This window comes from Scyliorhinus torazame, chromosome 2, assembly GCF_047496885.1.
Source record: "Scyliorhinus torazame isolate Kashiwa2021f chromosome 2, sScyTor2.1, whole genome shotgun sequence".
Lineage (NCBI taxonomy): Eukaryota > Metazoa > Chordata > Chondrichthyes > Carcharhiniformes > Scyliorhinidae > Scyliorhinus > Scyliorhinus torazame.
The window spans coordinates 160,441,537-160,585,715 of NC_092708.1; the positions used below are offsets into that span (position 1 = coordinate 160,441,537).

The window sequence follows — 144,179 nt, forward strand, 5'->3', positions numbered from 1 at the left end:
GTTGTGGGGGTGAGACCCACGCAGACACAGGCAGAATGTGCAAATTCCATACGGACAGTGACCTGGGTCCGTGTTTTTAAATCTTTAACATCACACTCAAAAATATTTTACAATTACTCCTTAAACAATACTACTCAATATAGTGAATACAGTATCCTTAATTGCTATCTTTATTGCCATTTAAACAATAAGAAAACAACCGTTTCAGCTCTCAATTCACCTAATACCAATGGCACAGATGAATACTTGCTTTACAGTGTTATTCTTTGAGGAAGCGATCTTTTGACTCTGCTTTGCAGAAAAGATCTAACTCCAGTCAGATCCATGCAGAAACTCTGCTTATATGACTTCAAAAGCTGTTTCAACTGGCTTGTTTTTACTTCCCCTTGTGCTCATACAAGTCTGCACAGCTTTAAAGACTGTTAATCTGGTTTGAAGTGAGCTGCAGAGAGCAAAACCTGACTTGACGTCTCAGCTTCATCCAGAACAGAACTGAACTGAAAATGCTTTCTCAAAAAGCCTGATGCCTTAGTTCCACCCAGCAATATCTCACCAAGCTGAAAACTAATTAACACCCCAGGGGAACAATCTCCTTAATTAATGGGCGGCACGGTAGCACAGTGGTTAGCACTGTTGCTTCACAGCACCCAGCGACCTGGGTTCGATTCCCGGCTTGGTACACTGTCTGTGTGGTGTCTGCACGTTCTCTCCGTATCTGTGTGGGTTTTCTCCAGGTGCTCCGGTTTCCTCAAACAACTCCTGAAAGACGTATTGTTAGGTGGACATTCTGAATTCTCCCTCTGTGTACCGAACAGGTGCCGCAGTATGGCGACTAGCGGATTTTCACAGTAACTTCATTGCAGTGTTTTTTTAAATAAATGTAGCATACCCAATTCATTTTTTCCAATTAAGGGGCAATTTTTGTGTGGCTAATCCATCTACCCTGCACATCTTTGAGTTGTGGGGGTGAAACCCATGCAAACACAGGGAGAATGTGCAAACTCCACACGGACAGTGACCCAGAGCCAGGATCGAACCTGTGACCTCTGCGCCATGAGGCAGCAGTGCTAACCACTGTGCCACCGTGCTGCCCTTCATTGCAGTGTTAATGTAAGCCTACTTGTGACACTAATAAAGATTATTAATATAATTATAACAAAACAGCATTAGCCCAAGCCTTTTGCTATGATTAATTGCACCCCTGGCTCCTAAAATATACTTACCTTTCAAACTAGGATTTATTTTAAAACATGATTGCAGCAGTCAAACACACTCTAATCGAGGCATTTAACCATTACTTCACTAAATTCTCACAATACAATGTATCTGAAATTTCTACATTCATCACACTAATCTGCAGAGGACACCTAAACAACTCCAAAGTCAGATGCCAGTCTGTACCAAATCAGTGTTGCATGCATGTCCTCTGATCAGATGAGACGTTACGCTTGGGTGGCTGTAAAAGATCCCGTGGCATTATTTTGAGGACGAGCGGGAGAGTTACCCTAGTGTCCTAGTCAAAATTGATCCAGCAATTAACATAAAAATAATAAAGGGCAGCACGGTGGTACAGTGGTTAGTATTGCTACCTCACGGTACCGAGGTCCCAGGTTTGATACCAGCTCTGGGTCACTGTCCGAGTGGAGTTTGAACATTCTCCCCGTGTTTGCGTGTGTTTCACCCCACAACCCAAAGATGTGCAGACTAGGTGGATTAGCTATGCTAAATTGCCCCTTAATTGGAAAAAATTAACTGGGCATTCTAAATTTATAAAAAAAGAAAACAAAAACATGAAAAATTATCCGGTCATCCTTAGATTGCTGTTTGTGGGAATTTATAGTGTGCAAATTGGCTGCCCCATGTTCTCCAACACCAGTAATTACACATTCCATTGATTGTAAAGCACTTGGAGAGGTCCAATTTGTGATAATCGATGTACACATGTCCAATTTGTGATAATCGATGATACATGTAAGCCTTTCTTCCTGATATCAGTCAAGAGTGTCAAGGAAGTAGCTCGGAACAGCCCAACATCTTTTGCATGTAGGGCATAGGTATGTGTGGGCAAAAATAGGAAAAATAGATAAGAAATAAGTTGTTGCAGGCCTGTATTGAAAGGGCCCCCAACCTCTTCCCCCAAAGAAATGTTTTCAACTTGCAGGAAGACCGTGACACATTGTGCTAGGGTTTCAACGTGCTTAGAATTTTATTTTTAAACGGTCACACAGTTTGAAAGTCTACAATAAAACTCCAATTACGATAACATAAGAACTAGGAGCAGGAGTAGGCCATCTGGCCCTTCGAGCCTGCTCCGCCATTCAATGAGATTATGGCTGATCTTTTGTGGACTCAGCTCCACTTTCCGGCCCAAACACCATAACCCTTTATTCCTTTATTCTTCAAAAAACTATCTATCTTTATCTTGAAAACATTTAATGAAGGAGCCTCAACTGCTTCACTGGGCAGGGAATTCCATAGACTCACAACCCTTTGGGTGAAGAGGTTCCTCCCAAACTCAGTCCTAAATCTACTTCCCCTTATCACAATGATGTGGAGATGCCGGCGTTGGACTGGGGTGGGCACAGTAAGAAGTCTTACAACACCAGGTTAAAGTCCAACGGGTTTGTTTCGAATCACTACCTTTCGGAGCACTGCTCCTTCCTCAGGTGAATGACGCTACTTACGCCTTACCCTTATCACGATGACAGTGATAAGAATAAATGGCATCTTCTAAACCTATTGAGAGTTGAAGCATAAATTGGATGCCTGTCAATTTGCATCTTTGAGCCTAACTTCAATCTCTACCAAATATTTTGGGTTTCTGTTATACTCTTCCTGTATATGATTGTTTTAGGGTACAAAATGGGCAGCACGGTAGCATTGTGGATAGCACAATTGCTTCACAGCTCCAGGGTCCCAGGTTCGATTCCGGCTTGGGTCACTGTCTGTGCGGAGTCTGCACATCCTCCCCGTATGTGCGTGGGTTTCCTCCGGGTGCTCCGGTTTCCTCCCACAGTCCAAAGATGTGCAGGTTAGGTGGATTGGCCATGATAAATTGCCCTTAGTGTCCAAAATTGCCCTTAGTGTTGGGTGGGGTTACTGGGTTGTGGGGATAGGGTGGAGGTGTGGACCTTGGGTGGGGTGCTCTTTCCAAGAGCCGGTGCAGACTCGATGGGCCGAATGGCCTCCTACTGCATTGCAAATTCTATGAAAGAAGGTGGTTCCTTTCATAGAACTGAACAGTCAGGGAAATAGGATGCATTTCCAAAAACACAGCACGTCTGCCCGTTTCCCATCTTGCGACTTTACCATCCATGTTTCTTTCGAGGAGAGTTCTGTCTTTGACCTGTTAGCTAATTTCCTGATTATTGAATTAATTTGTTTTTTTAAAGTTTATTTTTTCCTCTTCGGAAGTTGCAAAGGGTAGTGTAACCACCAGATTTATGGAGTGGAAGGCAATAGTTTAATTCGGGCTATATCTGAACATTAATGTTGGTCACATTTGCAGGATATTTTTAAAAGCAGTTACCATATATGTCTAAGGCATGTTTGTCCCGAGGTAATCCGACCTCTGGCAGCGCTGCCGAATCCCGTGACAAACCTTTACATAACCTGCCAGTGGAAACATTGTGACGTTACTGGATTGACGTCCCGCGTCGCCCAGCAACCCGCCACAGCCTTCTCCGGAGAAGGGGGCGGTACAGCCAATCAGGCGAAAGGAGGTGGCGGGAGGGGAGGGCCAAGGGAGCCACCGCGTCAGGCGGGCGGGGCCATTGGCTGACGTCAGCGGGCGAGCGAGCGGCTGGCCGGCCTTCACAAAAGGGTGAAATGGCGAGGAGCGGCAGGCCTCTCCGGAAGGTTCTTTGCGATGTCTTGGAGTTCCCCGTCTACCTTGCCCGGGAGAGACAGGCCCAGTACGCTGTCAGGTAACTTCTGACTGCTTCCATCTGCTTTCCGCCCTGGTTAACACGTCACCCACCCGCCCCACCCTCCGCCTCCAAACTGCCGACCTTGGAAAGTTGAGGATCGCTTTCGGTTTTCGGTCCAAAGGGCCCGGTCTCTTTTTCTCTTGTTTGGGAGGGGTGAAGCCGGGCCGCGGACATGGTTAGTGCCAATCGAGTAGGGAGGTAGCTGTGAATCTGTGCACGTTAGGATCTGGGCCACAATTTTAATTTTTTTTGTGTGGTGGGGGAGGTAGTCAGAGCGCGACTTTTAAACTGCAGCAACTGGTCAGATTCCCCCCCTAGCTTTGTTGTAGCCTTGGCACATAGCATCCTGTTGCAATAAATGGCCCGATCAGATCTGATTGAGAATACAGGTTTTCATCATTGCAGTAGTACAACGGGATCTCTGTAATCGCATGTACTTCGGAGCCGAAAATAATGAGATGAGAACAGCAATCAAACTTATCGTAACAGCGAGAGGCTAAACTTTATGGTAATATAGGTGACATTGTGTGGTGTTGGATCCATGTTTAAAATATATGAAGGGCTCACCTGAATTTGTCCCAGCATCTTGGCTATGATATGCCTGACCTGGAGTGTTGGGTACCTCAAATAGAAAATGTTCCCTATTCCCGTACTAAATTCATCACCTTGAAGAGCAAACAATAAACTGGATTGTTATACATTCAGCTTCCTCCATGAATACTTTCCTTCAACATCCATTACCATCCATTAGGTTATCAGTATGAAGAAGTCTAATTAAATTGCCTTTGGGGTACGCCTATTTTGTACCCTGTTTTGATACCAGGAAACGGGTTAGCAACCAGGTTACTTTCTCATGAGCTGTCAGCGTTTACTGCCAGATAACAGCATGTAGTGACTGTTGAGCTTCAGATAGTACAGGTGGAAAATTTCCTATATTTGACCTCCTTAACTTCAACACAGTCTTCAACAAAGCATTTTATTTAGTGCTAGCTTCAAATTGCATTTTTAAAATCTTTCTTCATTGGATTTAACTTCATATTTAGTCAGCATTACTAAGGCCAGTACTTCACATTGCAACCTTGGAGTCTGGTTGTGTGACTGTCCTTGATTGTGATCAAACTTGGGGGATATCTAGTGCTTTTCATTGATATACCAGCCTTCAAAAATGATCTGAGTATAATTTAAAGTTACTGTAACAACTGGGAGTTAAATGAAATTCTGCCTATTAATGACCCCCTATCCACAAATGTGTGTATGCAAGCACTATTCATGAGTTTCAAGAGCAGCAACTTACATTTATAGAATATAATGTGCTTTACAGGAACATAATTGGACAAAAAAATTGGCACCACGTAGGATATATCAGGACAAGTGATCAAAATTTGATCAATGTGGTTAATTTTCAGGGATATTTTGAAGAAGAGGGAGAGCAGTTTAAGGTGAGGAATGTTATTGGGCTGGAGGTGGTTTTTGGGATAAGGAGGGGCAAAGTCATGGATGCAAAGCCGTGGATGGCTTTGCACATGAGTGAATCAAGGTATTGGTGACCTGGGAGTTCATGTAGTTCAGGAAGCATAGCGGTGATGCATACATATGATTTGTTGTGAATTAGGGTGCAGGCCAGTACAGTTTTTGATGTTTCTAAGTTCATGGAGGGTGGAAGATGGAATGCTGGCCAGCAAAGCATTAGAATAGTTGGGTCTGTAGGGTGGCAGCGGTGGATTGCCTTACAAACTTGAAAAAGTACCTGGATGAGCACTTGGCATATCGTAACATTCAAGGCTGTGGGCCAAGTGCTGCCAATTGGGATTAGGTAGGTCATGTGTTTTTCATGTGTTGGTGCAGACTCGGTGGGCTAAAGGGCCTCTTCTGCACTGTATTTTTCTGTGATTCAGGCACTGGGTATCAGTCTGACAACAAAGATGATGGTGAAGGGAAGTTGGGTGTCATCTGAGTACGTGTGAAATCTGATGCGTTTGTGATAGGGTCCTGTAATTCTGTAATATTGAATATGTTTTCCAATGCATTTAGTTAGATTCTGGATGTCATCTGCATTAGAGATGCTGCTGTATTATTGCTGACAAGTTACGGTCACTCATAACAACCACAGAAGGAAAATTAAATTCTGTTATACATAATGTCTGAAATTATCTAATTATCTCCACACATTTTTAAAAACAAAACCTTCATGACACTTATGGGAACTTCAGACTAGTTTTAAGTTACAAAGCATTTTTATAGCTCTCCAATTTCTGATTTCCATTTCTTTATCAATAATAGCCTCCTTCTGTTCTATTAAAGAATGAGCTCCTTTTGTTTGTTCTGGATTGTATTCCTGTATTATGAAGTGCAATTGACGTCACAAAGTGAGGAGAGAAATGTATCTGATTTTCCGGGTGGAAATGTTGTGCAAGGCCGGTTGGTGACTCAATAGCGACACAAAAGATTATTTTAACCTTGATGCATGTTTTACTTGGCAAACAAGTATAACATTGAAACCAAGGTAGAAGATGCTGGAATACTCAACAGGTCGGGCAGCACCTGTGCAGAGCGAAGCATGTATTGTTTCAGGTTAATGATCTTTTCTCAACTGGAAAAAGATAAGAGCTGCAACAAATTTCAAGCAAGTTGAGAGGCAGGAAAAGGAGGTGTGGGAAGTAAGAACCATCAAGAAGGTCTCTGATGGAGGGTGGCATGTGGTGCAGTGGTTAGCACTGGGACTGCGGTGCTGAGGACCCGGATCAAATCCCACCCCTGGGTCACTGTCCGTGTGGAGTTTGCACGTTCTCTCCATGTCTGCGTGGGTCTCAGCTCCACAATCCAAAGATGTGCTGATTAGGAGGATTGGTCACGTTAAATTGCGCCTTAATTGGAAAAGAAAAATAATTGGCTACTCTAAATTTATTTTTAAAAAAAGGTCTCTGCTCGGATGAAAGACCAGCGAGAGTAAATGACCAAAGATGATGGTGGTGCAAGGTAATGGGATAAATAGATTTATTTCAGAATTCAAATTCAGCCATCTATTCTGATAAGATTTGAACCTGCAGCCCCAAGGCATTGCTGCTGGTTTGTGCTTTTCAGTGACCTATACCTCGAGGCCACAGGAGGAGCCAAGTAGAAATTCAAATAATAGGTCTTGAAGAGGTATAAATGGAATTGGCAGAATCGTCAACAATAGCAATTGCCTGGAAGGAAGTGGAGAGAGGCTATGATCGGAAATTGTTGAATTCTGTTGAGAATGGAAGGTTGTAATTGGAAGATGAGGTGCTGCTTCTCTGTCATGTTGAGCTTTGTTGTAAAAACATAGGAGGTTGATCAGAGTGGTACTGGGCTGGAGCATTGAAATGGCAGTGCCCCAAAGCTTTGGATCAGACTGAAAGGTGTTCTGCAAGGTTGTCCACCAATATGCGTTTGGTCTCCTCCGTGTAAACAAGATTGTATCGTGAGCAGCAAATACAGAATGATAAATTGAAAGTAGAAGAGTTTTGCAGCTTTTCCTGAAAGGAAGGAAGGAAGCTTAAAAAGTTAGGTGTTGCATCTCATCTGTGGGAAGGGGAAGATATGGAGTGACGATTGAAGAGTGGACCTGGGTGCTGCAGAGGGAATGGTCCCTTCAGAATTCTGGAAGAGCAGGAAAGGGAAAGATATGATTGGAGATGGCAAAAATTGTTGAGGCTGGTGGTATGGAAAGTTGGAACAAGGGGGACCGTTTCATTGTTTTAGGAGGGTGGGTAAGGGGCGAGAAGTTTGGGAGAAGGAATGGACTGAAATATCAACTGTTTCTGGCATGCAGTCACTTCGTCACAGAAGGGCTTGAATATTGCTGAAAAGAGACACCTGTAGCTGACTCTTCATCTTGCACTCATCAGGACCAAGGATGCCAAACTTAAAGGATCTCCAGAGATCCAACTGCTGATTGTTTGGCAAATCAACTCTGATAGACCAAGGTGCTACCATGTAGACAGCATAGGGGAACTATAAGCTCCCTATGCTTCCGAATAATTTAAAAAAAAAAAAAAATTTAGAGACCCAATTATTTTTTCCCCAATTAGGGCCAAACCACTAAAGCTGCACAGCTTTGGGTTGTGAGCATGCAATCCATGCAGACATGGGGCAAATATGCAAATTCCACACAGACAGTGACCCGGATTCGAACCTGGGTCCTCAGTGCTGTAGGCAGCAGTGCTAACCACTGCAGCGCTGTGCCGCTGCCCGAATAATTTTTTTTAAAAGGTGCAAGGCTTGGACATGTTCCTTTTTCGTTTGCAGAGATTTGGTCATTCTAGTAATGTTTGTGGCTTTTAAGTGAGCCACTTTACAAGTTGGATTAATTACCTTAAATTGGTCATTAGTGCAGCTATTAGTGCATTTAGTATGGTGCATGTTCATTTACATGTTCCTCTCGCTGTTGGTGATAGGCAGAGAATTGACCATGATCAGCCAGCCCAAACAGAACTACAGAATTTTGAACCAAAACAGAAAATACTGGACAATGACAGCAGGTGTGACAGCATCTGTGGAGAGAGAAGGGACCAAATGTTTTGAGTCTGGATGATGGGGTCAGATTTATACTGCTCTTTGGGGGGGGGGGGGGGGGTTTAAGGGGTTTGCTGGATAGAGGGCCAGCAATAGGTGGCGTTTGACAAATATGTCGAGGACAGAAGAGAAAAGGAATGTAAATGGAGGTGATTAAGGCTAATATGGGTGCTGATAGGGTGGCATGGTGGCGCATTGGTTAGCACTGATGCCTCACAGCGCCGAGGACCAGGGTTTGATGCCGGCCCCGGGTCACTGCCCGTGTGGAGTTTGCACATTCTACCCGTGTCTGCGTGGGTCTCGCCCCCATAATCCAAAGATGTGTGGGATAGGTGAATTGGCCACGCTAAATTGTCCCATAATTGGGGGGGGTGGAGAGAGAGAATTGGATGCCTGATAGTGGCACATAAAGAGATCAGTATGAATGTCGGAACAAAGATGAGCAGTGTGTCAAAGGGCAACTACGAACAGGGAACAGTTTGCCCAAATGGGGTGGGGAACAATGGTGAAGGAAAAACAGATTAATCGAAGAAATTAAAATGGATTGACTGAAATTAAAATGGGGTGAAGATGGAGGAGAGAGATCACAGCTGAAGTTGTGTGCACAGTGGTTAGCACTGCTGCCTCACAGCTCCAGGGTCCCACATTCAATTCCAGCCTCTGGTGACTCTCGGTGTGAAATTTGCACATTCTCCCCGTGTCTGGACATTGGAACCGGTTCTGTGAGAGGTGGGACCATTACAAATCGGACGGTCTACACCTGGGCAGGACTGGAGCCAATGTCCTAGGGGCTTGATTGTTAGCGCTGTTGGGGAGGGTTTAAAATGTGGCTGTGGAATGGGAACCAATGCAGAAAGTCAGAGGTAAAGGGGGGGGGGGGGCAGATAGAAACAAAAGCTAGGAAGGAGAAAAGTGGAAGGCAGAGAAACAGATTGAACTGCCTAGTATGGCAGGGGGGTGGGAACCAGAGCAGTAGGTCATAAGAAATAGGAGCAGGAGTAGGCCATCTGGCCCCTCGAGCCTGCTCCGCCATTCAATGAGATCGTGGCTGGTCTTTTGTGGACTCAGCTCCACTTTATGGCCCGAACACGATAACCCTTACTCCCTTTATTCTTCAAAAAACTATCTATCTTTATCTTAAAAACATTTAATGAAGGAGCCTCTACTGCTTCACTGGGCAAGGAGTTCCATAGATTCACAACCCTTTGGGTGAAGAAGTTCTTCCTAAACTCAGTCCTAAATCTACTTTCCCTTATTTTGAGGCTATGCCCTCTAGTTCTGCTTTCACCCGCCAGTGGAAACAATCTGCCCTCATCTATCCTATCTATTCCCTTCATAATCTTATGTTTCTATAAGATCCCCCCCCTCATCCTTCCAAATTTCAACGAGTACAGTCCCAGTCTACTCTACCTCTCCTCGTAATCCAACCCCATCAGCTCTGGGATTAACCTAGTGAATCTCCTCTGCATACCCTCCAGTGCCAGTACGTCCTTTATCAAGTAAGGAGACCAAAACTGAACACAGTACTCCCAGGTGTGGCCTCACTAACATCTTATACAATTGCAGCATAACCTCCCTAGTCTTAAACTCCATCCCTCTAGCAATGAAGGACAAAATTCCATTTGCCTTCTTAATCATCTGGAAACCAACTTTTTGTGACTCATGCACTAGCACACCCAGGTCTCTCTGCACAGCAGCATGTTTTAATATTTTATTTAAATAATAATCCCTTTTGCTGTTATTCCTACCAAAATGGATAACCTCACATTTGTCAACATTGTATTCCATCTGCCAGACCCTAGCCCATTCACTTAACCTATCCAAATCCCTCTGCAGACTTCCAGTATCCTCTGCACTTTTTGCTTTACCACTCATCTTCGTGTCGTCTGCAAACGTGGACACATTGCCCTTGGTCCCCAACTCCAAATCATCTACGTCAATTGTGGGCCCAACACTGATCCCTGAGGGACACCACTAGCTACTGATTGCCAACCAGAGAAACACCCATTAATCCCCACTCTTTGCTTTCTATTAATTAACCAATCCTCTATCCATGCTACTACTTTCCCCTTAATGCCATGCATCTTTATCTTATGCAGCAACCTTTTGTGTGGCACCTTGTCAAAGGCTTTCTGGAAATCCAGATATACCACATCCATTGGCTCCCTTTTTATCTATCGCACTGGTAATCACTGGTATCAGTCACTGGCATGTTATTTGTGTCTTCCACTGTGAAGACCGACCCAAAAAACCTGTTCGGTTCCTCAGCCATTTCCTCATCTCCCATTATTAAATCTCCCTTCTCATCCTCTAAAGGACCAATATTTACCTTAGCCACTCTTTTTTGTTTTATATATTTGTAGAAACTTTTACTATCTGTTTTTATATTCTGAGCAAGTTTACTCTCATAATCTATCATACTCTTATTTATAGCTTTTTTAGTAGCTTTCTGTTGCCCTTTAAAGATTTCCCAGTCCTCTAGTGTCCCACTAATCTTTGCCACTTTGTATGCCTTTTCCTTCAATTTGATACTCTCCCTTATTTCCTTAGATATCCATGGTCGATTTTCCATCTTTCTACCGTCCTTCCTTTTTGTTGGTATAAACCTTTGCTGAGCACTGTGAAAAATTGCTTAGAAGGTTCTCCACTGTTCCTCAACTGTTTCACCATAAAGTCTTTGCTCCCAGTCTACCGTAGCTAGTTCTTCTCTCACCCATTGTAATCTCCTTTGTTTAAGCACAAAACACTAGTGCTTGATTTTACCTTCTCACCCTCCATCTGTATTTTAAATTCCACCATATTGTGATCACTCCTTCCGAGAGGATCCCTAACTATGAGATCATTAATCAATCCTGTCTCATTACACAGGACCAGATCTAGGACCGCTTGTTCCCTTGTAGGTTCCATTACATACTGTTTGAGGAAACTATCGCGGATACATTCTATAAACTCCTCCTCAAGGCTGCCTTGACCGACCTGGTTAAACCAATCGACATGTAGATTCAAATCCCCCATGATAACTGCTGTACCATTTCTACATCTGTTATTTTTTGTTTATTGCCTGCCCCACCATAATGTTACTATTTGGTGGCCTATAGACTACTATCAGTGACATTTTCACCTTACTATTCCTGATTTCCACCCAAATGGATTCAACCTTATTCTCCATAGCACCGATGCCATTACTATTGCCCGGATGTCATCCTTAAATAACAAAGCTACACCACCTCCCTTACCATCCACTCTATCCTTCCGAATAGTTTGATACCCTTGGATAATTAACTCCCAGTCGTGACCATCCTTTAACCATGTTTCAGTAATAGCCACTAAATCATAGTCATTCACGATGATTTGTGCCATCAGCTCATTTACCTTATTCCGAATACTACGAGCATTCAGGTAAAGTACACTTATGTTGGCTTTTTTACCTCTGTTTTGAATCTTAACACCTCAATCAGTAACCTCTCCTAAGTTATAATTTCCTCTTAACGTTTCTCCTAATTTTCCTTGTCGTTGAACCCATATCTTCATGTAACAACCTGCTGCGTTGCTTACCATTAATGTTTTTACTTCCTGTTATATTCCTTTTAGTATTACTGGGCCTATTCACTGAGCTCTCCTCAGTCACTGTACCTTGTACTGTCGGCCTTTTTGATTTTTGACTATGGCTTCTCTGCCTTACACTTTCCTCCTTACTGCCTATTGTTTCTGTCCCTGTTTTACTACCTTCCAAATTCCTGCATTGGTTCCCATCCCCTGCCACATTAGTTTAAACCCTTTCGCAAACCCCCCCCCCACCCTCGGGGACATCAGTTCCAGTCCTGCCCAGGTGCAGACCGCCCAGACTGGTCCCACCTCCCCCAGAACCAGTTCCAATGCCCCAGGAATTTGATTCCCTCCCTCTTGCACCATCTCTCGAGCCACGCATTCATCCTATCCTGACATTCTTACTCTGACTAGCTCGTGGCACTGGTAGCAATCCTGAGATTACTACCTTTGTGGCCTCCCCCTCTTCTCCACCCCCCCCCCCCCAAAGAATGTCCTGCAGCCACTCCAAGACATCCTTGACCCTTCCACCAGGGAGGCAGCATACCATCCTGGAGTCTCGATTGCGTCTGCAGAAGCGCCTGTCTATTCCCCTTACGATTGAGTCCCCTATCACTATAGCCCTGCCATTCTTCTTCCTGCCCAGCTGCGCAGCAGAGCCAGCCACGGTGCCATGAACCTGGCTGCTGCTGCCTTCCTCTGGTGAGCCATCTCGTCTCAACGGTATCCAAAGTGGTATATCTGTTTTGCAGGCAGATGACCGCAGGGGACACCTGCACTGCCTTCCTACTCTTGCTCTGTCTTTTGGTCACCCATTTTCTATCTCCCTCAGTCACTTCCTCCTGTGGTGTGACCAACTCGCTAAACGTGCTATCCACGACGTCCTCAGCATCGCGGATGCTCCAAAGTGAGTCCTTCCGCAGCTCCAGAGCCGTCAAGCGGTCTAACAGGAGCTGCAACTGGACACACTTCTTGCACGTGAAGGAGCCAGGGATAGTGGACATGTCCCTGAGCTCCCACATCGCACACGAGGAGCATGACACGGGTCTGGGATCTCCATGTCTTAAACCTGAGGTAAACTTGTACAACTACAATTCCAAAAATCAAAAGAAAAAATAAATAAATTAGACTATGAAAAGGAAAACTACTTACCAGTCACTTACCAGGGATAAAAAGCACCCCCCCCCCCCCCCCCAAACTTCGAATTCCCATCTAGCTTCAAATTCCCAAACTCACTCTTGGCTGTTTCTCACTCTGGTTGTGGCTTCTCTGGCTCACTGGGAGAACTCACTGGGGTCGGCGGGAGAAATAACTGAGGGCGAGCTACAGGCTAAGGCCAGTAAGATTAAGAGGAAGAGCAGGCAGTGAGTGGTTCAGCACAGAGCTGGTGGGCTGAAGTGCATTAGTTTCAATGCGAGGAGTATTTCGGGTAAAACACATGAACTTCAAGCTTGGATTAGTACGTGGAATTATGATGTTGCTATTACAGAAACCTGGTTGAAAGAGGGACAGGATTGGCAACTAAACATTCCAGGATTTAGATGCTTCAGGCAGGATAGAGGGGGTGCAAAAGGGGTGGGGGAATTGCATTATTGTTTAAGGAGAATATCACAGCTGTGCTGAGGGAGGACACCTTGGAGGGTTCAGGCAATGAGGCAATATGGGTCGAGCTCAGGAATAGGAAGGGTGCTGTCACAATTTTGGGGGTTTACTACAGACCTCCTAACAGCCAATGGGAGATAGAGGAGCAGGTACGCTGACAGATCTTGGAAAGATGCATAAACAATAGGGTTGTTGTGGTGGGTGACTTTTAACTTTCCCTCTATTGACTGTGGGACACTTACTGCTAGAGGCATGGATGGAGCAGAATTTGTAAGGAGCGTCCAGGAGGGTTTCTTGAAACATTATGTAAATAGCCCAACTTGGGAAGGGGCCATATTAGACCTGGTGCTGGGGAATGAGCCCGGCCAGGTGATCGAAGTTTCAGGAGGAGATCATTTCAGGAACAGTGATCATATTTCTGTAAGGTTTAAGCTGCTTATGGATAAGGACATGAGTGGTCCTCGGGTGAAGGTGTTAGACTGGGGAAATAATTACAACAGCATTAGGCAGGATCTGGAGAGTGTTGACTGGGCAAGGCTGTTTGAGGGGAAAATCACATCCAGCATTATGGGCAGCAGGGTAGCACAGTGGTAAGCACAGTGCTTCACAGCTCCAGGGTCTGAGGTTCGATTCCCAGCTTGGGCCACTGTCTGTGTGGAGTCTGCACATTCTCCCTGTGTCTGCGTGGGTTTCCTCCGGGTGCTCCGGTTTCTCCCCACAGTCCAAAGATGTGCAGGTTAGGTGGATTGGCCGTGCTAAATTCTCCTTGGTGTCAAAAGGTTTGGTGGGGTTATTGGGTTATGGGAATAGGGTGGAGGTGTGGGCATAGGTAGGGTGCTCTTTCCAAGGGCCGGTGCAGACTAGATGGGCCGAATGGCCTCCTTCTGCACTGTAAATTCTGTGGGAGGCTTTCAAATGTCAGTTGATTAGAATTCAGTAATGGAAGGGTGGCACATGGCACAGTGGTTAGCACTGGGACTACGGCGCTGAGGACCTGGTTCGAATCCCGGCCTTGGGTCACTGTCCGTGTTGAGTTTGCACTTCTCCCCGTGTCTGTGTGGGTTTCACCCCCACAACCCAAAGATGTGCAGGTTAGGTGGATATGAACCCCCCCCCCCCCTCCCCCCCCAGTCCTGGGCTGCTGCCTTCTTTTTTCCCCCATCTATCTTTCCGCAAGGTATTCGACGAACGGTTGCCACCGCCTGGTGAACCCTTGAGCCGACCCCCTTAGGACGAACTTAATCCGCTCTAGCTTTATAAACCCCGCCATATCATTTATCCAGGTCTCCACCCCCGGGGGCTTGGCTTCTTTCCACATTAGCAATATCCTGCGCCGGGCTACTAGGGACGCAAAGGCCAAAACATCGGCCTCTCTCGCCTCCTGCACTCCCGGCTCTTGTGCAACCCCAAATATAGCCAACCCCCAGCTTGGTTCGACCCGGACTCCTACTACTTTCGAAAGCGCCTTTGTCACCCCCATCCAAAACCCCTGTAGTGCCGGGCATGACCAGAACATATGGGTATGATTCGCTGGGCTTCTCGAGCACCTCGCACACCTATCCTCCACCCCAAAAAATTTACTGAGCCGTGTTCCAGTCATATGTGCCCTGTGTAATACCTTAAACTGAATCAGGCTTAGCCTGGCGCACGAGGACGACGAGTTTACCCTGTTTAGGGCATCTGCCACAGCCCCTCCTCGATCTCCTCCCCTAGCTCTTCTTCCCATTTCCCTTTTAGTTCGTCCACCATAGTCTCCCCTTCATCCCTCATTTCCCTATATATATATATATATATATATATATATATATCCGACACCTTACCATCCCCCACCCATTTCTTTGAGATGACTCTGTCCTGCACCTCTTGTGTCGGGAGCTGCGGGAATTCCCTCACCTGTTGCCTCGCAAAAGCCCTCAATTGCATGTACCTAAATGCATTCCCTTGGGGCAACCCATATTTCTCCGTCAGCGCTCCCAGACTCGCAAACTTCCCATCCACAAATAGATCTTTCAATTGCGTTATTCCTGCTCTTTGCCACATTCCATATCCCCCATCCATTCCCCCCGGGGCAAACCTATGGTTGTTTCTTATCGGGGACCCCCCCAATGCTCCAGTCTTTCCCCTATGTCGTCTCCACTGTCCCCAAATCTTCAGTGTAGCTACCACCACCGGACTCGTGGTATAGTTCCTTGGTGAGAACGGCAATGGGGCTGTCACCATAGCCTGCAGGCTGGTCCCCCTACAGGACGCCCTCTCTAATCTCTTCCACGCCGCTCCTTCCTCCTCTCCCATCCACTTACTCACCATTGAAATATTAGCGCCCCAATAATACTCATTTAGGCTCGGTAGTGCCAGCCCCCCCCTATCCCTACTACGCTGTAAGAATCCCTTCCTCACTCTCGGAGTCTTCCCGGCCCAAACAAAACCCATGATACTCTTTTCTATCCTTTTGAAAAAAGCCTTCGTGATCACCACCGGGAGGCACTGAAACACAAAGAGGAATCTCGGGAGGACCACCATCTTAACCGCCTGCACCCTCCCTGCCATTGACAATGCTACCATATCCCATCTCTTGAAATCTTCCTCCATCTGTTCCACCAACCGCGTCAAATTTAGCCTGTGCAATGTGCCCCAATTCTTAGCTATCTGGATCCCCAAGTAACGAAAGTCTCTTGTTACCTTCCTCAACGGTAGGTCTTCTATTTCTCTACTCTGCTCCCCTGGATGCACCACAAACAGCTCACTCTTCCCCATATTCAATTTATACCCTGAAAAATCCCCAAACTCCCCAAGTATCCGCATTATTTCTGGCATCCCCTCCGCTGGATCCGCCACATATAGTAGCAGATCATCCGCATATAAAGATACCCGGTGTTCTTCTCCTCCCCTAAGTATTCCCCTCCATCTCCTGGAACCTCTCAGCGCTATCGCCAGGGGCTCAATCGCCAGTGCAAACAGTAATGGGGACAGAGGACATCCCTGCCTTGTCCCTCTATGGAGCCGAAAATATGCCGGTCCCCGTCCATTCGTGACCACACTCGCCACTGGGGCCCTATACAACAGCTGCACCCATCTAACATACCCCTCTCCAAACCCGAATCTCCTCAACACCTCCCACAGATAATCCCATTCCACTCTATCAAATGCTTTCTCGGCATCCATCGCCACTACTATCTCCGTTTCACCCTCTGGTGGGGCCATCATCATTACCCCTAACAGCCTCCGTATATTCGTGTTCAGCTGTCTCCCCTTCACAAACCCAGTTTGGTCCTCATGAACCACCCCCGGGACACATTCCTCTATTCTCATTGCCATTACCTTGGCTAGGACCTTGGCATCCACATTTAGGAGGGAAATTGGTCTGTAGGACCCGCATTGTAGCGGATCCTTTTCCTTCTTTAAGAGAAGCGATATCGTTGCTTCTGACATAGTCGGGGGCAGTTGTCCCCTTTCCTTTGCCTCGTTAAAGGTCCTCGTCAGTAGCGGGGCGAGCAAGTCCAAATATTTTCTGTAAAATTCAACTGGGAATCCGTCCGGTCCCGGGGCCTTTCCCGTCTGCATGTTCCTAATTCCTTTCACCACTTCTTCTACCGTGATCTGTGCTCCCAGTCCCGCCCTTTCCTGCTCTTCCACCTTGGGAATTTCCAGTCGATCCAAAAAATCCATCATTCTCTCCCTCCCATCCGGGGGTTGAGCTTCATACAATTTTTTATAAAATGTCTTGAACACTTCATTCACTCTCTCCGCTCCCCGCTCCACCTCTCCTTCCTCGTCCCTCACCCCCCCTATTTCCCTCGCTGCTCCCCTTTTCCTCAATTGGTGTGCCAGCAATCTGCTCGCCTTCTCTCCATATTCATACTGTACACCCTGCGCCTTCCTCCATTGTGCCTCTGCAGTGCCTGTAGTCAGCAAGTCAAATTCCACATGCAGCCTTTGCCTTTCCCTGTACAGTCCCTCCTCCGGTGCTTCCGCATATTGTCTGTCCACCCGTAAAAGTTCTTGCAGCAACCGCTCCCGTTCCTTACTCTCCTGCTTCCCTTTATGTATCCTTATTGATATCAGCTCTCCCCTCACCACCGCCTTCAACGCCTCCCAGACCACTCCCACCTGAACCTCCCCATTGTCATTGAGTTCCAAGTACTTTTCAATGCATCCCCTCACCCTTAGACACACCCCCTCATCTGCCATTAGTCCCATGTCCATTCTCCAGGGTGGGCGCCCTCTTGTTTCCTCCCCTATCTCCAAGTCTACCCAGTGTGGGGCATGATCCGAAATGGCTATAGCCGTATATTCCGTTCCCCTCACCCTCGGGATCAATGCCCTACCCAACACAAAAAAGTCTGTGCGTGAATAGACTTTATGGACATAGGAGAAAAACGAGAACTCCTTACTCCTAGGTCTACTGAATCTCCACGGGTCCACCCCTCCCATCTGCTCCATAAAATCCTTAAGCACCTTGGCTGCTGCCGGCCTCCTACCAGTCCTGGACTTCGACCTATCCAGCCTTGGTTCCAACACCGTGTTTAAAATCTCCCCCCATTATCAGCTTTCCCGTCTCTAGGTCCGGGATGAGTCTTAGCATTCGCCTCATAAAGTTGGCATCGTCCCAGTTCGGGGCATACACATTTACCAAAACCACCATTCTCCCTGTAATTTGCCACTCACCATCACGTATCTGCCCCCGTTATCCGCCACTATAGTCTTTGCCTCGAACATTACCCGCTTCCCCACTAATATAGCCACCCCCCTGTTTTTCGCATCCAGCCCCGAATGGAACACCTGCCCCACCCATCCTTTGCGCAACCTAACCTGGTCTATCAGTTTCAGGTGCGTTTCCTGTAACATAACCACATCTGCTTTAAGTTTCTTAAGGTGTGCGAGTACTCGTGCCCTCTTTATCGGCCCGTTAAGCCCCCTCACGTTCCACGTGATCAGCCGAGTTGGGGGGCTTCCCACCCCCCCCCCCCCCCTTGCCGGTTAGCCATCATCTTTTTCCAGCTTCTCTCCCAGTTCCCACGCAGCTGTATCTCTCCCAGACGGTGCCCCCCCGCCCATCCTTTCCCGTACCCACTCCCCCCTTTCCCCAGCAGCAGCAACCCAGTAATTCCCCCCCCCCCCCCGCTAGACCCCCCGCTAGCGTAATTACTCCCCCCATGTTGCTCCCAGAAGTCAGCAAACTCTGGCTGACCTCGGCTTCCCCCCGTGATCACGGCTCGCACCGTGCGACGCCCCCTCCTTCCTGCTTCTCTATTCCCGCCATAGTTATCATAGCGCGGGAACCAAGCCCGCGCCTCTCCCTCGGCCCCGCCTCCCATGGCCAACGCCCCATCTCCTCTCCCTCCCCACCTCCCCCCATCACCACCTGTGGGAGAGAGAAAAGTTACCATACCGCAGGATTAAAACATAAAACCCCTCTTCGCCCCCCCCCATTCGCCCCACCACTTTGTCCAAACGTTCATTTTCATAGTCCACTCATTCCAATTTTTCTTCTACAATAAAAGTCCACGCTTCATCCGCCGTCTCAAAGTAGTGGTGCCTCCCTTGATATGTGACCCACAGTCTTGCCGGTTGCAGCATTCCAAATTTTATCTTCTTTTTGTGAAGTACCGCTTTGGCCCGATTAAAGCTCGCCCTCCTTCTCGCTACCTCCGCACTCCAGTCTTGATAAACGCGGATCACCGCGTTCTCCCATTTACTACACCGAGTTTTCTTCGCCCATCTAAGGACCATTTCTCTATCCTTAAAACGGAGGAATCTCACCACTATGGCTCTGGGAGTTTCTCCTGCTCTCGATCCTCGCACCATAACTCGGTACGCTCCCTCCACCTCCAACGGACCCGTCGGGGCCTCCGCTCCCATTAACGAGTGCAGCATCGTGCTCACATATGCCACGACGTCCGCCCCCTCCACACCTTCAGGAAGGCCAAGAATCCTCAAGTTGTTCCTCCTTGCGTTATTTTCCAGTGCCTCCAACCTCTCCACAGATCGTTTCTGGTGTGCCTCCTGTATCTCCGACTTCACCACCAGGCCCTGTATATCGTTCTCATTCTCTGCTGCTTTCGCCTTCACGACCCGAAGCTCCTGCTCCTGGGTCTTTTGTTCCTCTTTCAGCCCTTCAATCGCCTGTAATATCGGGGCCAACAACTCTTTCTTCATTTCCTTTTTTATCTCCTCCACGCAGCGTTTCAAGAACTCCTTGTTGTTCAGGGCCCCATGTTAAACTGCCACCTTCCGCCGCCATCTTGGTTTCTGCTTGCCTTCCTTGCCGCTGTTCCAGAGGATCCGCTGCAATCCGGCCACTTTCCTCTCCTTTTTCCATCCGTGTCCAGGGGGAACACCCTTCTGGTTTACCGCACGGTGTTTTTAGCCGTTAAAATTGCCGTTGGGGCTCCTATCAAGAGCCCTAAAGTCCATTCCACCGGGAGCTGCCGAAACGTGCGACTTAGCTGGTCATCGCCGCACCCGGAAGTCTGCACTGTATGTTCTAAGTGACAAAGATGATCGGTGAGGGAAAGGCAGTAAAGGACTTCAGTAAAGCCTTTGACAAGGTACATCATGGTAGACTGGTGCAAAATGTGAATGCACATGGGATCAGAAGAGAGCTGGCAAGTTGGACACAGAACTGGCTTGGGCACAGAAGACAGAGGGTAGTAGTAGAGGGGTGCTCTTCTGAATGGAAGGCTGTGACTAGTGGTGTTACATAGCGATCAATTCTGGGGCCTTTTGTTGTTCTTGGTGTATATAAATAATTTGGAAGTAAATGTAGCTGGTCTGATAAGTAAGTTCGCAGATGACACAAATTTGTGGAGTTGCGGATAGTGAAGAGGATTGTCAGAGGATACAGCAAGATATAAACTGGTTGGCGTCTTGGGTGGAGAAATGGCAGAAGGAGTTACATCTGGACATGTGTGAGGTAATGCACTTTGGAAGGTCCTATGCATGTAGGAATTACACAGTAAATGGTAGAACTCTTGCGAGTATTGACCGGCAGAGAGATCTGGGTGTGCATATCCACCGATCACTGAAAGTGGCGACGCATGTGGTCAAGAAGGCATACGGAATGCTGTCCTTCATCGGTCGGGGCATTGAATATAAAAATTAGCAAGCCATGTTGCAGCTGTACAGAACCTTTGTTAGGCCTCATTTGGAATATTGTGTACAATTCTGGTCGTCACACTACCCGAGGATGTGGATGATTTGCAGAGGGTACAGAAGCGGTTTACTAGGATGTTGCCTAGTGTGGAGGCCATTAGCTATGAGGAGAGGTTAGATAAACTTGGTCTGTTCTTGCTGGAACGACAGATTGAGAGGTGACCTGATAGAGGTCTACTGGAGTGGCATGGACAGAGTGGATAGTCAGATGCTCTTTCCTAGGGTAGGAGAGTCCAGTACTAGGGGACGTAGGTTTTAAGTGTGTGGGGAAAAGTTTAGAACAGAAGTGCGAGGCACGTTTTTTCACGCAGAGGGTGGTAAATATATGGAACGTGCTACCTGGGGAGGTGGTGGGAGCAGGTACCATAGCGTCAATAAAGGGGCATCTAGACAAATATATGAATAAGGTGGGAATGGAAGGATGTGGACTTTGTAAGAGCAGACGGTTTTAGTTTAGGCAGGTACCATGGTCTGCGCAGGCTTGGAGTGCTGATGGGCTTGTTCCTGTGCTGTATTCTTTGTTCTGTGTGGGTTTCCTCCGGGTGCTCCGGTTTCCTCCCACAGTCTAAAGATGAGCACGTTAGCTGGATTGGCTATGCTTATTTATCCCTTAGTGTCCACAAGGTTAGGTTGGGTTACTGGGTCAATGGGATAAGGCGGCGGCGTGGGCTTAAGTAGGGTACTCTTTCCAAGGGCTGGTGCAGACTTGATGGGTCGAATGGCCTCCTTCTGCATGGTAATTCTATGAACTCCATGTTGAGTTTGGAAGATTGTAACGTGCATAATCGGAAGATGAGGTGCTGATCCTCCAGTATGCGTTGGGCTTCACTGGAACATTGCAGCAGGGCAAGAACGGACATGTGGACGTGAGAGCAGGACGGTGAGTTGAAATGGCAAGCGACAAGAATATCTGGGTCCTGTTTGAGGATGGATCGATGGTGTTCTGCAAACTGGTCACCAGTCTGCGTTTAGTCTCTGGTGTAGAGTAGACTTCGTTGGGAGCATCAAATGCAATAGAGCTGAGAGAAGGAGGTGCATGTGAAGCGCTGCCTCGCTTAGTGTTTAGGCCCTGGGAGGGTGAGCAGGGAGGAGGAAAAGGGCATGTGTTACACCTTCTGCAATTGCATGGGAAGGTGCTGTGGGAAGAGGGTGAGGTGTTGGGATGATGGAGGAGTGGATCAGGGTATCCCAGAGGGAACGGTCCCTGCGAAATGCTGACGGGGAATGAGGGAAAGATGTGTTTGGTCGTGGCATCACGCTAGAGCTGGTGGAGGATGATTCTTTGAATGCGGAGGCTGGTCGGGTCAAAAGTGAGGACAAGGGGGACTCTTCCTTGAATCTGGAAGAGAGGAGAAGGGGTGAGGGCAGAGGTGTGGGAGATGGGTCAGACACGGTTGAGAGCCCTGTCGACCACAGTTGGTGGGAAACCATGATTAAGGAAGAAGCACCGTTTTGGAAAGTGGCATAATCGGATAGAGGCGAAGGAACTGGGAGAATGCGATGGAATCCTTGCAGGGTGTTGGATGTGAAGAGCTGAAGTTGAGGTAGCTTTGGGAATCAGTGGGTTTGTAATGGATACGAGTGAGCAGTCTATCTCCAGAAATTGAAACAAAGGTCAAAGAGGGAAAGTGTCGGAGAGAGACCATATGAAGGTGACAGAGAGGTGGAAATTGGAAGCAAAATTAATAAATGTTTCCAGGTCCAGACGGGAACATGAAGCAGCACCGAAACAATCGTCGATGTACAGATAAAAGTTGTGGGATGGGGCCAGAGTAGGATGAACAAGGAATGTCCACATACCCCAAAGAGATGGGCAAAACTGGGACCCATGCAGGTACCCATAGCCACACCTTTGATTTGGAGGAAATGAGACATGTTAAAGGAGAAATTGTTCAGAGAGGACCAGTTCTGCCAGACCGAGGAGAGTGGTGGTGGATGGGGATTGTTCAGGCCTCAGTTCGAGAAAGGAACAGAGACCTCAGACCATCCTGTTGGGGAATAGAGGTATAGAGGGATTGGACATCCATGGTAAAGAGGAGGCGATAGGAGCTGGGAACTGGATATGATGTAGGGCATCAGAGGAATCACTAATATAGGTGGGAAGAACATAAGAACTAGGAGCAGGAGTAGGCCATCTGGCCCTCGAGCCTGCAACGCCATTCAATAAGATCGTGGCTGATCTTTTTGTGGACTCGGCTCCACTTTCCCACCCGCTCACCGTAACCTTTACTGTTCAAAAATCTCTATCTACCTTTGCCGTAAAAAACATTTAACGAGGGTAGCACGGAGGCGCAGTGGTTAGCACTGGGACTTCGGCGCTGAGGACCAGGGTTCAAATCCCAGCCCTGAGTCATGTTCTGTGTGGGGTTTGCACATTCTGCGTGGGTTTCACCCCCGCAACCCAAAGATGTGCAGGCTAGGATTGGCCATGCTAAATTGCCCCTTAATTGGAAAAAAAAATTGAGTACTCTAAATTTATTTTTAAAAACATTTAACGAGGTAGCCTCAACTGCTTCATTGGGCAGGGAATTCCACAGATTCACGATCCTTTGGGTGAAGACGTTCCTCCTCAACTCAGTCATAAATTTGCTCCCCCTTATTTTGAATCTATGCCCCCTAGTTCTAGTTTCACCCACCAGTGGAAACAACCGCCCTGCTTCAATCTTATCTGTTCCCTTCATAATTTTATATGTTTCTATAAGATCCCCCCATCTTCTTCTAAATTACAATGTATAGTCCCAGTGTACTTAGTCTCTCCTCATGAGCTAATCCTTTCAATTCCGGAATCAACCTAGTGAATCTTTTCTGCACACCCTCCAGTGCCAGTGCATCCTTTCTCAAGTAAAGAGATCAAAAATGTACACCGTACTCCAGGTGTGGCCCTATACAGCTGCAACATAACCTCCTTGCTTTTAAACTCCATCCGTCAGCAATGAAGGACAAAATTCCATTTTCCGCCTTAATTACTTGCTGCACCTGCAAACCAACTTTCTGTGATTCATGCACAAGGACACCCGGGTCCCTCTGCATAACAGTATGCTGCAATTTTTTACCATTTAAATAATAGTCCATTTTGCTGTTATTCCTACCAAAATGGATGATCTCTCATTTATCAACATTGAACTCCATCTGCCTACTAACTTAAACTATCTATATCCCTCTGCAGACTTTCAGTATCCTCTGCACACCTGGCTCTACCACTCACCTTAGTGACATCTGCAAACTTTGACACACCTACACTTGGTCCCCAACTCCAGATCACCTATGTAAATTGTGCACAGTTGCGGACTCAATACTAATCCCTGAGGCACATCACTAGCCACTGGTCGCCAACCAGAAAAACACCTATTTATCCCCACTCTTTTGCTTTTTGTCAATTAACCAATCCTCTATCCATTCTAATACATGATCCATAATGCCACGCACTTTTATCTTATGCAGCAGCATTTGTGCGGCACCTTATCAAATCTTCTGGAAATCCAGATACACCACATCCACCAGTTCCCTGTTGTCCACTGCACTCGTAAGGTCCTCCAAGAATTCCACTAAATTAGTCAAACGTGACCTGCCTTTCATCAACCCATGTTGCACCTGCCCAATGGAACAATTTCTATCCAGATGTCTCGCTATTTCTTCCTTAACGACAGCTTCAAATATTTTCGCACTACAGAAGTTAAGCTAACCTGCCTTTTATCTACCTCTTTTTATTTTCTACCCAATTTTCTTTCCAATCAAGGGGCAATTTAGCATGGCCAAACCTAACCTGCACATCTTTGGGTTGTGGGGATGAAACCCATGCAGGCATTGGGGGGGGTCTACCTTTTTTTAAACAGTCGCATCACAATTGCTGTTTTCCAATCTGCCGGAACTGCCCCAGAGTCCAGCAAATTTTGATAAATTACCACAAGTGCATTTGCTATTTCCCCTGCCACCTGTTTTAGTACCCTGGGATGCATTCCATCAGGACCAGGAGACAAGTCTACCTTTAGACCCATTAGCTTGCTCAACACTACCTCCTTAGTGATGATGATCGTTTCTAGGTCCTCACCTGCCATAGCCTCCTTTCCAACAATTATTGGCATGTTATTTGTCTTCCACTGTGAAGACCGACACAAAATACCTGTTCAATGCCTCAGCCATTTCCTCATTTCCCATTATTAAATCCCTTTCTCATCCTCTAAAGGACTAATGTTTACCGTAGCTACTCTTTCGTTTTATATATTTGTGGAAACATTTGCTATCTGTTTTTATATTCTGAGCTAGTTTACTCCTAATCCATTTTACCTTTATAGCTTTTTCTGTGGCTTTCTGTTTGACCTTTAAAGATTTCCCAATCCTCTAGTTTCCCACTAATCTTTGCCTTCTCTTTCAATTTGATACCCTCCTCTATTTCCTTAGATATCCATGGCTGATTATCCTTTTTCCTACAGTCGATTTCACTGGTATGTACTTTTTCTGAGCACTGTGAAAAATCACTTTGAAAGTCCTCCACTGTTCCTCAATTGTCCCACCACAAAGTCTTTGATCCCAATCTACCTTGGCCAACTCCTCCCTCATCCCATTGTAGGGTCCTTTGTTTAAGCACAAGACACTGGTGTTGGATTTTACCTTCTCACACTCCATCTGTATATTAAATTCAGCTATGCTATGATCGCTCCTTCTGTCAGGGACTGGACAAGAGGAGAGTATAGAGTTAAGATAGGGAAAAAATGAGCTTGGTGGGGCAGGAACATGCTGACATGATGAAGATAGGAAAAAATGAGCTCGGTGGGGCAGGAACAGGCTGACAATATCAGGACAGTCCTGTTTGTAGATTTTTGGAGAGGAAGTAGAAGCGGGCTGTCTGGAATTAAGAGATTGTGGTTGGAAGCTTGGAGGGACGATCTCCAGAGGAGATTAGGTCAGTGACAGTCCTGGAAACAATGGCTTGATGCTCGGTGGTGGGGTCATGGTCCAGAGGGAGTTAGGAGGAAGTGGCTGAGTGTTGGTGTTTAGCCTCTTGAGGTAGAGGTTGGTACGCCAGACAACAGGAGCCCCACCCTTGTCAGTGGGTTTGATTACTAAATCAGGATTGGACCTGAGAGAGCAGAGTGCAGCAAATTGAGAAGGTGACAGATTAGAGTGGGTGAGAGGAGCAGAGAAATTGAGACGGTTGATGTCACGCCGCAGTACTGAATGAAAAGATCAAGAGCAGGTAAGTGGCTGGAGGGAGAATACTGGAGGCAGGTAAAAGGATCTGTTTTGGTGGGGGGAAAGTACTCCTGCCTGAAGAAGTGAGCACAGAGACGAAGGTGACGGAAGAAGAGATGAGCATAGTGTCAAGCTCCAAATTCATTGAGGTGGGGGCGTGAGGGTGTGAAGCTGAGTCATTTTCTGAGTACAGCATGTTCAGTCTCGGAGGGAAGGTCAGGAGTATGGTGATTGCATGGCAAGGACTGGAGTTAGAAACAATGGGACCCGAGAAACATTGTGTCTTCTGGAGATACCTACATAATCTTGGGTGGATTCAGAACATGAGGGGTAAGTTGCTGATGAAGGAGATATGGCTGTGAAAGCGGGTTTTGGTAAACATCTTGTCAAACACCAAGAGGGAAATGGAAGATTGCAGAATTTTGACACTGCAGAAAGGGACCATTCAGCCCATTACCATGTCTGCACTCGCTCGTTGAATAAACAATTTGTTTAATGCCATTTCCCCCCCCCCAATAACTCTGCACAATTTTCCGTCAACTGTTAGGTGTGATTCTTTAATTGGGCAGCACTTGCTAAGCAATCTTGTGTGCTAATTGCACTAACAGCCTGTTTTAAGATAATCAATCACACTCCTAATGTAACATTTAACTTGCTGGAAGCCACATACATTGATTGGATTGGATTTGTTTATTGTCACTTGTACCAAGGTACAGTGAAAAGTATTTTCTGCAAGCAGCTCAAACAGATCATTAAGTACATGAAAATAAAATAAATTAAAAAAAATACATAATAGGGCAACACAAGGTACACAATGTAAATACATAGACACCGGCATTGGGTGAAGCACACAGGAGTGTAGTATTAATCAGATCAGTCCATAAGGGGGTCGTTTAGGAGTCTGGTGACAGCGGGGAAGAAGCTGTTTTTGAATCTGTTCGTGCGTGTTCTCAGACTTTTATCTCCTGCCCGATGGAAGAAGTTTGAAGAGCGAGTAAGCCGGGTGGGAGGGGTCTTGATTATGCTCTATGATTCAATAGATGGGAGGCAGGTTCGTGTTCACGACTCTCTGAAGTTTCTTGCAGTCTTGGGCCGAGCATTTGCCATACCGGGCTGTGATGCAGCCAGATAGGATGCTTTCTATGGTGCATCTGTAAAAGTTGGTAAGAGTTCATGTGGACATGCCGAATTTCCTGAGGAAGTATAGGCGCTGTTGTGCTTTCTTGGTGGCAGTGTCGATGTGGGTGGACCAGGACAGATTTTTGGTGATGTGCACCCCTAGGAATTTGAAGCTGTTAACCATCTCCAGCTCGGCCCTGTTGATGCTGACAGGGGTGTGTACAGTACTTTGCTTCCTGAAGTCAATGACCAGTTCTTTAGTTTTGCTGGAATCAAGGAATAGATTGTTGTCGTTGCACCACTCCACTCGGAGTGAGGGGACCTGTGTTCTGCAAAAGAAGGAATATATTGAAGCCTGGCACTTTTTTGAATTACTGAATGCATGGGGAGCCGATAGTTCCCTGTTGCTTTCCCCATGGTAATGTGTTGGCTAATTGGAGCTGACTTGCCAACTAATCAACACCCCCTTTTCTCCTTTGGTATATTTTTGGTGACCCTTTGAAATCTGGCATTCTTGTGTTTGCCTGGTGAGTGCAAGATGAAAAGCTTCGGCAACATGTCTCTCTTTTTCAGTAAATCTGTTTCTATCTCCACAGCTGCTGCCAGGTCTGTGTATAGGTTTATGGGAAATACAGGCTGAGGGAAAAAAGAAAAGCTATATCAGAGAGACTTGGATGGAAGGCAGCATCTTCAGAACAGATGGGACAGAGAAACTGGGAGAGAGTCCTTGCAGAAAGCAATGTGTAATGAAAGTGTAGTCACGGTGTCTAGGAGTTGGTAGGTTTTTAGTGGATATTAATTGAAAACCTATCCCCAGAGAAGCTGAGGATGGGAGGAGTTGAACCATATGAAAATTGGGGAAAGAGTCAAAATTGGAAGCAACATTGATAAAAAATTTCCAATTTGGGGCAAAACCAGGAAATGGCACTGGTACTAATTTAATGGGGAAAAAGTGTGCTAGGAGACCCGAGTCAGATTGGAACAATGAATATTCCACAGATCCAAGAAAAGGCAGACATAGCTCAGATCCATCTGAGTTCCCATTGTAGCAACTTTGCAGCATTTGGAGGAAGTGTGTAGAATCAAAGGAGAACTTATTCAGTGTGAGAATGTGGTAAATGGGGACTGGTTGGATCTTTGCTCCAGGGAGAAGCTGAAAATCTTTAGGCTGCCTTGGAGGTTCATTCAGTCCATCAAGTCAACACCGACCCTCCGAAAGGGCATCCTACCTATTCCCATTCCCCTGTCCCGTAACCCCACCTAACCTGCACATCTTTGGAATGTACAGGCTTCCAGTCACTTGTGTTAATTTTCTGCCTAATCCCCCTCTGTCCTTGGCCTTGTACAGTATTTCAGTGGAAGCTCAAGGAACCACATCTAATCTTTTGATTAGGCATTTTGCGGTCTTCTGGACTCAACATTAAATTTAACAATTTCACCTCGCTACCTCTGACTCCACCCTTTTTTGGACTACACATGTGTATGATGTTTCTGCCAATTCTATTTGCACTTCCTCTTGATGCATTTTTTTGCTCCTTGTCCCATTACCATCGTCCCTTTGTCATTTTAATTTCTCTTGTTTTCCACTGTAGTGCACACCTTCCCTTTTGTTCTCTCTCTCTCTCTCTCTCTCTCTCTCTCTCTCTCTCTCTCTCTCTCTCTCTCTCTCTTCTCCCCCCCCCCCCCCCCCCCCCCCCCCCCCCCACTACCACCTACACGTGTACACACAACTTCTCTAATTATGCACTTGCTTGACAGTGTGGTGGAGGCAGGTTAAATCGTGGGATTCAAAGAGTGAATTCAATTATTATCTGAAAGGAAGATTGTGCAAGGTTACAGGGAAAGGGTGGTGGAATGGCCCTAGGTGGAATTTTCATTTGGAGAGCCAGTGCAAATATGACTGGGATAATAGCCTCCTTCTATGCTGTAATACATGCTGTAATAATTCTGAGATTTATGCAATTTGATGTATTTAAAAGGGTGCTTTCATTGGTAGTTTTTTGTTTTTGTTTTATATTTAACCAAGTAGTTTCTTGTGAACTATGCTCCCATTTTAGTATCCCCAGCTTTGCAGAGAAACCTGCTTCTGGGGTAGGAATGGAGTAGGAGATTAAGTCCACAAATCAGGCTATCCACAAGCTTTAAAGCTTTTACAGTCTATCTGGAAATTTTAATTGTATTTGAAATTTATCATCTTTCTCTCCTATGCAATGAATGATGTCTTGCTTGTGAAGTTCAAAGAACACTTGTACCATATCAATGAATGAGCCTAGACATTGCAAAATAGCTTGCTAAATCACAGTGGAAACTATCACACAGGATCCTAATCCCGTTGACAATGGTGACTGTGTTTTTGCAGGTATTATTCAGGAATTAGAATGCGGGTCGATCTTTGTTTTCCTTCTGTGTAGTCCTGAGAACCTGAGGTCAACTACAGCACCCCAATTGTCACCTTCCAGCAGACTAAATAAAACTTGAACTTTGGACTTTCTCAGTGTTGAGGCTTGGTCCCACACTATTTATGAAAATGAAATGAAAATCGCTTATTGTCACAAGTAGGCTTCAATGAAGTTACTGTGAAAAGCCCCTAGTTGCCACATTCCGGCGCCTGTTTGGGGAGGCTGGTACGGGAATTGAACCGTGCTGCTGGCCTGCTTGGTCTGCTTTAAAAGCCAGCGATTTAGCCCAGTGTGCTAAACCAGCCCCTATTTAGCACAATGATTTGACATTTTATTCTCCCCTTAGTACATTATTACTTTCCTCTCTATCCTTTAGTAGATTTTGCGCATGTCAAATCACCATTAGTAATGAGATCCATTTTAGCTCTGTTTATTGGCACCCTATTCATGTCTCGGTATTGTCGGCATGCCACTGTCAGCTGAATCATGTCAGATGCAAGTGGCATTCAAATTGAGGTCAAACTCGAGTCCACAATTTCATCGAATTTACAATGCAGAAGGAGGCCGTTTGGCCCATCGAGTCTGCACCTGCCCTTGGAAAGAGCACCTTACTTAAGCCCACACCTCCACCCTATCCCCGTAGCCCAGTAACCCCACCTAATCTTTTGGACACTAAGGGCAATTTAACATAGCCAATTTACCGTGCTAAAAAGCCTATTTATGAGAGGACAGAACCAAGCTAAGTTTCTATTCATATGAAGGGAAATGGTAAAGGTTAGAATTTTATTTGAGATTTGTTGAATCTCAAAATATTTTGAGTCTTTATGAACCCGGAAGGAAATGGGTAAAATGGTTAAGAATGGAGGGAGAAGATTTGAATCAAGTCAGATTAACATTTTTTTAATCCCAGTTACTGTGTAACAAACTGTTTGCCAAACTCAACTTTTTCTTTTGTACAACAGAATGCAGGCCTATTATGTTTAACTATAATATTTCCAACAACAGGTATCTGTCATCTTGTGGCATTTTAATGAACAGAACTCCAGCACTCAAGACACAAAGACATTGCCTTATACAACAAAGAAGTTTTTTCAACCTTGCTGGGCCATTAATAAACAAGAAGAAAGAATATTCTGAGAGACGAGTAATGGGGTTCGTAGTTTTGGTGTTGTGTAAATTTCTTTTGCCACTTGTATATCATCAGTCTTAATGGTAAATTTGAAATTATTTTTTTGTTTTAGGTTTTCTATGCTGGAAATGTACAATGTTGTGTCTGGTGTTGCTGACTACAAGCATTTTGTACCATGGTGCAAGAAATCAGACGTCATATCTAAACGTTCAGGGTATGCTAAAGCTCAACTAGAAATAGGGTTTCCACCAATAGTCGAACGGTACACTTCGGTTGTGACCCTGGTACGACCTCATTTAGTTAAGGTAATGTTTTGATGCTTGAATAATCTCTTGTATATTTTAAAATTGAGACTTGTGATTAGAATTTTTTCTTTTCTAATTTCTCCTTGTTACCAAAGGTGTTGTTTCCTCATTTAAACAGGCTGGCACGGGCATGACCAAATCACCACCTACTGTGCTGTAACTAGGCACTAGTTTACCTACAGTATCTGTCCCAAATGCACTTTCCATGATCATTGACAGTGTAATAATCCCCAAGTCTCAATCACTGACCACTCTTTTCAACTACCCATCTGTTGAGAGATGGCTGCATATGGAACAGAAACTATACAATTTATTTTCTTCCCAGCCCCATAATGCCATACCTCTTGCTGATGTTGGGGAATTTAGGTCAATTGTGTTTTGTCATTGTCCCTGCTGGATTAGTATAGACAGGTGATCAATTCCAGAACATTCCTAGCTTGCACCATTTGGCTATCCACTGGATAAAACCACAACTATCAAGGAAGTTTTAATGACCATATGTATTACACCAATGTTTTCAACCAAGAAAATCCCAGTACGTGCAATGATCCAGTTTTCATGCTCCCAGTTTACCTAAATTCATCCAATTTTTCTTTATAAAATGGGTGCCTTTCAATAAATTGATGTTTGTAAGGTATGGTTAAATGAAACATAAGATGACGTGATGTTCAAACCTTGGATTGAGTTATAGGTTGAAATGCCACAGTTGTAAAATTTGTTTTGGTAGATATCGAACAACCCTCCCCCACTCTCACTTAATTCAATTCCAGTGTTCTTCCTGCATTTAAGTGCAGACATGTCATGCACTCCAGCATCACACCAAAGTGAAAATTGTGTATGAGACAAGTGCTGGCTGTTCAAAAACAGTACATTACAGCAATACAACTTGAACAGGAAGCTGTCTACACTCAATTCTCAAAAATACATTTCAGAACCTAGATTGTTGGATGGTCATCAGTAATAGAAAACCTATGGACGGCACGGTAGCACAGTGGGTAGCACTGTTGCTTCACAGTGCCAGGGTTCCAGGTTCGATTCCCAGCTTGAGTCACTGTCTGTGCGGAGTCTACACATATTTCCTGTGTCTGCGTGGGCTTCCTCCGGGTGCTCCGGTTTCTTCCACAAATCCCGAAAGATGTGCTGTTAGGTCATTTGGGCATTCTGAATTCTCCCTCAGTGTACCTGAACAGGTGCAGGAATGTGGTGACTAGGGGCTTTTCACAGTAACTTCATAGCAGCGTTCATGTAAGCCTACTTGTGACGATAAAGATTATTATATAGATGATTTTTCTCCCTTCTTTGACCCCAAAACACCAAGGCCCAATATACTACTATTACTCCTGGTCCTGGCTAAAATCAGAAATCTAACCTGAAACCACCTTGTCTATCTGGTTTAGCTACTCACTACTTTTACCAACTGAGTCATTGGGGGGTTCTTATTTTTTTGGTATAGGTTATTTATTTTGTCTGCCTCAAAATGATGAACTTGTGAATTTATGCTCTTGTTTAATATATTTTGTGACATATACAAGAAAGAAGAAATTAAATTTCCACCTTTACTTATTTTGTTATTTCCTACCTTCCTTGTGTATCCATAGAATCACTTCAATGCAGAAGGTCCATTTGGCCCATTGAGTCTGCACTGACTCTCCGAAGGAGCACATGGGCTGGCCCACTCCCCATCCTATCCATGCAACCTCATTTATTGACCATGGCCAAACCGCCTAACCTGCACATCTTTGGATTGTGGGTGGAAACCGGAGCACCTGGAGAAACCTATACAGACATGGGTAGAATGTGCAAACTCCACAGTCACCCAAGGCTGGAATCTGAGCCACGTCTCTGCTGCTGTGGGGCAGCATGCCAACCATTGCCACCATCTGACAGCAATGTTGGCTTGCGACCTGCTCTCAGATTTCTGCCAACGTCGTTCAGAAGGAGCGTAAAAGATGTGCGTGGTGTCTTGTCTGCTGTGGGTTTTTTCTCACCTTATTTGCTCATTACGAATAACCATGATCATATCTGTTCCACCTTGGTGACACCATTTCAACTTCCTTTTATGGGAAAATCACAGCTATAAACCATACTCTACCATTCTGGTGTTCTGCATGTTGAAGCACTGTGAATCTTGCTTTATCACCACCTCTCCCTGTACCCCTTCTACACCTGTAGTGGTTGCAGTACTGAATCAGCAACCCAGGAATCTTTTATTTCTCTGCAACATTGATAAATTTTGAAATTACCTTCTGGTTATTTTGTAGCCTGCCAACTCCAATCTGGAGTATTTGATAGATTTATTCCCCTTCAAACCTGCACACCTACCATCACAGGTAAATGTAATCAGCCCTCAAATGTGTACTAAAAAGCAGTTTCTCAGGCAAACGAGGGTAATACATGCAGCTGGCTGTGCAGTGTGCAACCATTTTAAATCACGCATAATACAGTGTAGAAGAGGCCCTTCAGCCCATTGAGTCCGCATCGACACATTAAAAACACGTTAACTGCCTACCTAATCCCACTTGCTAGCACTTGGCCCATAGCCTTGAATGTTATCACATGCCAAATACTCATCCAGATATATTTTAAAGGATGTGAGACAACCCGCCTCTACCACCTTCCGAGGAAGTGCATTCAGACTGTCGGCACCCACTGGGTAAAAATGTTATTTTTCCTCAAATCTCCCCCTAAACCTCCTGCCCCTCCCCTTGAACGCATCTCATAACTGACCCTTCAACTAAAGGGAACAGCTGCTCCCTATCCATGCCCCTCATGTTTTGAAAAATCTACTGAATTATGGTGCTTCTTTTTTCACACCGCTAACGTTATTACCATTAATTGCAGGCTTCTTGTACTGATGGGAGACTATTTAATCATTTGGAGACAAATTGGCGATTCAGCCCTGGAGTTCCCGGATATCCGAGGACCTGCACTGTAGATTTTTCGGTATGCTCTGAGACTTGCCTTAATTTTAAATCGACGCTAACTTTTCCTGACTGAAAATGTTTTCTAATAGGTGCTGTGCAGTTACAATCTCAATATTTTTTTCTTCATTTGTTTGTATCTTTTACATAAATTTGGTTTGGGCAAATCAAAAGAATGGCTGAACATGAGGAAAAATTAGATAGAATGACCAGACCTGTCAAGCCAAAGGTGCAATTTTACACAATTTACCCAACTCCTAATCATGTTCTCATTTTAGAGAGGCAAAGCCCAGAGAGGAAAAACGTAGGGAATTCCTGACTTTAAAAACAATCAAACAAATGCCAGCAGCTTATGACTCTTCACTCAAACCAACTTTAAAAAAAAAAACTGTTCCCCAGCCGCCTCTACAATTTTTCTTAGGGACACAGCCAGTTTCCTTTTTAACAGATTTATGTGACTCTGTATTTGATGCACACCTTGATGGTCTGTTCTGAAAAACCGTGACTCTTGGCTTATGCATTGTATATGACAAATTTGCATGACAATTGACCTCTCATCTGTATCCATTAAATAACCTACCTAACCAGACTGCATTAAAACTTCAGTCATAGCTCCATAAGCATCTTTCTGCCAAGTAAGTAACCTTGACATCCGTTTATCCTCCAAGTTGCAAGATTCAGTATAGATCGGATTATTTTTTTCTGCACCCTCTCCAATTTGTTGAAATCGTTGGCATTTAAGCATATTCCAAACATGGTTGACCATGCCATGAAAAACTAAAAACTCCATTTGGTAACTCGTGTGCAGTTTACCGATCTTTAATGCTTCTTTCCAGGTGATTCTTCTTGGCCTGTTAACATTAAGGGGTGAGGGTGACATAATCGTGATGTCACTGGACTGGAGGCCCAAGCTACCAATCTGGGGGTTTTGGGGAGGGGGGGGGAAGAAGAGTTCAAATCCCATCATTGCAGCTGATGAAATTTAAATTTGACAAATAAATCTGGAATATTTTTAAAAGCTAGTCAACTATCATTGATTGTAAAAATCCATCTGGTTCGCTAATGTCCTTTTAGAGAAAGAAATCTGCCATCCCTCCCTGGTCTGGCTTACATGTGACTCCAGACCCACAGCAATGTGGTTGACTCTTTACTGCCCTCTGAAATGGCCTAGCAAAACCAGGCATTCAGTTCAAGGGCAATTAGGGACGTGCAGCCCACAAGTCTAATAATTCTACCACATGATAATGCATTTGTCTACATTAAATGACATCTGCCACATGTCCCATTGACCTGCAAACCACTGATTTTTTTTTTAAATAACTCATTCACAAATTTAAGGAGATGGATAGAGAGGGGCTAGTTCATGGTGCAAAATCAACACAAAGATTAGTATTTTAAATCTGAGGCATTGAGTCAAGGATCCACTGTAGGGCATTAAGGACTTTGGTGAAGGGTGAGTGGTACTGAAGATGGAAATAGGATACAGACCGTTCTGGATGAGCTCTGCTACCTCAAAATGATGACAAAGATAGATCCTTAGGGTTTCCAGAGCTATAGTTCTGGTTCGCTTTAGATAAGGAGTCTCACCAAGTGAGGGTAAAGCCACGGAGCTGGACAACCGAGAATAGGCACTGAAGGAGGACTTTGTGAAAGGCTATAGGAAGGATGAAGACAGAGAATTCTTCATGGTTATGATCAAGGAGGATGTTCTAATCTCTGCTGCTGCTGAAGATGGACAACGGTAATGTTCTTTGCCCCTGTTTGTAACTGATGTACCTCAAAAACTAATGGCCAGACTTGGAACACCGAGTATAGCCCAAGGAAAGACCTGATTCATTTTTGATGAAAGATGCAGCTCCCGACAGGACCTGTTAACATTGGGAGATGGAGGTGAATTGACTTTATTAGGATGTTGGTTGTTTTATTTCATTTTGTTTTGAAATTATTTTAATTCAAATTTTAACAATTGCACAATGCAACATTTGCAACTGAAATAACCCTGAAGCAGCACAAACCCACCCCCTACCTGTTGGCAACAACGAGCTCTCCAAAATGTAATCTAAACAGACCCCATCCCTTGTGGAATCCCTCACTCGCCCCCCTCTATGTGAATTTCATCTTTTCCAAACACAGGAACTCTAAATCTCTCAACCACACCGAGGCAGAGGGTGGAGAAGCTGACCTCAACCCAATAGGACCCACCTGCAAGCGATCAATGAGGGGAAGACTATCACATCTGCCCCCCCCCCCGCCCCCCCCGCACCCGTCTGCAACGCCGGCAAGTTCAACACCCCATATATAGCCCCAGGGGATTGGGCTCCAAGTCCGCCTGTAAGATCGCCGACGTGGTGCAAAAGAATGACTCCCAAAACTTGTCTAACTTTGGGCTGGGCTCCTCCCGCACCGCTCACACACATCCTCCACCACTTCAAGCATCTGACTCATCCTTGACTTTGTGAGGTGTGAACATACATAAGAACTAGGGGCAGGAGTAGGCCACCTGGCCCCTTGAGCCTGCTCTGCCATTCAATGAGATCATGGCTGATCTTTTGTGGACTCCGCTCCACTTTCCGGCCCAAACACCATAACCCTTAATCCCTTTATTCTTCAAAAAAACTATCTATCTTTATCTTAAAAACATTTAATGAAGGAGCCTCTACTGCTTCACTGGGCAAGTAATTCCATAGATTCATAACCCTTTGGGTGAAGAAGTTCCTGCTAAACTCAGTCCTAAATCTACTTCCCCTTATTTAGAGGCTATGCCCCCCAGTTCTGCTTTCACCTGCCAGTGGAAACAACCTGCCCGCATCTATCCTACCTATTCCCTTCATAATTTTATGCGTTTCTATAAGATTTCCCCCCCCCCCCCCCCTCATCCTTCTAAATTCCAACGAGTACAGTCCCAGTCTACTCCACCTCTCCTCGTAATCCAACCCCTTCAGCTCTGGGATTAACCTAGTGAATCTCCTCTGCACACCCTCCAGTGCCAGTACGTCCTTTATCAAGTAAGCAGACCAAAACGGAACACAATATTCCAGGTGTGGCCTCACTAACACCTTGTACAATTGCAGCATAACCTCCCTAGTCTTAAACTCCATCCCTCTAGCAATGAAGGACAAAATTCCATTCGCCGCCTTAAGCACCTGTAAACCATCTTTATGCGACTCGTGCACTAGCACACCCAGGTCTCTCTGCACAGCAGCATGTTTTAATATTTTATCATTTAAATAATAATCCATTTTGCTATTATTCCTACCAAAATGGATAACCTCATTTGTCAACATTGTATTCCATCTGCCAGACCCTAGCACATTCACTTAGCCTATCAAATCCCTCTGCAGACTTCCAGTACCCTCTGCACTTTTTGCTTTACCACTTATCTTGGTGTCATCTGCAAACGTGGACACGTTGCTCTTGGTCCCCAACTCCAAATCATCTATATCAATTGTGGGCCCAACACTGATCCGTGAGGGATACCACTAGCTACTGATTGCCAACCAGAGAAACACCCATTAATCCCCACTCTTTGCTTTCTATTAATTAACCAATCCTCTATCCATGCTACTACTTTGCCCTTTATGACATGCATCTTTATCTTATCATAGAATTTACAGTGCAGAAGGAGGCCATTCGGCCCATCGAGTCTGCACCGGCTCTTTGAAAGAGCACCCTACCCAAGGTGAACACCGCCACTCTATCGCCATAATCCAGTAACCCCACCCAACACTAAGGGCAATTTATCATGGCCAATCCACCTAACCCGCACATCTTTGGACTGTGGGAGGAAACCGGAGCACCCGGAGAAAACCCATGCACACACGGGGAGGATGTGCAGACTCCGCACAGACAGTGACCCAAGCCAGAATCGAACCTGGAACCCTGGAGCTATGAAGCAATTGTGCTATCCACAAGGCTACCGTGCTGCCCTTATGCAGCAACCTTTTGTGTGGTACCTTGTCAAAGGCTTTCTGGAAATCCAGATATACCACATCCATTGGCTCCCCGTTATCTACCGCACGGGTAATGTCCTCAAACAAATTCCACTAAATTAGTTAGGCACGACCTGCCCTTTATGAACCCATGCTGCACCTGTCCAATGGAACAATTTCCATCCAGATGCCTCGCTATTTCTTTCTTGATGATAGATTCCAGCATCTTCCCTACTACCGAAGTTAAGCTCACTGGCCTATAATTACCCGCTTTCTGCCTACCTCCTTTTTTAAACAGTGTATCTATGTATCACTTTTAACTGTATCAGCCTTGCACATGAGGTTGGAGCATTCCCCCTCCACAGCACCTTGTACACAATACCTCATCCAGCTCCATTCCCAACTCCTAATTGGTTTTGACCCCCCTGCAGAGACTCCCTGTCCTCCTCCAATATCCTCTCATAGATCGCCGAATCAAGTCCCTCCAAAACGAGGAGGGTGGTGCCACCGGAAAGGTCGGGCAGACCTTTTGACAAAACCCTGCATATCCTCTCGCTCTCGCTCTCGCTCTCTCTCTCTCTCTCTCTCTCTCTCTCTCTCTCCCCGCCCCCTGACCTGATACTTTGTATCCAGCGCCTCCCGAGGTCACAAACCAACTGTCCAACAACAAATCCTTTACTTCTGCCAGCCCCTGTTACTCCCAACCCTGAAACCTTGCGCCCATCCTCCCTCGGATTAGCATCATCTTCGACCCGGCCCCCAATTTAAAGCGCTGTCAAAACTGCCTCCAAATTTTCAATGTGGCCACCGCTATCGGGCTAGCCCTGGGGTGAGTGGTGCCGTTGCAAGCACCTACAATCCCTTGACCTAAACCAGCCTCCCAACTTCACCCACAACGTCTCTGACTCACTACTCCAACCCTGCACCTTCTCTGTGTTCGCCACCCAATAATAATATAGCAAGTTCAGAAGGGCCAAACCTCCCAACTGGCGCTCTGTCTGATTCTTGCCACTTTATCTGCCCGTATAAATGATAAAATCAACCCCTCCACCCGATTTATTTAAAAAAAGAATGACTTCTGTAGAAAAACCAGCAGGCATTGGAACAAGAATAAGAACCTGTATCCGGCCAGACACGATTGGGAAACTATCCCACCTCACCAAATCCTCCTTAACCCTGCTCACTAAACATGTAAACTTCAGCTTGCTGAGCCCAGTCCTGTGCCATCTGCACTTCCAAATACCTAATGTGGGTTGACGCCACCCAAAATGACAAAACCCCCAGCCTTTGAGGAGACACCTCAGAAAACTCACTTTTCCCCGAATTTAGCTTGTACCCTGAAAAAGCCCCAAATCCCTTAAGCAATCTCATTATATCTCCCACCGAAGCAGCTGGATTGGAAATGAATAGCAGCAAATCATCCGCATCCAGGGACACCCTATGTTCCACCCCTCCCACCATAGGGCACCCCTGACTCGTTCCCCTATGCAAAGGAAAGTACCCTGAGTTCATCTCGTTTGTGCACACACTCGCCCTCTGGTCCTTGTACAACAATCCCACCCACGCCACAAACTTGAGCTCAATCCCAAATGACTCCAATACCGCAAACTAATAACTCCACTCCACGCGGCCAAATGCCTTCTCTGCATCCAACGCCACCTCCTTCCCTTCTGCCGGAGGGAGCACCACATTCAACAGGCGCAGCACATTAGACGACAACTGTCTTCCTTTCACAAACCCTGTCTGCTCTTTCCCAATCACCCTCAGGAGGCACCCCCCCAACCTAACTGCCAACACCTTTGCTGAAATCTTGGCATTCACATTTAATCAGGAAAGTATTAAGGAATCTCCACAAAGTATTCTGAAGGCCTCTGACCCTCTAACCCCTCCGGCAAACCCACGATCCCCAGGTTCTGCCTTCGTGACCTGTTCTCCAGGTCCTTCACTTTTGCTCTCAGCCCTCTATTGCGCTCCACCACCCTCCTCAGCTCCTCACCCATCAAGGTGCACTGGTCACTATGCTGCAATAATGCCTCCTCCACCCCTTCATTTTCTCTTCTTGTTCCCGCACTGCTGTTGAGTTCTTTGCCAGAACCACCTCCATCAGGGCAATGGTCTCGCCCACCAACTCCTTGAGCGATGTTGTCATCTCTGTCCGATGCCTGTCAATGTTTCAAACAGCTACTCTCACCTCGGCCACCTTTTCCACTGTAGTGGGCCTGGCTCCACATGGGAGTCTTCTCCCGGCATCATTCCTCCTGCTGAGTTCCTCGTCACACTTGGCTGTGGACTCTCCCTTTTCCCTGTATTCTTTTTCCCCCTGGTTTTTGACATCCTTGAAATACCTTGGACTTTAATTCTCTCACAACTTTTCCCCCAACGCTGGGTGCAAAGGGCCAAAAAACAATGACTCCGGTAGGAGTCACTAAACGTGTGACCTCCACCTACATGTCACCAGGGGTAGTCCCCAGTTGTTTTATTTCAAATGTTGTGAATTGTCTCGGCTGCTATGGTGAATTTGTCATTGTTGGATGGGGATTAACCTGCGGTTGCCTCACTGAGATGGAAGCTCTGAATAAAATGGTGAGATGAAAGCTGTGAATAAAATGGTACCTTTTTCCCCCCGCTTTTGTTGCTGCTCTGTGACGACAGACTGGGGAAAAAGCTCCAGGAAGAGCTGTGTAATTGTGATAAAGTTGAGTTAATAACATGTCAAGGTGTGAGCTCTACTGCGTGCCTTCTTCAGGGTTTTGTGACTTCAATTTGGTGTTGTAACAGGAAGAGATTTAAACATGGAGTCGCAAGAAAGGGGTATTGACTCCCAAATTTATGTTTGAGAACTAAGAGGAGAGAGATTCAAGATAGGACTGGGGGAGGGGAGCGGGGGGCAATAGTGTATTTAAATTTTTTTTTTTTTTTACCGTATCCAATTCCTTTTGTCCAATGAAGAGGCAATTTAGTGTGGCCAATTCACCTATCCTGCACATCTCTTGGATTGTGGGGTGAGACCCACGCAGACACGGGGAGAATGTGCAAACTCCACACTGGGCCAGGATCGAACCTGGGTCCTCAGTGCCATGAGGCAGCAGTGCTAACCACTGCGCCACCGTGCCGACTGTTAAAAGGAAAACTTGTATCATGGGATATATTCTGTAGAATGCCCCTATTGTTGCTGTGAATGAATTCAATTTTTTAAGATGCAGGTTCGAATGAAGTCAAGTAGCTAGATTTAATAAATCAGACAGAAACCCAGTGGCATTGTTTTCAAAGTCCTCGTCTGACACAGTTAACAATGCGACCGGTCGGTATTCTAAGTAGACAAGAAAGTAACTGATGTGGTTTGAACTATATAGAATCGAGGGCCAGTTTGGGTTTGACTACATGGGCAAGGGAACTACAATGTAGCCAGCCACCCCTTTGTGATTCATACTCTCTGAATCATTACTTACAGACATTGTCCCACACATCATCATCCCTGGCTATGTCCTGTCCCACAGGCAGTACAGACCCATCTGAGGTGGCAGGACAGTGATGTAGTTGGTGGGGCGGAGTTGCCTCAATGTTGACTCTGGGCCCCATGAAGTCTCAGGTCAGACATGGATAAGGAAACCCTCTGCTGGCTATCAACTACAGTCTCCAGTATTCCATGTTGAACACCTCTTGGTGGGAGCACAGAATGGTATGGACAAAGAATGTACTCTGGGTGGGGGACTTTGCTGTTAAGGTCAGAAGTGGAGATGTTTGCTGATATTGCACATCAGGTACACCATTTGCAACTCTGATACTGAAGCAGTTTGTGTCCATATGCAGCAAGACCTGGACAACATTGAGAGTTGGGCTGATAAGCGGCAAGTAACATTTGTGCCACACCTACCAGGCAATGACTACTTCCAACAAAAGAAAATCTAACCCCCTCCTGATAACATTAAAAAAAAAAAATTGTAAATATAAATTTATAGAACCCAATTAATTTTTTCCAATTTAAGGGGCAAATTATTGTGGCCAATCCACATAGCCTGCACATCTTTGGGTTGTGGGTGCGAAACCCACGCAAACACTGAGAATCTGCAAACTCCACACGGACAGTGACCCAGAGCCAGGATCGAACCTGGGATCTCGGTGCTGTGGGGCAGCAGTGCTAACCATGGTGCCACCGTGCTGTCCTACCTCCATGACATTTGATGCCATTACTATTCGCATCTAGAAGGCACAAGTCAGACGTGTGATGGAATACTCTCCACTTGCCTGGATGAGTGCAACCCCATCAAAGCTCAATACCATCCAGGTAAAAGCAGCCCACTTGATTTGAACCCATCCACCACTTTAAACATTCATTGCCTCCACTACTGATATCCTGTAGTAGCACCTTTTTTTGACAGCACCATTCAAATATCCAAAAAGGTTGGACAAGCCTAATGTCGAAGGACGAGAACAATAGATGCATGGGAACACTAGCACTTGCACGTTCCCCCTCCAACCCCACTCCATTCTGACATGGAACTATAATCTCTGTTGCTTCGCTGTTGCTGGGTCAAAATCTGGAACTCCCGACCAGAGTGTACTGACACCACATGGACTGCAGCGGTTCAAGAAGGCGGCTCACCTCCAGGACAATTAGGGATAGGCAACCGTGAAGCTCACATTCCATGAAAGTGTGAAAATAAAACATTAATCAAGGAGTTTCCCTATTTTATAACATTTTATAGCAACTCTATTGTTAATTGTTCTCAAGAGATTATGGTGTCTACTTTTTCTTTTTGCTTCTCTACCCCAGAAATTAAATGTTCGATTTGGCATTTTTAAACTACCTTTCAGATATTTTGTCTAATAAAACTACACTTGCATAAATCTATTTTGTCAAATGGGTTGAAACATGCCTGTCCTTGTCAAGAAAGCTACTTCCACTTGGGTTGGACCCTTTTAATTTTTATTACTGGAAAAGATGAAGTGCAATCTTGTATACAGCCAACAACAATATCTAACTGTGGCTCCGTGGTGGCACTTTTGGTTTCCGAGTTCGAAGATGGTGCGTTCCAGTCGTACTCTCGAGACTTGAGCACAAAATCAATGTTTCAGCTGTTCAGCATTTTTTTCTTGTTGAGGTATTTGGGACAGGTCACCAAAGAATGTCTTGGTTGAGAGGCCTAGGGGTAGAGTTAAAGAGCCCAGGATCCAATCACTCGAAGGCACAACTGGCAAAGATGATTAGAATCTGAATGCATAAGCCAGAATTGGAGAAGTAGAGAACGCAGATCTTACAATACTTTAAGACGGAGTATGGCAGGGAAGGGGTGAGGCCATAGAAGGATTTGAAAGCAAGGATGAAGATTTTAAAATTCAGATATTGGTGGGCTGGGAGCCCGTGTAGGTCAGTGAGCTCAGCTGATGGGTGAATGGGATTGGGTATAAATCAATATATACACAGCAGAGTTTGGATGACCTTTGGTTTTCAGAGGGTGTAAAGCCAGATTGGCTGAATGATTGCACCTGAATAAATTTTTTTCTCCAGCATTTCCTCATTTGTCTTTGTGTATGATATGCAGAACAACCTATGTCCACATCTCCATTCAGCTTACAGTCTTAGTCTTTTCATTTATTGTCCATGTCTGAAGCATATAACATGGATTTTTAAAACATGTATTTTATTAAACATGTATAGAAACGGGATACAGCAAATAAACACCCCAGGGAAACATACTTCCCAGCAATCAACTATACAGTCTGTACAGATTTTCCCCTATTTTCCACCCCCCCCCCCCAACCCAGGTCTCTCAAGTACGGTTACAAACAATCCCCACCTTGTCTCAAGCCCCCCTGCAGAGCCCCTTAACTCATACTTTATCGTCTCTAACCGTAGGAAGTTGTACAGGTCACCCAACCAAGCCGCTACCCCCGGTGGTGATGCCGACCGCCACTCCAGCAAAATTCACCCCTCAGTGGCGAAGGCCACATCAGCCTTTCTCCTCTCCATGAGCTTCGGCTTCTCTGAAATATCGCCACCAAAGGGTCCGAGTCCACCTCCTCCTCCACTATCCTGGTTAAGACTGCGAAAGCATATAACGTGGATGACATTATGTAGCACCTCTGCATTCTCTTCTGGAGGTTCAATTTGTTAACCTCCTTCATTTTGACAAAGCTGGTCTTAGCTTCAGTATACAGGATAGCAATCTTCAGGTGCAAGATCTACCAGGCTGCAACATTAGTGGGTTGAACATCAACTTGAGGCACAGATTGCAGTCAGAAGAACATAGTGCAGAAGGCCATTCAACCCATTGAGTCTGCACCAACCCACTTAAGCCCTCACTTCCACCCTATCCCCGTAACCCCATCTAACCTTTTTTGGACACACAAGGCAATTTAGCATGTCCAGTTCACCTAACCTGCACGTCTTGGGTCTGTGGGAAGAAACCCACGCACACGGAGAACGTGCAGACTCAGCAGAGTGAACCGAACCTGGGACCCTGATTGTGAAGCCACAGTGCTACCCTAAAGAGGTGCTACTAGAAATAGTAAACCAAGTGAAAGCAAGGAGGAACATGGATTAAGAATGAATATGGTAATGAGCAGACCTAACCCTGGAAATGAAAACCAAAGTAAATGTGCAAATCCTGGAAAAAGTGAAAAGGTTCACATACCCCATGGCAGATTATCACAGTGGATGATATTGTAATCCAAAGGAGAATTGAGATAACCAAGAACATGTTGCATAAATGCAAGTCAGAGGCTGCTTTGCAATTTGTTTCAAACTGCTACAAGTCAAACACGTGAAAGGTAGCTGCATTCAACGTTGTTTTCTTACTTACAGATTTCTTTTGAATTCCGTTCTCTGCTGCACTCTCAGCTTGCCACTGTTTTTTTTGATGAAGTTGTTAAGCAGATGGTAGCAGCATTTGAAAGAAGAGCAAAGAAAATGTATGGCCCAGAAACTAACATCCCACGAGAACTTATGCTCCATGAGGTGCATCACACGTAAATAAAGGTTGGAAGGAACCGTTGTAGGTCCTCTTTAAAAGTTGTATAATTTATTTATTAGTGTGGCGACTTCCTTTACCTACATGTATCACTTGATTTTATAATACACCGTAACCTTTTTTGGAAAGGCTTCCTAAGTGTTACATACAGAAGATGCATTATATAGATGCAAGTATACATGTACATAAAGTATAATTATTTCAGCTGTAACTAATTGTAATTTTTCCACATGTTGTGGTGCATTATTAAGCTTGATTGGCTGCAATAACTTGTTTTAGCCTGTGCAGATGGAGAAGGCAGCCAAGTTTCTATTTATTTAGATATATTTTGGGCTGTTCAGGTAACATGAGCAGTGAGATTTTAGTGTCAAACACTAATTCCATTCAGTAAAATTATATTTTAAAGGCTGACAGATAACATGTAACTTAGCTGTATGCCTTAAACCTTTTACTCTGATCCCCAAGCCAGCTGAGATGGGGTAATCTGCAGGTTCAATAGCCATAACAGCTTAATTTAGAAATGCAATCCAGTGTTAATTTCAATTAGTGCTATTGGAAAGCACCACTAGCTGGGTGAACTGGTATCAGGTAGATTAACAAATAAAGATGAAATTTCAGCCCTTTCCACCAGTCGCACAAAGAATGGCAGCTTGACATGTTCTCCAGTCTTTGCCAATGATATGCAACAGGGTTTTTTTTTTTTTTCTAGTTAAGTGGGCAATTCCTCTTACAAGTGTGGTAATATGCTACCTTTTTGAATGTGAGCTGCTTGTACTACATTGAGATCTTAGTGAGCATGTTGTCTTGTAAATAGACTACTGTGCAAGATGGCATGACTCATACAAGTTAAAACCTTTTGTACTGGTTACACCAGTGCATGTTATGTCAGACCAAGGAATGCTCATTCAATCATGGACGAAAAGTGTGTACGCATTCAAGAACGTGAAGTTGAAAGTATTAAGTTGTCCTCCGGCCAGCAGCCCGAGTAAAAATTGAACTCCTGCCTAAGTTTGAGTAACTGGACAATTATGCTGTATGATTTTAATGTATTTACTTTGTGCCCATGTGATTTTCTTCCAAACTTTGCATGAATTATGAATTGTAGAAATATTGTAAACTACCTCCAAACAGATTAAATATAATTTTCACAATACCAGATAGTCAATTCCCATCCTAAATTTTCAAACAAATTAAATGGCTTCTCAAGAGTACTTAAATCAGGAGTCTCTCATGACAAATGTGTGTTTATTTATAAACCCTACTTGTGATGTCAAAGGGCACAACTTTGTTCTAATCTTGCACATGAGGTTTCAATCTAAGATCCTTTGTAAAGTGTATATAGTGTTTTGGGGTATTTGTGTAGTTCAATCTTGCCTCTGCTCAATAAACAAAATTCCACTTTGATTGTTTTCATACTTTATCAGGTATTGCATATCATTCTCAATTGGGGCAAGTGCAGAATTTTACTAAACTGTTTACATTAAACAACTCCACAGAAGTCACAAAACAGGAATGATAACCATCTGCTTTTATTTACGGCATTGTTACATGATATGATCTTGACTGCAATGGAGGGTATAGATCTTGTTTTTCACAGAAAACCTGTCTTGATCATTTAACTTGTTACCTATACTTTTTTTTAAAAAGTGGCGCACAATACTGTTACAATAAAACCAATGAATTTAAGTATGTGGTTCACACATCCAGTACTTCAAGGAATGTACAAATGTTGATTTTATTCAGAATATAAAATAAATTACAATTCTTAGCACTGACAGGCAGCAGTAAACAAGTTACTTGAGATCCAGCACAGTCCAACTCAGCTCCACTAACTTAATTACAATGTTTCCCACAAAGCCTGGTTCATACTCATTCCTGTAGTCTTCACGACCGGAAGCAGCCTTTCAATTGAGACCATATTAACTTGTCAGTCACCTCAGTTCATAAAGATCTGCAGCAAGGGAATTAAAACATATCTCCACCCATACCTGCACCGCCCATGCCACCCATACCCCCCATTGCTTGTGCCTTGTCATCCTTTGGGAGTTCTGTAACAACAGTTTCTGCTGTTGCTAGGAGAGAGGCAACACCTGCTGCATCCAACAAAGCAGTCCTCACGACCTGCAAGTGAAAAATACAAAAGTTGAATGTGTATTTGCTCGTGAATTTTAGAGATTCATGAACTCTTGTTTCAAGTTAGCTTTCAGTTGCAATATTTCTCCATAAAAGGTCAAGGAAGAGAGGGAGGGAGGCAACTTAATTCAAATAGCACCAAAAAGTGTGCAGTGGGCAGAAGTTTAGAAAGGAGTCCATTGCATATTCCCTCATCACACTGCAGATGCAGTCTGTAAATATTAAGTGGTCACGGCTTGAAAGATTAAATCCAGAAACAAGATGCACAAAAAACAAATGGTGTACCTTTGTGGGATCAATAATTCCTTTTTCTACCATCTTCACAAACTCCCCAGCCATTGCATCATAGCCAATCTCTGGTGGACTTTGCAAGATCTTCTCCACAATTAGACTGCCTTCAGCTCCAGCATTTTTGACAATTGTGATAGCTGGTATTTTCAGAGCTTTACCAACAATTTCAATTCCTGTTGAATTTGAAAACAGGTCAGCATGTAATAACACATACATCAATTAACCGTGAACCCTCCACAAAGATATGCAAGCCCCATGCAAATTACTCCGCTCGAGGATATAAGTACTGATAAAGCTTGAGCAACATTTCCACTCAGCTGCACACAGGATAAGTCAATTTTTTGGGGGAAATATTTTCATTCCAATTTTCCATTTTACAACATACTCAACTTTATACTCAATTAAGAAAATATCCCCACCCACCAATCCCATATGCCCCTCTTAAACCCCCCCCCCCCCTTGCTGGTAACTACATTCTTAAAAGGAAATAAACATCAGTCTCCAATAGAACTACATCTCTAACCCCCTAATGGCATACTTTATTTTCTTCCCTTTCTCTCTCTTCTCCTCCTCCCCAACCAAGTTGTCACTGTAGGCAGCTCCAATGCCTGCTACCCATGCAGAACCCTCCTCAGGGCTATCAGAGACAGAGGCCAAGATATCAACTTCTTCGGCTATCTGATACCCCAAAGATAGTCACCCACAGGCACCGCACCACTCACCCCCAGAACCTCCCCAATTTAGGACAGGACCAAAATAGGAGTGGTTCCCTGGCCCCCTTGAACACGTTCGCATTTATTCTCCATCCCCAGAAAGAACCCACTCGTGTGCTCTCTGCACCGTTTTAAACTGACTCAGGCTCACTCGCACACAAGGAGATTGAGTTTACCTTATGTAAGGCCTCACTCACCTCCCCCCTCAAACATGCAACCTAACTCTTCCACCCATTTAGGGGCTGATTTAGCACAGGACTAAATCGTTGGCTTGGAAAGCAGGCCAGCAGCACGGTTCAATTTGCGTACCAACCTCCCCGAACAGGCGCCGGAATGTGGCGACAAGGGGCTTTTCACAGTAACTTCATTTGAAGCCTACTTGTGACAATATGCTATTTTCATTTTCTCGCTTTGCTCCAGCGAAGCCCTCTACCTCAACTGTCCATTGATAGCGATCTTCCACAACAGAGAAGGGGACAGCAACTAAGGAAACTTAGAAAGCTCCTTCCAAACAAAACTCTGCACCTGTAGATAGATGAATCATAGCATTAACAGTGCAGAAGGAGGCCATTCGGCCCAGAGTCTGCACCAACCCTTGGAAAGAGCACCCTACTCAAACCCACGCCTCCACCCTATCCCCTTAAACCAGTAACCCCACTTAACCTTTTTTGGACACAAGGGCAATTTAGCATGGCCAATCCCCCTAACCTGCACATCTTTGGTGGGAGGAAACCCACAGACACAGAGGACATGCAGACTCCGCAGTGACCCAAGCCAGGAATCGAACCAGAGACCCTGGAGCTGTGAAGCATCTGTGCTAACCACTGTGTTACCATGCTGCCATTCCCCCCAGGAAGCTGGAACCCTTCCACCAGTGCTCCAGCCCACAAAACGACCCTCCACAAACAGATCCCTAAACCCTACCCCTCCCGACCCTACTGCAAGAAGAGTCCATTCGTGACGGAATAAATCTATGGTTCCGACCTATCGATGCCCTCAATGACAGCTTAAAATGCTGCCTAAACTACTTCCATATTCTTAGAGAAGCTATTACCACTGGACTAAGTACCAGAGTACTTAGCCAGCAAGAATGGAAGAGGAGCCATGGAAGAGGTGACCAGTGCTTTCAAACACGACCCTACACAAGAAGTCTCCTCCATCTACCCCTAAACGAACCTCTCGACCATGACCCATCTCTACTTTCTCAGCTGCCCAGTAGTAATTAATCAAATTATGTAATGTTAGGGCAGCATGGTGGTGCAGTGTTTAGCACTGCTGGCTCACGGCGCCAAGTTCCCAGGTTCGATCCCACTCTGGGTCACTGCCTGTGTGGAGTTTGCACATTCTCCCTGTGTTTGCGTGGGTTTCGCCCCCACAACCCAAAGATGTGCAGGGTAGGTGGATTCGCCACGCTAAATTGCCCCTTAAATGGAAAAAATGAATTGAGCACGCAAATTTAAATTTTATAAATTTAAATAATATTTAAAAAACTATGTAATGTCGTCTCCCCCCCCACACCCAATCTGCCCATCTCGCTGTAGAAATTCCCTCAACCAGAGGGGTCTTAACCGCCTGTACAAAGGTAGAGACCTTAATCCTATGAAAAAATGACTTGGGTAAAAAGATTGGATGATTCTGAAATACAAACAAAAACTTTGGAAGGACAGTCATTTTCACCACCTGGACCCTTCTCACGAACGATAACAGGAGGACATTCCACCTTTCCAAATCCACCTTCACCCTTTCTACCAGACTGCCCAGATTCAGCTTGTGCAAAGGCCCAATCATGAGCTACCCATACTCCAAGTACTTAAAACTAGATCTGGCCAGTGGAAATGGCAATTTCTCCAGTTCTGCACCCTTCCCCAGAGGGTTCACCGGAAACAAACTCACTCTTGCCCACATTGAGTTCATAACCCGAAAAGGAACCAAAAACTTACTTAATACCTTCATAATCGTTCCCACATTAGGAGAGAAGGTCTGTGACTCAACAGTAAACTGTCCGCATAAAAGGGACACCCAATGCTCCATACCTCCGCTCTCTATACTTTCCACCCAGTCGACAAACTCAGTGCAATAGCCAATGGCTCAATTGCCAACACAAAATTAGAGAAACCTACAAGTTAATCTTAAGGGGCAGTGCAATAAGCCATTTGAGCAAGCTAACAAGTTAGAGGGAACAGTGCTCGAGTGTATTTTCAAATACAGGCCATGCCGAGAAGACAAAGCTCATCATGGAGATGTCCTTTTAGTGACAGTTATGTTAATACCTTCATTTACGGACATGGGCCCTGACAGAGGAGTAATTTTTAAATACCGTTACGATATTCAAGTGTGTCTGGTAGATTCAGTGTCATGTTTTCGGTAACTGAAAATGAATGAACAAAAGGAAAAGCAGAACAGTACTAGTGGATCACTTACCAATTTTTTGGTCTTCATTGACTGGTTGAAGTGTACCCAATGCTGGGATACACCGCAATAGAGCACATCCACCACCAAGAACAATACCCTCCTCCACAGCAGCTCGAGTAGCATTAAGTGCGTCAGTTACTCGGTCTTTCTTCTCATTGACCTCTACGTCACTAGTGCCACCAATCTAGTCACAATTGAATAAATCAATATAGTTGGAAATATAGATTTGGCATTGCAGATATTAATTTTGTCATACTTGTATGTAAATCATACACACACACAAAACCAAATGCTGATTCTGCAGGTCCACAAATGACATTGGTAAAGAAAAACAGTTTCAACATAGTGTCAAAGACAAAACGGGGCAATCAACTAAAAGTAGGAGCTTTCAGCTCAAGTTTCTTTCTCCCCCCCCCCCCCCCCCCCCCCCCCGGACAAGAAGCTTCAATGGAGCTAGGGTTAAGAAAAGCAATACTAGAGTAGTTGGTCAACAACGGAGTATATTTGAATTCAGGGAGTGGAAACAATATTACTGTTGCAGCAACGTGCCATTATTGGCAGATCAAGTATGCAACGTTCTGGATTAGGCACATTCCAGCCACATTTTGCAGCTATGCTGGACTTCTTAAAACCAAGATTATATTATTGGGAATTAGGGCATAGTTGAAATTACCATCCCTTTTAGCATCAGCTCCACTATAATGAACATAAACCAACTTTCCAAAATATATTTTTAACACAACAATATGCACAAGGGAAATGCATTGCTTGTGCACCCAAATCACAAGTCTACAAATTCTTTACCTTCAGCACTGCAACACCGTCTGATAATTTGGCCAGCCTTTCATTTAGCTTTTCCTTCTCGTATTCACTTGTTGTAACTTCCAACATTTCCACAATTTCTTGAATGCGCTTTTCAATTGCAGTCTTGTCACCCTTGCCTTTCAACAGCATGGTGTCATCTTTGGTGACGACGACTTCACCAACTTTACCAAAATCATGCGCCTGGATATCATCCACATTCAGGCCAAGTACTTCGTCCCCAAATACCTACAAATGTTTGCAGTTAGATGTTTGCTGGAACTAAAGCAGAAATCTAAACAAGACAGATTTGTTACGCTCTGCAAAAAAATGTTTGAAATTCAAGGTAAATCAGTTATTCAATTTAAAAAAAAAAACATTTTCCCAACTGAGGGGCAATTTAGCGTGGGCAATCTACCTACCCTATACAGCTTTGGGTTGTGGGGGTGCAACCCACGTGGACACAGGGAGAATGTGCAAACTCCACATGGACAGGGACCCAGGGCCGTGATTGAACCCCGGTCCCCTGCACCGTGAGGCAGCAGTGCTAACCATTATGCCACCCGTTTCAATTCTTACAGGTGGTAAGTTTATTTGAAATCCAGTCCAAAAAGAAATGACTTCCTTCAAGTTGTCAACAGTTCAATTAGAGGTGAAGAGTTGAAGTGAATTAATCAAGCAGATACCAGTGCGCAATTGTATTAAAATGGGTTTAAATATTAACAAAGATTTATTTCTTCGACACGGGGACAATATATAAATTTTAGGTTCCCCATGGATATCAGTTAACTCAGTACAGGTCAGTGATCAAGGTAGACAAAGCATTTGCCCGTAAATCCATCAGTGTGTCAATAGTTTGCAAGTTATATGTTATTTAGGTATAATATGCCATTTATATAGCTATGCAGTGAATGCATTATATCTGAAGGGACAGCATGATGTCACAGTAGTTAGCACTGCTGCCTCACAGCGCCAGGGACCCGGGTTCAATTCCATCCTTGGGTGACTGCCTGTGTGGAGTTTGCACATTCTCCCAGTATGTGTGTGGGTTTTCCGGATCCGGGTGTACCGGTTTCCTCCCACAGTCCAGATGTGCAGGTTAGATGGGCCTACGTAGCCTGCTCTGGGTCGGTGCAGACTTGATGGGCCGAATGATCTACTGGGACACTGGCTCAGTGTTGGGAAAAAAAATCTTGGGCGGCACGGTAGCACAGTGGTTAGATCGGGTGCTTCACAGCGCCAGGGACCTGGGTTTGATTCCCGGCTTGGGTCGCTGTCTGTATGTTCGCCCCGCGTTTGCATGGGTTGCCTCCGGGTGCTCCGGTTTCCTCCCAGTCCAAAGATGTGTGGGTTAAGTGGATTGGTCATGCTAAATTGCCCCGTGTCCAAATGTTAGATGGGATTGCAGGGTTACGGGACTAGGGTGGAGGTGTGGGCTTCGGTAGGGCGTCCTTTCAGGGACCGGTGTAGACTCGATGGGCCGAATGGCCTCCTCCTGCACTGTAAATTCTAGGAAAAGACTATGACTTATGATTATCCCAATTTCTTCTAGAATGTACCGATCTTTATTTCCCCTCAAATCTTTATAGTTCCAGCTGACATAAAAGTGTAAAATGGGGCTGATTTCTTGAGAACACAGAAGATTATAGGCTTATTTGATAAGTATTTTAAAATTATGAATGTATGGATCTTAGCAGATAGAAACTGACTTGCTTTCGAGGAACATAGAATCCCTACAGTGCATTGACCCTCCGAAAGAGCTTCCCACTAAGGCCCACGCCCCCAGCCTATCCCTGTAACCCCAGCTAACCGTTGGACAAGGAGCAATTTTGCTTGTCCCAGAGGCTGGTCTCCCTTTGAGAGAACTGACTGGCAATGATTTAATCTGAGGGTCACCACACTCTGGCATGGGGTACGGTTGAGAAGGCGGGGCCTTCATGAAAAACCTCAGCCAGTACAGGAATTGAAACTACTCTGTTGGCGTCACTTTGCATCACAAACCAGCTGTCCAGCCAACTGAGCTAACCGAATGAGGGAACAGATTAAAAATTAAAAAGAAATTTAGGACAGGGTGGAGAAACACAGCTGAGGTGTACACTATTATAATTAGTGATTAAAGCAGAGACTATGTAAACATTTAAGAAAAGATAGGTGGTTAAGGAAATGAGCACATAGGATTAGGACTACTGCTCCAAGTATAAGAGTTGGATTAGGCCAATAAATCTATGTGTTGTAGTTCCACAGCTCTCACCATTAATGAACAGCATTTTAAAATAAGGCTTGAGGCCATCAGTTTCATGTCTACTGAAATTTCAGGCTGCAGAGGTCTCACAATAATCTCCGGGGGGGGGGGGGGGGAGAGAGAGAATGGATTCAGAAAATAATCAAAAGATACACTTTAGTTCCCAATGATGCCAATTAAGAATTTCTACAGATTTTTAAAACAAGCTACCTTCTGGAACCAAACAATTTCCTTAATGAATTTATTTCTCAACGGTATGAACAAAGGATTGAATCCCAAACCACATCACCAGGTCAAGTATTCAAGGTCAAATACTATGATCACTGCCGTGGTCGGTTTTCTGCTTTGGCCACTGTATTTTACGCAACAATAGTGTTAAAATGATAGTCAGCCTGCACCTGGAGGCAAGTGAAATAGGAGATATAATGAAAGAGATATTATTATTGTACTTAATTTTCACCAGCAAAATTTGTCCACGTTTTACATGTCATTAAGACAATCTTCTTCAACTTTGAATTGACCAATCCTCATAACAAGTCCCATCTTGTACATTTGAATTTCAATTTCACTACCAATAAGAGGACAATTTAATTAAATTGTGCAAAGTAACCCAAAACCTGTGGCTAATTTATGTACTTGTCTGGATAAGCCGACAGTAATGATGGTGAAATGGTCAACGTTCACTGACAGCAACTTCTGGAAGGAACTTGCACATGGAATTAAATTCAGGATCCACAACTTGCTGGTACTGATTTTACGCTTTTCCACAGGGTGCTTTGGTCGAAGTTTCCACAGGTGGCTATCAATTAGAAATGACAGAACTAATGGAAACCTGCCCTTTCACGCTATTAGTTTAATTGTAAAAATGCTTGGGAAAGTTACACCTTGTGGAATAAGTAACTGGGTTTTCAAACAGTGTCCCAAGTTCATAACTACTGCTGAACAATATAATGTCTCTATTCTGTCCCCCAAAAACTTATTTTTAGTAATTTTTGAAAAACCTTCTGCCTTAATCCCATATGTATGGGTCTCAATTTTTACTCCCTATAAAATATTATAAACTGAAGGATAAGCATAAGCAGTGCTTTTAACTTCTTGGTTTGCTACTTGTGAAAATTGTTCAATGGGATTGTCTGCCTATCTTCCTTGATTACATTCCTGTTGAGCCTGGAGCTCCCCTGGCCTAGCATCCGATTCAAATTAACAACAAAAAAAAAATCGTTGTCACAAGTAGGCTTACATTAACACTGCAATAAAGTTACTGCGAAAATCCCCTAGTCGCCACATACAGGAGGGAGAATTCAGGATGTCCAAATTACCTAATAGCACGACTTTCGGGACTTGTGGGAGGAAACCGGAGCACCCGGAGGAAACCCACGCAGACACAGGGAGAACATAGACTCCGCACAGACACAGTGACCCAAGCTGGGAATCGAACCTGGTACCCTGGTGCTGTGAAGCCATAGTGCTAACCACTATGCCACCTTGCTGCCCAAGGGGGAAACAAACCACACCACATAGCTTGATAGATCTTTTTGAACTGCTGTCTTTGGAGGCCAACAGCAAGTACCATCTGGACCATGGTGTTGCCTCCATTCAAATTTAATGATGTTTTCTTCAGCATTATTTGACTCTACTCACTGTACCACCAGTAGCGATGGCCATGTCCTTCAGCTGGTTCTTCCTGTTGTCACCAAATCCAGGTGCTTTAACAGCTACAACTTGCAAGCCAACCTTCAGCCTGAATTCAGGAAAATGTATGTACATCATACAGAATATCAGTTTAAAAACATTTTAATTGAAAAAAATACACACTAATGGGATAGAACCCAACTAAATCAAAGTTATTTCAGGAACAAAAATACCTAACGCTTTTGGAAACAATAAGCAAACTGTTAGTAGTGTTTAGGTTGAAAGCAGATGGTTGTTTGGGGAGGGGGATTCATTCTCATTCATCCCATACTGTTAATGATTCTACACAAACACATTAGTTTTGATCTTTAACCCAAACATAATGCAAAGGATGTTTAAATTTTAGTTTCTAGGTCACTCGAGTTGAAAGAAAGCAGGAAAACTAACCTATTCAAAACCAATGTGCTGAGCGCTTCTCCATCAATATCTTCAGCAACAATAACTAGAGGTTTACGGTGTGCATTGGCAATCTCCAAGGCAGGCACAATGGATTGTACATTTGAGATTTTCTTTTCACTGAGCAGAAGGTACGCATCTTGGAATTCGCATTTTTGCCCTGGTAAAAATAGAGTGGAAGTTAACATTCTTTATTATACATTATCATTCTAAATAATCAACCAATTCAGCAACTGCGAATACCTGAATGCTCAAACTCCAAGTACCAGATAGAACTCTCATTTGATCCCTTAATGGGGAGTAGCAAGAGGGGAAATGGCAACCACGAATAATCCACCAAACCAATGCATTGGACTAATTTTCTTTACATTATTAATAAATCACAGTCCCAAGACTCAGGCAAGTAAACTGTATCCAGGGTAAAGCAGAGGCGACTAGATGAAGGCTGGGTACCATACGACTGAATCAGCAAGACTCATTTTCTAAGTTTACACAAAGAAAGTGGGCACTATGATACAAAGATACCAGAAGATGACCTTTAAAAAAAAAATGAAAGCCATATTGAGATATGGGTATCACTGACAAGGACAGCATTCATCGTCCATCCCTAGAAAAGATGGCAGTGAGCCTTGTGTTTCTGCAGCCCATATAGTGATGGTACTCTCACAAAGCTGTTGGGTAGGTATTTCTAAGACATTGGCCCAGCAATGTTGAAGGAATGGGGAATATATGTCCGAAGTAAAGACATTCAGAGACTTGGTGATGCTGCTTGCACCTGCAGTTTCATATCCTGACACCAACATCTTTTGGGGGTTGGAAAGAGGGAATATAAAGAATTCTGTGATCCTGACCTAGGGACACATCAGAGGCAGTTTGGAAGAATTAAATACCTTTAGCTGTGTTGATGAAGTACGGCGAGATGTAGCCTCTATCAAATTTCATTCCTTCGATGAGTTCTAGCTCATCATGGAGTGTTTTGCCATCCTGTTCACACAATATGCAACAAGGAAACTATCAGAACATTTTCCAAAAGTCAACAGTCTGGTAGCACAGAAATTCAACTATCTATTACCTTGACAGTGATGACACCCTTTCGCCCAACTTTTTTCATTGCATCAGAGATAAGCTCACCAATTTCCTTGTCTCCATTGGCTGAAATAGTTGCTACCTATAACAAAAGGAAAATAAAGTCACCTTTTCCAAGAAAACTGGGTTACAAGTTACAGAATAGATACAGAGACAGTTAGGCTATATTGCAGCCATCAATAACTGCAATCATACAATGTTACTTTGTCAGGTTAAAGAAATTGCTATGCAATCTATCACCATAAACACTACCAATGTAAGGTGAAAGAATATGTACATAATCATCAACATCCTCTGCTTAAAAGTAATTGGTGAAAACTATGGTCCACGTTTCATGAAGTTTTATGGCTCAAGAATTCTCCTGCCATAAATTTGACAGAAGCCCTGTTCACAGACAGGTGTCCAAAGTTACAGCAAGGAAGCAGGAGACCAAGACCAATTTTCAGAGCACCAGGAAGAAATATGTTCCCGAAGCTTGTGTTGAGCTCAGCTAGGACAGTATAGAAGGTCAAATAAAGATAGAGAGTTCAGTGTAGGAGCTTGAGACACAGACAATTTACAAGCATGCATTTATATTTATTTAGAGAAAAATCCATCCTACACAATTTGAGAAAGCTACAAAAAAAAAAAAAAAAAAAACTTTAATTTTGCCATTTCAAATGATCGCCAAAACCACTGTTTTATCATTTTGAACGACCTTAATATATGTGATTTTTCAAACCAGAGCCTACAGATTAACAGTTAATTTTCAATGAAAACCACAAATCAGTGACTTTATTACACACAAGCCATGTGTCTGGATTTATTTCATTTTCTTTTCAGCTTCACCAAAACTGGCGCCTTGTTCTGAACCCACTGTGATAAATAAAATAGAACATGGTCCCAGAAACCCAAGACAGGCACATTATGAGGAGTTATTACTGGTATCCTGGCCAATATTTATTCCTCAATCAACATCAAAAGAACAAAATGACTGGTGCTATTTGTGAATTGTGCACATATTGACTGTTGCAATTCCCACATTACAACATTGACTGAACTTCAAAAATACTTCAATTACAAAATAGTTGGAGATGTCCAATGCGTTGTGAAAAGTATCATATAAATACAAATGGTGCGAGAATGAGATTTAATCCAGGACCACTTGAACGCAACCTCTAGTTAGCTTTATATGCCATGCGTCTTCTCTACATCTTGGTACAATGCCACGATGGGTATATTATTTATACTTAGCGATATATTATAAACAGCTAGCTATCTACACATCGAAAACTTAATGTTTAGATACATAAGGAAAAACCAGAACAACGGCAACACTGATTCTTGCAGATAGCACTTTCAGTTATGAGTTACTTGAAACATGAATACCTGAGCAATTTCTTCTGGGGTTGTAACTGGCTTGGACATTTTTTTCAGCTCACCAATTACAGTATCTACAGCCAGCATTACACCTACAAAAGAAAGTTAAAATTAACAGACACATCAAAATTGTTAATCATTTTACAACTTGCTAAAATAACTAGTTCACGTTAAAAACTTGTCAACTGATTTTTTAAAAAAAAGTTACCAGTCTGCAAAAATTTCATTGCATACTAAAATGTATCAAATTTGAACTCTTTCCTAGGACTGGACATTACTAGGCAGCCTTCTGATCTGTAGCAGTCTTTTACTAGGCAATCTTCTAAAATTATAAGCAATGTGATAACTGGTATAGGATCAGCTTGCAATAAAATTGATCCAATTACATTTTTTTTTGCTTATCTGATCCATTACTATTTTAGATCACCAAAATTGGTACATTGATCTTTTTGGGATTTCAGTACCTCCTGAAAGTCTCAGATTTGCCACCATGACTTTCTGGGTATGTACATTTGTTTATCTGGTTCCAGACGTTGTATTTACTCATTTCCCGAACACAGCAACACATCACCTGGAAACCAGGAAGCAAAGTACTGTACACACCCCTGTCAGCATCAATGGGGCCGAAGTAGAGACGGTTAACAGCTTCAGATTCCATGGGGTGCACATCTCCAAAAATCTGTCCTGGTCCACCTACGTCGACGCTACCACCAAGGAAGTACAACAGCATCTATACTTCCTCAGGAAACTAAGGAAATTCGGCATGTCCACATTAACTCTTACCAACTTTTACAGATGCACCATAGAAAGCATCCTATCTGGCTGCATCACAGTCTGGTATGGCAACTGTTCAGCCCCAGACTGCAAGAAACTTCAGAGTCGTGAACACAGCCCAGTCAATCACACAAACCTGCCTCCCATCCATTGTCTCCATCTACACCCCACCGCTAACTGGGGAAAGCAGGCAGCATAATCAAAGACCCCCCCCCCCTTCCCCAAACCCGGCTTACTCAGTCTTCCAACTTCTTCCATCGGACAGGAGATACAAAAGTCTGAGGACACGCACAGATTCAAAAACAGCTTCTTCCCCACTGTTACTAGATTCCTAAACGACCCTCTTATGGACTGACCTGATCATCCTGCATGCTTCGATGCCGGTGTCTATTTATTTACATTGTGTACCTTGTGTTGCCCTGTTATGCATTTTCTTTTTGGTTTTCACATACCTAATGATCTGTTTGAGCTGCTCGCAGAAAAATACTTTTCACTGTACCTCGGTACACGTGACAATAAACAAATCCATCCAATGTAATAGGTCATTTCGCAAAGTTTTGTTTAATTTCTTTGTCCTTTTTAAAAGCAATTTATTTTGATCAATTTTCACTTATTCTTGACACCTATTGTCCTCTTAAACTTGTGATAATTTAATGTTCAAGCTCAAAACTGCGTTTTTATGGTGCTCAATTCAAATGACATGCAATAAGTTTACAACCAAGAATGAAGTCAGAGGAAAAGGTGATTTTCAGCTTACTTAAGCAAAATACAAAATGTTATTCTCCCCTATGTTACTATAAAATGTTCCTATTAGGAAGTGATAACAGAGAGCCTTGCAGTATTGCATTCTGATCACTTGATGGTGCTGCACAGAAAAAATATTCTATTGCAGCACCATTCAATGGTCAGAATTCCTTCTCCAATCATTTAGAAATTGCTTAATACGTATAGTAAAAACAGTATGTTTGAGAGATAAGGAGATACTACAGAAAAATATTGCATGTGCCTTGCTGATGATATAGCTCAGTTGAAAGGTAATTTTATGTTGGTATGGAGAACACTCAATTTGACAGCGGGATATAATAGATTTGAAGTGATGGTTTCTCCAAAAGAGCAAGTAAAATCTAAAATAACTACGAGCAAACTTTTTGAAGCAGTACAGAAATTTAAATGAAAAATGACTGCTTTGCAAAAAGTTCATATTTTACATTAAAAACTAGTAATAGTTTTACCCACATCCCCTTCTAGGATGAAGTCTGATGGGCACCAGCATCCTTCAGGAAAGCTGTCTAAATTTATAGTAAAATCTGGGCGTAGTTAAGGAATTGGAAGGAGGTAAGAAAGCAAGTGGCAGGTACTTGTTGGTGAGTGAATGAACCAGGGTGGGTGCAGAGTAGTCACCCAGAATTTAGTGCTGTGGCCCCCTTACTGCTCCAAATCTACGTCAATACATTGGCTTTAGAAAGGCAACACAAAACCACCAAGGTCAGAGACTGATATTCAACAAAGGAGGGCTACCAAGATAAACAAGGCAGCCAGTTCTTGGAGAAACCAATGACAGATGAAATCCTAAACCCTGCATGCTGACAGAAAGATGTTGCAAACATTCAGTGGATGACGTAAATCTGTTCAGAAGGGAGGGATCTAGCACAGTAATAGTTTCAGCACCTAACAACAAATCACTGTAAGCAGCAATTAAAAAGACTGATAACGTCAATTATATTGCAGGGCCAAATAAATCAGGAGATGTCATGCTAAAGCTGTACAGTATACTGCACCAAATGAAGCCGTTCAATGTTGATCACCAAGGCATGAACAAAAAATTTCAAGCAGAAGAGCCACAAGGCCAATTACTAATGTCAAGAGTTGCAAGAAAAAAAATTGACCTCAATCTAAAGGACTACTTATCAACAAATGCAGGTCTTCTGCATAGGCAGCTATGGGCTAATGGAGGAGGAAAAGGAACTGGACTGAAGAACAAAAATCACTACAGCCATATCAATCTTGTGAAGTGGCCCTTCATGTGTGAATTCAAACTGCGCCATAGCCAAACACACCCTGTACTCACCCAATGTCCACCCATACACAAATCATCCCACAAGAGTCACCATATAATAAAAAACACAACACTCCCAATCCCAACATAAAGAGTACCTTAGACAAACATAGGTCAACTGTAACACCCTCATGACCACCCTAGTTGAGATCCAACAGCCTCCGCAGAATGAACTGCTAATAGCAAGTAAATCATTTATTTATGTCAAAATAGAGGTGAATGAATAACTTCAATAGAAGATGAACATCAGAATAGTACTAGTTCAAATTAAGTACTTTAATTCAACAGGGAATACGATAATGAATGTATTACTGGATCACACTGGACTGTGCCCCCACAATGTTACATAGTGAGCTATTCAGAATGGATAACTTATCAGGTACGTGATTCAATATTTTACTTTTAGTTCCGACTGGCATATTTTCTGTAATGTTGTACTCAAGTCAAGATTAAATGCATTATTCAGGGTAAAAAAACTGGAGGAGGTTGTGCACATGGATCATATGTCAGCCAGCAAGCAAGGAAAGAGCATGAGGGAACAGTGCCATCTAACATTCTCTCCAGGGTTTTTGCAGTGCATAGCAAGTTCAAAGAACAAAACGAAGTACAGCACAGGAACAGGCCCTTCGGCCCTCCAAGCCCATACCAACCATGCTGCCCGACTAAACTACAATCTTCTACAATTCCTGGGTCCGTATACCTCTATTCCCATCCTATTCATGTATTTGTCAAGATGCCCCTTAAATGTCACTATCGTCCCTGCTTGCACCACCTCCTCCGGCAGCGAGTTCCAGGCACCCGTGTAAAAAACTTGCCTCATAAATCTACTCTAAACCTTGCCCCTCGCACTTTAAACCTATGCCCCCTAGTAATTGACCCCTCTACCCTGGGGAAAAGCCTCTGACTATCTACTCGGTCTATGCCCCTCAATTTTGTAGACCTCTATCAGGTTGCCCCTCAACCTCCATCGTTCCAGTGAGAACAAACTGAGTTTATTCAACCGCTCCTCATAGCTAATGCCCTCCATACCAGGCAACATCCTGGTAAATCTCTTCTGCACACTCTCTAAAGCCTCCACATCCTTCTGGTAGTGTGGTGACCAGAATTGAACACTGTACTCCAAGTGTGGCCTAACTAAGGTTCTATACAGCTGCAACATGACTTGCCAATTCTTATACTCAATGCCCCGGCCAATGAAGGCAAACATCCCGTATGCATTCTTGACTACCTTCTCCACCTGTGTTGCCCCTTTCAGTGACCTGTGGACCTGTACACCTAGATCTCTCTGACTTTCAATACTCTTGAGGGTTCTACCATTTACTATATATTCCCTACCTGTATTAGACCTTGCAAAATGCATTACCTCACATTTGTCCGGATTAAACTCCACCTGCCATCTCTCCGCCAAAGTCTCCAAATCCTGATGTATCCTCTGACAGTCCTCATTGCTATCCGCAATTCCACCAACCTTTGTGCCGTCTGCAAACTTACTAATCAGACCAGTTACATTTTCCTCCAAAGGGTTGGTACCCGGGACTTTGATGTTGTGGCCATTTCGGAGACATGGATAGAGCAGGGACAGGAATGGTTGTTGCAGGTGCCGGGGTTTAGATATTTCAGTAAGCTCAGGGAAGGTGGCAAAAGAGGGGGAGGGGTGGCATTGATAGTCAAGGACAGTATTACGGTGGCAGAAAGGATGTTTGATGAGGACTCGTCTACGGAGGTAGTATGGGCTGAGGTTAGAAACAGGAAAGGAGAGGTCACCCTGTTAGGGGTTTTCTATAGGCCTCCGAAAAGTTCCAGATGTAGAGGAAAGGATTGCAAAGATGATTCTGGATAGGAGCGAAAGCAACAGGGTAGTTGTTATGGGGGACTTGAACTTTCCAAATATTGACTGGAAACGCTATAGTTAGAGCACTTTAGATGGGTCCGTTTTTGTCCAATGTGTGCAGGAGGGTTTCCTGACGCAGTATGTAGATAGGCCAACGAGAGGCAACGCCATATTGGATTTGGTACTGGGTAATGAACCAGGACAGGTGTTAGATTTGGAGGTAGGTGAGCACGTTAGTGATAGTGACCACAATTCGATTATGTTTACTTTAGTGATGGAAAGGGATAGGTATGTACCGCAGGGCAAGAGTTATATCTGGGGGAAAGGCAATTATGATGCGATGAGGCAAGACTTAGGATGCATCGGATGGAGAGGAAAACTGCAGGGGATGGGCACAATGGAAATGTGGAGCTTGTTCAAGGAACAGCTACTGCGTGTCCTTGATAAGATTGGACCTGTCAGGCAGGGAGGAAATGGTCGAGCAAGGGAACCGTGGTTTACTAAAGCAGTCGAAACACTGTTCAAGAGGAAGAAGGAGGCTTATGTAAAGATGAGACATGAGGGTTCAGTTAGGGCGCTCGAGAGTTACAAGTTAGCTAGGAAGGACCTAGAGAGCTAAGAGGAGCCAGAAGGGGGCATGAGAAGTCTTTGGCAGGTAGGATCAAGGATAACCCTAAAGCTTTCTATAGATATGTCAGGAATAAAAGAATGACTAGGGTAAGAGTAGGGCCAGTCAAGGACAGTAGTGGGAAGTTGTGCGTGGAGTCCGAGGAGATCGGAGAGGTGCTAAATGAATATTTTTCGTCAGTATTCACACAAGAAAAAGACAATGTTGTCGAGGAGAATACTGAGATTCAGGTTACTAGACTAGAAGGGCTTGAGGTTCATAAGGAGGAGGTGTTAGCAATTCGGAAAGTGTGAAAATAGATAATTCCCCTGGGTCGGATGGGATTTATCCTAGGATTCTCTGGGAAGCTAGTGAGGAGATTACTGAGCCTTTGGCTTTGATCTTTAAGTCATCTTTGTCTACAGGAATAATGCCAGAAGACTGGAGGTTAGCAAATGCTGTCCCCTTGTTCAAGAAGGGGTGTAGAGACAACCCCGGTAACTATAGACCAGTGAGCCTTACTTCTGTTTTGGGCAAAATCTTGGAAAGGTTTATAAGAGATAGGATGTATAATCATCTGGAAAGGAATAATTTGATTAGAGATAGTCAACACGGTTTTGTGAAGGGTAGGTCGTGCCTCACAAACCTTATTGGGTTCTTTGAGAAGGTGACCAAACAGGTGGATGAGGGTAAAGCAGTTGATGTGGTGTATATGGATTTCAGTAAAGCGTTTGATAAGGTTCCCCACGGTAGGCTACTGCAGAAAATACGGAGGCATGGGATTCAGTTGATTTAGCAGTTTGGATCAGAAACTGGCCAGCTGGAAGAAGACAAAGGGTGGTGGTTGATGGGAAATGTTCAGACTGGAGTCCAGTTACTAGTGGTGTACCACAAGGATCTGTTTTGGGGCCACTGCTGTTTGTCATTTTTATAAATGACCTGGAGGAGGGCGTAGAAGGATGGGTGAGTAAATTTACAGATGACACTAAAGTCGGTGGAGTTATGGACAATGCGGAAGGATGTTACAAGTTACAGAGCGACATAGATAAGCTGCAGCGTTGGGCTGAGAGGTGGCAAATGGAGTTTAATGCAGAAAAGTGTGAGGTGATTCATTTTGGAAGGAATAACAGGAAGACAGAGTACTGGGCTAATGGTAAGATTCTTGGCAGTGCGGATGAGCAGAGAGATCTCGGTGTCCATGTACATAGATCCCTGAAAGCTGCCACCCAGGTTGAGGGTTGTTCAGAAGGCGTATGGTGTGTTAGCTTTTATTGGTAGAGGGATTGAGTTTCGGAGCCATGAGGTCATGTTGCAGCTGTACAAAACTCTGGTGCGGCCGCATTTGGAGTATTGCGTGCAATTCTAGTCACCGCATTATAGTTTTCATAGAATTTACAGTGCAGAAGGAGGCCATTCGGCCCATCGAGTCTGCACCGGCTCTTGGAAAGAGCACCCTACCCAAGGTCCACGCCTCCACCCTATCCCCATAACCCAGTAACCCCACCCAACACTAAGGGCACTTTTGGACACTAAGGGCAATTTATCATGGCCAATCCACCTAACCTGCACATCTTTGGACTGTGGGAGGAAACTGGAGTATCCGGAGGAAACCCACGCACACACAGGGAGAACGTGCAGACTCCGCACAGACTGTGATCCAAGCCGGAATCGAACCTGGGACCCTGGAGCTGTGAAGCAATTGTGCTATCCACAATGCTACCGTGCAGCCCTATAGGAAGGATGTGGAAGCATTGGAAAGGGTGCAGAGGATTTACCAGAATGTTGCCTGGTATGGAGGGAAGATCTCATGAGGAAAGGCTGAGGGACTTGAGGCTGTTTTCGTTAGATAGAAGAAGGTTAAGAGGTGACTTAATTGAGGCATACAAGATGATGAGAGGATTGAATAGGGTGGACAGTGAGAGCCTTTTTCCTCAGATGGTGATGTCTAGCACGAGGGGACATAGCTTTAAATTGAGGGGAGATAGATATAGGAGCTTTAAATTGAGGGGAGATAGATATAGAACAGATGTCAGAGGTAGGTTCTTTACCCAGAGAGTAGTAAGGGTGTGGAATGCCCTGCCTGCAACAGTAGTGGACTCGCCAACACGAAGGGCATTCAAATGGTCATTGGATAGACATATGGACGATAAGGGAATAGGGTAGATGGGCTTTAGAGTGGTTTCACAGGTCGGCACAACATTGAGGACCGAAGGGCCCGTACTGCGCTGTAATGTTCTATGTTCTAAATCATTTATATATACTACGAACATCAAACGTCCCAGCACTGATCCCTGTGGGACACCACTAGTCACAGCCCTCCAATTAGAAAAGCACCCTTCCATTGCTACTCTCTGCCTTCTGTGACCTAGCCAGTTCTGTATCCACCTTGCCAGCTCACCCCTGGTCCCGTGTGACTTCACCTTTTGTACTAGACTACCATGAGGGACCTTGTCAAAGGCCTTACTGAAGTCCATATAGACAACATCCACTGCCCTACCTGCATCAATCATCTTTGTGACCTCTTCGAAAAACTCTATCAAGTTAGTAAGACACGACCTCCCCTTCACAAAACCATGCTGCCTCTCACTAATACGTCCATCTGCTTCCAAATGGGAGTAGATCCTACCTCGAAGAATTCTCTCCAGCAATTTCCCTACCATTGACGGAAGGCTCACCGGCCTGTAGTTCCCTGGATTATCCTTGCTACCCTTCTTAAACAAAGGAACATTGGCTATTCTCCAGTCCTCCGGGACATCACCTGAAGACAGTGAGGATCCAAAGATTTCTGTCAAGACCTCAGCAATTTCCTCTCCAGCCTCCTTCAGTATTCTGGAGTAGATCCCATCCGGCCCTGGGGACCTATCTACCATAATATTTTTCAAGACGCCCAACACCTCGTCTTTTTGGATCTCAATGTGACCCAGGCTATCTTCACACCCTTCTCCAGACTCAACATCTACCAATTCCTTCTCTTTGGTGAATACTGATGCAAAGTATTCATTTAGTACCTCGCCCATTTCCTCTGACTCCACACATAGATTCCCTTGCCCATCCTTCAGTGGGCCAACCCTTTCCCTGGCTACCCTCTTGCTTTTTAATGTACGTGTAAAAAGCCTTGGGATTTTCCTTAACCCTATTTGCCAATGACTTTTCGTGACCCCCTTCTAGCCCTCCTGACTCCTTGCTTAAGTTCCTTCCAACTTTCTTTAGATTCCACACAGGCTGCGTCTGTTCCCAGCCTTCTGGCCCTGAGAAATGCCTCCTTTTTCTTTTTGACGAGGCCTACAATATCTCCCGTTATCCAAGTTTCCCGAAATTTGCCGTATTTATCCTTCTTCCTCACAGGAACATGCCGGTCCTGAATTCCTTTCAACAGCCACTTGAAAGCCTCCCACATGTCAGATGTTGATTTACCCTCAAACATCCGCCTCCAATCTAGGTTCTTCAGTTCCCGCCTAATATTGTTATAATTAGCCTTCCCTCAATTCAGCACATTCACCCTAGGACTACTCTTATCCTTGTCCACCAGCACTTTAAAACTTACTGAATTGTGGTCACTATTCCCGAAATGCTCCCCTACTGAAACTTCTACCATCTGGCCGGGCTCATTCCTCAATACCAGGTCAGTACAGCCTCTTCCCTAGTTGGACTGTCTACATATTGTTTTAAGAAGCCCTCCTGGATGCTCCTTACAAACTCTGCCCCGTCTAAACCCCTAGCACTAAGTGAGTCCCAGTCAATATTGGGGAAGTCTCCCATCACAACAACCCTGTTGCTTTTACTCTTTTCCAAAATCTGTCTACCTATCTGCTCCTCTATCTCCCGCTGGCTGTTGGGAGGACTGGAGTAAACCCCCAACATTGTGACTGCACCCTTCTTATTCCTGATCTCTACCCATATAGCTTCACTGCCCTCTTAGGTGCCCTCCCGCAAGTTCCAGATGCTGCATGGCGGTGCACCCATTCAGCCTAGAGGAACAATGATGCTATCTGGTTGCTAAGGTGGAAGTTAAGATCCTGTAGCACTGTTCAAATAATAGTGATTTATCGACTTCCGGTTGCGGCGATGACTAGCTAAGCCGCACGTTTCGGCGGCTCCAGCTCCAACGGACCTTCGGGCTCTTTTAAGAGCCCCAACGGGAAATTTTCTCACGACGAAACCCGGTGTGGGGTGAGTTAATAGGGATCCCCCACCCCCAACGAAAGAGGAAAATAACGGCGGCGGCGGCTACATCGCGAGGAATCCTCGACGATAGGGACAGAAGGGAAAAAGAAGCAAGATGGCGGCGGAGAAAGCCCAGGCGACATGGGGGCCCGATCAAGACTAATTCTTAAGACGGTGTGTGGAGCTACTAAAGGAGGTGCTGACCCCGATGCTACAGGCAATTGAGGGGCTTAAGGAGGCACAAAGGACCCAGGGGACAGAGCTCCGCGTGGTGGAGCAGAAGGTGATGGATAATGAGGATGAGATCCTGGGCCTGGTGGTCAAAACACAGACGCACGAGGCGCTCCACAAAAAGTGCATTGAAAGGATTGAGGCCCTAGAAAATAGAGCACGAAGGAAGAACCTTCGGATCCTGGGTCTCCCTGAGGGAGTGGAAGGAGCGTACTGCGGGGCTTACGTGAGCACGATGCTAAGCTCGCTGATGGGAGCTGAGGCCCCTTCGGGCCCCTTAGAAGTGGAGGGGGCTCATCGGGTCCCGGCGAGGAGACCAAAGGCGGGAGAACCACCTAGGGCGACAATCGTGCGATTTCACCGCTTTAACGATAGAGAAGTGGTTCTGAGATGGGCCAAAAAGGTACGGAATAGTAGATGGGAGAATGCTGTGGTACGGGTGTGCCAGGATTGGAGTGCGGAGGTGGTGAGAAGGAGGGCGAGTTTTAATCGAGCCAAGGAGGTGTTACACAAGACGAAGGTGAAGTTCGGGATGCTGCAGCCGGCGCGACTATGGGTCACGTATCAGGAGAGACATCACTACTTCGAAATGGCGGAAGAAGCATGGACCTTTATTAAAGATGAGAAATTGGATCGGAACTGAGGGACTGATATTAGAGGGAAATGTCACTGTCGATGTATATAGAGATGTAAATTGGGAAAGGGGGAGACACTAAGAAATGTGGGCGCCGGTGGGGGGGGGGGGGGGAAGAAGAGACATAGGCGGAGGATGAGGAATGGGAGAGGGAGCTGCGCCACAAGAGGCGGGTCAGCTACAGAGATGTTCCCGCGCCAGAAAGATAATGGCGGGAAGATAGGCGCAAGGTAGATGGGAGTTCCCCACACGGGGGGGGGGGGGGGGGGGGGTCAAGGAGTGAGCAGGAGAAGCCGGGGTCAGTTGAAGTCAGCTGACTTGCGGAAGTAATATCGGGGGAGCAATCACGCTAGAGGGGGATTTAGCGGGGGGGGGGGATAACTGGGTTGCTGCTGCAGAAATCAAAGAGGAACTGGCTAAAGAAAGGGTGGTCGGGGCTGGAATGCGACACCTGGGGAACGAGTGGGAGCGCGGAATCGGGACGTGGGACTGGCCTCGAGAGGGTGATGGCTAGTCGACACGGGTAGGGGGCAGGTAGCCCCCTAGTGAGGCTGATCACGTGGAACGTGAGAGGCCTAAATGGACCGATTAAAAGGGCCCGAGTGCTCGCGCACTTGAAAGGACTGAGGGCAGACGTGGCTATGCTCCAGGAGACGCACCTGAAGGTGGCGGACCAAGTTAGGTTAAGGAAAGGATGGGTGGGACAGGTGTTCCATTCAGGGCTAGATGCAAAGAATAGAGGGGTGGCCATACTGGTGGGGAAACGGGTATCATTCGAAGCAAGGAGCATTGTAGCAGATAGTGGAGGCAGATATGTAATGGTGAGTGGCAGGCTGGAGGGAATGGAGGTTGTGTTGGTTAACGTAAATGCCCCGAATTGGGATGATGCGGGATTTATGAGGCGGATGCTGGGACGTATACCGGACCTGGAGGTAGGAAACTTGATAATGGGGGGAGACTTCAACACCGTGCTGGACCCAGGGTTAGATAGATCTAGATCTAAGACCGGAAGAAGGCCGGCAGCGGCCAAGGTGCTTAAGGGGTTTATGGACCAAATGGGGGGAGTGGATCCATGGCGATTTCTTAGACTGAGGGCCAGGGAGTTCTCCTTCTTCTCCCCCCATGTTCATAAGGTGTACTCCCGGATAGATCTTTTTGTTTTGGGAAGGTCGTTGATCTCGAGGGTGGAAGAAACTGAGTATTCAGCCATAGCTATTTCGGATCATGCCCCACATTGGGTGGACCTGGAACTAGGAGAGGAGAGGGAGCAGCGTGCACTCAGGCGATTAGATGTGGGATTGTTGGCGGATGAGGGAGTTTGTGGAAGAGTGCGGGGATGTATCGAGAGGTACCTGGAGGCCAATGACGACGGGGAGGTCCGAGTGGGAGTGGTATGGGAAGCACTAAAGGCGGTGGTCAGAGGAGAGCTGATCTCCATCAGGGCCCACAAAGGGAAAACAGAGGCCAAGGAAAGGGAAAGACTACTGGGGGAGATCTTAAGGGTGGACAGAGAATTTGCGGAGACCCCGGAGGAGGGACTGTACAGGGAGAGACGACGACTCCAGACGGAGTTCGACCTTCTGACCACCAGGAGGGCGGAGGTGCTGTGGAGGAAGGCACAGGGGGTGAGGTATGAATATGGGGAAAAGGCTAGTCGCCTGTTGGCCCATCAGCTGCGAAAGAGGACAGCGGCGAGGGAGATAGGGGGAATTAGAGACGAAAAGGGAGCTACGGTGCGGAGAGCAGGGAAGATAAATGGGGTGTTTAAGACCTTTTACGAAAGACTTTATAGGTCCCAACCCCCAGAGGGAAAAGAGGAGATGCGGCAGTTCCTGGACCAATTAAGGTTCCCGAGGGTGGAGGAGCAGGAGGCGGTAGGCCTGGGGGCACCAACTGGGGTGGACGAGGTTAGTTAAACTCCTTTATGGGGCCCCAACGGCATGTGTGGTCACGGGTCGGCAAAGATCGGAGCATTTCCGACTATACAGGGGAACAAGACAGGGATGCCCGCTATCTCCATTACTGTTCGCGTTGGCAATTGAACCACTGGCCATGGCGCTGAGAGACGCCAGGAAATGGAGAGGGGTGATTCGAGGGGGAGAAGAACACAGAGTGTCACTCTATGCGGATGACCTACTGTTGTATGTGACGGACCCAGTGGGGGGGATGACAGAGGTCATGCAGATATTGAGGGGGTTCGGGGATTTCTCGGGGTATAGGCTAAACATGGGGAAGAGTGAATTATTTGTGATACATCCAGGGGACCAGAGTAGAGAGATAGAAGGCTTGCCTCTAAGGAAAGTGGAAAGAAACTTCCGATACCTGGGGATTCAGATAGCCAGGAGCTGGGGAACCTTGCACAGACTTAATCTGACACGACTGGTAGAACAAATGGAAGAGGACTTCAAGAGGCGGGACATGCAGCCTCTGTCGCTGGCGGGCAGAGTGCAGGCAATTAAGATGATGGTCCTCCCGAGGTTCCTATTTGTATTCCAATGTCTCCCTATACTGATCACGAAGGCCTTCTTTAAAAAAATAGACAGGAGCATCACGAGCTGCGTGTGGGCAGGGAAAGTCCCGAGGGTAAGGAGGGGGTTCTTACAACGTAGCAGAGACAGAGGGGGACTGGCGCTGCCGAATTTGGGCGACTACTATTGGGCCGCCAATGTGGCGATGATCCGTAAATGGATGATAGAGGGAGAGGGAGCGGCGTGGAAAAGACTAGAGAGAAAGTCCTGTAAAGGGACGAGTCCAGAGGCGCTGGTGACGGCGCCACTACAGCTCTCACCAAAAAGATTTACCACGAACCCAGTGGTGGCGGCAACATTAAATATCTGGGGACAATGGAGGCGACAGAGAGGTGTGCTGGGAGCCCTGGTGGGGTCCCCAATCAGGAACAACCATAGGTTTGCCCCAGGGAGGATGGATGGTGGATTCCAGAGCTGGCACCAGTTGGGAATTAGGAGGGTGGGAGATTTATTTATAGACGGGACGTTTGCGAGCGTTGGAGGAAAAGTATAAGCTGCCCCGGGGACATTTCTTTAGCTATATGCAGGTGAGGGCGTTCACAAGACAACAGGTGAGGGAATTTCCATTGCTCCCGACACAGGGGATCCAGGATAGAATGCTCTCGGGGGTGTGGGTCGGGGAGGGCAAGGTGTCAGAGATATACCGAGAGATGAGAGAAGAGGGGGAGGAGCTGGTGGGCGAACTAAAAGGAAAGTGGGAAGAAGAGCTCGGGGAGGAGATAGAGGAGGGTCTGTGGGCTGATGCCCTAAGCAGGGTAAATTCCTCTTCCTCATGCGCCAGGCTTAGCCTGATTCAATTTAAGGTGCTACATAGAGCACACATAACGGGAGAAAGGTTGAGCAGGTTCTTCGGAGTGGAGGACAAGTGTGGGAGGTGCGGCGGAAGCCCGGCAAACCACACACATGTTTTGGTTGTGCCCGGCACTAGAGGGGAGTGACGGGAGTGATTTCGAAGGTGGTGAAGGCCCAGGTCAAACCAGGCTGGGGGTTAGCTTTATTTGGAGTTGCGGATGAGCCGGGAGTGCAGGAGGCGAAAGAGGCCGATGTTGTGGCCTTTGCGTCCCTAGTAGCCCGGCGTAGGATTTTACTCAGGTGGAAGGAAGCGAAACCCCCCGGACTGGAGGCCTGGATAAACGATATGGCGGGGTTCATAAAACTGGAGCGGATAAAGTTTGCCCTGAGAGGATCGGCTCAAGGGTTCACCAGGCGGTGGCAGCCATTCCTCGACTACCTAGCGGAACGTTAGAGGGAAGATAGATGACCAGCAGCAGCAACCCAGGGGGGAGGGGAAAGTTTCATGTTATGTTAATTGATTAGTTTACCATGTTGGTTAGTTACTTTTATTAGACTGTGGTTATCATGTTACATGTACTGTTTTTTTTTTTTTTTTTATAAATGTTTTATTGAAAATTTTTTCCCAAACAACAATTTTTCCCCTCTTACAAAGCAAACGCAACAATAACAATACAGAAATTTTAAACAATACACAAGTAACAAAACCCCTTTATCTTTGACCTAAACTAAACCCCCCCTCCCCCCCCCCCCCCCCTCCCCCTGGGTTGCTGCTGCTGGTCATCTGTCTTCCCTCTAACGTTCCCCTAGGTAGTCGAGAAATGGCTGCCACCGCCTGGTGAACCCTTGAGCCGATCCTCTCAGGGCAAACTTTATCTGCTCCAGTTTAATGAACCCCGCCATATCATTTACCCAGGCCTCCAGTCCGGGGGGTTTCGCCTCCTTCCACATGAGTAGGATCCTGCGCCGGGCTACTAGGGACGCAAAGGCCACAACGTCGGCCTCTTTCGCCTCCTGCACTCCCGACTCTTCCGCAACTCCAAATAGAGCTAACCCCCAGCCTGGTTTGACCCGGGCCCTCACCACCCGCGAAATCACTCCCGTCACTCCCTTCCAATACCCTTCCAGTGCCGGGCATGCCCAAAACATATGTGCGTGGTTTGCCGGGCTCCCGCCACACCTCCCACATTTGTCCTCCACTCCAAAGAACCTGCTCAATCTTGCTCCCGTTATGTGTGCTCTATGTAGCACCTTAAATTGAATCAGGCTAAGCCTGGCGCATGAGGAAGAGGAATTTACCCTGCTTAGGGCATCAGCCCACATACCCTCCTCTATCTCCTCCCCTAGTTCTTCTTCCCACTTTCCTTTTAGTTCGCCCACCGACTCCTCCCCCTCTTCCCTCATCTCTCGGTAAATCTCTGACACCTTGCCCTCTCCGACCCACACCCCTGAAAGCACCCTGTCCTGTATCCCCTGTGTCGGGAGCAATGGAAATTCCCTCACCTGTTGTCTAGTAAATGCCCTCACCTGCATATATCTCAAGAAATTTCCCCGGGGCAACTTATACTTTTCCTCCAATGCTCCCAAGCTCGCAAAAGTCCCATCTATAAATAAATCTCCCACCCTCCTAATTCCCAACTGGAACCAGCTCTGAAATCCTCCATCCATTCTTCCTGGGGCGAACCTATGGTTGTTCCTGATTGGGGACCCCACCAGGGCTCCCCGCACCCCTCTCTGTCGCCTCCACTGTCCCCAGATATTCAATGTTGCCGCCACCACCGGGTTCGTGGTAAACTTTTTAGGTGAGATCGGTAGCGGCGCCGTCACCAGCGCCTCTAAACTCGTCCCTTTACAGGACTTTCTCTCCAGTCTTTCCCACGCCGCTCCCTCACCCTCCATCATCCATTTACGTATCATTGCCACATTGGCGGCCCAATAGTAATCGCCCAAGTTCGGTAGTGCCAATCCTCCTCTGTCCCTACTACGCTGAAGGAACCCCCTCCTTACTCTCGGAACTTTCCCTGCCCACACGAAGCTCGTGATGCTCCTGTCTATTTTATTAAAAAAGGTCTTAGTGATTAGTATAGGGAGACATTGAAATACAAATAAGAACCTCGGGAGGACCATCATCTTAATTGCTTGCACCCTGCCCGCCAGCGATAGAGGCTGCATGTCCCACCTCTTGAAGTCCTCCTCCATTTGTTCTACCAACCGTGTCAGATTAAGTCTGTGCAAGGTTCCCCAGCTCCTAGCGATCTGAATCCCCAGGTATCGGAAGTTTCTTTCCACTTTCCTTAGAGGCAAGCCTTCTATCTCTCTACTCTGGTCCCCTGGATGTATCACAAATAATTCACTCTTCCCCATGTTTAGCCTATACCCCGAGAAATCCCCGAACCCCCTCAAAATTCGCATAACCTCTATCATTCCCCCCGCTGGGTCCGACACGTATAACAATAGGTCATCCGCATATAACGAGACTCGGTGTTCTTCTCCCCCTCTAATCACCCCTCTCCATTTCCTGGAGTCTCTCAACGCCATGGCCAGAGGTTCAATTGCCAACGCGAACAACAATGGAGACAGCGGGCATCCCTGTCTTGTTCCCCTATATAGTCGGAAATACTCCGATCTATGTCGACCTGTAACTACGCTTGCCGTTGGAGCCCCATAAAGAAGTCTAACCCAGCTAATAAACCCGTTCCCAAACCCAAACCTCCTTAACACTTCCCATAAATACTCCCACTCCACCCTATCAAATGCCTTCTCTGCGTCCATTGCCGCCACTATCTCTGCCTCCCCCTCCACTGGGGGCATCATTATCACCCCTAATAGTCGTCGCACGTTAACATTCAGTTGTCTCCCTTTTACGAACCCTGTCTGGTCTTCGTGCACCACCCCCGGGACACAGTCCTCTATCCTCGATGCCAGTACCTTTGCCAACAATTTGGCGTCCACGTTCAACAATGAAATGGGTCTATAGGACCCGCACTGCAACGGATCTTTATCCCTCTTCAAAATTAACGATATCGTCGCCTCCGACATCGTCGGGGGTAGAGTCCCCCCTTTCCTGGCCTCATTGAACGTCCTCACCATCAACGGGGCCAACAAGTCCACATATTTTCTGTAATACTCCACCGGGAACCCGTCTGGTCCTGGGGCCTTCCCTGCTTGCATGCTTCCCAGTCCCTTAATAACCTCGTCCACCCCAATCGGTGCCCCCAGGCCTACCACCCCCCGCTCCTCCACTTTCGGGAACCTCAATTGGTCCAGGAACTGCCGCATCCCCTCCTCTCCCTCTGGGGGTTGAGACCTATACAGTTCCTCATAGAAGGTCTTGAACACCTCATTTATCTTTCCTGCCCTTCGCACCGTGTCTCCCCTTTCGTCTCTAATTCCTCCTATTTCCCTCGCTGCTGCCCTCTTTCGCAATTGATGAGCCAACAGGCGACTCGCCTTTTCCCCATATTCATACCTCCTCCCCTGTGCCTTCCTCCACAGTACCTCCGCCTTTCTGGTGGTCAGAAGGTCAAATTCCGTCTGGAGTCGTCTCCTCTCCCTGTACAATTCCTCCTCCGGGGTCTCTGCAAATTCCCTATCCACCCTTAAAATCTCCCCCAGTAATCTTTCCCTTTCCTTGGCCTCTGTTTTCCTTTTGTGGGCCCCAATGGAGATCAGCTCTCCTCTGACCACCGCTTTTAGTGCTTCCCATACCACTCCCACAGGGACCTCGCCGTCGTCATTGACCTCCAGGTATCTCTCAATACACCCCCGCACTCTTGCACACACTCCCTCATCCGCCATCAGTCCCACATCTAATCGCCAGAGTGTTCTCTGCTCCCTTTCCTCTCCTAATTCCAGGTCCACCCAATGTGGGGCATGATCCGAAACCGCTATGGCTGAGTACTCAGCTTCTTCCACCCTAGAGATCAACGACCTTCCCAAAACAAAAAAATCTATCCGGGAGTACACTTTATGGACATGGGAGAAGAAGGAATACTCCCTAGCCCTAGGTCTAAGAAATCGCCATGGATCCACTCCCCCCATTTGGTCCATAAACCCCTTAAGTACCTTGGCCGCTGCCGGCCTTCTTCCGGTCCTTGAGCTGGATCTATCTAGCCCCGGGTCCAGCACCGTATTAAAGTCCCCTCCTAAAATCAAGTTTCCTACCTCCAGGTCCGGTATACGCCCCAGCATCCGTCTCATAAATCCCGCATCGTCCCAGTTTGGGGCATACACGTTAACCAACACGACCTCCATTCCCTCCAGCCTGCCACTCACCATTACATATCTACCTCCGCTATCTGCTACGATGTTCTTTGCTTCAAATGCGACCTGTTTCCCCACCAAAATGGCCACCCCTCTATTCTTTGCGTCCAGTCCTGAGTGGAACACCTGTCCCACCCATCCTTTCCTTAGCCTAACTTGGTCCGCCACCTTTAGGTGCGTCTCTTGGAGCATAACCACGTCTACCCTTAGTCCTTTCAAATGCGCGAGCACTCGGGCCCTTTTTATCGGTCCGTTCAGGCCTCTCACGTTCCACGTGATCAGCCTCACTAGGGGGCTACCTGCCCCCCTCCCGTGTCGACTAGCCATTACCTTCTCTAGGCCAGTCCCATATCCCGCCTCCACGCTCCCGCTCGCTCCCCCAGCGTCGCACACCATCCCCGCCCACCCATTCTTTAGCCATTTCCTTTTGGATTTCCGCAGCAGCAACCCAGTTGCCCCCCCCCCCCTTCTCCCTCCCTCCTCCCCTCCCCGCTAGATCTCTTTCTAGCTTGATTGCTCCCCCCATATTACTTCCGTAAGTCAGCTGACTTCAACTGACCCCGGCTACTCCTGCTCACTCCTCGACCCCCCCCATGTGGGGAACTCCCATCCGCCTTGCGCCTGTCTTCCCGCCTTATTCTTTCTGGTGCGGGAACATCCCTTTACCTGACCCGCCTCTTATGGCGCAGCTCCCTTTCCCCTCCCCCTCCCCTTCCCCATTCTCCAACTATGTCCCGTCTTTCCCCCCTCACCGGCGCCCACATTTCCCCAATGTCTCCCCCCTTCCCTGTTTACTTCTCAATTAACTTCCACCGTAACATTAACAATAACATTTCCTGCAGCATCAGTCCCTCAGTTCCGATCCAATTTCTCTTCTTTGATGAAGGTCCATGCTTCCTCCGCCGTCTCGAAATAATGGTGTCTCTCCTGATACGTGACCCATAGTCTTGCCGGCTGCAGCATCCCGAACTTCACCTTCCTTTTATGCAACACCTCTTTGGCTCGGTTGAAGCTCGCCCTCCTTCTCGCCACCTCCGCACTCCAATCCTGGTATACCCGTACCACTGCATTCTCCCATCTGCTACTCCGCACCTTTTTAGCCCATCTCAGGACCTCTTCTCTATCCTTAAGGCGGTAAAATCGCACGATTATCGCCCTGGGTGGTTCTCCCGCTTTTGGTCTTCTCGCCGGAATCCGATTTGCCCACTCCACCTCCAAGGGGCCCGTAGGGGCCTCAGCACCCATCAGTGAGCTCAGCATCGTACTTGCGTACGCTCCACAGTCCACTCCTTCCACACCCTCAGGGAGACCCAGTATCCGAAGGTTCTTCCTTCGCGCTCCATTTTCTAGGGCTTCGATCCTTTCAGTACACTTTTTATGAAGTGCCTCGTGCGTCTGTGTCTTAACCGCCAGGCCCAGGATCTCGTCCTCAATATCTGTCACCTTCTGCTCCACCACACGGAGCTCTGTCTCCTGGGTCTTTAATGTCTCCTTGAGCCCCTCAATTGCCTGTAGCAACGGGGTCAGCACCTCCCTCTTCAGCAGCTCCACGCACCGTCTCACAATTTCATGCTCAGGCCCCCATGTCGCCTGCGCTTTCTCCGCCGCCATCTTGTACTTCTCTCTTTCTGACCCTTTGGTCGACGATTCCTCGCGCTGCAGCCGCCGCCGCCGGTTTTTTCCTCCTTCGTTTGGGGGGGACTCCCTTCTCACACGCCCCACACCGGGTTGCGTCGTCGAAAAATTCCCCGTTGAGGCTCTTAAAAGAGCCCGAAGGTCCGTCGGAGCTGGAGCCGCCGAAGCGTGCGGCTAGCTAGGCATCACCGCAACCGGAAGTCCCTTCAGTGGCCTTGATGAGGTCTTTTCACAGTTGTTCCCTCTGCTGCTAGAATTCACCTTTGATACAGGCCCTCAGGTCAGCTTGCAGCTTTAAGCTTGCCCTTCCCCCGCCTGCATGCTGGAAGAGGCCCTGTTTATCCTGTAGTTGCAGCCAAATCTTTCACTGTTTCTGCGTGTGTCTGGCAACCAAGAGACATACCCTTCCTGGGGGACACTGTCGGGGGAATATTGCCGCCTTCTTCCCACACCGGGAAATGTCAAACAAATGCCGTGGGGGCCCTGTAAAAGAGCCCAAAAGTCCGTTCCAAGCAGGAGCTGCCGAATATGCGACCTAGCTCTGCATAGCCGCACCCGGAAGTCTTGTTACATGTACTGTTAAATTACACGCCAAAGCATGTAATGAGGCAGTGGGGAAGGGAACACTGACAAAGGAGAGTATTTGCAGGCACGGAGATGGGTTGAAGTGTGTATACTTCAACGCAAGAAGCATCAGGAATAAGGTGGGTGAACTTAAGGCATGGATCGGTACTTGGGACTACGATGTGGTGGCCATCACGGAAACTTGGATAGAAGAGGGGCAGAAATGGTTGTTGGAGGTCCCTGGTTATAGATGTTTCAATAAGATTAGGGAGGGTGGTAAAAGAGGTGGGGGGATGGCATTATTAATTAGAGATAGTATAACAGCTGCAGAAAGGCAGTTCGAGGAGTATCACCCTATTGAGGTAGTATGGGTTGAAGTCAGAAATAGGAAAGGAGCAGTCACCTTGTTAGGAGTTTTCTATAGGCCCCCCAATAGTAGCAGAGATGTGGAGGAACAGATTGGGAAACAGATTTTGGAAAGGTGCAGAAGTCATAGGGTAGTAGTCATGGGCGACTTTAACTTCCCAAATATTGAGTGGAAACTCTTTAGATCAAATAGTTTGGATGGGGTGGTGTTTGTGCAGTGTGTCCAGGAAGCTTTACTAACACAGTTTGTAGATTGTCCGACCAGAGGAGGGGCAATATTGGATTTAGTACTGGGTAATGAGCCAGGGCAAGTGATAGATTTGTTAGTGGGGGAGCATTTTGGAGATAGTGACCACAATTCTGTGACTTTCACTTTAGTAATGGAGAGGGATAGGTACGTGCAACAGGGCAAGGTTTACAATTGGGGGAAGGGTAAATACGATGTTGTCAGACAAGAATTGAAGTGCATAAGTTGGGAACATAGGCTGGCAGGGAAGGACACAAGTGAAATGTGGAACTTGTTCAAGGAACAGGTACTACGTGTCCTTGATATGTATGTCCCTGTCAGGCAGGGAAGAGATGGTCGAGTGAGGGAACCATGGTTGACAAGAGAGGTTGAATGTCTTGTTAAGAGAAAAAAGGTGACTTATGTAAGGCTGAAGAAACAAGGTTCAGACAGGGCATTGGAGGGATACAAGATAGCCAGGAGGGAACTGAAGAAAGGGATTAGGAGAGCTAAGAGAGGGCATGAACAATCTTTGGCGGGTAGGATCAAGGAAAACCCCAAGGCCTTTTACACATATGTGAGAAATATGAGAATGACTAGAGCGAGGGTAGGTCCGATCAAGGATAGTAGCGGGAGATTGTGTATTGAGTCTGAAGAGATAGGAGAGGTCTTGAATGAGTACATTTCTTCTGTATTTACAAATGAGAGGGGCGATATTGTTGGAGAGGACAGTGTGAAACAGATTGGTAAGCTCGAGGAAATACTTGTTAGGAAGGAAGATGTGTTGGGCATTTTGAAAAACTTGAGGATAGACAAGTCCCCCGGGCCTGACGGGATATATCCAAGGATTCTATGGGAAGCAAGAGATGAAATTGCAGAGCCGTTGGCAATTATCTTTTCGTCCTCACTGTCAACAGGGGTGGTACCAGGGGATTGGAGAGTGGCGAATGTCGTGCCCCTGTTCAAAAAAGGAACTAGGGATAACCCTGGGAATTACAGGCCAGTTAGTCTTACTTCGGTGGTAGGCAAAGTAATGGAAAGGGTACTGAAGGATAGGATTTCTGAGCATCTGGAAAGACACTGCTTGATTCGGGATAGTCAGCACGGATTTGTGAGGGGTAGGTCTTGCCTTACAAATCTTATTGAATTCTTTGAGGAGGTGACCAAGCATGTGGATGAAGGTAAAGCAGTGGATGTAGTGTACATGGATTTTAGTAAGGCATTTGATAAAGTTCCCCATGGTAGGCTTCTGCACAAAGTAAGGAGGCATGGGATAGTGGGAAATTTGGCCAGTTGGATAACGAACTGGCTAACCGATAGAAGTCAGAGAGTGGTGGTGGATGGCAAATATTCAGCCTGGATCCCAGTTACCAGTGGTGTACCGCAGGGATCAGTTCTGGGTCCTCTGCTGTTTGTGATTTTCATTAATGACTTGGATGAGGGAGTTGAAGGGTGTGTCAATAAATTTGCAGACGATACGAAGATTGGTGGAGTTGTGGATAGTAAGGAGGGCTGTTGTCGGCTGCAAAGAGACATAGATAGGATGCAGAGCTGGGCTGAGAAGTGGCAGATGGAGTTTAACCCTGAAAAGTGTGAGGTTGTCCATTTTGGAAGGACAAATATGAATGCGGAATACAGGGTTAACGGTAGAGTTCTTGGCATTGTGGAGGAGCAGAGAGACCTTGGGGTCTATGTTCATACATCTTTGAAAGTTGCCACTCAAGTGGATAGAGCTGTGAAGAAGGCCTATGGTGTGCTCGCGTTCATTAACAGAGGGATTGAATTTAAGAGCCGTGAGGTGATGATGCAGCTGTACAAAACTTTGGTAAGGCCACATTTGGAGTACTGTGTACAGTTCTGGTCGCCTCATTTTAGGAAGGATGTGGAAGCTCTGGAAAAGGTGCGAAGAAGATTTACCAGGATGTTGCCTGGAATGGAGAGTAGGTCTTACGAGGAAAGGTTGAGGGTGCTAGGCCTTTTCTCATTAGAGCGGAGAAGGATGAGGGGCGACTTGATAGAGGTTTATAAGATGATCAGGGGAATAGATAGAGTAGACAGTCAGAGACTTTTTCCCCAGGTGGAACACACCATTACAAGGGGACATAAATTTAAGGTGAAAGATATAGGAGGGATATCAGAGGTAGGTTCTTTACCCAGAGAGTAGTGGGGGCATGGAATGCACTGCCTGTGGAAGTAGTTGAGTCGGAAACATTAGGGACCTTCAAGCAGCTGTTGGATAGGTACATGGATTACGGGAAAATGATATAGTGTAGATTTATTTGTTCTTAAGGGCAGCACGGTAGCATTGTGGATAGCACAATTGCTTCACAGATCCATGGTCCCAGGTTCGATTCCGGCTTGGGTCATTGTCTGTGCGGAGTCTGCACGTCCTCCCCGTGTCTGCGTGGGTTTCCTCCGGGTGCTCCGGTTTCCTCCCACAGTCCAAAGATGTGCGGGTTAGGTGAATTGGCCAATGATAAATTGCCCTTGGTGTTGGGTGGAGGTGTTGAGTTTGGGTGGGGTGCTCTTTCCGGGGGCTGGTGCGGGCTCGGGGGGCCGGGTGGCCTCCTTCTGCACTGTGGATTCAATGATAATCTATGATTAATCTAGGACAAAGGTTCGGCACAACATCGTGGGCCGAAGGGCCTGTTCTGTGCTGTATTTTCTATGTTCTATGTGTAAGGGGAAAAAAATTGTGATCGAAAAATTTCAATAAAATATATATTTTTTAAAAAAGTGATTTATCTTGTGATCTCAACTAACATCACCGTCCTTCCTTTTCTTTTAGCTTTTCCTCCGTTAGCTGGGATTGCCACAAAGCTGGTCAATCAGCTTTGTTAACCTTCATTTTTTGGATTTAGTGGATGATTATACAGCTGGACACACTCCCTGTTACCAGCCCACCCCATTTATCCAAATTGGGAACCATTCGCAAAGCACACTGCCTTGCCAGCACCAGGCCATCATAACTAAGATCACCAAAACCCCAAAGTGGTCCTTCATTTCACTACAATTTAGAGTACACTGCTGTGGTTATTTCAACAATTTAATTAGAGATCACAAATCCTTATGTGTATTAGTAGGATATGGTGTTCAGGTTGGAAAATGCACATTTTGCTAAATTTCATAATTATAAGAATCGGGGTGAGAAAAAAGATCAAAAACTACTAACCTCGTCTTATCTCCACTGGATTAGCTCCTTTACTGATTTTTTCAAAGCCTTCTTTAGCGATGGATCTTGCAAGAACTGTTGCTGTGGTGGTTCCATCGCCTGCCTCTTCATTTGTGTTGTTGGCAACATCTTGTACTAGCTTAGCACCAATGTTTTGGTATTTATCTTTTAAATCTATTGCTTTAGCTACTGTTACTCCATCTTTTGTCACTTTAGGACTTCCCCAACTCTGTTCTATAATAACTGTTCGACCCTAGATGAAAACAGTAAATATATTGGACCACTGTTAGTTATACATGTACTATGATCTGTTTTCATTATTTTGTTTTCTCAATACCGTGGCGACACCAACTCTTGCTGTGGAATCTCATGGTTCCAGACTCCTTCAGCCTTTGAGCACCTTGCAAAAACGGCAAATCTTTAATGCGCAAGACTTGACTGAAGTCACTTAGAAATGTCTATTCTTTAATGACCCGGTCACAGATTGGTTGAAAGCAACATCTGACAAATTCGCCCTGGAAAAATAGGCTTAATTGATGGCACAGGGATCAAACCGGTCACTTCATATACCAGTTTCCAAGTAATGGAACATTTTTAGATGAGCATGGTGCTAAAATCCCTCATCAAAATTTGGATACTTTGGTCATTTTTTAAACTGAACTTAAAAATGTGATTTAACTGAAAAGATGTCTTAAAAAAAGGGGGGTTAACTGCTCAAGTCAGTCCCATACAGATTTTGGTCAGAGGAAAAGCAATTAAAATGAAAAATGGCCCAAAATAATGTGATTCAATGGTGTGCCTGGTTTTTCCAGACATTCTTCATACTTGGTATTGGAAGTATTTTCTGATCTCTGTGCAGGTACCTATAAAGTCTTCAAAATATCAGAACACAGACATGAAACAAAGCACAGCAGAAGAAAGCGATCTACTCTGCGTAGTAGGGCAAGTGCAGAAAGATTATAACCCTGTGTTTTGCAACAGAAACAAATGCACAAAAAAGGTACAAAATATTTTTTTCTCCCTTTAAAAAAAAAGGTACACATTTCTCAAAACCATGATTAATCTTCTGCAGAAAAAAGTTATTAGCATCTTCAATAAAACCAAGTGTCTCTCGGTGATTCACAAGTGCATTATAAAATTACGACACTGAGCCACACAAGGAGATATTATTACATTAGATGATCAAAGCTGGATCAAGGAGATAGGTTTTAAGGGGAAAGAGGTTTAGGGCTGGAATTTCAGTGCTTGGGCCAAGAGCAACTAAGACATGGCCACCACAGTTGGAGAAATTACAATTGGAAATGCACAAGAGGCCAGAATTCAGGGAACACAGATAGGATTGTGGGGTTGGAGGAAATTACAGATAGGAAGGGGCAACACCACGGAGGAATTTGAAAACAAGAATGAGAATTTTAAACTCACACTGTAGCTTGATCGGGAGCTAATGTAGATCAGTGAGCACAGGGTACAAGACTTGTTGGTGAGGGCATAGGCAGAGTTTTGGATGTCCTCAAGTTTATGGAGGGCGAGATATGGGAGATCAACCAGGAGTGTATTTGAATAATGAGATCTGGAGGCATGGATGAGAATTTCAGCAGCAGATAAGCAGAGACAAGGGTGAAGTTAGGCAATGTTACAGACGTGGAAACAGTCTGTCTTGGTGATAGCACAAATAGGAGGTTGGAAACTCAATTCAGGATCAAATGTGACACTTGGGTTGCGAACAGACTGTTGCCAAGAGTGGGACAGAGCTTCTAGTTAGGAAATAGAGTTTGCAGCAGGGATTGAAACAATGGCTTCAGTCTTCCCAATTTTTCATTGGGAGGAAATTTCTGTTCATCCAATACTGGTTGTCAGGTAAGCAGTCTGCTCATTTGGCAATAATAATAGGGGAGTCAAGAGAGGTGGTGGTGAAATAGGTCTGGGTACCGTCGGTATGCATGTGAAAACTAACACAGTGTCTTCGGATTTTATCACCAGGGGTAGCATGTAGATGAGCAATGGGAGGGTGCTAAGGATAGATCCTTGCAAGGACATCAAAGATAGCAGTGCAGGAGCAGGAAGAGAAACCATTGAAAGTGATTCTCTGGCTATGATTAGATATGAATAAAACCACACGACAGCAGTCCCACTCAGCTGGATGAGTGGAGGATGGTATAATCAACCTATCAAAGGCTGTCAACAGGTAGAGAAGGACAAAGAGGGCAAGTTTATCTTTGTCATAGTCACATAGGATGCCATTTGCAACTTTCGTAAGAACCATTTCAACGCTTTGGAAGGGGGTGGAAACCCAAATTCTGAGAATGATGGGAATGGATTTGGTAAATGACAACACATGTTCAAGGGCTTTGGAAAGAAAAGGGAGGTTGGAGATAGGAGGTTGCAAAGATGAAGTGTCAACGGTTAGGTTTTTTTTTTTGAGTAGAGGCGTCATAATAGCAGATTCAAAGGTGGGAGACCCACAGCTGAAGAGACAACAGTTTACAATATCAGCTGACAGGAGGGTAAGGGGAGGGAGGTTGTTGATCAAAATTTAACAGGAGTAGGATTCAAAGAACAGGATGTGAGCCGCATGGACAAAATGAGCTCAGAGACATTAGAGAGTGATACGAGCGTAACTAGACAGAATTCAGGGCAACAGAAGGGGGGGGGGGGTGGTCGCAGGAGAGAAAAGGTGCTTGGGTTTATCTTTGTATTCCAGGATGTTTCCTGAAAAGTGAGCAATTTTAGCAGACAAAAGGAGGGTCAAGTCTAACCAGATCTGGTAGTGGATGGCTAAACCAATTGTCCACCATATCCTTCCAAGTGAGTAGAGGGCCTTACCAGGGGAACAGCTATGGCGAGTTGAGTAAATTGCAGAAGTGAGGTTGGAGTTGAGTAAATCAGTAGCTGGAGAAATGGAGACCAACGGTTAGATGGTAAAGATTTTGAATGCGCGCTGTCCACGGTTGAAAGGGAAGAAAGCAGTGAAGATATCTCAGTGGATAAAATTTTATTGTATCAGGGAGGACAGTACAAAATGACAATTTTGAAAGAGAGATGAGGTAGAGTAATGTAGATCGTGGTAATAGGAGTAGTGAAGTGTTAAAAATCAGAGTTCCAGTAGTGGAATAATGAGGACTTGGGTAGGGTAGAATCACATGCAACAACTAGCTGTTGTCCAAGTATGGAGACAGGTGGGTCAAGCGAATGAAGTCCAGAAGCTGTTATAAAGCAGCTTACGTTTGAAACTAAACTTTGCCTCACCTAGTCTGCCTTGGGAGAAATTTAGAAACTCGGTCCAAATCATAATGGAATTTTTGGTTACAGTTCCTATCCCACAACTGCACACTCAATTGGAAATTGACTTCTCATGTTCCATGAAAAAGAAACAGGTGTGCAGAGAGAGCAACTGAAACCATGGATGTTTCTTACGGCAGAGTTAAATTCATAACACGGCAACTTCCTCAGGGTCAGCAGGCTGTACTTTATACATGTTCCTGAGCAGGCACATGGCTGTATCTGGTTCGAAGATGAATAATGTCATCATGGAATATTCTCAAGGGAGATCCTGTTGAACAGGTCAGAGGCTGAAATTTCTGCAGCAAGTAACTCGCCTCGCAACTCCCACCTGTCCACCATGTACAAGGTGCAAGTGAACAATGTGATGGAATACTTTCCATTTGAGGAGTGCAGTTCCAACAACACAAGAGGCTCGATACCAACCAGTACAAAGCAAAGCATTTGATTGGCTGCACCTTGGCAGCAGTTTGTACCACATACAAGGGGCACTGCAGCAACTCATGAAACCTCATTTGACAGCAGCTTCCAAACCCGCAGCCTCTGCTACCTAGAAGGATAAAAGACATATGTACATGGGAACACCACCACCTGGAAGTTCCCATCCAAGCCACACAGAATCTGACTTGGACTATTTTGCTGTCCCTTCACTGTTGCTGGGTCACAATCCTAGGACTCTTCCCTAATAGCACAGTGGACTTACCACATGGACTGCAGCAGTTCAAGGCAGCAGCTGAGCAACACCTTTCAAAGGCAATTATGGATGGGCGACCAGTACTTACCTGGCTAGCAACGCCCACATCTCATGAAAGAATAAACAAAATCAAGGTCAGAATAAATATCATTTTTGGCTATTGATTAGGTTTGGGGCACTGAAAGGTATGACTTGGATTTTTGTTTTAGAAGCTGCCATAAGCTCAAAGATATCCACAAGGAGGATATTGCTGACAAAGCTTGGGATCAGGTCTGTGCAATTGGCACGTGCAAACTCAGCTGCACAAAAGATGGTTAATAATTTTCTTGCCTTGGGGGCAGCACAGCGGTGCAGTGGTTAGCACTGCTGCCTCATGGCACCGAGGTCCCAGGTTCGATCCCGGCTCTGGGTCACTGTCCATATGGAGTTTGCACATTCTCCCTGTGTTTGTGTGGGTTTCACCCCCACAACCCAAAGATGTGCAGGCTAGATGGATTGGCCATGCTAAATTGCCCCTTAATTGGAAAAAATGACTTGGGTATTCCACATTTTATTTTAACTCTTGCTTTTATAGCTAGAGTGAAAAATAAAAGATTCCTCCCAGTCACTCAACTCTCTTGTAAAGACAGATATGAATGAGGGGCGCCAACAGCAAAAAGTGCTTTCATGCGTCCTTGATGCAAGTGAGTTTTTCCAAAGGTGATAGTGATGCATTGTATTCAGATTGCTTTCATTCTAAAAGCTCACAATTACATAAACATGATCGTAAATAATTTTCTCCACTATCTTAAGTTCTGCTATCAAACATGTTTAGAAGAATTACTACCTGCTAGTACCAATGACTGACTCTTTGTGTTCTTCTATAAATCCATGGGAATTTAGAATTTGAAGAGATTTTTTACCACAGGATTGTATACAAACTAATGGGCTTAACAGAACCCATCCTCATGGGCAAGCAGTGTGGTAGCCACAGCGGTTAGCACTGTTGCTTCACAGTGCCAGGGTCCCAGGTTCAATTCCTGGCTTGGGTCATTGTCTGTGCGGAGTCTGCACGTTCTCCCAGTGTCTGCATGGGTTTCCTCCAGGTTCCGCCCACAAGCCAAAAAAGGGCAGCACGGTAGCATTGTGGATAGTACAACTGCTTCACAGCTCCAGGGTCCCAGGTTCGATTCCCGGCTTGGGCCACTGTCTGTGCGGAGTCTGCACATCCTCCCCGTGGGTGCGCGGGTTTCCTCCGGGTGCTCCGGTTTCCTCCCACAGTCCAAAGATGCGTGGCTTAGGTGGATTGGCCATGATAAATTGCCCTTATAGTGTCCAAAATTGCCCTTAGTGTTGGGTGGGGTTATTGGGTTATGGGGATAGGGTGGAGGTGTGGACTTTGGGTAGGGTGCTCTTTCCAAGAGCCAGTGCAGACTCGATAGGCCGAATGGCCTCCTTCAGCACTGTAAATTCTATAAGTCTCCAAAGACGTGCTGTTAGGTGAATTGTACATTCTGAATTCTCCATCCATGTACCCAAACTGGCGCTGGAGTGTGGCGACCATGGGATTTTCAGTAACTTCATTGCAGTGTTAATGTAAGCCTACTTGTGACAATAATAAAGATTATAAAAAAGCTCGAGGAGTAGAAATCCCTAACTCAGTAATTAGTTTGGAAGATGTTTATCGCACGTTGTATTATAATTAACAATAGAGCAGCAAGTAAGAGCTATGTTCCTGCCAAAGAGCTGGAAGGAGATTTATAAAGAAATGGTCCATGAAATCAGCAGTATATTCTGTTGTCCTTCAGAAGCTGAGGAATTGGTATTTTAGAGTGCAGTTCTGATTCCTATCCAAAAGAGAGAACCAGCAAGATTGAGCCCTCGTGGGCATTAGTGGCTTTTCCAATGCAAGAGGCTAACTTAGCATAATCAAATATGTTTGGACCACCGTCATGTAAATTGAAAAATATCAATACACTAGATTTCATTCTTTTAAGGCGGGGGGGCGGTAAATAGTGGCTTTATTTAAGACTGTGTATCATAGAATTCACAGTGCAGGAGGCCATTCGGCCCACCGAGTCTGCACCTGCCCTTGGAAAGAGCACCTTACTTAAGCCTACACCTCCACCCTATCCCCGTAACCCCACCCTACCTTTTTGGACACAAAGGGCAATTTAGCATGGCCAAATCCACCTAACCTGCACATCTTTGGACTGTGGGAGGAAACCAGAGCACGCGGAGGAAACCCACGCACACACGGAGAGGATGTGCATGGGTTTGTTGTGTCCTTGGGCACAGTGACCCAAGCCGGGAATCGAACCTGGGACCCTGGAGCTGTGAAGCAACTGTGCTACCCATAACATCTCAAGAGAAACCTTTCCTTGCTTCTGTTAAAGCTTTCAACCAAATATCTTGAAGAATCTGCCAGCCATTGGGGTATTTACAAATTATTGGATTTTAACCAAGGTGAAAATTTGCTGCAAAACCAGTGGTAGATGGGAGACCTTTTTCTCAAAAACTGAGACAAGCATATCTATTGTCACTCATTTTAGTATCTTTATTAACAATGTGTTGGATTGGCATGTGCACTTCCCCGTGGATTGGTTTTGACTAGACAATCTGAAAACGTGAACTTCCACGCAAATCCAAATGTCGGCGCCCCCCCGCCCCCGCCCCCGCCCAGTCTCACTGCATCAAGGCCCAGTTGTAGCCTGCCCATGTGATTAAAACCCTCTGGTCAGTATAAACCACGACCCACTTGCCTTGGCTTTGAAAGGGAAGGGAGCTCATGCTGATCTGGTGCATCGAAGAGCATAACAATGTTGCAACTTAAAACTGCAGCACAATAAACATTTCTGAAGATTCTCAGTTAACTATGGGCATTCTACCAATTATCCACGAAAAGCAGATGTCCAAAAACAGTTCTGCTCCAGCAATAGTTTTTATTAAAATGTATTAATGTTGGTATTATGCAGTGAAGTGTAGCAGTACGCAATCTAGACTGATAAGCATAAATGAAATCAGAATATTTCTGGAACAATCTATTTAGCCCCAGCCCGTAAAGGACATCGCAGAAGCCTGACCTTTGGCCCCATGGTAACTGCTACAGCATCGGCGAGAAGATCCACTCCTTTCAGCATCAGAGCCCGGGCTTCGGACCCGAATTTCACATCCTTGGCGTAGGCTCGGGTGAGATGTGGCGCAAGTAGCCGGGACACAGGCCTTACCTGGCGCAGAACGGTGGGCAAGCGGAGCATTCTCTGCAACAAAAGAAAAATACCGATCAACTTTTCAGGCAGCGACTAAATTTAGCGGCGGGCGGGCGGGCGGGCGGGGGGGGGAGTCAGCAGCACGGGCCGCATGTCGCCAGCGGCACGCGCGTCACAAGGTCAAACTCAAGCGGCGCCACATTCGGCACAATACTGGGCAGAACCAAACACAGCGAGAATGCAACCCAAACTCGACAAGAAAACCTCCCGATCCGTCAATAAGACGCGCAGTTGTCGGTCAGCCTGAAATGAGACATCCAACCAGGCGTTCCTGCACTTCATTCATTGACTCGTTTTAGCAGCATTAAAAAAAAAGACGGATGCCGTTTGCAAAATGTATCAATTATTTCCCCCGACATACCTACTTACTAATTTGTTTGGGGGGGGAAAAAAGGAAAGAAAAGGTGTCTAGTGAGACGGTGCTAGCCCTGCCTTCAAACCAGTCCTGCAGCTACGCGCAAACTGCACGATTCCCGGGACTGGGTCTCGCCCTGTATCTCTCTCCGGGAGCACGTGGGGCGGGGGTGGGGCGGGGAAGGCGCTCGGCCGGCTGGGCGCCCCTCACTCTGTATACACTACACCCAGCTCTCTGCGGCGCAGCTGCTGCCGGCCCCCTGGCCACCAATTGTCCGCCTCGCTCTCTGCACTCAGCCGCTTGCCCAAGGCGCGGCGGCGGCGATGCTGACCAGCCTGTCGCTCGCCACACAGGAGCCGGGCACGGGCTCGTATGCAGCTTCAGGGGCGCCAGTTCCAGAAACTTCCAGACGCTCGACGTCGGCGGGGGTCAAAGTGCGCGCTGCGCTTGTGCAATAATTTTATATTTTGCATTCACTCCCAAAAATTGCATTTAAAAAGCCACGAGCCCTCGATAGATCGTAGCCGAAGCTGACGACGGGCTGTGTTTTAGAGTTTGCAAAGTGCAGGCCTGAGCCTTTCCCCGAATGTAACATTCTCCTGACGTTCGAGGTCACGCCGCCGGGTTCGAAGGTATTTGCTCACGTGGAGAGGCCCCCGTCTCCCGGCTGCAGGAAGCTCGCCTCATTTCCAGCACTTTCTACAGGCGCTAGCAGGCATGGTAAGCTCCCCGGCTGCATTTTAGATTTTACGTGCCGAACAGGGAGAATTTAACCGGTTTGTTGTGTCCTTGGCAAGTAAAATGGGGGGGGGGGGGGGGTGCGATTCTTTGACACGATTAGCGGTGTAATTTTAAGTGAGCGTAAGCATCTGTGCCGGTACAGAATAATTTATTGACTTGTGTATTTGTACCGAGGTCCCCCCAAAAAATCCAACTACAACTCTCGAAATATTTCTCTCCCCGCAAGAAATACATCCAGCTAAAGCTCGAACTATTCCCACCCCGAAAAAGGAAGCGATTCGATCCCCGCCACCACTGGTTACAATCGTAATGAATGAGCAATGCGCTCCTGATCCTCCACCTGCGACGGTATCAGCAATCCGTTTGTAACAAAAGATTGAAGAACTTGACACAAAAATCTGTTACTCTGTAACACGCACTGATCGCGGAATGGAAACGAACAGCAAATGTCGCCTTTTGCGTGCATTTTAAGTACGACCTCGTTTGGGGGGAGGGAGCGGTTTGCAAGGTCAAATTAGCCCTTTAGATTTTGGGCGGAAAGGGCCCTTTTACGACCGAAGAGAGAATGTCCTCGACGTTTATTTTATGTAAAACAGTTTCATGATGCAACTTTTTAGGTATGTTTCAATCATCTAAAATATACTTTGAACACGTCGATCACGCTTTATTATCTTAAAATATAGTAACTCCCATTTCGTGTAGATTTGGTTACCACATTTAAAAACCAAATGTGCAATACTACCTGTAAGTTAATTTTACCTCGTTCTTTATAAGTCCAAATTTTCTTTTATCCCCCCTCAATATTCATTCATATTGACCATTATTTGTAAACCTCAGAAATGCAAAAAAAAAATATTGAGGAACATGCAATGTGTGGTTTGTAACCTGTCGATTAATAAGTTACTGAATGTGTTTTTTTAACAGGCAGGTCAGGCGTTCAAACGATTTCTACCCCTCTTCGATCGTGTTTTGGTGGAAAGGGTTGCCGCAGAAAAGGTAACAAAAGGCGGCATCATGCTTCCAGAAAAATCCCAGGGGAAAATACTTCAAGCAACAGTTGTAGCGGTTGGACCTGGCAGCCGAGTAAAGGTCAGTTTCCTTTTTTAAAAAGTGGTCATATTCCCCTAAACGATGTGTTACAAAGTGAACTGTTATTTTTAAAATGAAATACTGTAAATTTAAGAAGCCAAGTCAGATTGGGTGGGCCTACACTTACAAATTCAAGGTTTTGGTAAAGATTGAGAACCTTGTTGGGAGTTCTACGATATAAGAACATAAGAACTAGGAGCAGGCCATCTGGCCACCTCGAGCCTGCTCCACCATTTAGTGAGATCATGGCTGATCTTTTGTGGACTCAGCTCCACTTTCCGGCCCGAACTCTCTAATCGTGTTACAGTAGCAAGATGATTTTCTGTAAGCCTTTGATTCTCACATGGGAACAGTTTTTATAGGAAACCACTTTTCCCTTTAATTCAATTTATTTTGATTTATCTATAATTTTTTCAGCAAGTGGAAACTTCTGTAAAATGGCAAATTAAGTTTTTTTTTTAATAGTGGAGGACTGGTGTTACAAAATCTGTAAATTGTTGTTGACTGGTGTAACAACACTGAATCCAGGCATTAAAGAATATTTTAATATTTGGTTCATTTGCAATTTTGTTTCAGAATGGTGACGTCCACCCAGTTAATGTGCAAGTTGGTGAAACAATTCTACTCCCAGAATATGGAGGGACTAAAGTTGTCTTGGAAGATAAGGTTGGTACTGTTATCTCGTAGCTTTCAGTATGGTTGAGTTTTTTCTGTTTTCCCCTAATTATCTTTTTTTTTTCTCTCCCTCAGGATTACTACTTGTTTAGAGATGGAGATATTCTTGGAAAATACACAGCATAAATTTTGAATGTTGCTCTCAGTTTTAAGAAACTGACGATTCCGTGAAGTACCTGTCTTATTTGTTTCAGCCTGTAAATACCATTTTTTGAGCTTTGGTACAATAAATTCATTGTTAAACCCACTTCTGTGTACTGCTATTGCTTTAGAATTAAACATATACTTTTGGTTCACTTGAACCTTCTGTTAAACTAAATACAAACATGCAAATCTAAATTGATGAACTTGGCACAGAAATAACTCCTCACTTTTAAAATTTAATTCTTTTGGGAGAAGTGAAGTAGTAAAATAACTTCTGGGTAATGCTTTCTATGATGACAAGCTGAGGAGGGATTGCATGAAACATGCATTTGAATATACTTCAATTTATTCCTTCTTCCACGTTGTCTTAAGTGAGATTAAATATTTATCATCTTTTAAAAGAAAATTCAAGCTTTATTAGATCACCAGAACCCATATCTCTTTTCCATTTTAATCACTGAGCAACAAATGAATCAGTTCCACTTGCTGAAGCATGAGGCTTGCACTATAGAGTTCAGCACAATAGGATAATGTCACTTCTCTCTGACATGTATTAGTCTTTTCTGAGGCTAGCCTATGGGAAAAATAATAAATTTGTGAGTATTGAACAATGAATAACCAAGTCCTCAATCATAGCTGGCCGAGAGTAATCTTGTAAGCCTTCCTACCCATTTACCCCTTGGAGTCTGCCAACAAAATAATGAGCAAAGTCTCTCATTCTGTTCTTCCTCTCTGATTGTAAATGATTGCATTGCTTTTACAGCTTGTCAAAAGCCTCATACTCCATTCTCTACTTCCCATCCAAGACCCACCCTAAATATCTGAAATAGCCTTATTCCTTTCATCTCAGCCTTTGCACTAAGTAAATCCTCATTCTTGTTAATTTTTAAACATCAATCTCCAGTCACTGTCCTTTCGATCGGCGTTCACTGTTCTCTTTTAGCCTCTTTCTCCATATAAACTCCACCTTTTTTCATGGTGGCTCCTTTAACATTGTCAACTCATTTACACTATATCCTCTTCTCGAATCATGGAAGTAAGCTTGCTTGTGTCCCTCAGCCACTTTCAGCCCCCTTCCTTCAATGTCTGCCCTGGAAGAAGCTCCTCCAATTTGCTTAAAATTATACTTTCAACTGTGTTCATTTCTCCCTCCATTTGTCATAATACTTCATCTGTTGATCTGTGCAATCACTCTTTTACCAACATGTTTGTGGTTCTTGTGCCCAAATGCACCATCCCCCACCCCCATCTTCATTTCCATAAATTCAAAACGTGCTGTATTAGTGTATATGGTGCTCAGCTGCTTTAGCTATTCATTGCTAGGGTTGGCTGAATCACATCAAGCATTATTGGGTCTTGCTCCCTTCTGCCAAAATTGCTCCATACTCCAAGATCATCCTGGAATATGAAGATATCCAGCTGCTTCTTCCTTCCCAGCCATCTTCTTAAAGCCTCACCTGTACCTTACAACCGGGTCTCAAACAAAACTTATATTTCCATATCGCTGTTAACTGCTTTGCAGGAGCATTTTAAAACAAAGTATGACACTGAGCTCCAGAAGGTGATATTAAGTCAGATGATCAAAGAGGAAAGTTTAAAAGTGTCTTAAAGGAGGAAAGTGGGGTGTTGGGAGGGGGTTTCATTGCTTCAGGCCTAGACAACTGAAGGCACAGCCACCAATTGTGGAGCAAAATAGTTGGGAACAAAGAATAGGCTAGAATTAGAGGGGTGCCAATATCTTGGTTGTGGTGCTGGAGGAGGTTATTGAGATGGAGAGGTAAGGCCAAGAAAGTATTTGAATACAAGGAAAAAAACAGTACAGCACAAGAACAGGCCCTTCGGCCCTCCAAGCCTCTACTGGTCATGATACCACCTTTGGCCAAAACCTAGTGCTGTATCCCTCTATACCCATCCAATCCATGTATTTGTCGAGACGTCTTTTGAATGCCGTTAATGTATCTGCTTCCACAACCTCCCCTGGCAACGCATTCCAGGCACTCACCACCCTCTTTATTAAAAAAAAAACCTGCCTCACACATCTCTTAAACTTTACCACATGGACTTAAAACCTATGCCCCGTGGTGACTGACCCCTCCACCCTGGGAAAGAGTGCCTGCCCATCCGCTCTATCAATGCCCCTGTATTTTGGTGTCAAGAAATGACTGGGAGCCAATGTAGGTAAGAGAATGGGTGATGGGGAAATTGGAGTTGCTGTGTATTAAGACATGGTGAGCAGATTTTGGATGACCTCAAGTTTATAGATGGTAGATGGGGGAAGACCAGCCAGGGTTACAATGGAATCCTCAAATTTAGTAGTAAAGGCATGATTGAGCATTTCAGCAACATGAGCTCAGACGGAGACCAAACGCAATGGTGTCAGTCTTCAAAATGGGGGAAATTTCCGACATCCAATAAGCAATCTGATAACTTAGCAACAATGAAAGAGTCGAGAGGAATGATGCTGAGATAGATGCATGTCATTAGCTTTCATATGAAAACTAATGGAACGTGGGTTCAAATGGCAGCTGGTGAAATCTGAACTGAGTGATTAAAATCTGGAATTGAAAACTAGCACCACCAAGGTAACCATGAAACAATCAATTGTAACAACCCATCTAGTTCATTAATTCCTTTAGAGAAGGAAGTCTGCCAGACATTTGACTCCCAAGATCCACTGTGATGTGGTTGAAACTTAACTGGATGACTAAACCAATCCTTTGGACTGAAGCGAGTGGGGCTGTGTTTTACTGGGGGAATTGCCAGTGTGAGAGAGTAATAGTTTTACATCAAAGGTGGAGATGCCAGTGCAATTGAATAAATCAATAGCTGGAGAAACCTTGTGGTTAATGCAAGACCAAATGATAGTTGTTTCTTTGAAATTGCCGTTGTGAGTGAATTGGGGGATAGCTTTTCCAGGGACAGATACAGAAGAGCAGGGGTGTTGACGGGGAAGAAAATGATCAGACATGGCTTGATCTGTAGTTGATGTGATAGAATTAGCAAGAACTTGTAAGATGGCAAGATGAAGGGGGCAGCCATCGATATGGGTTGCAGAATTTTACATTAAAAGAGAAATGAACTCCGAGGAGAGAGAGCAAATGATGCATTGAGATGGAAACGATTGTGAGGTACTTTTTATTTTCATGTACTTAATCTGTTTGAGCTGCTCGCAGAAAAATACTTTTCACTGTACCTCGGTACATGTGAAACAAATTCATCCATCCATTAAGTTTGAGACTTAAGTTCAACTTCTTCAACCATATTCCTCCCTTCCCTTGCCCACCAAGCCAAGGTTACCCCTGCGCTTGGTCTGAATAAACATCTTTCTCTAGTTTCTCTCCTAAATCCACTTATCTGTCTCTGAGCTCAACTTGCCCATGCCACACACCTTTTGCTCCCTTGACTCTAATTTGACTAAGCCGCTGACCATGTAATGTCCCTTTCTGGCCCATATCCTCGCCAATGTTGTAAATGGTTCCTTCTCTGCAGATACAATTGCCAGACCTTCCAAATCTGTTAACACTAACCCCCTCAAAAAAAAGCTTAATTCCTCTGAAAATTACTGCTTCATCTCTAACCTCTTTTTCTTCTTCAAAGTTGTCCACCTTTCCCACAATATTATGCTTGATCATGTTTTCTCTGGCTGAATGGTAACAAACTCACTTCTGAGTTAGAAGGCTGTGGGTTAGTCAGGAAACCATCAAATCGTTGTCAACTGCCCTAGCAGTCTCGAACACACCCATACCTACCGTCACTGCTTCAGATCAGCCTTCTTGAAAGTGAACCCTCGGAAAACGACGGGTCTTGATGTAGTCCCTGGTTATACTCAGATCCTGCGCGGATCAAATGGTGGATGTGTTCGCGGACATCTGCAACCTCTCCCTACTCCATTCCAAGGTTCCCACCTGCTTCAAGAAGACCACCATCATACTGCTGCCAAAGAATTGGACATTCTGAATTCTCCCTCAGTGTACCCGAACAGATACGGAGTGTGACGATGAGGGGATTTTCACAGTAACTTCATTGCAGAGTTAATCTAAGCCTACTTGTGACAATAATAAAGATTATTATAAAACCAGGCAATGTCCCTCAACAACTACTGTCCAGTGGCCTTGACATCAATTGTAATGAAGTGCTTCGAGAGGTTGGTCATGAGACACATCAAATCCATACTCCCAGAATGCCTTGATTAATTGCAATTTGAATACCGCCACAACAGGTCCACAGCAGACTTCTCCCTGGCCCTACACTCAACCCTGGAGCACCTTGACAATAAGGACTACTACGTCAGACTCCAATTCATTGACTACAGCTCCGCCTTCAACCATAATCCCAGCCAAGTTCATATTAAAGCTCCAAAACCTAGGACTTGGCTCCTCCCTCCGCAACTGGATCTTCGACTTCCTGACCCATAGACTACAATCAATAAGGATAAACAACAACACCTCCTCCACGATAGTCCTCAGTATATCTGAATATATCACAATTTCTTCAAAATAAACATTATGAAGATCGAAGCCTGCCGGCTAGACTGTTCCCTCGCCTCTAATTCCATCCCCCTCCTCAGCCGCTATTGTAGGCTGAACCAGACTACTTGCAAAGATCTATCTGACCTTGAGCAGAGCTACTTATCCTGTATCCTCTCTATCACAAAGACTGCCTACATTCACCTCTGTCATATAACCCATCTTAACCTCTCTAAGTTTCATACATGGGGTTCCGGTTGTTTGTAATGACTCTCCAATTGTAAATCAAATCAGGTTCTTCAAGAATTAACACTTTAAATGGTGAATTCAAAAGCTTATAAACTATTAAAAGGTAGAAAGGTAACAAGTCCAGGTAGAAAGGTAACAAGTAACTACTCCACTCCGAGGTTCCCACCTGCTTCAAGAAGACCACCATCATACCGGTACCAAAGAAGAACCAGGCAACGTGCCTCAATGACTACCGACCAGTGGCCCTGATTCCAGTCGTAATTAAGTGCTTCGAGAGGTTGATCATGAAGCGCATCACCTCCATACTCCCAGAACGCCTTGATCCACTGCAATTCGCATACTGCTGCAACCGGTCCACATCAAACACCATTTCCCTGGCCCTACACTCATCTCTAGAGCATCTCGAAAACAAGGACTCCCACATCAGACTCCTATTTATTGACTACAGCTCCGCCTTCAACACCATAATCCCAGCCAAGCTCATATCAAAGCTCCAAAACCTGGGATTTGGCTCCCCACTCTGCAACTGGATCCTCGATTTTCTGACCAACAGACCACAATCAATAAGAATGAACAACAACACCTCCTCCACAATAGTCCTCAACACCGGCGCCCCGCAAGGCTGCGTACTTAGCCCCCTACTCTACTCCCTGTACACACACGACTGCGTGGCAAAACTTGGTTCCAACTCCATCTACAAGTTTGCTGACGATACGATCATAGTGGGCCGGATCTCGAATAACGACGAGTCCGAATACAGGAGGGAGATAGAGAATCTAGTGGAGTGGTGCAGCGACAACAATCTCTCCCTCAATGCCAGCAAAACTAAAGAGCTGGTAATTGACTTCAGGAAGCAAAGTACTGTACACACCCCTGTCAGCATCAACGGGGCCGAGGTGGAGATGGTTAGCAGTTTCAAATTCCTAGGGGTGCACATCTCCAAAAATCTGGCTTGGTCCACCCACGTCAACGCTACCACCAAGAAAGCATAACAGCGCCTATACTTCCTCAGGAAACTAAGGAAATTCGGCATGTCCACATTAACCCGTACCAACTTTTACAGATGCACCATAGAAAGCATCCTATCGGGCTGCATCACAGCCTGGTATGGCAACTGCTCGGCCCAGGACCGCAAGAAACTTCAGTGAGTCGTGAACACTGCCCAGTCCATCACACGAACCTGCCTCCCATCCATTGACTCCATCTACAACTCCCGCTGCCTAGGGAAAGCGGGCAGCATAATCAAAGATCCCTCCCACCCGGCTTACTCACTCTTCCAACTTCTTCCATCGGGCAGGAGATACAGAAGTCTGAGAACACGCACGAACAGACTCAAAAACAGCTTCTTCCCCACTGTCACCAGACTCTGAAATGACCCTCTTATGGACTGACTTCATTAACACTACACCCTGTATGCTTCATCCGATGCCAGTGCTTATGTAGTTACATTGTATATGTTGTGTTGTCCTATTATGTATTTTCTTTTATTCCATTTTCTTCTCATGTACTTAATGATCTGTTGAGCTGCTCGCAGAAAAATACTTTTCACTGTACCTCGGTACACGTGACAATAAACAAATCCAATCCAATCCAAGTCAGAAAGATAAAGAGCAAAGTGTCTATTAACAGTAATTAGCAGAGGAGAAAGCTTAACTTTAATCAGGACACAGCAGAACACAGAAAAGTAATCAAGTCAGAGGGAATACAGCAGTAGCAATTTTCAAGGAGTAAAACCAGGCTGGATGGCCTCTACTTCAATGCCAGGAGTATTACAGGTAAAACGGGTGAGTTAAGGGTAAGGATTGTGTAATTGTGATAAAAGAAAAGAAATAATTTTTTTTAAAAATGTGGTATTGTGATATTGTAGCCATCACAGAGACATTGCTGAGGGAGGATCAGGATTGGCAGCTCATCATCCTGGGATATAGAATCTTCAGGTCAGACAGAAGATGGGGTAACAGAAGAGAAGACATTACATTATTAGGTAAGGAGTCAGTTATTGCGGTAAGGAGTGATGATATCTTGGAGGGGACATCAAATTAAACTTTGTGGGTAGAGCTTAGGAACAGAAAAGAGACAGCCACATTGCTAGGTTATTATAGATCCCCAGATAGCCAGCGGGAACTTGAGGAGCAAATATGTGCACAATTCGCAGAGGTGTGTAAAAATAATAATAGGGTAATTATATTAGGTGATTTCAACTTTCCAAACATTAATTGGGATAGTCACTGTGTTAAGGACTTAGATGGAGTGGAGTTCTTAAAATGTATACAAAATAACTCAATACGTCGAGGGCCAATGCAGTGCTGGACCTAATTCTGGAGAATGAAGCTGTACAGATACCAAAAATAAAATGCTGGAAAATCTCAGCAGGTCTAGCAGCATCTGTAGGGAGCGAAAAGATAGAGAAAATGGATACTTATACTATGGAGTGAGAATGAAAGATGAGTCATAGCCTCAGAAACCCAGGGAAATGGGATGCTAATAGCCACAGAAACCAAGGGGAAAGAGTGCTAATGGCAGTCCCCAGAGAGAACAAAAGATGTGAAAGGCCAAACTGCAGAGAAACGAACATCAGAGGATAAACTGTGACAGATGTAGATGTGGGGGAAGGAGGAAGCAAAGGGAAAAAAGGGTAACAAAAGGTGGATAAGATGGGGGGGGCGTTGAATATATATAAAGAAAGACAAGAGAGAAAGAAATGGTAATAAAAACAATTAAAATGAAATGGGATGAAAACAAATGGGTCGAGGTGGGGTAGAGCTAATCATCTGAAGTTGTTGAATTCGATGTTGAGGCCGGAAGGCTGTAGCATGCCTAACCGGAAGATGAGATGTTGTTCCTCCAGTTTGCGTTGAGCTTCACTGGAACATTGCAGCAGGCCAAGGACAGGCATGGGAGCAGGGTCTTTTGTTAAAATGGCAAGCAACGTGAAGGTCAGGGTCCTGAATGCGCACAGACCGAAGGTGCTCAGCAAAGCGATCACCCAGTCTGTGTTTGGTCTCTCCGATATAGAGGAGACCACATTGGGAGCAGCGAATGCAGTAGACCAAATTGGAAGAGATGCAAGTGAAACGCTGCTTAACCTGGAATGAGTGTTTTGGGCCTGGGATGTTAAGCATGGAAGAGGTAAAGGGGCGGGTGTTGCACCTTCTGCGATTGCATGGGAAGGTCCCATGGGTGATGGGAGAGGTGTTGGGAATGGTGGAGGAGTGGACTAGATTATCTCGGAGGGAACGGTCTCTGTGGAATGCTGACAGAGGGAGTGATGGGAAGATGTGTTTGGTGGTGGCATCACGCTGGAGTTGGCGAAAATGGCGGAGGATTATGCTTTGCATACGGAGGCTGGTGGAGTAAAATGTGAGAATGAGGGGGACTCTGTCCTTGTTCTGGGAGGGAGGAGAGGGGATGAGGGTAGTGGTGCGGGAGATGGACCGCACACTGTTGAGGGCCCTGTCAACAACTGTAGGTGGGAAATCACGGTTGAGGAAGAAGGACCACATTTCTGAAGCACCATTTTGGAAAGTGGCATCATCGGAACAAATGCGACGGAGGCGAAGGAGCTGAGAAAAAGGGATGGAGTCCTTACAGGGTGTATGGTGCGAAGAGATGTAGTCCAGATAGCTGTGGGAGTCAGTGGGCTTGTAGTGGATATTAGTAGATAGTCTAATGCCGGAAATGGAGACAGAGAGATCAAGGCAGGGAAAGGAAGTGTCTGAGATGGGCCAGGTGAAAGAGATGGAGGAGTGGAAACTGGAAGCGAAGTTTTTAAAAATAAATTTAGAGTACCCAATTCATTTTTCCAATTAGGGGCAATTTAGCATGGCCAATCCGCCTAGCCTACACATCTTTGGGTCGTGGGGGCGAAACCCATGCAAACACGTGGAAAATGTGCAAACTCCACACGGACAGTGATCCAGAGCCAGGATCGAACCTGGGAACTCGGTGCTGAGAAGCAGCAATGCTAACCAAAGCGCCACCGTGATGCCCTCGGAAGCGAAGTTGATGAATTTTTCCACGTCCGGCCGAGAGCATGAAGTGGCACCAAAATAGTCATCAATGTACCTGTAAAGGAATTGTGGGAGGGGACCCGGGTAGGCCTGGAACGGGGAATGTTCCACATACCCCATAAAAAGGCAAGCGTAGCTAAGACCCATGCGGGTACCCATTGCTACACCTTTGATTTGGAGAAAATGGGATGAGTTAAAGGAGAAGTTGTTGAGAGACAGAACGAGTTCAGCCAGGCGGAGGAGAGTGGTGGTGGATGGGAATTGTCCAGGCCACTTTTCGAGAAAGAAGTGAAGAGCTCTCAGGCCATCCTGGTGTGGGATGGAGGTGTAAAGAGATTGCACATCCATGGTGGATAGGAGGCGGTTAGGGACCACCAACTGGATGCTGCCAATATGACGCAGGGCATCAGAGGAATCCCGGATGTAGGTGGGGAGGGAATGGACCAGAGAAGTGAGGATGGAGTCAAGATAAGAGCAAATGCTTTCAGTGGGGCAGGAGAATGCTGACACTATGAGCCTGCCAGGACAGTCCTTTTTGTGGATTTTGGGAAGTAGTAAAAGTGGGCTGTCCGGGGTTGGGAGACAATGAGGTTGGAAGCCATAGGGGGAAGGCATCCGGAGGAAATGAGTCGCTAATGGTGTTGGAGATAATGGCTTGATGTTCAGTGGTCTGGTCATGGTCCAGGGTGTGGTAGTCACCACTGATGTACTATACTGTATATATATGGGTATTACGGTAAGGCTGTACTAAAGGTACGGGAGTAGATCCCTGCCTGCTGGCCCTGCCCAGTAGGCGGAGTATAAATATGTGTGCTCTCTGTACAGCAGCCATTTCGTCAGCTGCTATAGGAGGCCACACATCTCTGTGTAATAAAGCCTAGATTGCATTCTACTCTCGTCTCGTCGTAATTGATAGTGCATCAATTTATTACACAGAGATGTGTGGCTTCCTACAGCAGTTGACAAAATTTGGCACTCCTCCATCGAAAAGGAGGCCCAAGCCATCGTTGAAGCTGTGCGGCATTGGAGTCATTAGCTGGCCGGCAGGAGATTCACTCTCCTCACTGACCAACGGTCGGTTGCCTTCATGTTTAATAACACACAGCGGGGCAAGATCAAAAATGATAAAATCTTAAGGTGGAGGATCGAGCTCTCCACCGACAATTACGAGATTTTGTATCGCCCCGGTGAGCTCAACGAGCCCCCCGATGCCCTATCCCAAGGCACATGTGCTAGCGCACAAGTGGACCGACTCCGGACCCTGCACGACAATCTCTGTCACCCAGGAGTCACCCGTTTTTACCACTTCATTAAGGCCCACAATCCGCCCTACTCCATCGAGGAAGTCAGGGCTATCACCAGAGACTGCCAGATCTGCGCGGAGTGTAAACCGCACTTCTACCGGCCAGACCCTGCGCGCCTGGTGAAGGCCTCCCGCCCCTTTGAACGCCTCAGCGTGGACTTCAAAGGGCCCCTCCCCTCCACTGACCGTGACACGTTCTTCCTCAGTGTGGTAGACGAATATTCCCGATTCCCCTTTGCCGTCCCATGCCCCGACATGACATCTGCCACCGTCATCAAAACCCTCAACACCATCTTCGCTCTGTTCGGTTTCCCCGCCTACGTCCATAGCGACCGGGGATCCTCATTTATGAGCGATGAGCTGCGCCAGTACCTGCTCAACAGAGGCATTGCCTTGAGCAGGACGACCAGCTACAACCCCAGGGGAAATGGGCAGGTGGAGCGGGAGAATGGGACGGTCTGGAGGGCCGTCCAGCTGGCCCTACAGTCCAGAAATCTCCCGGCCTTCCGTTGGCAGGAGGTCCTCCCTGATGCACTTCACTCCATTCGATCGCTCCTGTGCACCGCGACTAACGAAACTCCCCATCAACGTCTCTTTGCCCTCCCCAGGAAGTCCACCTCCGGGGTTTCGCTCCCAACGTGGCTGGCAGCTCCAGGACCCGTTCTCCTCCATAGACACGTGCGGCTCCACAAGGGGGACCCGTTGGTTGAGAGGGTACAGCTACTACACGCCAACCCGCAGTACGCTTACGTAGCGTACCCCGACGGCTGCCAAGACACAGTCTCCCTCAGGGACCTGGCACCAGCTGGGTCCCCACCCCCCCCCCCCCCCCCCTGCCCCGGCGCCACCCTCCCCTCCCCCGGCGCACCCCACCCCAGGACAATCCTTCCTCCCATTGCTCCCACCCAGATTTCGACACGCTCCCGGAGTCACCGAAGACCAAGCCGACGCCTGAGTCGCCACCAGCACTGCGGCGCTCTCAACGACAGATCAAGACACCCGATCGTCTAAATTTGTAATATTCTCTGTGATTTTAAAAGTAACTTGTCTATAAATAGTTCCCCCCCCCCCCCCCCCCCCCCCCCCCCCCCCGCTGGACTCATTTTTAACAGGGGGTGAATGTGGTAGTCACCACTGATGTATTATACTGTATATATATGGGTATTACGGTAAGGGCCCTGTACTACAGGTACGGAGATAGATTCCTGCCTGACAGCTCCGCCCAGTAGGCGGAGTATAAATATGTGTGCTCTCTGTACAGCAGCCATTTCGTCAGCTGCTGTCGGAGACCACGCATCTCTGTGTACATTCTACTCTCGTCTCGTCGTAATTGATAGTGCATCACAGGGGGAGGTAAGAAGAAGTATCTGAGAGTTGTCATGCCAGACAACAACAGCACCCCTTTGGCAGCAGGTTTGATGACAAAGTCGGGGTTAGATCTGATGGAGGGAAGAGCAGAAAGTTTGGAAGGAGAGAGGTTGGAATGGGTGAGGGGGGCAGAAAAATTAAAACAGCCAATGTCCCGTCGACAGTTCTCAATGAAAAGATCGAGGGCAGGTAATTGTCCCGGTGGGCGTGTCCACTTGGAGGCAGAATGTTGAAGGCATATGAAAAGATCTGTGGAACAGGGGGGGGGGACTCTTGCCCAAAGAAGTGGGCATGGAGACGAAGGCAACAAAAGGAGAGTTCAATATCATGCCCCGCCCGGAATTCATTGAGGTGGGGCGTAAAGGTACAAAGCTGAGTCCTTTGCTGAGAACAGCAGGCTCATCCTCAGAGAGGGGAAGGTCGGAGCGTATGGTGAACACGCGGCAAGGGCTGGTGCTGGGAGAAATGGGGTACGAGGTATTGGGACTGGTGGCGGGCCTAGGGTTGGCAGTGGTGTTGATAAGTACGGTGAATGTAAATACAGTTAATTCCCAGTTATGTTCTATGTTTATAAATACAGTTAATTCACCAGTTATGTTTGATGTTATTAACCCTCTGGGTTTTATCTGTGGGCCATTGTATGGCTTCACCCACAGGGGGAGATGTTGGAGGATGTTGGAGCATGTACGGGCTCAGCCGTACAGCTCACGCTGGCTGCGGTGTTTCAAGGCCTACCTTGCCGCGTCGTCGACACCATCCGTCTTGGACGAACAAAAATTGAGTCTCCTCCACGCACGGGTGAGTCACCGCATTTCTGTGCAACTCGAAGAGGCCACCTCATATACGGCCGCTCTCGCAATCCTCGAGCGCGTCTACGTGCGGCCTGTGAACGAGGCCAATGCGCGACATATTCTCACTACTCGACGCCAGCGCCCCGGGGAGTCAGTCGACGACTATCTGCGCGACCTCAAAGCCCTCGTGCGCAACTGCAACTATCAGGCCGTTACGGCCACTCAGCACATGGAGCTCGCCGTCCGAGACGTCTACGTTGTGGGGGTCAGATCAAATTACGTGCGGCAGCGACTGCTCGAGAAAGGGGCCCACACTTCCGGGTGCGGTGATAACCAGCTAAGTCCCACGTTTCGGCAGCTCCCGGTGGAAAGGACTTTTGGGCTCTTGATAGGAGCCCCAACGGCAATTTTAACGGCTAAAAACACTGTGCGGTAAACCAGAAGGGAATCCCCCCTGGACACGGATGGAAAAAGGAGAGGAAAGTGGCCGGATTGCGGTGGATCCTCTAGAGCAGCGGCAAGGAAGGCAAGCACAAAGCAAGATGGCGTCGGAAGGAGGCAGTTTAATATGGGGCCCTGACCAACAAGAGTTCCTGCGGCGTTGCGTGGAAGAACTTAAAAAGGAGATGAAGAAGGAGCTGTTGGCCCCGATATTACAGGCGATTGAAGGGCTAAAGGAGGAGCAAAAGACCCAGGAGCAGGAGCTTCGGATCGTGAAGGCAAAGGCTGCTGAGAATGAGGACGACATACAGGGCCTGGTGGTGAAGACAGAGATGCACGAGGCACAACACAAAAGGTGCGCGGAAAGGCTGGAGGTGCTGGAGAATAATGCCAGGAGGAAGAATTTAAGGATTCTTGGTCTTCCCGAAGGTGCAGAAGGGGCGGACGTCGGGGCATATGTGAGCACGATGCTGCACTCGTTAATGGGATCGGAGGCCCCGACGGGCCCGTTGGAGGTGGAGGGAGCCTATCGAGTTATGGCGCGAAGACCGAGGGCTGGAGAAATTCCTCGAGCCATAGTGGTGAGATTTCTCCGATATAAGGACAGAGAGATGGTCCTCAGATGGGAGGATGAGGAGCTGGGGGCGCCGGCCATTGGGGGCGGGGCCAAATGCGAAGCGCGGGCTTTGTTCCCGCGCTATGGTAATCATGGCGGGAACAGGGAAGCAGGAAGGAGGGGGCCTCGCACAGTGGGAGCCGAGGTCACGGGGGGAAGCTGAGGTCGGCCAGAGTTTGCTGACTTCTGGGAGCAACATGGGGGGTGCAATTACGCTAGTGAGGGATCTAACGGGGGGGGGGGTTAACTGGGTTGCTGCTGCTGGGGAGAAGGCGCCGTTGGGGGGAGATATGGCTACGTGGGAACCGGGTGAGGAGCTGGATTGAAAAAGGAGATGGCTAGTCGACAATGGGGGGGGGGGTAAAGAGCCCCCCAACCCGGCTGATCACGTGGAATGTGAGAGGGCTGAATGGGCCGATAAAGAGGGCACGGGTACTCGCACACCTAAAGAAACTTAAGGCAGATGTGGTTATGCTGCAGGAGACGCATCTGAAACTGATAGACCAGGTCAGACTACGCAAAGGATGGGTAGGGCAGGTGTTTCATTCGGGGCTAGAAGCAAAATTCAGGGGGGTGGCTATACTAGTGGGAAAGCGGGTAATGTTTGAGGCAAAGACCATAGTGGCGGATAGTGGGGGCCGATACGTGATGGTGAGTGGCAAATTACAGGGGGAGGCGGTGGTCTTAGTGAACGTATATGCCCCGAACTGGGATGATGCCAACTTTATGAGGCGTATGTTAGGACGTATCCCAGACCTAGAGGTGGGGAAGTTGGTAATGGGTGGAGATTTTAATACGGTGCTGGACCCAGGGCTGGACAGATCGAGGTCCAGGACCGGAAGGAGGCCGGCTGCAGCTAGGGTGCTTAAGGACTTTATGGAGCAGATGGGAGGAGTAGACCCCTGGAGATTTAGTAGACCTAGGAGTAAGGAGTTTTCGTTTTTCTCCTATGTCCACAAAGTTTATTCACGGATAGACTTTTTTGTTTTGGGAAGGGCACTGATCCCGACGGGGACGGAGTACACGGCTATAGCTATTTCGGATCACCCTCCACATTGGGTGGACCTGGAGATAGGGGAGGAAAAAGAACAGCGTCCACCCTGGAGAATGGACATGGGATTATTGGCAGATGAGGGTGTGTGTTTAAGGGTGAGGGGGTGTATTGAAAGGTACTTGGAACTCAATGATAATGGGGAGGTCCAGGTGGGAGTGGTCTGGGAGGCGCTGAAGGCAGTGGTTAGAGGGGAGCTGATATCTATTAGGGCACATAAAGGAAAGCAGGAGGGTAGGGAAAGGGAGCGGTTGTTGAAAGAACTTCTGAGGGTGGACAGACAATATGCGGAGGCACCGGAGGAGGGACTGTACAGGGAAAGGCAAAGGCTACATGTAGAATTTGACTTGTTGACCACGGGTAATGCAGAGGCACAATGGAGGAAGGCACAGGGTGTACAGTACGAATATGGGGAGAAGGCGAGCAGGTTGCTGGCCCACCAACTGAGGAAAAGGGGAGCAGCGAGGGAGATAGAGGGGGTGAGAGATGAGGAGGGAGAGATGGAGCGGGGAGCGGAGAGAGTGAATGGAGTGTTCAAGGCATTTTATGAAAGATTATATGAAGCTCAGCCCCCAGATGGGAAGGAGAGAATGATGTGCTTTCTGGATCAGCTGGAATTCCCTAAGGTGGAGGAGCAGGAGAGGGCGGGACTGGGAGCACAGATTGAGACGGAGGAAGTAGTGAAAGGGATTGGGAGCATGCAGGCGGGGAAGGCCCCGGGACCAGACGGATTCCCAGTTGAATTCTATAGGAAATATATGGACTTGCTGGCCCCGTTACTGATGAGAACCTTTAATGAGGTGAGGGAAAGGGGGCAGCTATCCCCGACTATGTCAGAGCAACGATATCGCTCCTCCTAAAGAAGGAAAAAGACCCGCTGCAATGCGGGTCCTATAGGCCTATTTCCCTCCTGAATGTGGACGCTAAGATTCTGGCCAAGGTAATGGCAACGAGGATAGAGTATTGTGTCCCGGGGGTGGTTCATGAGGACCAAACTGGGTTTGTGAAGGGGAGACAGCTGAATACAAATATACGGAGGCTGCTAGGGGTAATGATGATGCCCCCACCAGAGGGGGAAGCGGAGATGGTGGTGGCGATGGGTGCCGAGAAAGCATTTGATAGAGTGGAGTGGGATTATTTGTGGGAGGTGCTGAGGAGATTTGGCTTTGGAGATGGGTATATCAGATGGGTACAGTTGCTGTATAGGGCCCCGATGCCGAGCATGGTCACGAATGGACGGGGGTCTGATTATTTTCGGCTCCATAGAGGGACGAGGCAGGGATGTCCTCTGTCCCCGTTACTGTTTGCACTGGCGATTGAGCCCCTGGCCATAGCATTGAGGGGTTCCAGGAAGTGGAGGGGAGTACTCAGGGGAGGAGAAGAACACCGGGTATCTCTGTATGCGGATGATTTGTTGCTATATCTGGCGGACCCGGCGGAGGGGATGCCAGAGATAATGCGGATACTTGGGGAGTTTGGGGATTTTTCAGGGTATAAATTGAACATGGGGAAAAGTGAGTTGTTTGTGGTGCATCCAGGGGAGCAGAGCAGAGAAATAGAGGATTTACCGTTGAGGAAGGTAACAAGGGACTTTCGGTACTTGGGGATCCAGATAGCCAAGAATTGGGGTACATTACATAGGCTTAATTTAACGCGGTTGGTGGAACAGATGGAGGAGGACTTTAAGAGATGGGACATGGTGTCCCTGTCACTGGCAGGTAGGGTGCAGGCGGTTAAAATGGTGGTCCTCCCGAGATTCCTTTTTGTGTTTCAGTGCCTCCCGGTGGTGGTCACAAAGGCTTTTTTCAAAAGAATCGAGAAGAGTATTATGAGTTTTGTGTGGGCCGGGAAGACCCCGAGAGTGAGGAGGGGATTTTTGCAGCTCAGTAGGAACAGGGGGGGGCTGGCACTACCGAGCCTAAGTGAGTACTACTGGGCCGCCAATATTTCAATGGTGTGTAAGTGGATGGGAGAAGAGGAGGGAGCGGCGTGGAAGAGATTGGAGAGGGCGTCCTGCAGGGGGACTAGCCTACAAGCTATGGTGATGGCACCGTTGCTGTTCTCACCAAAGAAATACACCACAAGCCCGGTGGTGGTGGCTACATTAAAAATTTGGGGGCAGTGGAGACGGCATAGGGGAAGGACGGGAGCCTCGGTGCGGTCCCCGATAAGAAATAACCATAGGTTTGTTCCGGGGAGAATGGATGGGGGATTTGGAGCATGGCAAAGAGCAGGGGTAGCACAATTGAGAGATCTGTTCGTAGATGGGACGTTTGCGAGTCTGGGAGCGCTGACGTAAAAATATGGGTTGCCCCAAGGGAATGCATTTCGGTATATGCAACTGAGGGCTTTTGCGAGGCAACAGGTGAGGGAATTCCCGCAGCTCCCGACGCAGGAGGTGCAGGATAGAGTGATCTCAGAGACATGGGTGGGGGGTGGTAAGGTGTCGGACATATATAGGGAAATGAGGGACGAGGGGGAGATCATGGTAGATGAGCTGAAAGGGAAATGGGAAGAAGAGCTGGGGGAGGAGATTGAGATGGGGCTGTGGGCTGATGCCCTACGTAGGGTAAACTCATCGTCCTCGTGTGCCAGGCTAAGCCTGATACAATTTAAGGTGTTACACAGGGCGCATATGACTGGAGCACGGCTCAGTAAATTTTTTGGGATAGAGGATAGGTGTGCGAGATGCTCGAGAAGCCCAGCGAATCACACCCACATGTTCTGGTCATGCCCGGCACTACAGGGGTTTTGGGTGGGGGTGGCAAAGGTGCTTTCGAAGGTGTTGGGGGTCCAGGTCGAACCAAGCTGGGGGTTAGCTATATTTGGGGTTGCAGAGGAGCCGGGAGTGCAGGAGGCGAGAGAGGCTGATGTTTTGGCCTTTGCGTCCCTAGTAGCCCGGCGCAGGATATTGTTAATGTGGAAGGAAGCCAAACCCCCGGGTGTGGAGACCTGGTTAAACGACATGGCAGGGTTTATAAAGTTAGAACGGATTAAGTTCGTACTAAGGGGTTCGGCTCAAGGGTTCACCGGGCGGTGGCAACCGTTCGTCGACTACCTCACAGAAAGATAGAGGGAATGGAAAAGATGAAGACAACAGCAGCAACCCGGGGGGGGGGGGGGGGGGGGGGGGGAGGAATCGGACGGACTCTCAGGGATGTTATTGTATATGTATAGGCACTTGTTTTAGGTAATGTATATTGGACTGTTAGATTGTATCTTTGGAGAGAATTTATTTTTGACAAGGCAGTTGCCATTTAGTCTGTTTTTTGTTTCTGTTCATATATTATTTATTTATTTGTTTAAAACTGGCCACTGTTATTTATATTGTTTTATTGTTGTTTAAAAGAAACACTACGTACTGTTATGTTTGGCCAAAAAATCTTCAATAAAATATATTTTTTAAAAAAGAGAAAGGGGCCCAGGACCTGGACGAGACGGTGAAACTGGCGACTTCACTGGAGGTCGCTTTCCAGAGCCTCACTGCATTTCCGGCCGAACACTCAACCCCCTCGTGGGCTCCCGACCAGAGACTACCGCAGGCCTGCGCTGCGCGCCCACCCGCTCATCATGGGGGGTTGCCTTGTTATTTCTGCGGCCAGCCTCAACACCCTCGACAGCACTGCCCTGCCCGCAACACGCACTGCAACAGTTGCGGCCGAAAAAGGCATTTCGCCAAGGTCTGCCTCGCCAAGCCTAAGCACGCGAACTCTCAGACCCGGACTACCAACTCTCAGGCCCGCAGACCTCGCAATGTGGCAGCTCCGACTCCGCACAGCACGAGCGACTCACGGGGGCCGCCATTTTGGCCATCCTCCCCCACGCGGCCGGCCACGTGCGATCCATGGGGGCCACCATCTTGGACGCCATCTTCCTCGACGCCCACCACGCTTGATCAACGGGGGCCGCCATCTTGGACGCCATCTGCTACGCCGCTCGACGCGTATGACCTGCTCGGACAGTCACCGGGGGGCCGCCCCAGCACAGCCAACCACGCCGTCGGTTACCCTCAACTCAGCGCAGTCACCTTGGACCAGTCGCGACCCAAGCACCTCAAGAGCTCAATGATGGCCGTCCGGGTTAACGGGTACAAGACACCTTGCCTGTTCGACTCCAGGAGCACCGAGAGTTTCATCCACCCGGATCTGGTAAGCCACTGCTCGCTCCCGATATTCCCGGTGCAACAAACAATTTCCCTCACCTCCGTGTCGCACTCGGTACAAATCTGAGGGTGCACTATGGTAACCTTAGCGGTGGAGGGCGCTGAGTACACTAATTTCCACTGTACGTGCTCCCAGACCTCTGCGCCCCCCCCCCTTTTAGGGCTCGATTTTCAATGTAATCTCAAGAGCCTGACGCTTAGCTTTGGCGGACCCCTGCCCCCACTCACTGTGTGCAGCCTAGCCACTCTGAAAGTCGACCCTCCTTCCCTCTTTGCTAATCTCATCTCTGATTGCAAGCCAGTAGCCACTCGCAGAAGGCGATATAGCATGCAGGGCAGAATATTTATTAGGTCTGAGGTCCTGCGTCTCTTGCGGGAAGGAGTCATAGAGGCCAGCAATAACCCCTGGAGAGCTCAGGTGGTGGTCGTCAAGACCGGGGAGAAGCTCCGGAAGGTGGTTGATTACAGCCAGACCATTAACCGGTTTACGCAACTTGATGTGCACCCCCTTCCCCGGATTGCAGACATGGTCAATCAGATCACTCACTATCGCGTGTTCTCCACGGTGGATCTGAAGTCTGCATACCACCAGCTCCCAATCCATCCGGAGGATCGCCACTACACAGCGTTTGAGGCAGACGGCCGCCTTTTTCATTTCCTCCGGGTCCCTTTTGGCGTCACGAACGGGGTTTCGGTGTTCCAACGAGCGATGGACCGAAATGTGGACCAGTACGGGCTGTGGGCCATGTTTCCGTACTTGGACAACGTCACCATCTGCGGCCATGATCATCAGGACAACGACGCCCACCTCCACCGATTTCTCCAAACCGCCCAAAAACTTAATCTCACCTATAATAAGGAGAAATGGGTTTTCCGCACCACCAGGCTAGCGCCATCCTTGGCTACGTTGTGGAAAACTGGGTCCTAGGGCCCGACCCTGACCGTCTGCGCCCCCTCCTACAACTCCCTCTCCCTCACTGTCCCAAGGCCCTCAAGAGGTGCCTTGGATTTTTTTCCTACTACGCCCAGTGGGTGACCCAGTATGCGGACAAAGTCCGCCCACTATTTAAGGCCACCCTTTTCCCTCTGGCAGCCGAGGCCCGCCAGGTCTTCAACTGCATCAAGGCGGACATCGCCAAAGCCGTGATGCGCGCGGTGGACGAGTCCGTCCCCTTTCAGGTGGAAAGTGACGCATCAGAGGTCGCTCTCGCTGCCCCAGAGGTCTCTCTCTCCGCCCTCTCAATCAAGCAGGCAGACCGGTTGCGTTTTTTTCACGCACCCTCACCGTCTCTGAACTTCGACACTCCTCGGTCGAAAAAGAAGCCCAAGCCATCGTGGAAGCCGTGCGGCACGGGAGGCACGACCTCGCTGGTAGGAGGTTTACTCTCGTCACCGACCAACGATCGGTAGCCTTCATGTTCGACGATACACAGCGGGGCAAAATCAAGAACGATAAGATCTTGAGGTGGAGAATCGAACTCGCCACCTATAATTACGATATAGTATATCGTCCTGGAAAGCTCAACGAGTCCCCAGATGCCCTGTCCCGCGGCACATGCGCCAGTGCGCAAGAGGACCGACTACGGGCTATCCACGACGACCTCTGCTACCCGGGGGTCACCCGGCTCGCCCATTATATGAAGGCCCGCAACCTGCCCTACTCCACCGAGGAGGTCAAAGCTGTAATCAGAGACTGCCAAATCTGTGCCGAGTGTAAACTGCACTTCTATCGACCAGATAAGGCCCACCTGGTGAAGGCGTCCCAAAGAACAAACAAACAAAGAAATGTACAGCACAGGAACAGGCCCTTCGGCCCTCCAAGCCCGTGCCGACCATACTGCCCGACTAAACTACAATCTTCTACACTTCCTGGGTCCGTATCCTTCTATTCCCATCCTATTCATATATTTGTCAAGATGCCCCTTAAATGTCCCTATCGTCCCTGCTTCCACTACCTCCTCCAGTAGTGAGTTCCAGGCACCCACTACCCTCTGCGTAAAAAACTTGCCTCGTACATCTACTCTAAACTTTGCCCCTCTCACCTTAAACCTATGCCCCCTAGTAATTGACCCCTCTACCCTGGGGAAAAGCCTCTGACTATCCACTCTGTCTATGCCCCTCATAATTTTGTATACCTCTATCAGGTATACAAAACCTGATAGAGGTATACAACCTCAACCTCCTTCGTTCCAGTGAGAACAAACCGAGTTTATTCAATCGCTCCTCATAGCTTATGCCCTCCATACCAGGCAACATTCTGGTAAATCTCTTCTGCACCCTCTCTAAAGCCTCCACATCCTTCTGGTAGTGTGGCGACCAGAATGGAACACTATACTCCAAGTGTGGCCTAACTAAGGTTCTATACAGCTGCAACATGACTTGCCAATTCTTATACTCAATGCCCCGGCCAATGAAGGCAAGCATGCCGTATGCCTTCTTGACTACCTTCTCCACCTGTGTTGCCCCTTTCAATGACCTGTGGACCTGTACTCCTAGATCTCTTTGACTTTCAATACTCTTGAGGGTTCTACCATTCACTGTATATTCCCTACCTGCATTAGCCCTTCCAAAATGCATTACCTCACATTTGTCCGGATTAAACTCCATCTGCCATCTCTCCGCCCAAGTCTCCAGACAATCTAAATCCTGCTGTATCCTCAGACAGTCCTCATCGCTATCCGCAATTCCACCAACCTTTGTGTCGTCTGCAAACTTACTAATCAGACCAGTTACATTTTCCTCCAAATCATTTATATATACTACAAAGAGCAAAGGTCCCAGCACTGATCCCTGTGGAACACCACTGGTCACAGCCCTCCAATTAGAAAAGCATCCCTCCATTGCTACCCTCTGCCTTCTATGGCCTAGCCAGTTCTGTATCCACCTTGCCAGTTCACCCCTGATCCCGTGTGACTTCACCTTTTGTACTAGTCTACCATGAGGGACCTTGTCAAAGGCCTTACTGAAGTCCATATAGACAACATCTACTGCCCTACCTGCATCAATCATCTTAGTGACCTCCTCGAAAAACTCTATCAAGTTAGTGAGACACGACCTCCCCTTCACAAAACCGTGCTGCCTCTCACTAATACGTCCATTTGCTTCCAAATGGGAGTAGATCCTGTCTCGAAGAATTCTCCCCAGTAATTTCCCTACCACTGAAGTAAGGCTCACCGGCCTGTAGTTCCCGGGATTATCCTTGCTACCCTTCTTAAACAGAGGAACAACATTGGCTATTCTCCAGTCCTCCGGGACATCCCCTGAAGACAGCGAGGATCCAAAGATTTCTGTCAAGGCCTCAGCAATTTCCTCTCCAGCCTCCTTCAGTATTCTGGGGTAGATCCCATCCGGCCCTGGGGACTTATCTACCTTAATATTTTTTAAGACACCCAACACCTCGTCTTTTTGGATCACAATGTGACCCAGGCTATCTACACCCCCTTCTCCAGACTCAACATCTACCAATTCCTTCTCTTTGGTGAATACTGATGCAAAGTATTCATTTAGTACCTCGCCCATTTCCTCTGGCTCCACACATAGATTCCCTTGCCCGGCCCTTTGAACGCCTCAGTATCGATTTCAAAGGGCCCCTCCACTCGAATAATTGCAATACCTACTTTCTCAATATTATTTTTTTAAAAATATATATTTATTAATGTTTTTCACCAACACAATTTTTTCCCCTTACAAACAATAACACCGCCCCCCCCCCCCTCCCCCCCCCCCTCCCCACCCTCCCGTAACAAAATAACACAAAATCGCACTGAGCAAGATATATACATGGCAAAATGGTATATTTACATAGCTTTATACACTGGCTCTCTCCCGCACGTGCCAGTTTCCATCCTCTTTCATGCCGCCCCCTCTCCCTCCATGACCCACTTGCGGATCAGCGCCACATTTGCTGCCCAGTAGTAGCTCCCTAGGTTTGGCAGCGCCAACCCTCCTTTGGTCCCGACTGCGTTCCAGGAACCCTCTCCTTACCCTCGGGGTCTTATTCGCCCACACAAACCCCATAATACTCCTACCTACTCTCTTAAAAAAGCCCTTGGTGATCACGATGGGAGGGCACTGAAACACAAACAGAAACCTCGGAAGGACCACCATTTTGAACAACTGCACTCTACCCGCCAGCGAGAGTGGTAACATGTCCCATCTTTTGACGTCTTCCTCCATTTGGTCCACCAACCTCGTCAGATCAGTTTATGTAGGGCCCCCCAACTCCTGGCTATCTGGATCCCCAGATACCGAAAACTCCCCGCCGCCCTCCTCAGCGGTAGGTCCCCTATTCCTCTTTCTTGGTCCCCCTCCTGTAATACAAAGAGCTCACTCTTCCCTACATTGAGCTTATAGCCCGAAAACTCCCTAAACTCCCTTAGAGTCTGCATGACCTCCACCATCCCCTCCATTGGGTCCGCCACGTACAGCAACAGGTCATCCACGTATAGCGACACCCAATGCTCTTCTCCCCCTCGGACCACCCCCCTCCATTTATTAGACTCCCTCAGTGACATGGCCAAGGGTTCGATCGCCAATGCAAACAACAGGGGGGACGGAGGGCACCCCTGCCTCGTTCCTCGGTACAGCCGAAAGTACTCCGACCTCCACCGGTTCGTCACTACACTCGCCACCGGGGCTCTGTAAAGGAGCTTAACCCAGCTGATAAACCCTCCCCCGAACCCAAACCTACACAGCACCTCCCAGAGGTACTCCCACTCTACTCGGTCAAAGGCCTTTTCCGCGTCCATAGCTGCCACTATCTCCGCCTCTCCCTCCTCCGATGGCATCATTATCACGTTTAAGAGCCGCCGCACATTAGTGTTTAATTGCCTGCCCTTTACGAATCCCGTCTGGTCCTCATGGATCACCCTCGGGACACAGTCCTCAATCCTCGTGGCCAGCACTTTTGCCAATAACTTAGCGTCCACATTGAGGAGCGAAATCGGCCTGTACGATCCACATTGCAGTGGGTCCTTGTCTCGCTTTAGAATCAAGGAAATTGTCGCTTCCGACATTGTCGGGGGCAGGGTCCCCTCCTCTCTTGCCTCGTTAAAGGTCCTCACTAGTAGCGGGGCCAACAGGTCTACGTACTTTCTGTAGAACTCCACCGGGAACCCGTCCGGTCCCGGGGCCTTCCCCGCCTGCATACTCCCCAAACCCTTGCTCAGCTCCTCCAACCCGATTGGTGCCCCCAAACAGCCACCTCTTGCTCCTCCATCCTCGTGAACCTCAGTTGGTCTAGGAATCGTCTCATCCCCTCTTCCCCCACTGGGGGCTGGGATCTGTACAGCTCTTCATAGAAGGCCTTGAATGCCTTGTTTATTTTCGTTACACTCCGAACCGTGGCTCCCCTTCCATCTTTGATTACCCCTATTTCCCTCGCTGCCGTCCTCTTACGGAGCTGGTGTGCCAGCATCCGGCTAGCCTTTTCCCTGTACTCATAGGTCGCCCCCTGCGCCTTCCTCCACTGTGCCTCCGCCTTCCCCGTGGTCAACAGGTCAAACTCGGCCGGGAGCCGTCGTCTTTCCCCAAGTAATCTTTCCTACGGGGCCTCTGCGTATCTCCTGTCCACTCTCAAAATCTCCCCCACTCACCTCTCCCTTTCCATGCCCTCTATCTTCTCCCTATGAGCCCTGATGGAGATTAGCTCTCCCCTGATCACCGCCTTCAACGCCTTCCATACCCCCCCCACTCGCACCTCCCCGTTGTCGTTGGCCTCCAAGTACCTTTCGATACACCCCCTCACCTACCCACACACCACCTCATCTGCCAGCAGTCCCACATCCAGCCGCCACAGCGGGCGTTGGTCCCTCTCCTCTCCCAGCCCCATTTCCACCCAGTGCGGTGCGTGGTCCGAAACGGCTATGGCCGAATACTCCGACCCCTCCACCCTCGGGATGAGCGCCCTGCCCAGAACAAAGAAATCTATCCGGGAGTAGGCTTTGTGTACACGGGAGAAGAAAGAAAATTCCCTGGCCTGCGGTCTTGCAAACCTCCATGGGTCCACTCCCCCCATCTGATCCATAAACCCCCTAAGCACCTTAGCCGCCGCCGGCCTCTTTCCCGTCCTTGATCTGGAGCGGTCCAGTGCTGGATCCAACACTGTATTGAAGTCCCCTCCCATTATCAGGCCTCCTACCTCCAGGTCCGGAATGCGCCCCAACATGCGCTTCATGAATCCAGCATCATCCCAGTTCGGTGCGTATACATTTACCAACACCACCCACGTCCCTTGCAACCTACCGCTCACCATTACATATCTCCCTCCATTATCCACTACGATAGTCTTGGCCTCAAATGACACATGCTTTCCCACCAAAATTGCCACCCCTCTATTCTTCTGCGTCAGTACCTGCTCAGCAAAGGCATCGCCTCGAGCAGGACTACCAGCTATAACCCCCGGGGAAACGGACAGGTGGAGATGGAGAACGCGACGGTCTGGAAGACCGTCCTACTGAGCCTACGGTCCAGGAATCTCCCGGTTTCCCACTGGCAGGAAGTGCTCCCAGATGCGCTCCATGCTATTAGGTCCCTCCTTTGCATGGTCACAAACCAGACTCCTCATGACCATTTGTTTATTTTCCCTAGGGGGACTAACTCAGGGGCCTCGCTCCCACCCTGGCTGATGACACCGGGTCCGGCTCTCCTCCGGAAACACGTTCGGACCCATAAGACCGATCCCCTGGTAGAGAGGGTCCAGCTCCTGCACTCAAACCCACACTACGCATATGTTGAGCACCCCGATGGTCGACAGGATACCGTCTCCCTCCGAGACCTTGCGCCCGCAGGCTCCGCCATCACTGCATCTACAGTACCCCCCGCGATGTACCTCGCTCTTTCTCCCATGCCCAGCGCCCCGGCGCCCATTTGGCTCCCCCGCTCCCTTCCACCCGGCACACCAGTCCGCAGGAATGAAGCTCAGGAAGAGCCGCTCCCGGAGTCCACCCCTGGGGCTGCACCGGACCCACTTCCCCAGCCACCTGAAGCGGCTCCAATACCAGTGCTTCGGCGGTCGCAGCGTATGATCTGGGAGCCGGACCGGCTGAACTTGTGACCCATCACCCCCGCCAGACTTCATTTTTTTACAGGGGGTGAATGTGGTGAATGTAAATACAGTTAATTCACCAGTTATGTTCTATGTTATTAACCCTCTGGGTTTTATCTGTGGGCCATTGTATGGCTTCATCCACACGGGGAGATGTTGGAGGATGTTGGAGCATGTACAGGCTCAGCCCATGGCTCCGCCCCTTTGAAGGAGTATAAGAGTAGCTGGCCTGTGGGACTGTCCTCAGTATGTACCAGTCGCAGGCAGGCAAAGTTGATCGTTAATTAAAACCACTGTTTTACTCCGACACAAATCCTTGAGTGAATTGATGGTCACATCCGTAAGTTGTTGAAGCTGGACAGATATTTGATGTGTTGATGGGGGAGCATTTTGGTGATAGCGACCACAACATGGTACAATTTAAGTTTGTTATGGACAAAGAAATGGACAAGTTGCAAAAAAAGTTTGTGGATTGAGGAGAGCGGATTTTAGTAAAATAAGACAGGATCTGGTCAAGGTAGACTGGAAAGAGAAACTTGTGGGGAAATCTACAGAAGAGCAGTGGGGGACGTTCAAAAGGGAAATGGGCAGGGTACAGACCCAACATGTTCCTTCTAGAGTAGTAGGAAGGAGTAACAAGCCCAGAAAACCATGGATGACTAGAGACATTCGAGATTCAATGAGAAGGAAAAGAGAGACACTTAGCAAGTACAAGGGAAGTAAAATCAATGGAGGCATTCATGAGTACAGAAAATGCAGAATGGAGTTTAAGAAAACAATTAGGAGAGCAAAAAGAGGATATGAGAAAGCTCTGGCTGGTAAAAGTAGGGAAAATCCCAAGATATTCTGAAAGTAAATCAATGGGAAGAGGATAACCAGGGAAAGTGTAGGACCCATTAGGGTCCAACAGGAAAATCTGTGGTTGGAGCTAGAGGACATTGGTAGGGTGGTGAACAAATACTTCATATCTGTCTTCACCCAAGGGAATGAGGAGGTAGATATAGAACTCAGGGAGACCGACTGTGAGGTTCTTGAGCAAATTGTCATGGGCAGTGACAAGATATTGAAGGTGTTGGCAGGCTGAAAAGTCCTGATGAACTGTGTCCCAGGATGCTGTGGGAAGTGAGGGAGAAGATTGCAGGGGCTCTGACCCAAATTTTTAATTCCTCACTGGTCTCGGGGATGGTGCTAGAGGACTGGAGAACAGCTAATGTGGTCCCACTATTTGAGAAATGTTATAGAGATAAGCTCAGTGGTTAGCACTGTTGCCTCACGGCACCGAGGATCCAGGTTCGATTCTGGCCCCGGGTCACTATTCGTGTGGAGTTTGCACATTGTTCCCGTGTCTGCGTGGGTCTCACTCGCACAACTCAAAGATGTGCAGGCTAGGTGGATTGGCAATGCTAAATTGCCCCTTAATTGGGAAAAAAATTGGGTACTCTAAATTTCAAAAAAAAGTCTTAACTGCTTGCTGATTTCTAATGGAGACAGCCTCAAGAACTCCAGCCTAACTATTGGTAAGAACTCCCAGCAGAGAATTTTTATAAAGCACAGGATATACTCCTATTTGGAAGCAAGTGGGCATATTAGCACGAGGCAGCGTGGTTTCGTGAAGGGGCGGTCATGATCAAGTTTTTCGAGGAAATGACAAAGGTAATTAATGAAGGTAGGGCAGTGGATGTTGTCTATATGGACTTCAGTAAGGCCTTTGACACGGCCCGTCATGGCAGACTAGTACAAAAAGTGATGTCACACGGGGTCAGAGGTGAGCTGGCAAGATGGATGCAGATTAGGCTCGTTTATAGAAGACAAAAGGTAGCAATGGAAGTGTGCTTTTCTGAATGGAGGGTTGTGACTAGTGCTCTGCAGGGATCAGTGCTGGAAGCTTTGCTGTTTGTAATATATATAAATAATTTGGAGGAAAATGTAACTGGTCTGATTAGTAAGTTTGCGGATGCCACAAAGGTTGGTGGAATAGCAATGAGGAACATCAGAGGATACAGCAGGATATAGATCGTTTGGAGACTTGGGCGGAGAGATGGCAGATGGAGTTTAATCCGGACAAATGTGAGGTAATGCATTTTGGAAGGTCTAATACAGCTGGGAAACATTGAGTGAATGGCAGAACCCTAAGAGTATTGACAAGCAGAGGGGTCTGGGTATACAGGTCCACAGGTCACTGAAAGTGGCAACGCAGATGGAGAAGGTAGTCAAGAAGGTATACCGCATACTTGTCTTCATCGGTCGAGGCATTGAGTATAAAAATTGGCAAGTAATGCTGCAGCTGTACAGACCCTTATTTAGGCCACACTTGGTATATAGTGTTCAATTCTGGTCGCCACACTACCAGAAAGATGTGGAGGCTTTAGAGAGGGTGCAGAAGAGATTTACCAGAATGTTGCCTGGTATGGAGGGCATTAGCTATGAGGAGCAGTTGAATAAACTCAGTTTGTTCTCACTGGAACGAATGAGGTTGAGGGGCGACCTGATAGAAGTCTACAAAATGATGAGGGGGATAGACAGAGTGGATAGTCAGAGGCTTTTTCCCAGGGTAGAAGAGTCAATTACTAGGGGACATAGGTTTAAGGTGCGAGGGGCAAGGTTTAGAGGAGGTGTGTGAGAGAAGTGTTTTACACAGAGGGTAGTGGGTGCCTGGAACCCGCTGCCGGAGGAGGTGGTGGAAGCAGGGACGATAGTGATGTTTAAGGGGCGTCTTGACAAATACCTGAAAGGATGGGAATAGAGGGATACGGGCCCCAGAAGTGTAGAAGGTTTTAGTTTAGACGGGCAGCATGGTCGGCGCAGGTTTGGAGGGCTGAAGGGCCTGATCCTGTGCTGTGCTTTTCTTTGTTCTATCTCCCAGACTGCCTAGGAAGACACCATTTGACAATTCTCATGATTTATGACTAGCATACTTAAAATCAAGTGTTAATTATGCATAATCATAAAACATAACAAACTCTCTTGATACAGGTTATATTACTTTAATAGCCATACTAATACATCTATTGATTAATTGCTTATTCTTTAATTGTCTCACAATTAAGGCTCTTTATTTGACTACTCCGGCTGGTTTCCAATAATGCAATAACTGGTTTAACTGATTTTTAAAAATGTTGTTATTAGAGTTTTCATTGGATAATTATTTGAACTGAGTGACTGTGGTAAACCACTGTTGCACCTGTATTAGGTGATGTAAGGTATGACCTGTACTACAGGTTCGCCGGCAGTCCCTGCCTGCTGACTCCGCCCAGTAGGCGGAGTATAAATATGCATGTCCTCCATTCAGCAGCCATTTCGCCAGCTGCTGTGGGAGGCCACACATCTTAGAGCAATAAACCCTCAATTGTATCCAACTCTAGTCTTTGTTCAATTGATCGTGCCTCAATTTATTGCTCTAAGATTTTCTAAAAGATGGACCTCTGAATCAAACCAGATCACCTGCAGCTGGATCCGCAATCAAGTGACGCCAAAAAGGACTTTAATCACTGGCTAGCTGGCTTCGAGGCGTACATCAACTCAGCGGCCAGTCCAGTTCCGGAGGCTCAGAAGATACAGAATCCTGCACTCAAGGTTGAGCTCCAACATGTTTCCGCTGATTCAGGACGCCCCGAACTACGCCGACGCCACGGCGCTTCTCAAAGAAAACTACGCACAGAAAACGAACACACTCTTCGCCAGGCACGTACTCGCCACTCGCTCTCAACTCCCTGGTGAGTCCATAGAAGACTTCTGGCGGGCCCTAATCCCACTAGTCTGGGACTGTGACTGTCAGGCCGTTACGTCCACCGAACATTCCAACCTTCTTATGCGGGACGCGTTCGTAACGGGGATTGGGTCGGACCTCATACGCCAAATGTGAGGTAATGCATTTTGGAAGGTCTAATACAGCTGGGAAACATTGAGTGAATGGCAGAACCCTAAGAGTATTGACAAGCAGAGGGGTCTGGGTATACAGGTCCACAGGTCACTGAAAGTGGCAACGCAGATGGAGAAGGTAGTCAAGAAGGTATACCGCATACTTGTCTTCATCGGTCGAGGCATTGAGTATAAAAATTGGCAAGTAATGCTGCAGCTGTACAGACCCTTATTTAGGCCACACTTGGTATATAGTGTTCAATTCTGGTCGCCACACTACCAGAAAGATGTGGAGGCTTTAGAGAGGGTGCAGAAGAGATTTACCAGAATGTTGCCTGGTATGGAGGGCATTAGCTATGAGGAGCAGTTGAATAAACTCAGTTTGTTCTCACTGGAACGAATGAGGTTGAGGGGCGACCTGATAGAAGTCTACAAAATGATGAGGGGGATAGACAGAGTGGATAGTCAGAGGCTTTTTCCCAGGGTAGAAGAGTCAATTACTAGGGGACATAGGTTTAAGGTGCGAGGGGCAAGGTTTAGAGGAGGTGTGTGAGAGAAGTGTTTTACACAGAGGGTAGTGGGTGCCTGGAACCCGCTGCCGGAGGAGGTGGTGGAAGCAGGGACGATAGTGATGTTTAAGGGGCGTCTTGACAAATACCTGAAAGGATGGGAATAGAGGGATACGGGCCCCAGAAGTGTAGAAGGTTTTAGTTTAGACGGGCAGCATGGTCGGCGCAGGTTTGGAGGGCTGAAGGGCCTGATCCTGTGCTGTGCTTTTCTTTGTTCTATCTCCCAGACTGCCTAGGAAGACACCATTTGACAATTCTCATGATTTATGACTAGCATACTTAAAATCAAGTGTTAATTATGCATAATCATAAAACATAACAAACTCTCTTGATACAGGTTATATTACTTTAATAGCCATACTAATACATCTATTGATTAATTGCTTATTCTTTAATTGTCTCACAATTAAGGCTCTTTATTTGACTACTCCGGCTGGTTTCCAATAATGCAATAACTGGTTTAACTGATTTTTAAAAATGTTGTTATTAGAGTTTTCATTGGATAATTATTTGAACTGAGTGACTGTGGTAAACCACTGTTGCACCTGTATTAGGTGATGTAAGGTATGACCTGTACTACAGGTTCGCCGGCAGTCCCTGCCTGCTGACTCCGCCCAGTAGGCGGAGTATAAATATGCATGTCCTCCATTCAGCAGCCATTTCGCCAGCTGCTGTGGGAGGCCACACATCTTAGAGCAATAAACCCTCAATTGTATCCAACTCTAGTCTTTGTTCAATTGATCGTGCCTCAATTTATTGCTCTAAGATTTTCTAAAAGATGGACCTCTGAATCAAACCAGATCACCTGCAGCTGGATCCGCAATCAAGTGACGCCAAAAAGGACTTTAATCACTGGCTAGCTGGCTTCGAGGCGTACATCAACTCAGCGGCCAGTCCAGTTCCGGAGGCTCAGAAGATACAGAATCCTGCACTCAAGGTTGAGCTCCAACATGTTTCCGCTGATTCAGGACGCCCCGAACTACGCCGACGCCACGGCGCTTCTCAAAGAAAACTACGCACAGAAAACGAACACACTCTTCGCCAGGCACGTACTCGCCACTCGCTCTCAACTCCCTGGTGAGTCCATAGAAGACTTCTGGCGGGCCCTAATCCCACTAGTCTGGGACTGTGACTGTCAGGCCGTTACGTCCACCGAACATTCCAACCTTCTTATGCGGGACGCGTTCGTAACGGGGATTGGGTCGGACCTCATACGCCAAAGACTGTTAGAAGGGGCCATGCTCGACCTAGCTGAAACAAAGAAGCTAGCGCTCTCCAGAACGGTTGCCTCACATAACATTCAGGCCTACCCCCCCAGCCACGCGGCCCACCCTTCCTACCCCTCGCGGACCCCACAGGCGGTCGCCCCAGCGGGGGCCTTACCCAGCCAGTACGCCTGAGCCACGTGCCAGCCCGCGCACCCCGGGGTTCCCCGATGTTACTTCTGCGGCCAGCAGAAGCACCCTCGCCAACGCCGCCCGGCCCGCGCTGCCCTTTGCAAGGCTTGCGGCAAAAAGGGGCACTTCGCTGCGGTGTGCCAGGCCCACACAGTCGCCGCTATCGCCCCCACCCCCCTAGCCTACGGCCAGTGGGCGCTGCCATCTTCACCTCCCCGGACCACGCACGGCCAGTGGGCGCCACCATCTTCACCTCCCGGGACCTGGCCCCCCCCAGGCTCCCCATCATCCGACGTTAGCGATGACCGACCACGACTCAACTCAGTGACTATCGACCAGTCTCGTCCGCACAACCTGGCCACCGCATCGACCAGTGTGAAAATCAACGGCCACGTGACCTCTTGCCTGCTGGACTCCGGGAGCACCGAAAGCTTCATACACCCGGATACGGTAAAGCGCTGCTCCCTTGCAGTACACCCGCCAACCAAAGAATTTCCCTGGTGTCCGGATCCCATTCCGTCACCTTCCGGGGTTTCTGCATGACCACACTCACAGTCCAGGGCGTAGAATTCAGCGGCTTCCGCCTCTACGTCCTCCCTAACCTCTGCGCTGCCCTACTACTCGGCCTGGACTTTCAGTGTAACCTCCAGAGCCTAACCCTCAAATTCGGCGGGCCCCTACCACCCCTCACTGTGTGCAGCCTCGCAACCCTAAAGATCGATCCGCCTTCCCTCTTCGCCAATCTAACCCCGGATTGCAAACCCGTCGCCACCAGAAGCAGACGGTACAGCACCCAGGACAGGACCTTCATCAGATCCGAAGTCCAGCGGCTGCTTAAGGAGGGTATTATCGAGGCCAGCAACAGCCCCCAGAGAGCCCAAGTGGTAGTCGTTAAAACTGGGGAGAAAAACAGGATGGTCGTTGACTACAGCCAGACCATCAATCGGTATACGCAGCTCGACGCGTACCCCCTCCCACGCATATCTGATATGGTCAATCAGATTGCACAGTACCGGGTCTTCTCAACGATAGACCTAAAATCCGCCTACCACCAGCTCCCCATTCGTAAATCGGACCGTCCATACACTGCTTTCGAGGCGGACGGTCGTCTCTATCACTTACTCAGGGTTTCCCTTCGGCGTCACTAACGGGGTCTCGGTCTTCCAAAGGGAAGTGGACCGAATGGTCGATCGGTACGGTTTGCGGGCCACCTTCCCGTACCTAGACAACGTCACCACCTGCGGCCATGACCAGCAGGACCACGATGCCAACCTTGCCAAATTTCTCCACACCGCCACTCTCCTCAACCTCACCTACAACAAGAAGTGAGTGTTTAGCACGACCATAAGACCATAAGACCATAAGACCATAAGACATAGGAGCGGAAGTAAGGCCATTCGGCCCATCGAGTCCACTCCGCCATTCAATCATGGCTGATTTCAACTCCATTTACCCGCTCTCTCTCCATAGCCCTTAATTCCTCGAGAAATCAAGAATTTATCAACTTCTGTCTTAAAAACACTCAACGTCCCGGCCTCCACCGTCCTCTGTGGCAATGAATTCCACAGACCCACCACTCTCTGGCTGAAGAAATTTCTCCTCATCTCTGTTCTAAAGTGACTCCCTTTTATTCTAAGGCTGTGCCCCCGGGTCCTAGTCTCCCCTGCTAATGGAAACAACTTCCCTACATCCACCCTATCTAAGCCATTCATTATCTTGTAAGTTTCTATTAGATCTCCCCTCAACCGCCTAAACTCCAATGAATATAATCCCAGGATCCTCAGACGTTCATCATACGTTAGGCCTACCATTCCTGGGATCATCCGTGTGAATCTCCGCTGGACCCGCTCCAGTGCCAGTATGTCCTTCCTGAGGTGTGGGGCCCAAAATTGCTCACAGTATTCTAAATGGGGCCTAACTAATGCTTTATAAAGCTTCAGAAGTACATCCCTGCTTTTATATTCCAAGCCTCTTGAGATAAATGACAACATTGCATTTGCTTTCTTAATTACGGACTCAACCTGCAAGTTTATCTTTAGAGAATCCTGGACTAGGACTCCCAAGTCCCTTTGCACTTCAGCATTATGAATTTTGTCACCATTTAGAAAATAGTCCATGCCTCTGTTCTTTTTTCCAAAGTGCAAGACCTCGCACTTGCCCACGTTGAATTTCATCAGCCATTTCTTGGACCACTCTCCTAAACTGTCTAAATCTTTCTGCAGCCTCCCCACCTCCTCCATACTACCTGCCCCTTCACCTATCTTTGTATCATCGGCAAACTTAGCCAGAATGCCCCCAGTCCCGTCATCTAGATCGTTAATATATAAAGAGAACAGCTGTGGCCCCAACACTGAACCCTGCCGGACACCACTCGTCACCGGTTGCCATTCCGAAAAAGAACCTTTTATCCCAACTCTCTGCCTTCTGCCTGACAGCCAATCATCAATCCATGTTAGTACCTTGCCTCGAATACCATGGGCCCTTATTTTACTCAGCAGTCTCCCGTGAGGCACCTTATCAAAGGCCTTTTGGAAGTCAAGATAGATAACATCCATTGGCTCTCCTTGGTCTAACCTATTTGTTATCTCTTCAAAGAACTCTAACAGGTTTGTCAGGCACGACCTCCCCTTACTAAATCCATGCTGACTTGTCCTAACCTGACCTTGCACTTCCAAGAATTTAGAAATCTCATCCTTAACAATGGATTCTAGAATCTTGCCAACAACCGAGGTTAGGCTAATTGGCCTATAATTTTCCATCTTTTTCCTTGTTCCCTTCTTGAACAGGGGGGTTACAACAGCGATTTTCCAATCCTCTGGGACTTTCCCGGACTCCAGTGACTTTTGAAAGATCATAACTAACGCCTCCACTATTTCTTCAGCTATCACTTTAGAACTCTAGGATGTAGTCCATCTGGGCCCGGAGATTTATCAATTTTTAGACCTCTTAGTTTCTCTAGCACTTTCTCCTTTGTGATGGCTACCATATTCAACTCTGCCCCCTGACTCTCCGGAATTGGTGGGATATTACTCATGTCTTCTACTGTGAAGACTGACGCAAAGTACTTATTTAGTTCCTCAGCTATTTCCTTGTCTCCCATCACAAAATTACCAGCGTCATTTTGGAGCGGCCCAATGTCAACTTTTGCCTCCCGTTTGTTTTTAATGTATTTAAAGAAACTTTTACTATCATTCCTAATGTTACTGGCTAGCCTACCTTCATATTTGATCCTCTCTTTCCTTATTTCTCTCTTTGTTATCCTCTGTTTGTTTTTGTAGCCTTCCCAATCTACTGACTTCCCACTACTCTTTGCCACATTATAGGCTTTCTCTTTTGCTTTGATGCATTCCCTAACTTCCTTTGTCAGCCATGGCTGCCTAATCCCCCCTCTGAGAACCTTTCTTTTCTTTGGGATGAACCTCTGCACTGTGTCCTCAATTACTCCCAGAAACTCCTGCCATTGCTGTTCTACTGTCTTTCCCACTAGGCTCTGCTCCCAGTCGATTTTCGTCAGTTCCTCCCTCATGCCCCTGTAGTTACCTTTATTTAACTGTAACACCTTTACATCTGATTCTACCTTCTTTCTTTCAAATTGGAGATTGAATTCTACCATATTATGATCACTGCCTCCTAAGTGCTCCCTTACTTTAAGATCTTTAATCAAGTCTGGCTCATTACATAACACTAAGTCCAGAATGGCCTGTTCCCTCGTGGGCTCCATCACAAGCTGTTCCAAAAAGCCCTCCTGTAAACATTCAATTAATTCCCTTTCCTTGGGTCCACTGGCAGCATTATTTACCCAGTCCACCTGCATATTGAAGTCCCCCATGATCACTGTGACCTTGCCTTTCTGACATGCACTTTCTATTTCGTGGTGCATTTTGTGCCCCCGGTCCTGACCACTGTTAGGAGGCCTGTACATAACTCCCATTATGGTTTTTTTGCCTTTGTGGTTCCTCAACTCTACCCACACAGACTCCACATCATCTGACCCTATGTAATTTAGTTCTAGTGATTTAATTTCATTCCTAATTAACAAGGCAACCCCGCCCCCTCTGCCCACCTCCCTGTCTTTTCGATAGGTTGTGAATCCCTGGATGTTTAAATGCCAGACCTGAACCCCCTGCAACCATGTCTCTGTGATGCCTACCACATCATACCTGCCAGTCACAATCTGGGCCACAAGCTTAGCCATACTCGGCTATGTGGTCCAGAACGGAGTTCTGGGGCCCGATCCCAACCGCATGCGCCCCCTCATGGAGCTTCCCCTCCCCCACTGCCCCAAGGCCCTCAAACGCTGCCTGGGGTTCTTCTCGTACCACGCCCAGTGGGTCCCAAACTATGCGGACAAGGCCCGCCCACTCATTCACTCCACCCATTTTCCCCTGACGGCCGAGGCACAACAGGCCTTCGCCCGTATCAGAGCCGATATCGCCAAGGCCGGGATGCACGCAGTAGACGAGACACTGCCCTTTCAAGTAGAGAGCGACGCATCGGATGTCGCCCTAGCCGCCACCCTCAATCAGGCAGGCAGACCCGTGGCATTCATTTCCCGCACCCTTCATGCCTCAGAAATTTGGCACTCATCCGTCGAAAAAGAGGCCCAAGCTATCGTTGAAGCTGTGCGGCATTGGAGGCATTACCTGGCCAGCAGGAGATTTACTCTCCTCACTGACAAACGGTCGGTAGCCTTCATGTTCAATAACACACAGCGGGGCAAGATCAAAAACGATAAAATCTTGCGGTGGAGGATCGAGCTCTCCACATATAATTACGAGATTTTGTATCGCCCTGGCAAACTCAATGAGCCCCCGATGCCCTATCCCAAGGTACATGTGCCAGCGCAAAAGTAGACCGACTCTGGACCCTGCACAACAGCCTTTGTCACCCGGGAGTCACACAGTTGTACCATTTCATAAAGGCCCGCAACCTGCCCTACTCCGTCGAGGAAGTACGGACAATCACCAGGGACTGCCAGTTCTGTGCGGAGTGCAAGCCGCCTTCTACCGGCCGACCGTGAGCGCCTGGTGAAGGCCTCCCGCCCCTTTGAACGCCTCAGCGTGGATTTCAAAGGGCCCCTCCCCTCCACCAACCGAAACACGTATATTCTCAGTGTGGTCGATGAGTACTCCAGGTTCTCCTTCACCATCCCATGCCCCGACATGACGTCTGCCACCGTCATCAAAGCCCTAAACACTATCTTCGCTCTGTTCAGTTTCCCCACCTGTATCCACAGTGACATGGGATCCTCATTCATGAGCGATGAGCTGCATCAGTTCCTGCTCAGCATGGGTATGGCCTCCAGCAGGACGACCAGCTACAACCCCCGGGGTAACGGGCAGGCAGAGAGGGAGAACGGGACGGTATGGAGGGCCGTCCAACTGGCCCTACGGTCCAGGAACCTCCCAGTCTCTCGCTGCCAGGAGGTCCTCCCTGACGCATTTCACTCCATTTGGTCACTGCTGTGCACCGCTACTAGCAACACACCCCACGAAAGTCTTTTTGCCTTCCCTAGGAAGTCCACATCCGGGGTGTTGCTCCCGACTTGGCTCGCAGCTCCAGGACCAGTCCTGCTCTGTAGGCACGTCTGCCTCCACAAGTTGGACCCATTGGTGGAAAGGGTGCAATTGCTCCATGCCAAGTCCCAGTATGCCTACGTGGCGTACCCCGACAGCCGCCAAGATACTGTCTCCCTCAGGGACCTGGCACCAGCAGGTTCCACACACACACCTCTCCGGCCCGGCGCCTCCCCGGCGCTCCCAGCATTAACCCCACTAGGACCATCTGTCCTTCCCCTGCCCACGCTCGAGGATGAAGAGGATTTCAACATGCTCCCGGAGTCACCGAACATCAGGCCAGCATCGACATCGCCGCCACCGCTACGTCGCTCCCAGCGGAACATCAAGGCACCAGACCGGTTAAACCTCTAACTGGTACCGGACTTCAAAAGACATTTTTTTTCTGATCAAATACTGCAAATATAAATTAATTGCTGTACATAGTTCTCCACCCCCCCCGGCGGACTCAATTTTAACAGGGGGTGAATGTGGTAAACCACTGTTGCACCTGTATTAGGTGATGTAAGGTAGGACCTGTACTACAGGTTCGCCGATAGTCCCTGCCTTCTGGCTCCGCCCAGTAGGCAGAGTATAAATATGCGTGTCCTCCATTCAGCAGCCATTTCGCCAGCTGCTGTGGGAGGCCACACATCCTAGAGCAGTAAAGCCTCAGTTGTATCCAACTCTAGTCTTTGTTCAATTGATCGTGCCTCAGTGACTTGCTAGGCCATTTCAGTGGACGTTTAAGAGTCAACCACATTGCTGTGGGTCTGGAGTCGCATGTAGGCCAGACTAGGTAAGGCCGGCTGATTAGGGAACCAGATGGATTTTTTTCAACAATTGACAATGGTTTCATGGTCATCAATTCTAGATTATTATTGAATTAAAATTTCGCCTTCTGCCGTGGTGGGATTTGATCGCAGTTCCCAGAGTATTACCCTGGGTCTCTGGATCGCTAGTCCAGCGACAATACCGCTATGCCTTGTATAGACAAATCTACACAAACAAACCAAATACAATTTACAGAAAAAAGACATTAAAAGTAACATCACCACCCTCCCCTGTAACAACTGATGGCAATCAGTTCCTTAAAGTAAACTATAAAAGTTTGCAACCTCCGGTAGAATCTGTCGCCCGGACCCCTCATTGTGTACTTGACCTTCTCTAGGTACAAAAATTCTATCAAATCTCCCAACCATACTGATGCACTAGTTGGAGATGCAGACCTCCACCCCAGAAGAACCGGCCTCCAGGCAATCAACGAGGCGAAGGCAAGATCATCCACCCCACACCCGTCTGCAACACCGAAAAGTCCGACACCCCAAATATGGCAACGAACGGACAAGGCTCCAGTTCAATGTTCAACATCACCAACATGATGCGAAAGAAGGAGACCCAAAAGCTCACAAGCTTGGGACAAGACCAGAGCATGTGCGCATGGTTGGTCAGACGCCGGAACAGCATTCACACATCAAGTCCGAGAAGAAACGACTCATCATAGACTTGGTGAGGTGCGCCCAAAACAGCACTTTAACCTGGATCAAACCCAACTCGCGCATGAAGACGTGGAGTTCACCCTGCAAAGGGCCTCACTTCACACCTCATTATTTATTATAGACCCCAGCTCCTCCTCCCACTGAGCCTTTACCTCTTCCACTGAAGTCAAATCTTCTGCCAGAATCCACCCATAAATGCCGGATGTGCTACCCTCCTCTGACCCCATGAGCGAAAGGACCCTTTCCATCAGAGATTCTGGGGGCGCCATGGGGAATGTCAGGAAGATCTGTTGTATAAAATTCCGAACCTGGAGATATCTGAACGATTCCAAATCCGAGTGCCCAATCTTCACCTTCAATTCCACTAGACTGGCAAACCGCCCCTCCAGAAACAGGTCTCCTAATCTCTCCAGCCCCCTCCCTCTGCACATCGCAAATGTGGCATTCAATCGTGCCGGCTTGAACAGATGGTTAGCACAGATGGGGGCCAGCTCCGACACTAACCCAAGTTTGAAATGTCTGAATTTCCTCAATATCTTTAGAGTGGAAACAACCACTGGACTTGAAGAGTATTTTGTTGGCAAGAATGGGAGCGAAGCCGTCACGTGTGCCCCTAAAACAGATCCCCAGCATGACCTCACCTCTATCTGCACCCAAGTGGACCCTGGGTTGCTACACCAACCTAAGACATTCTCAGCATTAGTTGCCCAATAATAAAACAGCAAGGCAGGCAATGCTAGCGCCCCCTGGCACACGATCTCTTTGAAGGACTACCCTACGAATCCTCGAAGTCTTGCCAGCCAATATAAAGGATGATATCATCTTAACGACCTTTCGAAAGAAGGATTTAGAGAGGAAAACAGGAAAAGACTGGAAAAGGAACAAAAACTGTGGAAGAATGTTCATCTTAATCGAATGGACCCTGCCCACCAAGGATAGGGGAAGGTTAGACCACCTTTGCAGATCAGTCTTGTCCCTACCCACCAGACTAGCATAGTTTAGTTTAGGAAGCGGGGCCCAACCCAGATCTCCAAATACCTGAAGCTAAATCTGACTAAGCAAAAAAGAAGCACCCCCACGTTGCCCTGATAGGGGAGGGGGTTGGGGTAGTGGGGGGGGGGGGGTGGGGGGGGTGGGGGGGGGGTGGGGGGTGGGGGTGTGTGGGGGGGGGTTGGGGGGGGTGGGGTGGTGGGGGGGTGGGGTGGTGGTGGTGGGGGGGAGCTAACTGGAAAATACTCACTCTTTTCCAAATTTAAGTTATAGCACAATTGCTTCACAGCTCCAGGGTCCCAGGTTCGATTCCGGCTTGGGTCACTGTCTGTGCGGAGTCTGCACATCCTCTCCGTGTGTGTGTGGGTTTCCTCCGGGTGCTCCGGTTTCCTCCCACAGTCCAAAGATGTGCAGGTTAGGTGGATTGGCCATGATAAATTGCCCTTAATGTCCAAAATTGCCCTTAGTGTTGGGTGGGGTTACTGGGTTATGGGGATAGGGTGAAGGTGTTGACCTTGGGTAGGGTGCTCTTTCCAAGAGTCAGTGCAGACTCGATGGGCTGAATGGCCTCCTTCTGCACTGTAAATTCTATGATAATCTATGATATGATAATCCTGAAAAAGACCCAAAACTCTTCAGTAGCTCCATTATATCACCCATAGTGGGTATCGGGTCTGGCACGTAAAGGTCATCAGCATACAGGGACATCCTCTGCTCCACCATCCTCCCCTGCCTCCACCCCCCTAATTATCCCCTTCCACTTACCTGAGGCCCTCAAAGCGATGGTCAGAGGCTCAATCACTAATGCAAACAGAAGGGGAGACATTCGACACAGCAGTGATGCTGCAACTTGTATATGACAATAGCTAAAGTTGATTTGCTGTCACCAAAAATGAACATCACAGTGGTGATTTTTTACTTTTCCCACATCTCAGTTGTAATTTATGTTCCATCGGCTCATCAGCCTTGACATGAGCAGAAGAAGACTGAAGAGATCTGGAGAGGTTACACGCTCTGAGAAAGCACCATCATATATGATGTGCCATCTCAAATACATACATTTTGGTTATTGCAGTAGAGGCAGCTAAGTAGTCACATGGTGATGAGGGCATCATCACAAACGAACAAGACGCTCCCACCTCTCATCCCTTGCCCCAGACCCTTGGTCTGAGCCACACATGTTGCCTCCTGTTCTTGCACAGGTGCAGGTGAGGCAAAGTTTGGCAGAGCCCTTCGGGGCCATGAAGCCCACAGGACGGATGCCATGAGCATCCAGATGTAAGAGCAGGGTAACAAGCAGTCTGCTGAAGCCACAAGTAGCATCATGTGGGAGTAATTGAAAAAGGAAGAGAAATTATTTTTAATTTTAAGTTGTTTAGGTGATCATAAAAATGTCAGTGTTGTAAGTTATTGCAACTCATCAGCTGAACAAAACTGAACAAAACTGGACAAGAATTGAAAAAAGATACTACCCCATTTTAAAAGGACAAATGCTGGACAGAAAACAGCCCAAACCAAATGACTGCAAGCAGGCAGACGGCAGAATATACACCCACCCAGACCCATCTCGGATAGGAACAAAAAGGGCCATGAATCATGAAAGCGCCAACGGGAAAATTATGCGGGAGGATCTGGAAGGCCCAAATCAACTACGGGAGAGACAATGGTATGGAGATGGGTTTTGCCCTGGCCATACAAAATCACACCCTGTGGTAGTCACCACTGTTGTATTACATTGTATATATGGGTATTACGGTAAGGCCCCTGTACTACAGGTACGGGGGTAGATCCCTACCGGCTGGCTCCGCCCAGTAGGCGGAGTATAAATGTGTGTGCTCTCCGAACCGCAGCCATTTCGTCAGCTGCTGTAGGAGGCCACACATCTCGGTGTAATAAAGCCTCAATTACATTCTACTCTCTTCTCATCGTAATTGATCGTGCATCAATTTATTACAGAGATTTTTCAGAGATGGACCTCGACATCAAGCCGGATCGCCTGCAGCCGCACCCTCAAGCAGGCAACGCCAAAAAGGACTTTGAACATTGGCTAGCTTGCTTTGAAGCATACATCGGATCTGCGCCAGACCCAATCTTAGAAACACAGAAGTTCCAGATTCTGTCCACGTGGCTGAGCTCCAACGTTTTTCCCCTCGTCCAGGACGTGCCGACGTACGCAGAGGCCATGGCGCTACTGAAGGAAAATTACGCTCAGCAGACAAACAAGATCTATGCCAGGCACCTCCTGTCCACGTGGCATCAACTTCCCGGTGAGTCTGTGGAAGATTTCTGGCGTGCCCTGCTTGCCCTGGTGAGAGACAGTGACTGCCAGGCCGTTTCGACCACTGAACATTCGAACCTGCTAATGAGAGATGCGTTCGTTACGGGCATAGGGTCTGACTACATCTGCCAGCGCCTATTAGAAGGGGCCACGCTTGACCTCGCGGCGACTGAGAAACTAGCGCTCCCGCTCACGGTCGCCTCGCGCAACGTACAGGCTTATGCCCCCAACCGTACGGCCCACACACCCTGCGCATCGTGGACCCCGCCAGCGGCCACCACATCGCGGACCCCATCAGCGACCGCCCACAGCCAACCCCAGCCTGCGCCACGCGGCAGCCAACCAACCCCGGGGGACCCTAGTGCTACTTCTGCGGACAGACAAAGCACTCCCGGCAGCGCTGCCCGGCGGGAAGCGCACTCTGCAAGGCCTGTGGCAAGAAGGGACATTTTGCTGCAGTGTGCCAGGCCCGCTCAATCATCGCTATTGTCCCGGCACCCCCCACGTGCGGCCAGTGGGCGCCACCATCTTCCTCTCCTCAGACAACGTGCGGCCCGTGGGCGCCGCCATCTTGCTTGCCTCAGAACCAATGGGCGCCGCTATCTTGCCTGCCCCAGGACACTTGCGGCCCGTGGGCGCCGCCATCTTACATGCATCAAGACCCCTGCCCGTCGGCCACCTCATCGGATTGCTCATCACCTGCAACTGCCGACGACCAGTCGCGCCTCGCCTCGGTCACGATCGACCAGTCTCGACCGCACAACCTCGTGACCACTTCGACAAAGATGAAGGTCGACGGGCATGAGATATCCTGCCTTCTGAACTCCGGGAGCACTGAGAGCTTCATCCATACCACTCCGTGGCGATCTGGGGTTTCTGCATCGCCACCCTCACTGTCCAGGGCGTAGAGTTCAGCGGTTTCCGGCTCTACGTCCTCACCAACCTCTGCGCTGCCTTGCTACTCGGCCTGGACTTCCAGTGCAGCCTCCAGAGCCTAACGCTGAAATTTGGCAGGGCCCTACCTTCCCTTACTGTTTGCGGCCTCTTGACCCTTAAGGTCGACCCGCCTTCCCTTTTTGCAAACCTTACCCCGGATTGCAAACCTGTCGCCACCAGGAGCAGACGGTGCAGCGCCTAGGACAGGACCTTCATCAGGTCTGAGGTCCAGCGGCTGCTACGGGAAGGTATCATCGAGGCCAGCAACAGCCCCTGGAGAGCCCAAGTGGTAGTGGTGAAAACCGGGGAGAAAAGCAGGATGGTCGTTGACTACAGTCAGACCATCAATCGGTACACACAGCTCGACTCGTACCCCCTCCCACGCATATCTGATATGGTCAATCAGATTGCACAGTCTTCTCGGGTCTTCTCAACAGTGGACCTGAAATCTGCCTACCACCTGCTCCTCATCCGTAAGGCGGACCGCCCATACACTGCGTTTGAAGCAGACGGCCGCCTTTACCATTTCCTTAGGGTTTCCTTCGGCGTCAACAACGGGGTCTCGGTCTTCCAACGGGAGATGGACCGAATGGTTGACAGGTATGGGCTGCGGGCCACTTTCCCGTCCCTGGATAACGTCACCATCTGCGGCCACGACCAGCAGGACCATGACGCTAACCTTTCCAAATTTCTCCACACCGCCACACTCCTCAACCTAACTTACAACAAGGAGAAGTGTATGTTCAGCACAAACCGATTAGCCATCCTCGGCTATGTGGCCCAGAACGGAGTTCTGGGGCCTGATCCCGACCGCATGCGCCCCCTAATGGAACTCCCCCTCCCCCACTGCCCCAAGGCCCTCAAACGATGCCTGGGGTTCTTTTCGTATTACGCCAAGTGGGTCGCAAACTATACGGACAAGGCGCGCTCACTCATTCACTCCACCGCTTTCCCACTGATGGCCGAGGCTCACCAGGCCTTCAACCGTATCAAGGCCAACATCGCCAAGGCCGTGATGCACGCGGTCGACGAGACGCTCCCCTTCCAAGTCAAGAGCGATGCATTAGACGTCGCTCTGGCCGCCACCCTCAACCAGGCAGGCAGGCCCGTGGCATTCTTTTCCCACACCCTCCATGCCTCCGAAATTCGGCACTCCTCCTTCGAAAAGGAGGCCCAAGCGATTGTTGAAGCTGTGCGACATTGGAGGCATTACCTGGCCGGCAGGAGATTCACTCGCCTCACTGACCAACGGTCGGTTGCCTTCATGTTTAATAATACACAACGGGGTAAGATCAAAAATGATAAAATCTTGAGGTGGAGGATCGAGCTCTCCACCTACAATTACGAGATTTTGTATCGACCCGGTAAGCTCAACGAGCCCCCGATGCCCTGTTCCGAGGTACATTTGCCAGCGCACAAGTGGACCGATTCTGGACCCTGCATGACGATCTCTGTCACCCAGGAGTCACCCGCTTGTACCACTTCATTAAGGCCCGCAATCTGCCCTACTCCATCGAGGAAGTCAGGGCTATCACCAGAGAATGCCAGGTCTGCGCGGAGTGTAAACCGCCCTTCTACCGGCCAGACCGTGCGCGCCTGGAGAAGGCCTCCCGCCCCTTTGAACGCCTCAGCGTGGACTTCAAAGGGCCCCTCCCCTCCACCGACCGCAACACGTACTTTCTTAATGTGGTCGACGAGTATTCCCGATTCCCTTTCGCCGTCCCATGCCCCGATATGATGTCTGCCACCGTCATCAAAGCCCTCAACACCATCTTCGCTCTGTTCGGTTTCCCCGCCTACATCCACAGGGACCGGGGATCCTCATTTATGAGCGATGAGCTGCGCCAGTACCTGCTCAACAGGGGCATTGCCTCGAGCAGGACGACCAGCTACAACCCAGGGGAAACGGGCAGGTGGAGCGGGAGAATGGGACGGTCTGGAGGGCCGTCCAGCTAGCCCTACAGTCCAGAAATCTCCCGGCCTCCCACTGACAGGAGGTCCTCTCCGACGCACTTCACTCCATTTGGTCACTCCTGTGCACCGCGACTAATGAAACCCCCCATCAACGTCTCTTTGCCTTCCCCAGGAAGTCCACCTCCGGGGTTTCGCTCCCAACGTGGCTGGCAGCTCCAGGACCCGTTCTCCTCCGCAAGCACGTGCGGCTCCACAAGGCGGACCCGTTGGTTGAGAGGGTACAGCTACTACACGCCAACCCACAGTACGCTTACGTAGCGTACCCCGACGGCTGCCAAGACACAGTCTCCCTCAGGGACCTGGCACCAGCTGGGTCCCCACACACTGCCCTGGCGCCACCCTCCCTCCCCCCAGGGCACCCCACCGCAGCCCCCGCTCCAGGGCAACCCGTCCTCCCCTTGCTCCCACCCGGGGATGAAGAGGATTTTCGACATGCTCCCGGAGTCACCGAAGACCAAGCCGACGCCTGAGTCGCCACCAGCACTGTGGCGCTCTCGATGACAGATCAAGGCACTGGACCGCCTAAATTTGTAACCTTTTCTGTAATTTAAAACCGATCTGTATGTATATAGTTTTCCACCACCCCCGCTGGACTCATTTTTAACAGGGGGTGAATGTGGTGAGTCACCACTGTTGTATTATATTGTATATATGGGTATTACGGTAAGGCCCCTGCATTACAGGTACGGGGTAGATCCCTGCCTGCTGGCTCTGCCCAGTAGGCAGAGTATAAATGTGTGTGCTCTCTGTACAACAGCCATTTCGTCAGCTGCTGTAGGAGGCCACACATCTCTGTGTAATAAAGCCTCAATTACATTCTACTCTCGTCTCGTCAAAGTTGATAGTGCATCACACCCTACTAATGGAAAATGATTAAAGTTGTCCCCAGCACCCACTTTGAACCATTTGCAAGAGATCAGTGGTCTCCAGAGACATTACTGAACCTTTGTGGAGAAACTGATCAAATCAGTTTCATCCTGCCAGCAATTAGCAGGCCTTAGTCCTGGAACTCACCTGTGGGATGGGCCAGTCAGCTGCATTCAGGTTTTTGCCCTTGAGAATATGGGACTCAGGGCAGAGTAGGGACTACTACAGGGCTTCTACCAGACGACAAGGCGGAAGATCACAAACACCAGACTACGCAGACCACGAAAGATTTCTACGAAGGAGCCAGACCAGCAGGATCAAGGCGCAGCAGCCAAACGGACAAGTCAGTTTTGAGGAAAAGCCAAAGAAACATTCGTGCCTGTTTAACTATTTTCCTGGAAACTGTGAGTATATTCCCTCAGCCCACAGAAACTCCCAATTAGGCTAGATTGTTGAGGTTATGGTGGGGGACTGGATATATATATATATTCGTGTGTGCTTAAGTAAACCTGTGTAAAAGCAAGAATTTTCGATATGCCGTTTAGTTTCTTGCTTCCCATAGTATTTATTTTTAAATTACTTTTCAGAGTTACAAAGCCAGGGCTCAGAGTGTGGACAGGGCCGAACCCCTAATCCAGCTCCTTGCCTGCACCAAAAAACAATTCAAATTCAAATTGAATCCAATTTGTGGTCCCCACAAAAGAAGCATACCAGATCTTAGCCAAAAGACCGAGCAGATACTACACACTTGATCTTAGTCAAAAGGCTGAGAAGTGATCCCTATAGTATTTCTTATTTATTTTTTTATAAATTTAGAGTACCCAATTTATTTTTTTACAATTAAGGGGCAATTCAGCATGCCCAATCCACCCACCCTGCACATCCCTGGGCTGTGGGGGCAAAACCCAGGTAACACGGGGAGAATGTGCAAACTCCACAGACAGTGACCCAGAGCCGGGACCGAACCCGGGATCCCAGCACCGTGAGGCAGCAATGCCAACCACTGCGCCACCCCGTTCCCATAGTATTTTTATAACCGGTGTTTGTGAGTTATAGTCTGAGTTGTGGAGGGCCTAACTTTCTTGAATAAATGATTTCTTTATAAATTTACCATTGTTGTTGTCTCACCTTTCTTTCACTGTCCGCTCTGATTGAGTCACAATAATTGCCAGAACATTATTCTGAAGTCGAGGACTCAAAAGGAATCCGAGCGCTTCGAAAACGCTCACTCCAGAGAAGCTACTGGCTAGGGATAAAAGTGGTCCCTCTTTCTCTCTCTCTTGTGAATTTGCACAAGTGGGGCAGTTCCGGGTGACATTTCACCATCAACAGGAGAGAGACTCACACAGGTGCAGGTGGCAGTCAAGGTAACTGGTGTGGCATAAGGGCAATCCCACTGGTTAGGCATAAACAGTGAGACTTGTTCCCTCTCCCTTGCAGTCCCGGTGGTGATGCTTGGTCGCTTGTGACTCCGGGAGAGTGTAGTCCTCATCTTCATCCCGGGTGGAACCAATGGGAGGAAGGATTGTCCTGGGGCGGGGGCTGTAGTGAGGTGCGCTGGGGGGAGGATGGATGACGCCGGGGCAATCGGTGGGGGGGGGGGGGGGGGGGGGGGGGGGGGCGGGGGGGGGGGGGGGGGGGCGGGGGGGGGGGGGGGGGGCGGGGGGGGGGGGGGGCGGGGGGGGGGGGGGGAACCAGCTGGTGCCAAGTCCCTTCGCATGCTGCAGCTGTACCCTTTCGACCAACGGGTCCGCCTTGCGAAGCCGCACGTGCTTGCAGAGGAGGACAGGTCCTGGAGCTGGCAACCACGTTGGGAGCGAAACCCCGGTGGACTTCCGAGGGAAGGCAAGGAGACGTTCATGGGGGGTTTCATTAGTCGCAGTGCAAAGTAACGATCGGATGGAGTAGAGCGCGTCGGGGAGGACCTCCTGCCAGCGGGAGACGGGGAGATATTTAGACCGTAGGGTCAGCAGGATGGCCTTCCAAACTGTCCCGTTCTCCCTCTCCACCTGCCCGTTTCCCCTGGGGTTGTAGCTGGTCATCCTGCACGAGGCAATGCCCTTGCTGAGCAGGAACTGATGCAGCTCATCACTCATAAAGGAGGATCCCCGGTCGCTGTGAAAGTAAGCGGTGAAACCGAACAGGGTGAAGATGCTATTGAGGGCTTTGATGACTGTGGCGGACGTCATATCGGGGCATGGGATGACGAAGGGGAATCTGGAGTATTCATCGACCACGTTCAGGAAGTACGTGTTTCGGTCGGAGGAGGGGAGCGGCCCTTTGAAGTCCATGCTGAGGCGTTCAAAGGGATGGGAGGCCTTCACCAGGAACGCACGGTCTGGCCGGTAGAAGTGCGGTTGGCACTCCGCGCAGACCTGGCAGTCTTTGGTGACCGTCCTGACTTCCGCAATTGAGTAGGGTAGGTTGCGGGCCTTTATGAAGTGAAAGAACCGGGTGATCCCTGGGTGACAGAGACCATCGTGTAGGGCCCGGAGTCGGTCCACTTGTGCGCTGGCACATGTACCTCGGGATAGGGCACCGGGGGGCTTGTTGAGCTTACCGGGGCAATACAAAATCTCGTAATTGTAGGTGGAAAGCTCGATCCTCCACCTTCAGATTTTATCATTTTTGATCTTGCCCCGCTGTGTATTATTGAATATGAAGGCAACCAACCGTTGGTCAGTGAGGAGAGTGAATCTCCTGCCGGCCAGGTAATGCCTCCAATGCCGCACAGCATCTACGATAGCTTGGGCCTCCTTTTCGACAGAGTAGTGCCGAATTTCGGAGGCATGGAGGATGCGGGAATAGAATGCCATGGGTCTGCCTGCCTGGTTGAGGGTGGTGGCCAGAGCGACGTCTGAAGCATCGCTCTCGACCTGAAAGGGGAGGGTCTCGTCGACCGCGTGCATCGCGGGCTTGGCCAGGTCAGCCTTGATACGGTTGAAGGCCTCGTGGGCCTCAGCTGTCAGGGGAAAAACTGTGGAGTGTATGAGTGGGTGGGCCTTGTCCACATAGTTAGGGACCCACTGGGCATAATAGGAGAACAACCCCAGGCATCGTTTGAGGGACTAGGGGTAGTGGGGGAGAGGGAGTTCCATGAGGGGGCGCATGCGGTCGGGGTCGGGCCCTAGAACTCCATTTTGCACAACATAGCCAAGGATGGCTAAGCGGTTGGTGCGGAACATGCACTTCTCCTTGTTATACGTGAGGTTCAGGAGTTTGGCGGTGTGGAGAAATTTGAAAAGGTTAGCGTCGTGGTCCTGCTGGTCGTGGCCGCAGATGGTGACGTTATCCAGGTATGGGAAGGTGGCCCGCAGTCCGTACCGGTCAACCATTCGGTCCATCTCCCGTTGGAAGACCGAGACCCCATTAGTGACGCCGAAAGGAACCCTAAGGAAGTGGTAAAGGTGCCGTCAACTTCAAACGCAGTGTATTGGCGGTCCTCCGGGCGGATGGGGAGCTGGTGGTAGGCAGATTTCAGGTCCACTGTAGAGAAAACCCGGTACTGTGCAATCTGATTGACCATATCAGATATGCGTGGGAGGGGGTACGCGTCGAGCTGCGTGTACCGATTGATGGTCTGACTGTAGTCAATGACCATCCTGTGTTTCTCCCCAGTCTTTACAACTACCACTTGGGCTCTCCAGGGGCTGTTGCTGGCCTCAATGATGCCTTCCCGCAGCAGCCGCTGGACCTCCAACCTGACGAAGGTCATGTCCTGGGCGCTGTACCGTCTGCTCCTGGTGGCAACGGGTTTGCAATCCGGGGTGAGGTTTGCAAACAGGGAAGGTGGGTCGACCTTAAGGGTCGTGAGGCCGCATACAGTGAGGGGTGGTAGGGGTCCCCTGAATTTTAGAGTTTGACTTTGGAGGTTGCACTGGAAGTCCAGGCCGAGTAGCAAGGCAGCGCAGAGGTTGGGGAGGATGTAGAGCTGGAAGTTGCTGAACTCTACACCCTGGACAGTGAGGATGGCGATGCAGTACCCCTGGATTTCCACGGAGTGGGATCCGGAGGCCAGGGAGATTCTCTGGATAACGGGGTGTACCGCGAGGGAGCAGCGCCTTACCGTAGAGGAGTGGATAAAGCTGTCCGTGCTTCCGGAGTCGAGAAGGCAAGGTGTCTTGTGGCCATCGACTTTCATCGTCGTCGTCGCGGTTGTGAGGTTGTGCGGCCGGAACTGGTCGAGCGTGATGGAGGCGAGCTGCGGCTGGTGTTGGTGGGCCCCGGGCTGGTCGTCAGCGGTGGCGGGTGATGAGCGGCCAGGTGAGGTGTCCGACAAGCAGGGGTCCTGAGGCGCCGTCCAAAATGGCGCCGAAGATGGCGGCGCCCATGGGGCGCACATGGCGGGCAGCATTAAGATGGCAGCGCCCACGGGCTGCACGAGGTCTGATGAGGGAAGATGGCGGTGCTCACAGGCCGCACGTGGGCTGCGGGGACGAAAATGGTGGCGCCCATGGGTCGCACGTGGGGGGTGCAGGAACAATGGGCCTGGATACAGCGGCGATCGACCGGGCCTGGCACACAGCAGCGAAATGCCCCTTCTTCCCGCAGGTCTTGCAGATTGTGCTCCGCGGTGGGCAGCGCTGCCGGGGGTGCTTTGTCTGCCCGCAGAAATAGCACTTGGGGCCCCCCGGGGCTTGCTGGCTGCCGCGCGGCGCAGGCTTGGGGTTGGCTGAGGGCAGCCGCTGGTGGGGCCCACGATGTCCATGAGGGGGGTGCCGTGCAGTCGGGGGCGTACGATTGTACATTACGGGAGGCTACCGTTAGTGAGGTCGCGAGTTGCTTGGTCGCCGCAATGTCGAGCGTACCCCCTTCTAAGAGGTGCTGGCAGATGTACGCCGACCCCATGCCCGTAACGAACGCGTCCCTGATTAGGAGTTCGGAATGTTCAACGGCCGAAACTGCCTGGCAATCGCAGTTCCTCGCCAGGATGTGCAGGGCACGCCCAAAATCGTCCAATGACTCACCAGGGAGTTGTTGCCGCGTGGACAGGAGGTGCCTGGTGTAGAGTTTGTTGATCGGCCGGATGTAGTTCCCTTTCAGAAGTGCCATGGTCTCAGTGTAGTTGGGCGCATCCCGGATAAGGGGAAAAATATCAGAGCTCACCCATGAGTACAGGATCTGGAGTTACTGTGCTTCTGAGGGTTGTTCTGTCGCTGATCCGATGTAGGCTTCAAGGCAAGCTAGCCAATGGTCGAAGGCCGACGTGGCATTGTCTACTTGAGGGTGCAGCTGTAGGATATCTGGCATTTCGGTAGCAGCTGCAGGAGGCAACACATCTCTGCTTCATAAATTGATGCACTATCAATTACGACGAGATGAGAGTAGAGAGTAATCAAGGCTTTATTAAGCAGAGATGTGTTGCCTCCTGCAGCTGCTACCGAAATGGCAGCAGCTCGGTGAGCACACACATTTATACTCCGCATACTGGGCGGAGCCAGCAGGCAGGGATCTACCACCGTACCTGTAGTACAGGGTCCTTACCGTATTACCTCTAATACACGTATTATACAAACAGTATAACACATGGAGTAAAGGAAACCTTTTATGGTGTGAATTTTTGTAAAATTCAAATGAACCATGTCATTTATTTCAAGGTTCCATTGTCCAATCATCTCTAAAATTGCCTCTCACCTTCCAAATTGACATTAGCCTTAAGGAAATGATATAAGCTGAGTGGAAGATAAGCAAATTATGTGAATGATGTGGACTGTGGGAAGGATTTGTTTTGGTGGCGGCAAGGATGTGTATGCTTTCAGCATTGTTGTGCCAATTACTGCAGTAACTGTCTCCTTAATTTGCAATGCCTCCTCCTTTTTTACCACCACCTCCGTCTTGCCTGAAGATTCTGTATCTCGGGATGTTGAACTGCCAATCTTGCCCCTCACTCAACCATGTCTCTGTGATAACTATTATATCATAATTACATGTGTCAATCATCACGCTTAACTCATTGTTTTATCTTTAATACTCCTGGCATTAAAGTAGAGGCCACCCAGCCTTGTCTTACTCCCTTGAAACTTACTACCACTGTATTCCCTCTGACTTGATTGCTTTACTATGTTATACTGTGTCCCTCTTCTGCTATCAGTCTGCGTCCCCTTCCCCTGACAAACTGCTTTAAACTCTTCCCACAGCACCAGCAAACCCTCTAGCAAGGATGTTTAGATGTAGACAGTCGCGCTTGTACAGGTTCCACTTCCCCGAAAGGACAGTTCCTGTGCTGAATTGTTCTTTGTTCTTTGTTCTTTATAAGGCTTCACCATCAGGTTATCTGAACCATGCCTGGATGAGTCTTTTGTAGCTTTTCTGACAGTTAGGTGAGCAGCTTGAGATACCTTGGACGCATCCAATTCCTCCTCTTCCTGTTCCTCCTGCTACTCTATGTTTTCCTCCAAGGATGCAGAATGGTCCTCACTTTCCTCCTCCCGAGGCTGCAGTGTTCTCTGCAGTGTGATGTGGTTGGCGCATTTTGCATTCTGGAGATCTTGCTGGTATGACCTCCCAGATCTGTCCAGGCACCTCAATCACGTTTTAAGCAACCCAATAGTTTGCACAATAATCTTCCTCGCGCTCATGTGGATAGGTTGTACCTTCCCTCTGCATCAGAGGTAGGGCTCCTCACAGGTCTCATCAGCAAGTTCTTGGAGGGTATCTATTGTCTCCAAGGAGCCATCCATTGAATCTGCTTGGAGGTGCGAGAATCTGAGGGAGAATGGTGTAGAATGAAGGCATCATGGCACCTTCCAATTAGCCTGCACAGTACTTACGTGTAAGCTGTTGGAGTGGAATCCCTTCCAGTTGACAAAGACTGCTGGTTGACCTGAGGGCAC

At 47.6% G+C, this 144,179-nt stretch overlaps 3 protein-coding genes across 4 annotated transcripts; 2 read left to right on the top strand and 1 right to left on the bottom strand.

The window, feature by feature from the left end:
* The first annotated feature begins 3,762 nt into the window (after positions 1-3,762).
* Positions 3,763-46,132, top strand: coq10b (coenzyme Q10B). Its single transcript, XM_072478894.1, has 5 exons — positions 3,763-3,926; positions 30,479-30,625; positions 30,715-30,907; positions 33,749-33,850; positions 44,563-46,132. Exons 1-5 carry the CDS (start codon positions 3,829-3,831, stop codon positions 44,728-44,730), a joined length of 708 nt encoding a protein of 235 aa, XP_072334995.1. The 5' UTR covers positions 3,763-3,828; the 3' UTR covers positions 44,731-46,132.
* A 109-nt stretch (positions 46,133-46,241) lies between these two features.
* Positions 46,242-89,458, bottom strand: hspd1 (heat shock 60 protein 1). Of its 2 annotated transcripts, none has more exons than XM_072478880.1 (12): positions 89,287-89,458; positions 88,732-88,908; positions 81,697-81,949; positions 57,863-57,945; positions 56,481-56,576; positions 56,299-56,392; positions 55,400-55,568; positions 54,962-55,061; positions 51,082-51,327; positions 50,287-50,461; positions 47,147-47,325; positions 46,242-46,849 (listed from the first exon to the last, which is right to left on the bottom strand). In XM_072478880.1, the coding sequence occupies exons 2-12, from the start codon at positions 88,903-88,905 to the stop codon at positions 46,694-46,696; spliced, it is 1,725 nt and encodes a 574-aa protein (XP_072334981.1). In that variant the 5' UTR covers positions 88,906-88,908; positions 89,287-89,458; the 3' UTR covers positions 46,242-46,693. The 2 variants fall into 2 exon arrangements, with proteins under 2 accessions (XP_072334981.1, XP_072334970.1); XM_072478869.1 differs by having other exon boundaries at positions 89,279-89,444.
* Positions 89,459-89,619: 161 nt separating this feature from the next.
* hspe1 (heat shock 10 protein 1) lies at positions 89,620-92,024 on the top strand. Its single transcript, XM_072478910.1, has 4 exons — positions 89,620-89,992; positions 90,938-91,102; positions 91,679-91,768; positions 91,853-92,024. Exons 1-4 carry the CDS (start codon positions 89,990-89,992, stop codon positions 91,901-91,903), a joined length of 309 nt encoding a protein of 102 aa, XP_072335011.1. The 5' UTR covers positions 89,620-89,989; the 3' UTR covers positions 91,904-92,024.
* The last annotated feature ends 52,155 nt before the right edge of the window (positions 92,025-144,179 follow it).

What these genes read in the sequence shown, in the direction of transcription:
- coq10b (XM_072478894.1), top strand. Translation starts at nt 3,829, where the DNA reads ATGGCGAGGAGCGGCAGGCCTCTCCGGAAGGTTCTTTGCGATGTCTTG. An exon ending in CAGGCCCAGTACGCTGTCAG is followed by an intron (nt 3,927 to 30,478) that starts GTAACTTCTGAC and finishes TTCCAACAACAG; the next exon opens with GTATCTGTCATCTTGTGGCA. An exon ending in TCTGAGAGACGAGTAATGGG is followed by an intron (nt 30,626 to 30,714) that starts GTTCGTAGTTTT and finishes TTTTTGTTTTAG; the next exon opens with GTTTTCTATGCTGGAAATGT.
- hspd1 (XM_072478880.1), bottom strand. Translation starts at nt 88,905, where the DNA reads ATGCTCCGCTTGCCCACCGTTCTGCGCCAGGTAAGGCCTGTGTCCCGG. An exon ending in CAGTTACCATGGGGCCAAAG is followed by an intron (nt 81,950 to 88,731) that starts GTCAGGCTTCTG and finishes GTTTTCATCTAG; the next exon opens with GGTCGAACAGTTATTATAGA. An exon ending in CCATCGCTACTGGTGGTACA is followed by an intron (nt 51,328 to 54,961) that starts GTGAGTAGAGTC and finishes AAACATTTGTAG; the next exon opens with GTATTTGGGGACGAAGTACT.
- hspe1 (XM_072478910.1), top strand. An exon ending in GACCTGGCAGCCGAGTAAAG is followed by an intron (nt 91,103 to 91,678) that starts GTCAGTTTCCTT and finishes ATTTTGTTTCAG; the next exon opens with AATGGTGACGTCCACCCAGT. An exon ending in AAGTTGTCTTGGAAGATAAG is followed by an intron (nt 91,769 to 91,852) that starts GTTGGTACTGTT and finishes TCTCTCCCTCAG; the next exon opens with GATTACTACTTGTTTAGAGA.